Consider the following 122,704-nt stretch of genomic DNA (forward strand, 5'->3'; position numbering starts at 1 on the left):
TTTCTGCAAGGCTCATGAAGAACCATCTTATCCCCAGCCTATTTGGTGTAAATCTATATCGTATAGGTTGGCTTCCTTGCACAGTTTACCTGCATGGAAATGACTCACTGTCCCAGATCAAGGGACAGAGCTATATGAGAAACTGATGTCCAATACATGTTCTCCTTTTCCACTTCCTTCTGTCAGCTCTGGTAGGAACAGTGAGAAGGGCCTTCTCTACACAGATCAAAGCCCCTAATACTGTATTCACAGGACTTCCTGGATGCTGTCGGCCAGCCTGTTAATCAGCTTTCCCATGTGCCAAAATGTGTCCACATGAATGTGTGTGTGTTTGTACAGAATGTATGCACTTCAAACCCCAGTCAATGATACCAAAAGACTGGAAGAATATCATAGGTAATCATAGGTACACTGCTTCTTTCTCTGGCCAGGCATTCTGGGAGAAGGTTCCTGTCTTCCTCCCACTTACACACCTTGGAACAACAACCCTGTGGGATCTTTCAGCTGCAAATTCAAGAACTGTGAAGCTACAGCACAGATGAGCACATTTAGAAATCATTGTATAGGCTTTGAGTTGTTGCAAGCATTCTTCAGTAGCTATTAGCCCTTTAGCTGATGTTGAAGACTAAGATGAAATCCAGTAGATTTATACAGAAAGGACTACATTTTCCAGCATTGATAACATATTTCTACAGAGTTGAAGTAGTATTTGCTCATACCAATACAAACAAACATTGTTTGTAGATCCCTACAAATCATTAGCCTGGCTGCCAGTCCAATTTAGCCAGAATTTGGTCAGGAAGTTGAATCTGGGGTAGCTCGGTTGGGGAAAAACTATGTCCGAACAGGAGCTGTTTGATAAATTAAAATTCAACACTTATTCTGTTTTCCTTCCCTAAAATACCAAGTCAAAAAATAACTGTATTCTTCTGGAACACACACACACTCACACATGCACACAAACACATCATATTGTCAGTAAACTCCCTTGCACACTGTCAACAAAGTGAAGAGAGTTCAGATGGTATCGAATTTTTTTAAATAAGCGATTACCAGACAACCCCACTGCTAACCATCCCAGACACTCGCTAACCCCTACAGTCTGTTTATCTGGAATTACAAATGTACAAATGAGAGCGGGATTTGAGCAGGATTGAGCAACACATTAGCATGACCAGCAGCAGCAGACTGAACACCTTGGCCTGGCACATCAACATGCAGCAGCCAGGGAACATCTGAGACCAAAATAAAGTCCACATCTGCTGGGAGGAAATGCAACAGTCCGCCTCCACTGGACCCACTCTGTAGCAGACCTTTGAAGCATTTCCTGATGGGGGATCTTGCTGGGCTATTTATAGCTTGGTAATGCATCAGAGGTCACACCTTCTCTCTCTACAAGCCAACATCTGCCTCAGCACACCCTGGCTTATCCAACATGGACGACATAGGCAAGTCATATTGTGGCTGAGAGCTTATGAAACACCCAATCCCCCTGCAAAATCCACTTCACTGAGTATTTATTAGGACAATTATTATTTGAGCTTTTCCCCCCCCAGAAATAGCTGGCTGTATCTCTGCTTATCTATGGAGGCCAGTTAGTCTGAGGCACATTTAGAACCAATAAAATCATCACACAACCTGCACATACATTCATTTACGTTCTGTTCATGAGGCACCTTTCCAACGCTAACAATGACAATTTCTCTCACTAAAACAAATGCACTTGCTGCCCGGTATAAAACCATCCGGCTAGCTAATCTCATCTGCCAGAGACAATATTTTCGAAAGCAGCCCGACATCAGGCAGACAATGAAAGAGAGCAAGAGATAACAAGATAATCCAGAGAGCTGAGAGAAATGGCTAGCGCAGTTTGCCATAATAGACTTTCTAATGCTGTATATATTATATTTCCCTTTGTTCTGTTAATTATCTACATGCTTGAACGCCACATCTATTTAACTTCAGTACAATATATGCTTTACAGAAAAGAAACAATGGCACGTCAAATTATGGCACATAACACTACATTTTAAATGTGTATAACTGATTTGTTCATGCATACATACTGTACATACTCTTTAACTATATGCATGTCCATATGTAAACACGTATGCATACTCACATGAATCACTGTATATATGAGAAACACTCACACAGACATGTATACTTTTAACACATTTCACACTTTTTAACTGATTTCAGAAGATCTATCTACAGCAGTAGAAAACTGTGTGGTATTTTCTACAATATCATATCGTATTGTATAGTATAGTACAGTATAATATCTACCGTCTTATCAGTGCAGTGTGATGTAGATATGATGAGATTGTGACTGAGCTGGTGTGTATTTACAAATTCAACATATTTAGTCTGGACTGACAGAGGGGCATGATGTGGATGAGAGATTACCTCAGCAAATGTTGTTGGCATAAGCAACCAGCTGCACATTTCTGCTGATTTGCCAATGAGGGAATGTAGGGGAATGGTGGGTACAGGCATACCTTTATAGAACACATGTAAAGAGATACAGGAGCTGATATACCGCCACCATCTTGGCTAGATGTGGGGTTCAGTGTTGCATCAGTCAGCAGGGAATGACTATCCAATGACCTTGAGCGGTGCTATTAACACAATTTGGAAATGTGCCTATTCCACATCCTGCCACAAACTGTGTGTGTGTATGCGTGCGCGAGTGAGTGTGTTGGTGCAATGTGTGGGCACATGGAGAATGACCCAATGTGTTGGGAATCAGGCGTGGGCGAGAGTCCTGACCCAGGCCGTGCAGCAGTTGAGAACAGCAACGACCAACTTATCCCTCCAACTGTCCATCGCTCGCAGAGCCAGGCCAAGCCCCCTTTGGTTCCAGCTTACAAATTACGTACTTCTGCTCCGATCTATTTATAGTGCATCCGCATTGGGCAGAAATCAGAAGTCACTTAAGACTTTCCACTTAATCAAGGAAATACTTTGTTCTAATGAGTGGGGGGTTGGGTCTGCTACACTATAGATTTCCCATGCGCAATACAATATCCAGTAAAGGGGTCAACATACAGATTGTATAATCCAGACAGAACTCTCCTTGCCTTCCATGCATTCTAGCTTTGTCAATACTGAAACAAATGATGTCAGTCTAGGTTTTGATAGATTTTGATGTTGCACAAAAAAAAGTAAGGAATGGAAAACCATGGGTGATGCATAACCCATTGTCAGTCAGTAGCTTTGGCTGAGCTGGCACTATTAGAACAGAAGGCCTTATGAGTTTAGCAGATAAGCACTCATGGATACACAAGTATTAGTGCCTGATTAGCATGAATGAATTCATTAATGAGTTAATACGGCTCTAGACATGTATTTGGAGAGAGAGAGTTGAAGGGAATGAAGCTGTCACATTCAACAAGGTAGGCTGCTTTGGCGTGAGACCTAAATGACCTTTTCAATGAAGCTTCTCTCATTCAAGACCTTACACAACTCAGCATAGCTGGATTCAGTGGTATATTATAAAACATGGACTGGATAGTTTTACTACTGGACTTTTACTCCAACAACCCTGAGACTGTGATCCTTCCCTAATGATTTAACTCCTAAACTGCCATGAGAGTTTATGGGGAACTGTAACATCTAATCTAATTTGGTGAGTGTTTTGAATTGTGATCATCTGAGATAAGTAGTTGATAAGAGATTCCTTATCAACTTATGAATCTAAACCTAAACACCAGACACACACACACACATACATATACACACAAACACAAGCACACAAAAACCCTCATTCCCACGCAATACAATCCCATCTAACACTAGCCAACACAACACAAGAATGAAATACATGTTTAGAACTTTGCCGGTGTCTGTAAAGCACGTAAACGCAAGGCACAATTGTGCTAATTGGATTGAGGGGTTTATCAGGGATTACTATCGATGAAGCTAGTCCGATCTACTATGTGTTAGCGAGAAGCTAACAGAACCAGTGTGTTCCCCAGGCTCACGTAGTCGTAGCTACGGACAGGCTGACACCACTGGAGGCTTAGGCCCAGCCGACGACAGCCGGAGCTCACTGCAGATGCATGCGTGGAACGGAACAGGGATGGACAGAGGCCCATAGGAGGTATCGATGAGGTTATGTATTATCACCCCAGGGAGGAATCGAGTTGGATTCCAGACCAGTCTACTGATCACAGAGTCCCGTTTGCTCCATTTCACATGCTTGATGCAATTTGACCACGAGCACACCACGTCACATGACTATATGACAGCCCGGGTGACATTACGCTTTCTAAACACGCTCCGGAGATAAATTAATAGACGGATGCTAGAATTTGCATTGCAACATGAAAAAAGATCATATATTTTAAAGAACAGTGTCATACATTGACAGTGCACTCATTGAAACAGTACAGGAAATAGGCAGACCATAAGCCCAGTATGGCTACTCCCAGGATCGTCTACACCCTCTGTGGTGGCCAGTGTTGTCATTTTCACCCCATCATGACTCCTGCCAACACCCCCTCATCTTACAAGGGCCCAGCTAGTCCTTATTGCTACAGCTATGGCCCACTGCCAATCAATCGACGATTCACTTCTGCTATTTGATGGTCACCGACAATCAACACCCGGAACTCCCTGCATTCCGCAAACCCCACGCCCATGCTGATGTCTACGTTTACAACAGCAATGCACTCCACTGTCCTGATATACTGTCTGACAGGATTTGAGAGAATGCCTTTTAGCTGAGTGCAACAACTCTCAGGGCAGATGGCTATCTAATGTTACCAACCTCTATGTGTAGTGAGAGTGTGAGAGATCATGCAAGGCGCATTCCTGGAAAACTGTATAATGATTTATTTTATTTTTTTTACATGCACACACACACTTTTCCCTGTTTCAATTAAATATTGAAACAATACACGTTATACTCCCAAGCATTTGTAACTCAGTGTCTACATCTTTATTTTTAAGTGCAAAAAAATGTTTAGAAAATTAAATTCTAAAATTGTCATTTTGTACCTCATTGTTCACCCAAGAGGCTCGGACTACAAAATGAAAAAGGCAACATTATAACCTAAATCCACAGAGACAAAACTTTAAATACACAATTATTATTAACACCACCTTTAAGCTGTTTCAAAAAGGCAGGCACCATCGAACTCATTCAACAATCACACAAGATGGAAACAATACTTTTCTGATATGCTTGGCTTTATGTCGCTCACCAAACCAAGGTCAAATGAGTCACAGAGACTTGGGTCTGATCCAAGGGTGTCAGGGTGGGGACCAGAGAAGGAACATTACTCAGCAAATAACCTAAGAGCGCACACTCTCTGTGCCACAAGCAATGATGAAGATGACTGAAGATGAGACAAGCCTCATCTAACCCACCCACCTGCCGATCCCCCCCCAACCGACTCCTCTTCTAATTTGACAAGTTCAGCTGAAGGTCATGATAACGTCTCCCTTGCACAGGTCAAAAACACTAAAATTTTAGAAATATTGTGACTGTATCTGCGACTATCTGAATTTATTAGCTGTTATACTGTAGATTACTATAGAAAATTTACTATTTTTGGAGTTGGCAGCTTTGTAAATCCTATTTTCTGAAACTGTTCGATCCCTTATTGTGTTGCTAATGGGAAAAAAATTGAATAAACGTACTTAGAATAAATCCTGATTTAGTTAAAGCTTTACGGTACAGTAAAATCTGGACTCATATCTACAAAACTAATTTCCATTGCATGTCACAAAGTAACCTAAATCCTTCCAGATAATCTTGACAACCCTATCAAATTGTGCTGAAATGTCTTTGCTTTGCCCTTAAGAGTCATTGACAGTAGCTGCAAATGTTATGAAAGGCAATGTCTTGATTATGTTTATACGTTGTGCAATGTACAATGATATGTGAATGGCACATCATAAAATCAGCATCTAACCAGATTTTTCAGTTTATATTTTTTTAATTAATATAAAATGTGTAAATACTAAATGGTAAAAGTATAGTGGATGCAAAGATGTAGACCTTGTGAAATAAAATATGGCTTGTACAGATTCTTTCGATTTCTAGGGATTTGTTTGGCAAAACTGGGACACAATTTGTCGAGCTTAACCCAGAATGACTCTGGCTTTTGGCTCTGTTTTATTAATCCCACAGAGCAATACTGTACGAAAGCCTGGGTGAGGCAGCCGTTGAAAGTGAGGGTGCATAGTGAACAGACAAGCTACATAATATCCATTCAATATCAATAATCCTTTCTTGGCTCTATCAAATCTATACACTGGTCTTGACTGCAACGGTAATAAATTCGCTTCCCTACAGTGCAATCACCACATGAGCTACAACAGTAGATCTACATCACAATCCATGTGATTGGACACCACAATAACTCAAGGACATAAAGGAGTCTGACCAGAACAGAACCTATAAACACCAGGCAACAATAGTAATTTTTATAATAACCTATGGCTGTCATTGCTACAAATGTACTGTAAATTAAAAAAACAAACACAAGCAAGCCATTTACTGGCAGTTATGTTGAAAATAGAGGACACTTTGTAAAACGTTTGATAGGAATATTCTGTTGACTTTATGCTTATATACCTAGGATGTGAATATTGTACTTGATTATCATTGTTTTCTTCTCATATGATAAAATGTAGCCTCATGGATGTGTATAGTGTAGTGTGTTCTTACATGACACTGTTGTCAATGTAGGTGAAAAGAGGGTGGGCGTGAAAGGGGATTTCTGTTGTGTCCCGAGTCAAATATTACCCATCCTGCTTCTGTGTTGTTGCACACCCAGCTTCACAAACAGAATAACCACCAAACTCTTGATTATCCCATGACTTCAAACCAGAACATATCAGCGTGAAGTTACTCTGTCAATAGGCCCAAGGAGATGGTGGTGAAGCTTTGAGGGAGGTCGAGAGAAAGAGAGGGAAAAAAAGAGAGAGGTTGAGAAATTGACTAACTCACCTTGGGTTGAACTTCAACTTCCACCACTTGATTCTTGTGCATGCACCCTTTGACAAAGGACTCGACATTGCTGTTGAACTTCATGAAGATAACGTAAGCAGCGTAGGCTGAAAGCAATGACAAGCTCTCCCAGATGGTGATTTGGTTATCCAGGAAGAACACAATGAGCATGATCAGGTCCAGGATGTAGAAGGACACGTCCCTGAAGAGAGGCCACCAGGTCAGGTTCAGGATCTCCTTGGAGAAGATGGCGCACATCCCGATGACGAAGAGGATGTTGAAGACGGCCGAGCCGACGATGGTCCCGATGCCCACGTTGCTGTGAGAGATGAACACCCCGATGACCGAGGTGAAAAGCTCGGGTGCCGAGCCACCCGCCGCCATGAAGGTGGCCCCGGCCACGTCGTCCGAGATGGCCAGCTTCTCAGTGATGACCGTCAGCGCCGGGACGAAGAACTCGTCGCACACGATGGCTAAGGCGATAAACATGTAGAGCATGCCAAACATGTGGAGGACCACTGCGCCTTGTCGTCTTTCCTCCAGAGTGAAAAGATCCGTGGGGTAGTCCCCTTGGCCTTCGCTTCCGTTCGCCGAAGACCTCATGGCCACGGGCATGTCGGCCGAGACATTGGGGTCCATCTGGTTCTGGGTGGAGAGCAGAGTCCTGTGGGGAGTAGAGTCCAACTGAAGGGTGGTATCCTGGGGGAGGACGTGCTCAGAGAGCCCCCCGTAACCCCAGGTCAAGGCACTGAAGGAGAATGAGACGGCAGTTATGGCTACTATGCTCAGGACGAAGCCCAGGATCCTCACAGGCCTCAGCTTCCTCCGTAGGTGCTGGTGACGGAGCCTCATGCACGAGGCACCTGACAGGGGTATTTGCTCAACCATATCCACGCAGGGTTGGTCCAAACCCATTGAGATGCTGCTGTCTGTCCTGGCTCTCAGTGGTTGGGTGGAAATACTGTAGGTATGGGTTTTACCAGAGACAATACATGTTTTTGCCTTGATCTTCAAATTCTAATAGAGAAATCCAGGTGTTTTCCAGGGTCTGGCTTCCCAAATTGTGTCTTCATATTAGCCTCTGTTACAGTCATTGAAGAAAAAATACAATTTAGGCTATTGTACAAGAAAGAAAAAACTTGATACCAACACAGCATAACTGAATTTGTAAGCAAACTCTTTCATGGGGAAGTAAGATGTTATTTTCTGTCTTTTTATAGCATATACATTATACCCCATAATGCCCAACACATTTTCTACGTTTTATTACTATGTGAGTCAGCAATGTTTTTAAAGAATTGCGCAGAAGAATTAAGATGTTTCATTGTCAACACACAAAAACATAAATTAAGCCACTTTATAGGCCTTATATTTGTCGAACTTCACTAACACCTATTCAGTCGCAGCAGAATTAGATTATGGCGCTGAGCGCAGATCATCTGCGCAAGGACTTTACCTTACCCGTGCGCTTTTTAAAGCAATTATTCCTGCATCATTATGAACTAATCATTAATTAACCATGTGAGTATGAAAAACATCTAGCCAGCTGTGTCATTAATCACAAGATATCCAGGGGAATAGCCTATCAATTTCTTAAATACGATTTTAGAAGAAACACATATGACTAATTGCCAATCAACATTAACGCATCTGAAACGCATATCCAATTCTCATGTACATGTTACCCAATTCTCTTGCGTAGACTATATTCTCGCCCTGTCGGCTGCGATATGAACAAAATAGCGGGGTTTTCTCTTAAAAAGCTGCGTTATGTTTCCCCAGTCTGTTCAGCGTATCAACTGCGTAAATCCGATTCATTAAAAATAACGGAAACATGTAAATCCGCAGTCATTTCTTACCTTAAATAGAAGCGAGGGAACAGCAAAGGTAACGCAGCAGGTTGACGTTGAGGTGTCCTCTCTCGTGCCCTTTTGCTCTCATTGAGCAGATGTGATGTTTCTACCCGCTCCGCCGTTAGAGGAGGAGCTCTGGCAAACTGGTTGCAAACGCTCACCTCTCAGAGCACCAACCCTCCCATTTCGCAGAGAAATACTTCTTGTCGAAAACGCCTCACCAATCTTGCATAAAAGACTCGAAACCACTAAGACAGCGTTGGGCTGTGACCACGTGAGTATGCGAGGCTGTTAAGGTGAGAACCAGACGACGCAAACGTGGCCACGGGCAGTCTCCTGCAGTGTCCCTCGTCGTATATACCCTGCCTTGGATGGAGGGGTTGCCGTGGTTACACGCATAGGCAATGGCGGTATTTCCACCTTGGCTGACAGGGAGACCGCTGACTAAGGACTAAGGTGTTTTTGTGAATGAATGTTTAGATGTTTGAGTTGAGTGATGTGACTTAATGGTTAACTACACTAGCAATAATTTCAAGGTCACACAGGAGGTTACAAATCAGGCATTGATTCTGTAGCCTGTCTGCAGAGCTTCAAGGTCAACCTGTGTTTGAAGTACCAGTTGGTAACTCAAGGTTGTAACTGATTCAGCGGAGGCCTGACCTTCATCTCCTTAACCCCTGGATGCCTCGGTTTGCTTTTTTTTTTCACCAAAAAGCCCTCACCAGGGCTGAGTATAAACAGACTGGCCAAGTCAGCTGTGTTGGGTAGGCATAGACGGGCAATCTCTGCGCAGCATGACAAAGTGTGTGTGACACTAATGCCCTCACACTGGATGATAAATCACGATTCACTGACCTCATTGATTGGGCTCTCTTTTCCTTTACCCTGCCACCAATTACCTAACATGGAACAGAGGCAGACAGACAGCTAGTCTGCCAGCCCATTTTCAACACCCAGTCACTGCACATGTATCGACAGATCACTATGGGTGGACCCCACCCTCCCACAGATGTCAGAGCTAGGACTTGGGATGGATAGTCCCCTACAAGCATTAGATGTCAAACACGGTTTTGTTTGAACTCTTCCTTTAAGCTTAACATCACAATCATTGAATCCATCCATATGAAGTGACCTCTCAAAAACGACACTTTTGCCAGGCGTCTGTGACCCTTGATATAGTGTTCTCAGCTTCACTGTTGGGAAGCTTTACCAGCAGGCAAAATGAGTTGTGTATCAGTATTGCTTTGTTATTATAAAATACAATTCAATTATCGGTATGTATTTTTTGTCACATTACAGTACATTATTACACAGGATTAATAAAGTATATATCTATTTATATATCTATCTGTGGAGAATTGTATTTATATATTTATACTTACTGTTATCATATGATTTGTATTATTAAGAACCTTGCGGGTAAGAATTTGATGTTTCTAGACGTGTGCCAATATATATGACAAGAAGCGAACTTGAACTTGAGCTTGAATCTTCAACATGAAGTCTTTTCCATGGCTCACACAGGCAAATAATTGCTGTAACATTATTTAAATGTAGGTATCAACCACCACAGTATGGTCCAGGAGAGTAAATCAATCTATATTTATATACTTCTGTCATGGACACACTATGCTCTCAACCTTAAATCAACCTTAAATCAATGAAAAAGAGAAAGAGTAAATTATTAGTTACTGTTGTTATTGCTAGTTCTGTGGTTGAGACTGAAATAGGAATTTATGCACCAAAGCACTGACAGCCTGTTACATAAATACACTAGGTAAATACATCAGCAGAATCCAGAACCTTCTACAGCTCAGTCATGCGGTTTTGAACGCGCACCCAGAGCTCCTCAGCTACACTTCCTTAATAATGTAACACCTTTACATCATCCTTGGACAGTAAAAGTGTTCTTCTCACTCTACTGGGGCATTGAACGTTTTCTGTTCACAGGATGCCCACAGGGGCACTCATTTACTTGCAAGTGATTCAGTGTTTAATTGCTCAGCCTGATCCATTATGCATAGGTGTGCACTTCTCACAATGGATTGAAAGGTGTCTTTCAAAATCCCTCTTCCTTGCCAACCGTTTTCCTTTTTTTTTTTCTTGTGTCATTGGTCCATCTGACCAGTTAATTACAATGTCAGAACAGAGGGCCAGATGTAGGCTGACTTTTCTGCCACAAGATCATTTAAAGGGCCGGGACATTTTCATAGTCCTACGGGCCATACACCCGTCAGCATGACATTTTACTTTTGTATTCATAAGAACTGAACGTAACATGTCAGTCCTGGAGACCTCCAGGAGGTATTTTGCGATTAGAATCTGCCTTTCATATGATATAATGTTGTCATTTTCTCCAATTCCAAACAATGGAAAAGGTATGGTGTATGTGACTCCATGTTGCATGTGAACAGATGAGGAGTCTGCTCACAAGGTTGTGTGGTTCATGCTCTCCGAACAGAAGTATGTCCTGTATCTCTTCACGGGAAATATGTGACCAGGATTCTTTGCTGGCCACCATCTGACGAGCCCCCGTCAAACAGTCAGCTCTTTTTGAACAAAAGGAACAGAGGCTCTCCTTCTCATTGAGCGGCCCAGATCTGGCTACATCTCCGGCGGAAAAGTGATGACTAGCCAGGGTGGGCGCTTGTTTTGATTTGCCTGAAATCGTCCGGGAACAAAACAACAGAATGATCCACCCAGGCCCTGCTCCCTCAGCCCACTCTCAGTGCAAGCCAGCCACTAAATCCAAGCTTTTGTGTTCCACATAGTTGTATGGATTTGTCAGCAATGGGACAGGGGGACTGGGGGATAGAGGGGCTGGGGGATAGATAGAGGGGCAGGGGGCTGGGGGATAGATAGAGGTGCAGGGGGCTGGGGGATAGATAGAGGGGCAGGGGGCTGGGGGATAGATAGAGGGGCAGGGGGCTGGGGGATAGATAGAGGGGCAGGGGGCTGGGGGATAGATAGAGGTGCAGAGGTCTGGGGGATAGATAGAGGTGCAGGGGGCTGGGGGATAGATAGAGGGGCAGGGGGCTGGGGGATAGATAGAGGGGCAGGGGGCTGGGGGATAGATAGAGGTGCAGAGGTCTGGGGGATAGATAGAGGTGCAGGGGGCTGGGGGATAGATAGAGGGGCTGGGGGCTGGGGGATAGATAGAGGGGCAGGGGGCTGGGGGATAGATAGAGGGGCTGGGGGATAGATAGAGGGGCAGAGGGCTGGGGGATAGATAGAGGGGCTGGGGGATAGATAGAGGTGCAGGGGGCTGGGGGATAGATAGAGGTGCAGGGGGCTGGGGGATAGATAGAGGTGCAGGGGGCTGGGGGATAGATAGAGGTGCAGGGGGCTGGGGGGTAGAGGGGCTGGGGGATAGATAGAAGTGCAGGGGGCTGGGGGATAGATAGAGGGGCAGAGGGCTGGGGGATAGATAGAGGTGCAGGGGGCTGGGGGATAGATAGAGGTGCAGGGGGCTGGGGGATAGATAGAGGGGCAGTGCTGGTAAAGTTGTGTTCATTGAATTTATGTAATGAAACAGTGGCTATTGTCCAGAGCACATGGTCGAGACAATGAAAGTAAGGAATAAAAAAGGACCGCCTACTCTTGCCTTATCTCTTCAACCTCAACTGACCAAAGAGGCTTGGAGAGACCAACTGGCCATATGAGCTTAACAATGTTTACAATATAATAAGAGATTCTTGATAAATTGCTATTTTCAGCACCCCTTTGCAGTTTATATGAGTGTATCAAGTACCTACATGTCAGACAGTAGGGTTATAAGAAGATCGTCATTACAGTAGATCTGTGAAAGAGAGTATTCAGAAAAGAATGCTCAGTCTGGTTTGGTTTGGCAACGTATAAAAACAGATTTGATATACAGAACACCCCTATGCAGATGGACGAAACCACTGAGCAGAAGAGGCTGTGGGGGAGGGGGTTGGGGGGGGGGGGGGGGAGTTGTTGGCTACATGGGAATATTCATCTTCGTGGTCCCGCTAAAGGGATTAGCCGAGCGCTAATCCACAGCCAGGTCTCATCGGTAAACACAGCGGCTGAGTCTACATCGGCAGTGACAGTGAGACAGTAGCCTCCACCACTGCACTGCAGGGCTGCTCCCTCATCTGGAGCACCCTGCATTACAGCAATGTCCTGTGACACCTTGATGACGCTTACTTTTCACTTCAAACACTTTTTAAAACACTCACCCAAACCACCCTTAAGCCATAAGGTCTTATAGCAGTAATAGCAGGCCTAGCATTGAAATTGTACTCAATTGTTCTCGCATTTAAGGTTATTTCTCTCTTGATGCTTTATTTGGTTCATGGACAAAAAAAGGAAAGAGCTAGAAAGAAAGTAAAAAAAATGGATGTTTGGACAGACAGATGGATAGATATACAGACAGATAGATGTATCAGCAGTCAGGCAGGAGCCATGTTCAAGGGCAACTAGAATACTCTATTGATCTGTTTGTCCCATCCTCTGTTTACCATGGGGGGGGGGGGGGGGGGTCCTCGCTGAAAACAGACATTGGCTTCAATGTTCAAGCTCAGTGACATGGTATGATGTAAGGATACTTTTAAGAACAGCACAGCTAAAGACGATGTCGTTCCTGTTTCAATATTTGACTTAATGGGAACAAATGGAGCTATCGCAGACATGTACGATGTAGCAGGTCGTCTGAGGACGTTGTCTGACAGTCAGGTGTCTGATCACATACCCTTGTCTTTATGTGGTCTTCAACTATATCTGTTAACAGTGGACATGCATTTAATGTTGCTGCTGCCTCCACCGTCACAGTCTTGTAATTCTGTTTTCACTTAATCCTGGGGAATGTTGAATATCATTATACCTTGGGGTAGGTATGTGGCCGAGCATTTGGCTGCAGAACAAGAAGTCTCTCTGCTATTGTTTGGTTCTGTGAAGCTCTTGTATTGTGTCTCAGGGAGATAACATTTCTTAAGAAGGACCATACTGCTAAAGACGAATGCTTATATTGGTCTTATAAATACTTAAAAGCTTTTAAAAGCAGTCGTCTGCTGATGAAACTCGTTGCAATCACAAAATATGTCTTTGTGTTCTGCAAACCCAAGACCAAGTCAATGTTACCGTCTTGTATCTGTTATGATAGTAGATACTCAGTGAATCTAGTACGTTCATGTTTTCAACTAGCACCCAACTGTCTTTTGCGGTTATCTGCCCAAAAGTCTGTAATGCGAAGGGAAGCAGCATTGATACTGGGTTTGCACTGCATTATAAAGTTAATCCTCATGTCAGCACCCCTACCCAGCCCTACAGATGGCAGGACCTGCAGGCCAGCAGACAGGCGGTCTGGGGGCAGGAACTGAGTAACGTCCCGTCTGGAACGTTTCATGATGAGTGGCGAAGAAATAAGAGATGACCAGGAAAAATGTCGAAATCCAAAAAATTGTTTCATGCTCCTGTGTCATTAGGCTGGAAAGCAGAACTCCAATCCTATTTTAATCGCAGTGGGATTTATTAACCAGAAGCAGCAGGTTTAAATCTCAGCAGATTACACACCAGCCCTAAGGAGATACAGAGAGGGGGCCGGAGAGGATTGTGTAATCAAGTGCACTTAAGGTGATACTCTCTCTGGTCTCCACCAGAGGAGACTAAGGAGAGGGGTGTCCAGAAAAACCCAACTGATGTCACTGGGGTGTCACAGCTGTCACCTTAAGATCTATGGTCAACAGGTTTAGGACAAATATGTTGTAAATATTTAATAGAAATGGTGATAAGGACTATGTTTGGGATGCAGGATTAATCTAGGGCTTGATAAATTTGCATTTCAATTTCTTTAAAATGTGTGTGTGTGTGTGTGTTGATTGGGCACATTGCAATCCACAGAGGTACAAAACAATCTACCAGAATGTCTCTAACATGTGTAATGTGCTATACCTTTATTCTCTTCATATATCATCTGATGAAAGCATTTTGCGTTTGTACTGATGAAGGGTCTATCTGAGCATTCTGGACGGAGAGTGCTGCCATCTGATGGAAATGATGCATGTACTATTTAATGTAAATTGATGTTCCCGTCAGTACTTTACAGTAATAACCAATCATTAGAATCCTGGTGTGCCAAGTCACTGTCTTTGGTTCTTCTAGAATCTCCATGACTCAACCCTGCGGCTCAGTTGTTAGTGAATCAATCATACACTGAAGGACTGCTGTGGTAGGCTACACATAATTGAATGTACCTTAATGTGTGATGAGGAACTGAATCGACCAAACACAACAACTAAGAGACATGCTGGTCCACTTAGTTGCTTTCATTACAGAAGGACATTTTCACGCAAAAGGAGGCTACATAAAAAATTACTCAATAACATGTTACTCATGTTTTGTAGAGGGAAATTACCAAATCACCACTAGATGGCAGTCGATTTACCCTGCTATAGCCACTGTTAACGTTACTTTAAATTTGACGCTGTCGTTTGCCCTTCCTCTTCCGGTCTCGGTGATAACAGGTATGGCGTCCTAGCATTACTCTCCCAAAGTTAATCATATAATCTATTGCAATCTTCATGTTTATCACATTTTACAGTATTTCCAAGGTGAACAACATAACATTAAATCAATTATAAATCATTGGATTAGTATATTTTGTTACTCGGTCGTTTTCCACTGATGTGATGTCCCCATATCGGCCAAGGAAGGCTGTAATGCTAACCGGTAGCATTGTACATGGCAGGGAAGCAAGCGTAGTTCCAAATGTTAGTCGTAACATTTCGTGTCCATTTCAGCAGTTATTAAGGCATTTAAATCAGGAAGTACGCATGCTACTGTAATACATATTTAATTACATAATAGAGAAATACGTTGAAATACGGCGTACGTTCAAGCAAACTCCCGTTCATTGTAACGAGGCTGATATGTCCAGTAGCTTTTCAAACTAGGCATGCTTAGTAGCTAGTCTAGTTTACTTGTTTTATTTGTGCAATGTGTCGTTCTGAACATCGTAAAATTGTTTTTCTAGGTTCAAGATGGTTCAACGCTTGACTTACCGTCGTAGGTTATCCTACAACACCGCCTCCAACAAGACCAGACTGTAAGTAGCTTGCCAGCTATTGTGAAGTTCTGATGACATTCATTGCTTGTTCGGTTTTGTCACTGATCAGCTTGGGAATTTATGTTGTTGGGGTTTTGCAGGTCCCGGACTCCCGGTAACCGCATCGTTTACTTGTACACCAAGAAAGTGGGCAAGGCTCCCAAGTCTGCATGCGGCATCTGCCCAGGAAGACTACGCGGAGTAAGCATAATTCTGTTACTATCAACACTTGGCAGAACCATAGACATATGTCTATGGGCAAAACGACTACCTATTAGTGCAGAGTAGGACGTCATAACTGAAAGGTTGTACAGCATTGGGGGCTGCTGTTTGTGTGACCCGTTTTCCGCATTAGAATCCGTAGTTGGGGACCTAATTTGCGTGTTGGTTTATAGGATCACTCCTTCCTCCCATTAGCTGCTTGCCAATTATTATTGTTAGTGATTTCCAGACTGGCACTGACTGTCCATCTATATCATCAATGGTGTCAAGACTGCATAGCTAATTGAGCAAGTGATGCCTAATACCTTTTGTAGCTAAGCATGCAGACCTTGTGTTGCTGGGTGTCGCTACAAGAATTATTGGGGATATTTTGTGTGGTGTGTATTGTGTGGTGTGTATTTTGACCACCTTGTTTGTTGTATAGATCCGCGCAGTCAGACCCCAGGTCCTGATGAGGCTCTCCAAGACTAAGAAGCACGTTAGCAGAGCCTATGGAGGATCTATGTGCGCTAAGTGTGTGCGCGACAGGTAAGTCTAGTCTGAATACTTTAACTGGGGGGGACAAAGCCTGTTTTCCGAATGGAGTTTAAACTGGAAATGTTGATCCTGCAGTCATAGCAAGACATTTCTCTCATGAATGAACTGTACGTGTAGGTCTTTAAAAAAAAGTTGCATCTATAAGCAGATTATACCAATTATTAAGTATAATCTAAAACTAGCCCATTGATACTGATTTTAACCAATGCAGACAGTATCATCTATAAACCATAGCTGTCATGTGCATAAATGTCATGTAAAGAATCTAACATTAGTTTTGTCTTTAGGATCAAGCGTGCCTTCCTGATTGAGGAGCAGAAGATCGTTGTCAAGGTGCTGAAGGCTCAGGCACAGAGCCAGAAATCTAAGTAAATGTGTATTTGTACTGCGACAATAAAAGACATGGAAATAATACTTTGTTCTGACTTTCAGTGTTTATATAAGTGCAGTAAAATGTATTATAAACTGTAAAAAAATACTGATTGTGGACATGTTACAGCAGCTAATTGCATTAATGGTGGGGGGTTTTGAGAATGGGGTTACACATTTGGTGCACGCAATTTAGAAACTTTCTGAAGTGGTTTAAACTATCAATGGTATGTTGATGATAAACTACAAAAGAATGCAACGCTCCAAAGAACCTTAATGCTGGGTGTTATGATCATTACCCTTGAACTGTGGTGATCATAGTCACCTTAAAGCTGCGATGGACACTACTTTCATCAACTAACCGATATCTTCAAGAGCTGCATCACTAGCACTTCACCATTATACTATAATTATGGATCTGTGTTTATCTGTATGTCACCAAATCATCTAACCGATGTCGTAATCACCGGCTGCACCATGGACACAAGTGCTATCTCAAGCTAATTATGAGCAAAAGTGCGAACATTATTGGGACCTGTGTTTATTCTCAGCTAGACCAAATGTTGCCATTAGAGGGGGCTGTGTAGAGTTCTGGATGGTATTTAGGTGTCTCCGTCTTAACTTCCTGGACACGTCGACCTATCTACTTTATACTGACCACCGTAGCACCAAGTGCTAACCAAGAAAAATATTGCAAAAATGGAGACATTATACGGTCTACCGTTTGCGGTTTTAGAATGCCCAAACATCAAACTTAAAAAGCCCTCGTGGTTCCACATGCCATCAGCAATGACGGTTTATGCCATCGTTATTGTGTCCTATTTTCTCATCACTGGAGGTAAGCAACGACAACGGCAGACAAGAAAGCTCGCTGGTTATCTTGCTACGTAGCTTTTCATGTCTTATCAAGATTCCGGTTAAATAACTGCTCTAGGAACTAAATAATTGGCTTCGTGAACCTGCATTGACGAAATAAACGAACCGGTCTTAGCAATGCTACACAAGCACATTTACGTAAACGTACAAAGTTAGAAGGCTATGAATGATCCAGGCCAGGTTTAACACTATCTATACAAGTGTCGGCTAATGTTTGCTCCTATCCTAACTCTCAGGAATAATTTACGATGTGATCGTGGAACCACCCAGTGTCGGCTCAATGACCGATGAACATGGGCACCAGCGGCCAGTTGCCTTTTTAGCATACAGGTAAGGTCACATCAGAACCATGTGTCAAAGCTACTCATTCACGGTGAAGCTGTGCACGATTAACTTACGCATGTTATTATTGTCAACATCGCACACATTGTTTTGCATTCACATGAGTGGTGTGTTTCTGTCTGATGGTTAATTCATACGATCACCTGCTGTCTGTCCCTGACAGAGTGAACGGCCAGTACATCATGGAGGGATTGGCCTCCAGCTTTCTCTTTACAATGGGGGGTCTTGGCTTCATCATACTAGACCGCTCCAATGCTCCCAACATCCCCAAACTCAACCGCTTCCTGCTGTTGTTCATCGGATTTGTCAGCGTGCTCCTGAGCTTCTTCATGGCCAGAGTCTTCATGAGGATGAAGCTACCGTAAGTCTCTCCCTGCACAGGAGGGCCTCCCACAGTCTCACTGCTCATCTGAGATAAAGACTGTGATCCAGCATTCAGGACTGTGTTGTTATGAGACACTTACCTATCTGTTCTGCTTTTGTCTCTGCAGTGGATATCTGATGGGTTGAAGAAGATTCAAACACGAGGAGCAGTTGTGTGGACCCTGCAGGCAGCTGTATATTCAGGCTTAGCTACAGTCTTAAGCCTCAATGGAATCCAGACAGTTTAAAAATGAAAAAGCATTGAACTCCACCAAGAAAACACATCTATGATTTCCCTCCCTGGTGATAATAGTTAAATTTCTCTTTTAGATTGTTGTCCTTAACCATTCTGTAGGAGATGAAGAGAGGAAGCTGGGTGATCGGTTGAGATGCAACAATTTTTTAGGGAGTCGGCACTTTTCTTAAATGAAGTTATTGCCACCAAGCAAATGTTAGTGGGGTTTGCAGCAATTTTTCAATTGATGTTTTGTAGACATGTTCTTGAAAATGCCTTTAAGCATGTTGTGACTTTTTTTCTACCAAGACTGGAAACATTTTCTTTCCAGAATCAAATGGCAATAGTAATAAATAATTATGTAATACAGGTTTTTGAATGAATATTTATTTATACACCACCATATGCAAATAATACTGAGTTAAGAAAACAGATTTTAGCACCATGCCCTTCATCCTAACATACTTTTACCTATATTTAGTAGGCTAGACAAAGCATCAAAGCTGTCTAAAGAATAAAAATACTGTTAAAGGTTTTGCTACCATGGATAGAGGGTTGGCACAACAAGGAGACATATCTTTAAGTTATTTCCTTCAAAATAAGGTATCTATAGTCAATAAGTAATGGAAGTCATCCGTGTTGGGCCCTGGTAGCTCATGGTACACACAATTATATGCATTTACATTTAGTCATTTAGCAGACGCTCTTATCCAGAGCAACTTCTAGTAAGTACAGGGACATTCCCCCCGAGGCAAGTAGGGTGAAGTGCCTTGCCCAAGGACACAAAGTCATTTGGCACGGCGGGGAATCTATTCCGGCAACCTTCTGATTACTAGCCCGACTCCCTCACCGCTCAGCCATCTGACTCATGCATGATTATCTCTCCTGGGAGACATTAAGTTTGTGTATCATGTAAGCAGAGGCTTTACTGCAGGGATTTGGGTTTGAATCCAACTTGAGGCATTCCCCAGCATAACCTCACGTTCCTTATTCATCTTCTCTGCTCTGTCCCAATGAAAGCAGACATGATCTGTTACATGAAAATGGAAATAAAGCCCACTTTATGTTTTTTAGCATGTATTATTTCATGGTATGAAGGTAGCTTGATGGGAGGGGCCCGATTGGAATCCAACTGCACTGAAGCGTTAGAGCCTCAGCTTGCATGGTACACATGCTTATCCAGTGGGCGAGTTATAATAATACATATTTCCCTTGTGTCAAACTGTTACAGTATTATATGTATTTTATTTTAGTACTCATTTCAGTATAGTTTTGGCATAAATAATTATGATATGTGAATGGATGAGTTGATAGACAACAATGTCAATAACACTTTAGTTCACATACAATACTATCATGAAACATTGTATTACTACATAGTGATTTGAGAAACGTATTACCAAGTCTCAATTCATGCCCTTCTGCAACTAACAATGTAAATAACCTGAGAGGACACTGCATAATATATGTGCAGTGAATATTTTTTTGAACGCAAAACACTTAATCAATCCACTTTGTGTATCCATTTAAGGCAGGATGAGCAATATGGCATTTCCTCAAGTATCTAATGATGTGAGACTCCTCCTCTATGTCCTTATTCTCTTGGTCGGCTTGGAGGCTGGCAGTGGGGCCTCCTTGCTGGTTCCATTTCCATTTGGTTGATGTCTGTTTTCCTCAGCGGAGACCTTCCTTTTACTGCCTCCATTCTCTGTGTTTGCCATGCCAGGAAGGTGTAGACCCAGGGCATTCTCAAGATCTAAATATCAAGAAACGTACACATTACAGCCTATCAAGTGACAAGCCCTTCCAGAGCCCTACCATTGGAGGAACAGGACAAGCTATGTCACTGTGTCAACACACAGTTAACAGCTATGTGTTTGAACGGTTTGAATGCTTGAATGGAACTAAGACCCAGCTTTTCGTAGTTCAATGTTTCCTCTGAATTGTATAGGACTTTGAGAATGAGAGGTGTCTGTTAATATTTATAGATGTATTTTTTGCAGCATTTCTGCTTTCAGCATTTCAGCATTTCTTGCTTTTTTGACAGGAATCGCAGGGGAGAGGCCACGGCCGGAATCAAACCGGAGCCCCTGCAGTAAGGCCTCAGCCTACAAGGTACAGCCAATTACCCAACGACACACCGGAGTGTCTGAATATTCTAAGAATGATTTGAGTCTGGATGTGTAGGATTGCTAAGGGAGATCATTGAGAGGAGTGTGCAGGTGGTCTTCTAAGGGGAAGACAGCTGATTGCTCAGCACCCTTTAAACATTACAACCTTAGAACAAAAGGAACGGTTAGTGTTTCGTAACATCCTTCTGACAGAATTGAGACATGATATCTTAGCAGGCTAGCTGAAAGACGGGATGGATTGGTGTTTTGTTCTTTTCTGAACAACAACTTAGGAGTTTGAAAGTACCTGTGAGAATCTGGTCAATCTTCTGCACCACAAAGTCACAGTCCTCCTCAGTGAAGCACAAGGGTGGTTTGAACTTGAGCACGTTGCGGTGAGGACCGTCCGCACTCAGAAGGATGCGTTGCTCCTTCAGTCTACAAACAACAAAAACAAATGACCGCAGTACTATTGACTCTGTCGCCGCTATTCAGGTTTTCTATTCAGAGACCGGAGTCCTTTGTGGATTCTATATTCAATCAAAGAAATGACTCGTTCGTTACAGAAGGCCAAAGCCACCCCATTTTAACCTGAACAGGTTCAAAGTAGTAATTACGTTGGCAACCCACATTCACCAAAAGGAATGTATTGTTCCACCTTCAGAGACATAAAAACAGTGACACACTCACTTGTATATGATCTCCTGAGCTTCAGCAGTCGCTGGCGTCAGCTTCAATCTGTCCCTCACGAGTTCCACCCCTACAAACAGTCCACGGCCCCTACCAGACATGACATCATGTCATGACCCACTTAACAGGCGCAATTACTTTATCTCTGTCTCTGTTTCTACTGCATTCAGCATTTTTTGTTGTTGCATAACTTGCAATGCTGTTATACATTTGCGCTTTGAAGACATTTTGTACTAGCTTGATATCTGTTTGATAATCTACTTGTACTAGTTTGATAATCTACAAGTCAATAAAAATCAAGCATGCTTAATTCGGGCACGCCGGTGCTAAATCCAAACCAGTTATATATTACAAAACCATAAATCTGCTAAATAATTTGCTAGGTGAGTGAGAATCACAACAGTGATTCTTTATTCTTTGGTGGACACGTCCTGTACTGTACGTACAGTAGATGTGTGTGTGTGTTGTGGGCCTGAGTGTATATATTATATGTAGATGTGTGTGTGTGTTTATGTTGTGTGCCTGAGTGTGTGTATTGTATGTAAAACTGTGTGAGTGTGTTGCGTGCCTGAGCGTCAACACTGTATGTGGATGTGTGTGTGTGTGTGTGTGTGCAGGTACCTGACATCCCCCACCAGGGCATGCTTCTCCTTCTGCTGCTCCAGCAGCCTGCTCAGGTACGCCCCCACACGGAGGGCGTTGCTCTGGAGGTCCTCTTTCTGGATCACGTCCAGCACGGCCAGGCCGATGGCACAGGACACCGGGTTCCCTCCGAACTGAGACACAGGCCAGACCCGGAGACAAACAAAACCCCCTGTTGTTCAGTACACAGGCACGGAAATCTCCTGGTCCCTCTCCAAGAGATCCAGTAACGCAATGTGATGGAAGTCAAACAGGGCTTGTTCGGCGGACTGGGGGCAGGGGGGGGGTCGAAAGGAATTTGGGCATCATACCTGAATACAAAGGGCCCTAGTAGCCCAATGAACACATTTTGGAAACGACTGCCAGTCGGAAAACTCATAATGATCATGCCAGATGTTTCAAATGGTACAGAGTGATAGCATATAGAGTAATGGTCTATGGTGTAGAGTGATAGTACCTAGTGTGATATTCCGTGCTATAGAATGACAGTATATGGTATATAGAGTGATAATGTTGTGTTGTACCGTGTTGAAGTATTCCATTCCAGTTGACTGGAAGGCCTCTGCCACTTCTCTGGTTGTCACCACACAGGACATCGGGTGCCCGTTCCCGATGGGTTTACCCATGGTCACAATATCAGGAACAAAATCTTCACCGTGCAGCTGGAAGGCCCAGAAGCTGGTGCCAACACGCCCAAAACCCACCTGGACCTCATCAGCGATGAATAAACCCCCTGCTTGACGTACATGACTGTGAAAGGGAACAGGTTGCACACAAATACACACTCAGGATATTATATTCTAAATTAGCCTCTCGTGTCAGCTGTAATGATACTATAACTTTTGCAATCTAGCAAGTACTAAATATGCCACCTGTTTGTGGGTGTGGGGGACAGGATGTTTACCACAGGATGTTTATCAGTATGTGCAAGATGTTAGGGTTAGGTCGTTTGTGAGTGCTGAGTACATACTGTGCAACTTTTTGGAAGTAGCCCGGAGGGGGGATAACCTGCCCACCACAGCTCTGCAGGGACTCGGCGATAAAAGCAGCAATCTGGACAGGAGAACAGAATGTCAGACTTAAGAACTCCCAGAACTTAACACCCCTGGAAGAGTGACTGAGACACGGAGAGACAAAGTCCATGGCTGAGATCACAACTCCATACACAACCTGTGGATCTCTCTGCCTTCTATCTGGAAATGACAAGTCTCACTTTGTCCATGAGCATGGTCTGTCCACCCCCCCCCCCCACCCCCCTACACCCACAACTGCAGAGACAGATGCTGTCGCAGAGTATTTTCGAGCACAAGGTTACGCAACGCGCCAATGTCCAAAAAGGGAAACAAGGTTACAAGGGAACATAAAAGAATGCAATCATACAAGAGAGACTTGTTCTATCCTCTTCCAGGTTTTCTTTATACAAATCCACCAGGTGTTAGTGGCACCCTCTATCTTCCTAGGGTGGGACTACAGCCCACCGAGGTGGGTCAGACATCGTAATCAAAGCTGGTTGCTTCCGATGAGGGAGGCGATGGGAAGTTCCTGGAACAGAGGGTTAAGCCCGTGAGAGGGCCAGTGCTGGGAATCAGTGCAGCGGCACCTGGGAATCGTAGTCAGTAGGAATCGTAGTCAGGAGAAAGTCACCTATTGAGCCCCCAGTCTTTGGTCCTCAACCTGAGAAACAAGAGACACAGTGATAGAAGACGGCAAGAAGAAAGAGAAGAAGGGATGGAAGATGAGAATATTATTGACGGTTCATGGAGAGTGGTGTCAACTTGATGCACTGGGATGCCTGTACATGGGAGAGTAAAGGGACGCAGAGTGATGCGGTCCCAAAGAACACTGGGATGTTAGGTCTGTATGGTTTTTGGAAGCCTAGAAACCCGAAAGTCTCCCTGACAATGTCAAATGTTTTGCGCGGGGAAATTTCTTAACAACGTCTCGTATTCCATTGTGAGGGCCGAACAGTCATGCAAGGCTCAGTCATCCCAAAGCTGAAGCCCCCTGAAGTTGGGTGCAGTTTATCACTGTACCTTATGTTCGCTGGCATGGGCCTTTTGTATGATGTCTTTAACGTTGTCGGCGTACGCTGTAGCGGGGTCAGGGTGGGATTCTCTATATTTGCCTCGGTACGTGTCTGGACTCAATGCCTGGGGGGGGGGGGGGCGGGCAGAAAGGCCGAAGACATGCGCATTAAATTCACACAAATGAAAACACACATACACACAGGTCTCGGCTGTCAGACCCATCCTTAAGTCATGGTGTTTTGATTCTACTGTGCACTCACCACATGTACAGAATGGCTCTGCTCTGCGTCTGACAGCTGGTGAAACTTGTACGGACTGATGTCGATGAGCGATGACACGTGACCGTGATACGCACTGCGGACATGGGAAACAGCTTGAGCCGGGTGTCAGAGCCTAATATGACTGCACTAATGCTCGGGAGCCGAGTGATATCACGAGGAAACTCACAAGGTCTATTTCACTCTTCAGCACTTTCACACGCACAGACACACACAGACACACACACGTACATTGACAAGCACACACCACATCTTTCAGTCTTTTTCATTTGTAACTTTGAATCAAATTTGTAAGTATTCTACTTGTTCAAGTGATATATTGATTTTGTACTGTATTTTAAGTCACCGGAAGGAACAGTAGGAAAATGGCCTCTGTAAAAATGGCCAGGAATTTGGACTTACTTGTCCAGTGTTATGATGTCTTTGTGGCCAGTGTATTGCCAGGCCAGTCGAAGAGCGAGGTCGTTGGCTTCAGAGCTAAAGTTCAAAGTGTATTGAGTTACTTAATAACCACAGGATACACAAGCTTAGTCATGGCCATGTCACAAGCAAGAGCTATCTGAAACACTTTGTGCGGAAATATCCTTTAGAAACAGAAGTGTTATCATCATCAGTCATTCTGACTTGGCCTACTTCATGTGAATGAAGTAGGCATGTGATGCTAAATAACGTAAGTTGAAATATCAGGAAAAAAATGTGGTGGGGCCCTTGAGGGTGTATGGAGCTTTATGTTTGAGAAAAACCTCTGCATAGGGCACTATAACATCCCGGCACAGACTGTACTTTTGAGTTGTCTAGACCAGTTCTGTGCGGTCTGCGTCTCACAGCGTGTCTGGATGCATTCCAGAGCTTACAGCTGAGTTCTGGCCACGTGCCATCTACTGCAGGAGTGACTTCACGGTTCCTTGCTATTGGTTGGCTTCTCCTGTCTGTTTTCCCCATCTGAAATATGTTCTGCTTCTCAACTTCCTCGTTTCTTCAGCACTGACTGTTCTCACTTATCTGGAGGCATCTTCAGGAACAGCTTCACACAGCTTTCTTTTGTTGCCAATTGTAAGATAGCTTTTCCGAGGGACTACAAATTATGTTTTTTTTTTATCCGCTACTCACACCCTTTACCCTGGCCATATCTAGGTCCCAGTCTGTCCTTACACCCAATCCTGCATGTTGACAGTGACCCAGACTGTGACTAAGACTTAATTATATACTCAATCTTTTCTCAAGTTTTAATGTTTAGGGTGGCATGAGGGTAACACCAACGGTGTCCTAGGTGGAGGTGAGAGCGGACCTACCCAGAGTTGACAAAGTAGCAGACAGAGAGCTTGTCAGGCAGCGTGGTCTGCAGCTTCTGGGCATAGTTCACCAGGTTATCGTGCAGGAAGCGAGAGTTGGTGTTCAGCAGAGCCATCTGCTCTGCTCCTGCCTTCACAACCTCCGGGTGGCTGTGGCCCACTACAAACCAGGACATGGACGTGTACAGAACACCTCGCATGTAGTCGTGTTGGAAATACCCTCTCCCATTACCAACCAGAATGTAAATGCAAACACCAAGTATGTGGTTTCTCATTTAGACTGAAATGTAGTGTTGCAAGGATAACCATTGAAATGATTATGAAATGTGTTGGTGTGTATTATGTTATACACGTGCATGAGTCTTGAGTTCACATCTACAGTATATGTGTGCGTGCATCTATGGGTGTTGTCACCCCTCCATTATTGTTGAATAGAGTTACTGTCAGTTACCGTGAGCCACGTTGTTTATGCAATCCAAGTACCGTTCCCCATTCTCATCATACATGTACTGGCCTCTGGCACGCACGATCTTGATCGGATCGTGACTGAAGAAGACTTTGCATGACGGACTGAAATGCAACCAAGCACATAGGCAGCAAGTGACAATACAGCAACACCAGAAATGATTGGCATGTCCTTAATCTACTGCTACAATCGACTGTGCTTGCAACTCCCTTCTTTTGAATAGAGGATTTACGGCTCATTTAAAGTCAAGCAGACCGAAACATTATCTCCGTGACACAAACATGCCAAATTAATAGCAATCTAAAATAATAAATATGCAAATTATTTTTGAAAAAAAAAAGAGATTGCCCAACCCGATATCCAACCCTTTAATTATATAAAAGGTCAGCCAACTAGTTATACAAGCTGCAATTTTGCGACATATTGACGATGATGAGTACCATGTAACATTCTGCAATATTTGATGAATCTCACAAATACAGACACGCTCAATAAACAGTGATAGCCCACTACTGTCATACTATTATTATTATTATTTAATTGTATTGTTTGTTTTGTTTTCAACCGGTACCTGTCACGGGTAGTAGCATTACACATTTATTTATTTAAAATAATACGTAGTTGTGATATCGAATAGATTACTATGGTTACATATGGAAATACAGATATGAACTGCTATGAATCGTGATTTATTGTTGAATATCTGTCTGGTTTATCATAGAGCGTAGGTTTATTGAACATATAGTGTTAAGGCGCTATCAAGGCAATTTCTAACTTTTTACTTGTCTTGAATTTTATGCTTTAAACCTTCATATATATAGGCTATATGAACGTAAAACGTAATTCTCTGAACTTCTCCGATCACGCTATATGTGCAAATTCCATTATCTCAAAACTGCATGTTCTGTTTTCATCATCCTTACTAAACAGACTGTACGTAACCATAAGTCAAGTCAGCAAAGTACATTCCATACCCAATGTGCTTCTTCCTCAGTTCTATAGTCTTCTTTTTATCAAAAGTCTCCGCCGTCATCTTGGTTGTTTTGTACAAGGCTAAAAGTTTCCTATGTCCATCAGACTTGTGTTGTTGGACAATGCAACAATGACTTTATAGCGATGTACTGTAGTTGCACACGTCTCAGTTATTCAAACAGGCACGCGCACACGAGCACATTGCCTCACAATGCTGCCCCCTGGACGTAAACAAGAGGAATGGGACAGTCATACTCGGTTTCATGGGACACAGGTAGACCTCATAGAAGCAAGGGCTGAGCACTCAATTAAGACAATTTAAAGTTATTTGAACGACTGCATTTATTTGGCTCCCACAATACAGTCATGTGAAATGTTCTGAAATAATGTGTATAGAATATGTGTGCAGAAGTTCTTTTAATGCAAATATTAGCCACTTGCAAATGTGTAAAGGAGTGATACAGATATACAGAGTAGAAAATAAAACAACAACAAAAGAAAGGAACTGAATAAAAAAGCAAAGAAAATGTTGCTCGGGTGTCATAAGAGTTCCCATGGCGGGATGCAAGTGTTCATGTTCCAGTTAGGTGGACAAACAACTGAAGGTCATTAAAGGACTGGCGAGGAATACGCGTATTACTGTAAAAGAGGAATTCAGTTTAACATGAAAATAATCTGTTGTCTCATGAAATGAAATATGTATGATGGAAGGCAGATGTCCAATCAAGGGTATATTTACCATAGTTTACGTGTAAATGTGATTCAAACGTGTGTGAGGAAGGAATTATGTGTGGCCCCCATACCAGTCTCTATGACAAACAATTAAAATATATATTCATAGGAACTTTAATAAAAATGACTGTAAATCACAATCAATCGACCCTTTATTACTGTAAGCAAAGGTCAAATCCAATCAAATAGAAATAAGAAATTAGCTGCACATCACTGAAGTTACAGTATTTTGTACCTTAATGAAGTTGTACATAAAAATAGTGGGAATAAAAAGATAAGAAAGAAAACCATATGGCAAAGAATGGGTTTTCAGAAATGCCAGAACATCTTCTAAATGTGAGTATGAACAGGCAGAAATAAATGACCCCACACATACGGCCACCACACACGTCAATATCACTGTAACGCAAACATCAACAATTGCATATCAAATTGTTTTTCTTTGCCACTGTAGTGGTACTGTTCATGTGGGAACAATGAAATGAAAGGTGTTTAACAGAAATGTGAGACTTGTTATAAAGCTGTTTTTGAACGCGGCATACCTAAGTACATCAACCTAAGTACAAATGGCACTTTTTGTCAAATGAGCATGTGCTTTTACTGAGCTTGGACAATCCACCTCACATAGAACAAGCTACATTCAATGCAAAGACAGAGAGAGATTGTGAAAAAGTGAGAGAGATCGAGTCAGAGACAGAGTGAGAGAATGAGAGGGAGTAAGAGAGAGAGTGAGAGAGAGTGAGAGACGGAGGGAGCAAATGAGAGAGTGAGAACTGAAAAAAGGAAGGTAACAAAAACCATCTCACTGTATGTCGTTGGCCAGGTGATGACATTACATGGTCAAGCCCATCAACACATACGCTTTCATATGAACACTTTATAGGACATACTTTACAGACTTCTACATACTATACTCAAATGCATCAGTGCAGAGCTTAAGGGTAAGGCCTTAGATCTTGGGCTTGATTGGAAAATAAAACATTGAAATAATAGATACATCTATTTGATCCTTAGGAGAAACATCCTTCACATTGTACTGTGTGATGTGTTTGTGTAATGCCTCCCTTGCATGACAGAAGCAGCATATCTTGGGATCAGGACCTAGAAAAGCTTACCCCACGTGATTAGGAATGCCTGATAGAAAAACCAAAAAAATCGTTATTTAAGAACAAAATACAAAAATAAATAATGTACCACTTAAAATAGTGAGACAAATACAAAAGTGTATGCACAAAATCATTAAAACTGTTACATTAAAACAATAAAGAAACATTGTTGCACTCTGGTTGCCATGGGTAAAGAAACCCCTTTGAGCCATTTCAAATATGAAGCAGATAGCACCAAGAATGACACCAAAATCTGTGTAACCAGCAAACATATTGTTCACACACTTATGGTTGGCTTAATAAGATAGACTAGTAATGGAGTGGTCAACCACCACAAACCAACAACATCTACACATAAATGACATTGAATAACAACTTCTACTGTACAACTTGCATGATGACATTTGAATCACATGAAATAAGTAATGGTATTACATTTCAACAACAATGTTAGATCAAATAAATTCAGCATACAAGTGAAATATCAATTCATTTTTGGCAGAAAACATTGTTGACATTATGAAAGCCATAGAGCAGTATTCGTATTCCAAATTATGGAATTTGAACCGCTATATCGGTTACCAAGCTGAGTTTAGGCGATTTATGAAGTGGCAAATTACTCAGTAGCCAATCGTTTTTTTAGTTTTAAATGTAGAAAATGTGAAAGGATTAGAGTCGGGCCATGCCATCCACTGCCTCAAGTCTGGGGGGATGAAAAGGGGAAGCTTTGTGACACCAGCTGGCTGACACACATCATTTACCAAACATTAACCTGCATGTGAGAAAATCCATTGACATGATCAATAGCATAGATCAACTGACTGACAAGGTCAAAATAACAAAAAAGTATATAGTCAATACTGCAAGTTGATATTGCATCACAAGATTTCAATGAACATTGTCAACACAGTGAAATAATAAGAAATTAACCCCACCAATTCCAAGTAACAAGCCAGTAATAATGTGTTACAGATCAGCATCCACAACCATGGGTTTAGCGCAAATGCTGTACAATCATATGTAAGTGACTTCAACGTGTTATACAGGAGTTTACTACACAACAGGTTTTTCAGATGACACTATTGTGTGCATGCTGCTTTTACACCCACTAATATTAAAATTCAATACATATTGACAACAGCGCACAATGTACGTGTTCTTTTAAACATGTACACATTTAGACGACTGGGGTCAACACCCTGCACCAAGAACCATTCCACTGACTCAAAGCATAGATAGAGTTGTACATTGTTCATAAAGGAATGAATAACAATAGCTAGAGGCACCAAAGGTTATTAACACTGACAGAAAAAAAACCTGTGAGTCAGAGCAAAAATAAAATCATCATTCACACAGAATTCTTATGACGTTCTCAGTGTTGTTCTTTGTCGTGCTCCATGTGATCTCCACAGAGATTGGTGAGAGATGATTGGCTATGCTCTGTCAATGCCCACCTCCTGCTCTGATCCCACACAGGCCTGTCCAATACAAAGTCATTTGTGTCAGCCTTGCTTGTTTCCATTGGCTGCGCACAGTGCAGTGAGCTTCCCACGCTCTCCTCCTTTGTCCAATGAGAAGTGTTTGTTGGAAGCATCACTCAGAAAAGGTAGGGGACTAAATCCCCGAACCATCCAAAGACCTGCAGCTGCTGTACCCTCATAACTCACCACAGGTAGATAATCAACAACCCATCTACACTTCCTATACTTCCTCTCATGCTACCAGCCATGGGGTGACACCCTTGGGAAGATTAAAAGAAAGAGAAGGACAAGATGCATTCAGAGATCTGTTTGTTTTGTGTGAAGTTGACAGTAAGTTAATGTTTTTGCAGAAAGCCATAAAATTCGAACCACACAACACTGAAATATGTATGTACAATACATATAAATATACTTTTGCAACAGTTCTCATGCTATTTTTTTGTGGGGACAGAGGGGATATGATGCTTTGTTTGGGATGAAGCCATTATTCCAGCTAGTATGTGGGAATGGATGGTGAACACCTAGCATCTGGGGTTAGGAGTCAGGCCACATCCCTCCGACGCCTCCTTCGGCTGCTCATCCTCCAACTCCTTCTCCTCCTTTTATCCGGCCTTTGACTCTCACCAGAGCCATGACCATGCAGTCTTTAACCACAGCAGACTGGGCATGCAAAGACTGGAGGTCTGTGGTCGGTCAAATATCTGACGTTCACAATGCAGACGTGAGAGTGGCACACAGTTTCCACACGGCGAGGTGAGTTGAAGCAGCTATGGTGGAGGCTTGGGGCCTCTTGCTGTTTTTTTGTTCCCATTTTACACCGATTTAAGTATTAATATCTTCCCCCCCCCCCCAAACAAACTATAAATACCATAAAATAAGCATTATTTACAAACTCCATGCGTTTCGGATTAGCGTGATCACTGCAAAGAAGACAAGAAGAAACAGAAAGGAAGAGATAGAGAAAGAAACAGAGAGAGGGTAGATGAGGTAAGAGATGAATATGAGATGACATCTTAAGCATTTCCAGGTCTGACAATTAGAGATCCAGTTCCTTTACAAGTGGCTAACAGGTGAAAGTTAAATATCAAATCCATGCAAAAGCATTTTGGGGTCAAGCCAGAGCTAAAATACACGCCAGCAAACATTAGCTGAGTAAGGACATGTTGAAAGTGTGTGGTGTCCTATGTATTAATGTGTCCTTATTCTTAGAATGCTTACCTTCTGCCAACATCCAGGCATTGGAAGTCCATCGGGGCCCTGGTGTGAGTGCATGGAGGGAAACATCAGATTAGATTAACATCAGATTAGAAACACCAAATACTGGCTAAAGGTCAGTACTAAGTATATGTCTACTACACATGATATTACAATTTCTCTCAGAGAAAGCTTCTGATAGCGAGCATTAACTTAAAAACTATTGTAAAATCCTTTCTAAACCTTTAACTAATAAATAATTCTAGTTTCCTAGTTCCAATCAGTGCAAGACAATAATAGAATGAAATGCCAGATGGTATACAGACGTGATAATGCTAAATCATTTGAAAATAGTGTAATTCATGCACATTTCACACAGCTAATTTAATGTCATCATGCAATGGTTTTTGTCCTTTGACGTGTTCAAACTCTATATTATCAACATTCTTAAACTGAAGACAAAACTCTCACTATGATTAAAACATTATGTTCCAATTAGACAAACAAAATCATCTGTAAACAGTAAGTTCTAAATGATAGATTCCAAACATACCGTGACTAAGATCAGTTCCATGCTTTAAGCAACATTCATAATATAAAGAAAATATAACAAATATATGTAAATGTATAAAAACACTTGATCCCAAACATTTGTGACTCTTTATGGGGCTGGAGCTGGGGAATGAGGCAATAACTGATTGACATGGTCTTGGGAATGGTCTGGCCCAATTGGTACAAATAAAGAGGAAGGAAAAGGTTAAAAGAGTTGAGGTCCGTGCTTCCAGTAGGGGAGAATCAGGTTTCCAAGGTTAGAGTAAGTTTAGGATCTTAAGAAATTAAAAGGGAGTTGGGCAGGTAAGGTCAGTTGTTTATTTTTCTGTTTGCACACACTTATTGACGATATTAAAGGGCTCGGGAGATTCAATTAAAAGGATCCATTACAAACAAGGGTAGTAAATACTATTCATTGTAAATATAGTATGTGTGTGCTCTTACAGACGACACTCACTTTTAGCCGTATACTAAGTACCGGTTCACAAATGACTGTCTGGGAGAGGCTGCTTGCAACAGTTAGTGAGGACAACATGTCTTTGTAAACTGTAAGCCTCTAAGGCCGAAATTGTCATGAATCATCAAACGAAAAAAATGCAGTGACGGAGCATTCGATCTGGCTGACATGCAATGAATGTGTGACTCGAATGGACGGTGGGAGGCTTCTTCATGCTGTGAAGCCGTGCGCGTGACCACAGCGTGACGGTGACGCCGGCGTGGCCTCTCCGGTGGGGGCAGAGGAGGTCGGCAGCATGCATGAGTAGAGGAAAAGAGATACTGTACCAATTGGCACGGGGCGTCCAGCCCGTCCAGACCAGGCTGCCCAGGCTCCCCCTTCTCCCCCTTAAAGCCCCGGAAACCCTGTTTGTGAAGATGACCTGGGAGTGTTACTGAAGGAGGGGGCGTGGCTCCCAGACTGGGCGTGTTACTGAGGGGGCGTGGCTCCCAGACTGGGCGTGTTACTGAGGGGGCGTGGCTCCCAGACTGGGCATGTTACTGAGGGGGCGGGGCTCCTGTCAGGAAGAGGAGGGAGGAGCTGCCCTGGGACCTAGTGACATCACAACCAGCCCATCCTTCACACAGCCTCTCAGGGCACACTATGCATCTGGGGTTTAAAGGCACATTCTGCAGTTTTAATCACCATTCTGTTCCACACTAGTTTGACTAGAGACGGGAGATTAACATAGGTCTGTAAGCATCCTAGGGTAACAGTGTATGTCTTAGGGCCAGCTGGTTGCCAGGTTGGCTGAGGGGGGCTCCTCCCTTTGGGGGTCTGCTGTGGCTCATGGCTGGGAGACCAGCTCATTGTTGGGACATACCAATGGGCAAGGTGCATCTAATCCAGGGGCACCCTGTTCTCCTTTCTCCCCTTTAGGGCCTTTTTTGCCCTTCTTTCCCTTCTCCCCCTGTGGATACAATAGTTTGGTAAGCTCAATCATTTTAGCAGTCAGAATGAGAGGTAAGTACTGCTGGGCCGAACAAGAATGACCATCAGTGGATAATGCTACGTATGTGTGAGATACAAACTACTATAAACACATGCTGTTGCTACTATTTGCATGATGCAGACAACATATAGGAAACTTTGTGGGTTTAGCTTAATTACTGTAACCCGTCTTAACCAAATAACATATTCCTCCATGTTGTTTACGTGTCTAAGGTTTCAACTTTGACAACAACACGCAATTATTGCACATGCTATTACAATAGATTTCACTATACTTACTATTAAATGTACTGTGTGTAAAGATCACATTGAAACTAAATGCTTGTGCTTCACAATGGTCACAATTGTAAGATCAGAGCATTAGGGAGACCACGGCAAGAGGAGGGACAAAGATTATGGTGGAGAGCTGTAGCCCACAGGGAGGACACAGTTAGACAGGGAGGGGAGCAGGGAGTCCAGAACATTCCTCAGGGGAGGGACGAGAAGGTAAAGGGGATCTCAAGTGGGGAACGGAAGAGAGGACTGGTAACGGGGGAAGTGAAGGGCAGCAGGGAAGAAAAGGGCAGCAGGGAGAACAGTGAGAGAAACAGTGTGCACCCCCATCACCACAGTCAGCATCGTGACAAAAACTGTATCCCTTACATCACAGCACAGCACATCACACGGTTTGTTTTTATGTTAACTTAAAGCTGTTTCCTGGATTGATTTCAGTCAAAATGGAATCAGCCCCAATCCTGATGAAACCCAGAGAGGGCCACCCACATGGTGGTGACCAGAGAGAGATGTTGTGAGCAGGATAATGGTTAAGGCAGAGGGAAAGTGGAGAGAGCATGGAAAATGCTAATCATGTTATTGTTTGCACACAATAATGTGCCAAAGGTTTGCATGCATTTGTACAATGCACATCATCTAGAGGGGTACAGCTTCTTTCAAAAACCTGGACACTCATAACACTAAAGTGGGAAACTGGGACACTTTGAGGAAGATTTACAAAAGGACGGGTAAACAACCAATTAGCCAAAAAACACATGTGATTTTAAAGGGATTGTGGGGTGTTAAGGGGATTGTGGGGTGTTAAGGGGTTTTGAACATGCATTGAAACAACAGAAAATAGCACAAAATGTGAGTAACTTTCTGTTGTCAATGGACTGGCTCTAGATTCATGTTCCATGTAATTTTTCATTGCTATCAAAGAAGATAAAGTAAGCTTTTGAAATCACTTTCGGAGACAGAACGTGATTTGATTACAATTATTTTGATTAATGAGATGGCAAATTATTCAATGGTGGCAAACAAAAGTTTGAATTTGAGAGCATTGACAAAGACATTTTGATAAGGCAGCAAATTTGTAAAAAAAACTTTAAACAGTGATCAGATTGGACTTGCACCTTGGTTGATGGGACAGAACATATGACTTCATAATGCCTGATATTAAGTACCAGGAGCCACAACAACAGTAGGTGTATTATTCTACTATAGATACTATGGAAGTTCTACCTTGCAAATAATAAAATAATGCATATACTTGACTGAACCATACCATATATATATATATATATATATATATATATCACTTATTGAAATGACATCCGAGCAGCAGGTTATAAAGGACTATACCTAAACAATACTAATATAACAAGACGTACTACACTGTTCAGTTGTATAAGGCCTCATAACTGTCATATGTACACCCCATTCAATCAAAGGGTTCCAAAATCCCTCGATCGTTAGAAATAAACGTTTTGGAAACTCCCTCAACACTTAATTGTCCATTGACACCAGTTCTTGTCTGTAAAGTTGAAGGGTTTGACAGTGTCATCCCCTGATGCAGCGCGTCTACATCTACCTTTTCTCCTCTCTCCCCCAGGTCGCCTTTCTCTCCCCTTAAGCCTGGCAACCCCTGTGAAATACAACTGCAGTTCATTCCTCTGGTTTGTGGGGGTGGGTGGGTGGGGGGGTCAAGGCTAAGCTCTAAACACCTCTAAAACAAGGCTCATATCCCTCTCAGACTGACCGCGTCATGGGCTGGGATATGAACATAGCAGAGGAGGGAGGAGGAATGGAAGAAGGAGAAAGAGAGTGCAAGATAGTTGAGCATTTCAGAAGATGTGAGTAGTCTGCGCGAGAAGCCATTTTGACATCCAAATCCAGTTCATCTACAGTATACTTTGTGAAATGTTTAAGAAAAAAAAAAAACTCTCATCCCCTGGCAACAAAAAGCAGCACAGAAGGATTCTCACTCACATCAAGGCCAGGAGTCCCAGTGGCACCCTGAAATAAACACAGGAAAGAACACACTCAGCGTTTTCTCTTTCCAAGCAGATACATTCCAAACACACGTGCAGCTTTCAAAGTTCTGACTTTGTGCTAGGATACTGTAACAGTGCACTGAGTGTTACAGGAGTGTTACAGGAGTGTTACAGGAGTACGTTGTGATTGACATGGATTCAGCTTGTCTCCACTCACAGGGAGGCCGTACGGTCCTCTGGGTCCAGGTTCACCTGCAGCTCCTTTCTCCCCCTGAAGCAAACACATCAGAGTTACGTTCAAATCTACACACAGGGCACTCGAATAGGAAATCAGAATCAGAAAGGGATTTATTCGCCATGAAAGTTTGAGCAAGGAATTTGCTTTGGCAGGAAGGTGCATACAATAAACATATAGGAATCTTCAATTTAAATATGTAGTCTAACTATACTAAGGGTACATAAACTAGCAATACTAAATAGAATAGAATTTAAATTAAATATACAATAAAAATAAAATATAAGTTGCAGTAAACAACAACACACTGAGTTGACACTGTATTCCGTCTCATCTCCAAGTACCATGTCTATTTGCAATGGCAAAAGGCTCTTATGCTCCGTCTAAACTCTTTACTAGCTGGTTGACTTACTATGTCGCCTTTCGGCCCGGCTGGACCGGAGGGGCCCGCAGGCCCATCCATACCCTGTGGAGAAGAAGACAAGGGCTTGCTGACATCCTTAGCGACATCCCCCACACTCTACAACCAACAATATGGAACCAAATAACCAAACTCCAATGACACAATCATTTATTTTCTCAACTGGATAATGAACTCCAGTTGTTGGAGCCATTTCAGCGTACAGCATGAGGCTAAAAGCACCTGGATGCATGTAGCTTGATAATTTTCATTGACTGTGTGCCATCAGTTGCAGTCCTACTATATATCATGCAGTGAACACAGGACAATCCATTACAACACCGAGGACACTGTTAATGTATGAGTGACTGTTAATGCTATGTTAATGGGACACTCATTGACATACACGCAAAAGGCCAATGGCCTGCTCATTTGTGTATGGAAGAGCAGGTGGATGGGCCACCACATAGTGGTCGCAGACCTCGGCACCACAGGGACCACAGAGTAGCGGTCTCCCACTGGAGGTTTATGAACTCACTCACCCCCTTCTCCTGCTTCCAGACTTGCTAGCTACACAAACTGGAACCCAAACGCTATGACAGGCTGACAACGAAACGTGTTCAGTGGATGGGAGATGACAGGGGATGTCCGGGTCAAGGGTCATGGTGGGAGAGGGGACAGGGAGGTGAAGCTTCTTGGGTCACATGACACTCACCCTAATTCCGGGCTTGCCGTCCAAGCCGGAGGCCCCCTGTGGTGTTATGGAGGTATGAGTGACATGAACAATGCGGGATTAGTACAAGATGAGCACCATGGAGAAAGGACACTTAATCGTGGTTATCAAGACTTGGGAGGGGGGGGGGGGTTGTGGGGGTGGGGGGTGGGGTTGTTCAGCAGCATGATGTCACAAAGAGGCAACAGCTGGAGCCGACGAGCGAGTAGGACAGCAGGGGGGGGGGAGGACGACTCACAGAGAACAAGATGAGACACACACTGACGGCAAACGCAGACACGCAGATGCGCTAATAAAGTTTGCGGGGCTACACAGCCAAGGCGGGGGCGCCCTCCTCCACTGACACGGAAGCAGAAGCAGAGAGCAGAGCGATGAGGAGGACGGATGGAGGATAGAGTGATGAGGAGGACGGATGGATGGATGGATGGAGGGTAGAGTGTTGAGGAGGACGGATGGATGGATGGAGGGTAGAGTGTTGAGGAGGATGGATGGAGGGTAGAGTGTTGAAGGAGGATAGAGGCTAGGGGGGGGGGAGGTTGGACAGGTGGGGGGGTGAGGATGAATGAGTGTGATACTTACAGGCAGGCCGAGGGGTCCCCGGTCCCCTTTGTGGCCCGGCTCCCCGCGCACACCCTTTACGCCGTGGAGCCCGCCCTCCCCCTAAAGAAGCAGAGGAGCATGTTGGCTACGACGGACAGTTAGGTCGCACGTTCTAGAAACGACGCCGATGGCTGCAGCCGTGTGTGGGTAAATGCTGCAAGCTCGCAGGCCGGTTTAGCTTGAACACACCTCGACACCCTCTTTTCCTGACCACTGCAATTTGATCGGCGGGTGAAAGCAACATGGCATCAAGTTTGGCTTTCACCCATTGATAATGTGAGATTGTTCATCGAGTGACGGAGTAGAGGGTGTTAAGGGCCTATTGTCCACAGCTGGGTTAACTACCAGAGACATCCATGTTAGCAGGACAGATATGCTGGGTCACTTATTAGGTAATGGTTTATGAATATTTTATACAATGAGTGAAGGTAGTGATTGCTCACAAGCTGTCATTTAACTTTGGGCTTTACCTTTGGTCCAGGGAAGCCATGTGGACCCTGAAAGAGAAATGGCAAACAAACTAAGTGTCGTCTCCCCCCCTCGGCGTGGACAAGTTGAGCTGCTCTTACAGTTGTTGCTACTAGCTGAGTGGCGGTTGCAGTTTACTCGTGGAGTGAACCGTTTAATGCTATGAGCACCAAGGCTCGTGGTTTTAAAACTCCCCATGTTTCACTGCACAAACGTCCAATTGAATTTAAAATCCAACTTCCCCCATTTCCGATTCAAATGACCAAGATGACCGTCTCTACCACCTTTGCTGTGTTAGTGATGTTAGACATGTGAGACTACAGCCGCCGAAACACACACTGCAAATGTTGGTCATAGACGGGGTCTGCAGTGCAGATAGAAGCAGGCATTAACTGAAGCACGCGCTGTAAAGCAGCTCTGCAAACCACCTCATCAATGAAGACAACCTGGGCTTTACAGTGCTACGCAATCAAATTTGAGCCTAATACTAAATATGAATGTTTTTCTGTAGGGATCAGAAGAAAACCTGGACAACCATTTCCAAAGATAGTATACAACTTTCTCTGGCTGTTGGACAAAGTTCTTTAGTCTCTTACCATGGGGCCGGGGGGGCCGTGGGGTCCAGGGGCCCCCGGGGGTCCAATTATCTGGGTGACAGAGAGATCCATTCCTGATTAACAGGCAGACCGCTAAAAACAAGTGCCAATCAGGGAAAAATGCGGGTTGTGACAGCCTTAGATACTTACGGAGCTGCCCTGAGGTCCAGGAAGGCCTGAATCCCCTTTGTCTCCCTTCAGACCGTTGACACCCTGCAAGGAAACGGAAACAATAGGATTGGGGCAAATCGTGCGACAAACCCATGTAGGTAAAACGCTCTTTGTGTGTGATGTAGTAGATGTTGGTTGATGATGTGGGTTGTTACCGGTAAGCCTGTTAGACCCACGGCTCCCTTGTCTCCGGATGTCCCGGGGACACCCATGTCTCCCTTCGAACCTTTGTAACCCTGGAAACATGTCACAACTTCAGCTAAGAACTGGAATGATCCTGTTTGCATGCAGTTTGCCTCATTTAGCGCTGTGAGCATTTGGAGATCTCTATGGTGCTATTCAATGTACTGTATATGCAGAGTGTTATATTATGTTTGACTTTTTGTGAAGCCCTCTCATTAGCGTCAGTTGGTGTTAGAAAGGGGACAAGACAGGACGGAGGAAGCAGGGAGGTCTACTCACTCTTTCTCCATCTAGTCCAGGCAGTCCTGGCATTCCTTGATCACCCTAAACCCACAGAGTATACCACTTGAAGACCACACCCACTCCTGTGCAGGATCACTGAGCACCCTGTACATTTTCACATTAAGTGACTGGTCTTGAAATTACCATGGTTACCCATGGGCATTTTAATTTCCCATTGAAGTGACGACACTGATATACAATCATGTATATTTGTTGTTTGTTTTTTTTCAAATGAAAATTTCAAAACATTTTGTTCAGATATCGTATCAAATGAATGGCCAGTGCCCAGAACAGAGGCATTGTTAGACATCAAACTCTACTGGGGCACAGGCCCCTAATTCATATCCCTTTTTTTCTTTCAAGCTTGCTGCGCACAATGCACTACTAGGCTATAGAAACTCCTCTTGCTTAACCCAGTATACAACAGTTCAGGGACGCAAGTTTGATATCAGCTTTGGCAGGGACATCAATAGTTAATGCGAACATTCAAAAAAAAATTGCATTCATTTGAGCACAAATATTTTATTGAGCTTCATGTAATATTGTTTATGTTTTAGTCAAAATAAGATGATTTGTAGGCCTATCATTTAGAAACCATATTTAGTTTTGTAATGTTTTCTTAGTCTACCTCAATTCTGACTTGTGTGCCTAGTCAGACACCTAGATGGGATTCCAGACAGCAGGTTATGCGACATACCCGGGTAAGTTAACTCCCCAGCTGACACATTTCCAGTAGGTTGCTGCATCATTGTGAACCATCTGGTGGGTTGCGTTGATTTTTTCCGGGATTATCAATCTAAATTAATGCACTGACTAATAAAATAAATTGTTAAAACTCAAACTTTTGATTTTACTGGGGCCCAGCAGATTTATTCTGGGGCACGTGCCCCAGTAAAAAGGGTCTAATGATGCCCCTGGCCCAGAAGGCTGACATTTTGTCGAGATATAGAATCAAATGAATGGCCCGTGTCAAGAGAGCACTTGGTGATGGCATTTGGTGTGGGGGTTAGTCATGACCTGTTGTATCAATTTTTATTTTTAAAAATCTTTTTACCAAGTAGATCTTGAGTTATTGGGCCAAAATAGGTTACTAGAATAATAATAATAATAAAACTAGAATAAGAAGAATAAGAATACCAACAAACACAATAGGCTACCTCCTGATGGAGGAATCCTAAATAAAGCGTTAAAGAGGCTGCTTACCTTGGCACCCTGAGGTCCGGCAGGCCCGATAGGTCCTGGTGGGCCCTGCATGCACAGAGACACGCGGTCATCATCATCATTACCATGGTGACAGACCAACATACACCAGTATGGAGCCATTCTCACAGTTCAGTCAGTTCAGGGTGGGAAAAACAGTTTAAACTAGGTAAAGGATACATAGAAAAAACAGAAATAGTAATAATCCGCTGTTTAAATGAAACGTTCAGTTCATAACTTCTTGAATTACATGTACGGGAACACTTAGCTGTACAGTTTTGCAGAGGCTTTAAGCCAAATCAACATACATATAATAATCAAGGACCAGAAGTGCACAGTTCTAACAGTATTTCAGTGGTTAGTGGCAAGGAGCGGTCTAGAAATCAAATGGATTGTTTTATGACTGACCATTATCTTTTAATGAACTGACTTTCAGGTGAATACATAAACCAATGGAGGATGCAACTAATGTTCCTAGATAAGAATTCATAAGGTTCTCCAAACAGGATCACCTTTGTCCTTGGCGTGCTCAGTTTTCTAAAGGGCAGCACGGTTAGAGTTCACCAAAGCACAACTCACCGACTCACATCTCCACAGTCAGTGTTAAGCAACAATGTGGGGAGGGATGTGTTAGGTGTGTGTGTGAGAGAGAAAGAGAGAGAGAGAGAGAGAGAGAGAGAGAGAGAGAGAGAGAGAGAGAGAGAGAGAGAGAGAGAAAGAAAGAGAGAGAGACAAACAGATGAAATGCCACATAAAATGGAACAGGGTTGGGCAGGGCAAGTTCGAGGTTGGATCCATGCCAGGATAAAGGTGAGAGGCATCACTCACTGACATTCATAACACATGATAGGGGGAGGGTGAATTACCGTCACTGTTATAGTGGTAATCTTCTGTTGGGGCGGCCAAGGGAAGGAAAGATAAGATTATGGGTTATCCACCAAATACTCAGCATGTCAGCATGCTTAACCCCCCCCCCCCCCCTCCACCCCATGCCCGTACCCCCACCCGAGGCTTTCTTTGGGTTAACACAGCTAGCCTAGCATCGGAACCGAACCGCTCTAAATGGAGTTTGACCTCGGAGCTCATTCATCAAGCAGCTCACACTTCGCTAGCTGACGACCATTTCTAGGTTGAGGGTGGGAATCATCAAGAGAAGATGTCTGACAGGAATATCACACTTGTATATCAAAGAGGCCTCACTAGAACAACATGCTCATATAATCACCCCAGGGACATTTACAACCTTGTAGGGACCAAGAACATCCCCAGGCCTCCTGGACTGATGGGAAAATAAACAGTAGTGTATATAACTACTGCATCTTCCATATGTCCCATATGGCATACACCCGGTAATTAAACACCGGTATCTTTCCACTAAAAGGCAGACATAAAAGATCAACACGGGTTAAACAGACAGTTAGAGAGTTTCTGACCTGCAAAGCCTCCTGGATGTTTCCATTGTAATCGACGATCTCTGTGGCGCCCTGGTCTCCTTTCTGTCCAGGAGGTCCCTGGGGTTAAAGGTCATGAGGTGCATGAATGAGGAGCTCACGGCAGAACACATGACATGTTTCTTCACATTACATATTATGTATTTATCTGCTCCAACACACCTGATTCAAATGAATGCTCGTTATAAGGCTTTTGCAGAGCTTGATAATGCCCCGTTCATTTGGGTCAGGTGTGTTGGAGCAGAGAAACATTCTAAAACATACAGGACAGTGGGCCCTGAGGACCAGTGTTGACAACCACTGCCGTAAAGAACAGTCTCCAACATGTTTTTTTTTACCATGAATCCTCAAAAGGCTTTCATGTAATAATGACAGATGTGTGCGAGATTAAACTAAATGAATAGCAAAGCAAGTCAATTAATTTAAACGGTATAACTGACTCTGATGGCAGCTACTATGTCCAAATCACAGTGTTGGTTTGGGCACTGCCCCCTGGTGGTAATCAGACTGCAGTGCTCTGCAGAACATGCTTCTAAATAGTTTGTCCCCTACACTGGAACGGTCATAGTATCACATGATCTGACAGGCCTCAGAGTTTGGATTAGAATGAGCTGTTTAGCTATTTAATCCTGGACCAGACCATGTTAGTGATAAATAACATTTTTAAATACATTGTAAAGCCATCATATGACGGAAACATTAATAAAACCAGCTATTTTTATGTGGCATCAGAAAGCGGTCCTATGTTTCTAAAGATTTATGACTAAAGACTCACCTTTGGGCCTATGGCTCCCAAATCTCCTTTGTCTCCAAACTCGCCCTGTGACACAGCCAGAACAAACACGAGTCAGGTTTATGGATATGTAAAACAGAGAGGAGTGAATGTCCAAATAACTGACAAGTAGATGCACTGACCTTTGAACCTTTAGGGCCTGGTGTTCCTCCCTCTCCTTGTGATCCCTGGCATTGAAGATGAAATATAAGTTAGGAATCAAGGAACCAGAGGATTGTCTGTGATTCATGATTTGCACAAAAAAACGTGGGAAAACATTCTACCAAAGGCTCCAACTCAAGGGTTAAATTCAACGATTTCTCTGAAGACTTCCGGACTAAACTCTGCTTAGGAGCTCTATCACTACCTTATTATCCCACAACTGGAATGCAATTAAAATGTGTTTATTTGAACTTCAGTGAAACCAGAATGCCTGCCACATAAATGGAAACCATTCCCGTTGGGATTTTCTGATAGGATATGAAATGTCTGTTGATGATGTTGGACCTTATCTGTGTTTAGACTGGGGCCAAACCACCTGAAGTCTAGCTTATTACTAAACACTGGTAAGCTGACCTGGGTATGATTCAACTGTGTTTACACTCTCTGATCCCGGGGGAAAGATTAGGAGTCATTATTGTAGTTGTGGGTATAAGCCTTTCTCTCATGTCATGATAGTTTAAATGACTGCAGGTCTGTGGTTTTCAAACTGTGGGGCCCAGTGCGTTCCCCCAGTGGGTAACCCCCAGTTGCTAAAGCAATAATAGGGGGGGGCATGAGATCAGCCGAGGAGTCCACGGATGTAGAATAGGATCAAATTATAATTCGGGGGGGACGGGACGGATGGACGGACAACAAAATGTTTTCCTAATTTACAAAGCGGGCCTGAAGGAAAGAAATTGTGAAGTGCTGATGTAGCCGTAAGTGTTGATGACTTAGAAAATCACTAGATGGCAGCAAATACCCATGATGCTCGGTGACCCTGGTACTGTAGGAAGTTGAATTTGTTAAGAAGTTGCTTTGGGAAAGCAGCGTAGTGTATTTCTTACATCATGTCCTTGAACACACAAACACAAATACACACAGTCATGGCCGTACTAACCTTCAGTCCAATTGGTCCAGTCTCGCCCCGTTCTCCCTTGCCTGGAGGGCCATGATCTCCTCTCTCCCCCTGGAGGGGAAAGACAACAGCCCCTCAAGACACCGTGCTTGACTTCCTGAATGGTCAGTTTCCCTCTCAGGGTCTGAGTCAATGTGACTCCTGTCCTCCAGACTGAAGGACCAGCTTTACCCTTACTACAGCCCTGAGACCAGCTTCAACCTTACTACAGACCTGAGACCAGCCTCAACCTTCCTAAAGACCTGACACCAGCTTTACCCTTCCTACAGACCTGAGACCAGCTTTACCCTTCCTAAAGACCTGAGACCAGCTTTACTCTTACTACAGACCTGAGACCAGCTTTACCCTTCCTACAGACCTGAGACCAGCTTTACCCTTCCTAAAGACCTGAGACCAGCTTCACCCTTCCTACATACCTGAGACCAGCTTTACCCTTCCTACATACCTGAGACCAGCTTTACCCTTCCTACGGATGGACAGGTCCCTACCTTGGTTCCTGGCAGTCCTGGAAGTCCTGGTTCTCCCTGGGGCCCCAGGAATCCAGGCTCTCCCTGCAGACAGATGGTAGGAGTTAGGGTTAGGGTCATGGTTAGGGTCAGGAGTTAGGGTTAGGGTCAGGGGTTAGGGTTAGAGTAATGAACCACACTGGTGACCCCTAACATTCAGCAGCCCAGTTCCACTGTGTGTGGCAAGAGTTGAGCATACATGATGTCAGAGAAGTTATTAAAAGAACACATATACATGCATGTAAATACATAAACACAAACTCACTTGTATACATAAACACAAAATCCCTTCAATATAAACAGGTAAACGAATGTAAAGGCATACAATCAAACATGCAAGCAAATGTACACAAACTCACACAAATACACACACAGTACAGCACATACACGTACACACACAAATGCACCTCAGAGTCCAATCAGAAACTGTGGTTTCACACACTAGTGGCTCATTCCCTCAGGCCAGCTTCTGGGCTGGCTAAGCAGACAGTATTCACGAACCACCTAAATCTTTGCATTTGGGTCCTCCAAAATCGAAGTTGTCTGCAAAGTCTAGTCTACAAGGACTAATTTGAAGTTTGGTGTGACTGAACGTTTCCACTTTGGTTCCACACTAAGGGAAGGTACCAAGAACGCAGCAGAAACGCCCCATTGGGTTTATGGGAAGTGGAACGTTGGTCATATACTGTATATGCCTGTGGAATATCTTACTGTATGTGAATTATACAATGTTGTGGCACATAAAGTTACCACATGACAAAACCATTACGTTATCATTGCAAACGAAAGAGACGTTTAGGATATTTAGCTTTTGTGAATCCACCTTTTCCGAAAACGTCTTACTCTTACACACGAGGAGTGAAAACGTTGGCCGCAGTTCTTGTTGAACTAAAAACCGTCCAGAAAATCCAAAGTTCTGCCGACGCTCAGTAGTAATGTTCCGAGAACATGTGAGTAGATTGGTAGATCACAAATAAAAGCATTCCGAACCCTTAAATCAAACCAGTGTTTATAAAGTGGAAGGGAGTTTTACAAGGCCAACAGGTTACAAGCATACAAAAAAGAGGGTAGAGGCAAACAAAACCAAAACAGCAACAAGCGTGGTCTCATCATGCCTGTGCATTCACACGTTAAGAGCTCAGGCTTAGGATGATTCGATGTTCTAAGGCGCATACATACTTGTATGGTGGAGTAGTAAAGAAAGTGGGTAGGGAAACATTATGTTTTGCTTTGATGGCTGAATGTCTTTTTCAAGCACAGTTTACTGGTTTAGACCTAACTGCTAGTGAACAATAGCTACTTGACTGGACCACTTGGGCACATTCTCTCCCTATTGGAATGGCACACCTGCTATCTCACTATCTATCACCCCTGCCTCCCACCACCCACCAAGGAGAATACACTGCTCTTGAAGGAAAGGATAACACAATTCTTTCTACCGCCAACCACCAACCATGTCTTATTTGCAATTGATCTGAATGCAGTTTTGAATGCATTCACGAGCCTCTTTCAGATGACATCACAGGAAGTAAGGATCATGTCATCCTCAGTGCTGCCTTAGAAGTGTTTACAATCAGCACTTCAATTCAGCACCCATGCCCTGCTCTCGTCTCCACTTCCTACAGCACATCTGCGCTCCTAGAATTGCTCTGTAAGACCTCACTCCTAAGCTCCATGAAGGCTTTGCTGGATGCTTGTTCATAATCCATACAATAATTCAACGCTTTTGCATTCAAACATCTTCATTTGTTAAATGTAAAAATGTACATGTAAATGCTTACCACGTCATTCGAAAACTTTTGCTGACCTAAGCTGACCTAAGCTGACCTTGCTGCGTCACAGAACAAGCAGTGCTGCAACACTGACCAGGCAGAGTGGACATGGGGCGAGACCGGGCATGATTTGGGAGGACGACGACAGGAAGTTACCTTAATCCCGGGAAGTCCAGGCAGCCCTGGAAGTCCTGGCTCTCCCTACACAGGAAAAGTGTGACATGTTACAGCCAAGCTGCGATGTGCCGAGGCACTTCTGGCCGTCATAGGGACCCAGCAAAAAGCAGCTTCTCTCTGTAAGTCAAGCAGCTGGGGGGCCAAGAGCTGAAGTCTGAGGTTCAGCCCCTCAGCCCAGAGGGTCATGCAGTCAGTGGAGGTTCATGCGGTAAGGATGCTGGATTCATATTGAAACTGTGAGTGGAGGCTTTTACAAAACACTATAAACGGTAAAGTGTGGTTATTATTTGAAATAAAACAAAAAGCTGGTTAAAAAAGGTAAAATTATCTATTTAGATGAAGCATCATAGTATTTTGTTGAGGTCAGAAAGGCCCTTGGAAGTTCTGTGCAAGGAATGTTCTACAAAAAATGTAAAGGTACATTAGGTAAGAAATGTTTTGTCCCCTATAAACATGTTGCCCCTAATGGGGCTCTTGATGTTTAGCAACACAAACAGCACAGAACCAGTGAAATGCCAATTACGTTCCAGCAACCCTTTTCCAGCTCATCTCCTTCTGAAAGGCTTAGTTTGTCACACCACTTCCAGTCAAACTGGAGCTGGAGGAAGACGTGGAAGTTCAGACAAGAATTGGGGGCGCTGTTTCTCATATTTTAATATATTTCATAGTGTTACCTACTGCAGCACACTGTTACAATATTGGCACATAAAAATAATTATTTGTTGGCAATTTCATAATGATTAAGCGTAATGGTGTAAAAAACCTTGTAAATCCCTTTGTCGGAAGGATGCCAAAACTAGGTCTTCAAAAGCCCTTACCACCACTGACTGTGAAGGATTAAGTAGGGATAAGAGAATGTTCTTTAATCGGAGATCTGATGCCAAAAGAAATGTAGGATGGATATTTAAACAAATACATAGAATGGCTTCAAGTGTTTATGATGGAACTGTGTTTAGCGCACAGCAGAAATAGGGTTTGAGCTAAAAGCTGTGGGCCTGGACCTTCTCATTTTTGCAAGAGGGAGAAAGGATGGGGATTAACTGGGTGTGCCTGTGAGGAATAAATAGTGTTATTAGATGGGATGCGGGCGCAGACTTGGGTCTGAATGATGGTTCTCTACATGGTCAGAGACAGCAAGAAGAAGCCGGAAGATTCTTCCTCTGGGAGCCTCCTTTGCGTGCTTCCAGGGACAAGGCTCCACCCACCTGTCTAGTCTGCACTTCTGGTCCTCTGCCAAAATCCGCATAACCTTAACTAAACACACTGTAACTTCTGACCCCCGGCCCATAGAGTATATATACCCACGGGCCAAGCCTTTGCTTACATAAGTGATGAATCACTCATTGGTATTTTATAAGGTACAAGTTTAAGCACAGGTCTTTTTCATGCAAACCTATATACTGCTCTTGTGCTGTGTCCTACGTGTTTGATTTATATTCCTTCTTTTGTATCACTCATCTCTCCACTCCATCCTGGTGCTCTAGCTTAGTCATTAATTGACATTTCCGCCTATGCAAGCGATGGTACGGTGAGAGCGCTTTTCCATCTCAGCCTCAGCAGGCAGGCCCAGCGTCTACAGTCTGTCATATGGGGAAAACCAACCAGCGACAAGCCAATATTATTCTACCACAGTACTGTGACTGTCACTGTTATATTGTTTTTGAGCAGGCCTACCTTCATTCCTCCTCGACCTGGCTCTCCTGGTTCACCCTGGAACGAAGACAAAGTGCTTGGTTTCGCTTGACAGTTTTTGTAGGCTGAGGAGCGCCCGAGATATTTTGTCATCCACAGTAGCCCTCGACAACATTCTAACATTCAGCTCACCTTGATCCCGGCAGCAGAAGAGCCAGATTCACCCTACAGGAGACAAAAGATGGATGTTTTTTTTACTGATGTTGTCATTGTAGAAGTCAGGTCACAAGGGGACATGAACTCTCTCATCTCCATTGAGATCCCCTGATTAAACATCTATGTTCCTTCAGCTACAGTACGCCCTGGAAGCACACGGCTCCTTCCATGTTACAAGGACTGAACCCTCACGACTAAAATGAGTAGTGCCACTCATTTACAAGAAGGGAGCAGAGAAGGGGGTTGTTACAACAAGGGGGGCAAATAGGGAGGCTGTTACTATGAAAGGAGCAGAGAGGGGGGTTGTTACTAGGAGAGGGGGCAGGGAGAAGGGTGGGGAGCTGCTTGCCTCTGGTGCAAATTCTGCGGTTACACTTCACATGTGCCTTGCTCCTCAGAAGTTGCTGAAAGAATTCCTCCTCCCTCCAGCTTTTATGGTCATCATTACGATGCGCAGCACACACAAGGCATGTTTAATTGCTGCATTTTTTGCTAGCAATAAACTGCATTAATGGTAACAGCTGGATGTTGCAGGCCTCTATAACACCCAAGTAATACTCCCAAACCTCCCCCTTCATGCCAGTCGTTTCGCTATGTTTCGTTAGTGCTAGCTTGATGCATGTTTAATTTAGAACCAATTATAGGTCACACAAATGGGAAGGATGTTCTGAAGAAGTGGAATGGATTTCAGGCTCTAAACAACAACAACAGGTGACAATTGCGCATGCTACGATTGGGTGCTATTTCCAAAGCAGATTGAACAAATCAAAGGTCAAAGCAATTAGGATTTTATCTAGACATCCAGCATTTGTGATAAAAAAGACTATAAAGTCAACCCCTGAGTATACTTCAGGTATTTCTTTATTTTTACCAGAAGAATAATGTCTTATTTTAACAGGGCAGACATCAAAGTAGCTGCTGGTGTGCACCTGTTGGTTTCTGGCAGGGATGTTTGCATTACAGACCTCCACATCTGGCCCAAATTGTTACAGATTCTGTGACTCAGGCAACCACTGGCCATGAAATGGATGGGACTGACTGTGTGATGGAGGACCATAGTAATACAGTCCCTCAGTCAGTCCAAATGAACATGTTGATGGTTTCGTGTTTCAGTAAGTCCCTCAATCCACATAACATACAAAGCAGTGAATTGCTACTTGCAAGAATTGTTTGAAAGGTAGCAGTTAGAGAACCAATCAACACCCAACTAATCAGCTACTGCACGTCTGGAGAGCAGCCTGCCCGAGGCACAGCACACAGCAGTGGTTCTAGAGTGGTTCTAGACCGAGAGACTGAGTGGTTCTAGACAGTGATCTGCAGTTGGGGCACACTGACGCAACTTAATCAACTCCAGGTGACAAAAAGAGCAGTCAAGAGAAAACAGGCGGCGAAAACACCTGAGCTAAGATGTCAGAATGTCCCAGAACTTTTTTTAACCACTTCACAACTAGGCTGTAGACTCTCCTAACGTGGAATACAGCAGGGATTGTGGCAACACTGGAGACATGGTTAAGCATGGCTTTAGCTTTAGCTAAGCATTACCATTAAACATAATATCTCAACCTCAATCTCCATCTAACGAGCTAGGGCAACGACAGATCAAGTCTCATTTGCTGAAACATCATGGAGCTATAGAGGCATAGCCAATAGTTGAAGTTAAACCCGATGGCTAAGTGTTGGAATGGATTTCAAGAGTTGAGAGTAAGCAGTGGTGCCATTCTTACCACTGCCAAACTCTCCTAAAATTCTCAAGAGTCAATTAGATGGTTTACTTGTTTTTTCTCCATTCTCAAACTGAAAAAAAAAACATTTTTTTCCGTCTCTGAGGTCTGACTTTTGAGCACAGCTTGTCACAGCTAATTTCACACCCTGTAAAATATTTATACACATCACACCAAATGTTAATTGTTTGAAGGAGGGAAAAGCCATTCATGTGAACCTTTGTTTGTAGACGGTCCAGTGTCAGACCTGTACAATTTGGAAAAGCAGTCTCAGAGAATCCCAGGTTCGTGCTTGGCAAAACTGCCTATCAAACAAACACCAAACCCCTTTTCAGCAGATGGTGCTATCAAATCTCTTCCCATTCTATTGAAGTCAGATAAAGAGTAAATTTGAGAGATTCCACGTTTGGTTTCCAAAACGTTGGGCCTCCCTCTAAACGTTCCCGTCAGCCAAGTCATTTCAATGTTTATGTTACTCTGAGACAAGCTGTTATGACTCAGTTTTGGATCGCCATCTGTGCTGAGCAGAGCACTGATATGAACTGGAGTGCCGCTCTGACAGACTCACGGCTGCCTCTGTCGCTTGGGCTAGGATGAGAGAGGGAGGGAGGAGAGGAGTGGGAGAGCGCTTGCCTTTTGTTCTTTTTCTCACGTCGCTGAAGCCCACTGTCAAAACAATTGGACTCTGTAGCCATGTAAACTCTGAGCCTGCTTGCATATAGCCGTCTTCCCTGTCGGATCCTCTCAGCTTCACCTCTTCAACCCTCATCACCACATTCTCCTCCTGAAGCCTGCTGGGCTTGGCCTCTCCTACACAGGAGCAACAGGAGCAGCCCCCCCCCCCAGTCCTCCGAGAGGGTTCCACAAAAGGCCATTGATGAACTCCTTTATGGGTGATTCATCAAACCCTCCACTTCCTCATCCAAAACAATGACGGAGCAATTGTGTGGCAGTCTGGTTGTGTGGACATATGGGACTGAAACCAGTCATTGGTGAATCACACACTGACTGACTCCTCTTATCACTGTGGTCTATTTTCTTGAGGATGATTCCTGATGTCCAGGAAGTACAGTATCTAGCCACACTAGATATTAAAAACCACTAGAAAAACCACACTAGAAATTAAAAATGTAGAGCACCATAAAAATATGGGGATACAATATTCAGCATCCTTCTTTGCTGTTGTTGATGTAAAAAATTAATTCTATGTTTGAGTGCTAGTATTTAATAATCCTTTCATTTTGTCTATTTGACAAGTGGCAGATTAGTCTACTGTATGCAGAACTGTTACTTGTACCTTTAGAAAGCAATTACTCTCACCATCTGTTCGACATTGTCTGCCACTCGAGCTCTGCTCCTGAATAATATTTAGTTAATCCAGATAAAAATCCTTCATTATTTTACTTGCAGTAACACCTATGTACTTATGTTCATACTTAATTAACATTCCAAGTTCACATTTATTTAAGCGGAAACTTATGTTATAAAGAAATTAATGACCAACCACTTGCTTTAGGACATTGAGTTCCTCTGCAATTGCCAGTTTTGAGCTTTGTCATTAAACTACTTCCCAAACCGGGTGTTACAAGAGTTATTGTCCATCATAGCAAAGCTGAGAACTTTTATCACCTTTTACTTTATTTGTCTCCTATCTTCCATGGATGGATGATGTTCACTCTTGGCAGCAGATACACAGCAGCATTTAAACCAGAATATCCATAAAGTGAGACCGTATCAAAGTTATTCGTCTGTAATAAATTGGCTTTGACATTCTAAGCACGCTCCTTCTGCTGGGCTGCCAGTCATCAATAATGGGTTTTTGTACCCGTCATTCTCATTCTCTCCATCTCTGTTTCCAGAGAATGAAGAATTGGAAAGACAGCCATTACAAACTCCACAGTAAAACTGACCTTTATATTATTTTATAATATATATATATTTGTTTTTATAAAATGGCTTTTAATGTTCCATTGGTGGATTTTAATATTTGTAGGTGTAATCAACTAAATAATCAATAATAATAATCAAGTGCCCTCATCTATCAAAACGTCTACAACTTAGGTCCAATACATGTCCTACTAAGACCTACCCCACCTATAATTGTAAGGGTGTGTAACTAGCCTGTCTCAATGATAAATGATCCCATGTTAACACATGAGGCATCCAACCAGGAAGCAGAGCAAACAAATTAGCTCCACTTTGCTCCAGTCTGTCTGGCTTGGTGTGGCTCCTTCGGACAGCTGAGGGCACTTCTCATTCGCCTCTCCTCCAGTTCCCCATCCATCCAGCCTACCCTCCATTTCCCCAACCAGCCAGCCTCTCCTCCAGTTCCCCACCCAGCCAGCCTCTCCTCCAGTTCCCCACCCAGCCAGCCTCTCCTCCAGTTCCCCATCCAGCCAGCCTCTCCTCCAGTTCCCCACCCAGCCAGCCTCTCCTTCAGTTCCCCATCCAGCCAGCCTCTCCTCCAGTTCCCCATCCAGCCAGCCTCTCCTCCAGTTCCCCATCCAGCCAGCCTCTCCTCCAGTTCCCCAGCCAGCCTCTCCTCCAGTTCCCCATCCAGCCAGCCTCTCCTCCAGTTCCCCACCCAGCCAGCCTCTCCTTCAGTTCCCCATCCAGCCAGCCTCTCCTCCAGTTCCCCATCCAGCCAGCCTCTCCTCCAGTTCCCCATCCAGCCAGCCTCTCCTCCAGTTCCCCAGCCAGCCTCTCCTCCAGTTCCCCATCCATCCAGCCTACCCTCCATTTCCCCAACCAGCCAGCCTCTCCTCCAGTTCCCCACCCAGCCAGCCTCTCCTCCAGTTCCCCACCCAGCCAGCCTCTTCTCCAGTTCCTCACTCAGCCAGCCTCTATTCCAGCCCTTCCTCCAGCCCTCTGCCTCAGATGGCATTAATGTTGTTTATACTACAAGAAGCCAGGATTTGTTCTTTGTGTTAAACTAAACGCACAAAAGGGGGGGGACGGGACGTTGAAACATACCTTCTCTCCAACATCTCCTTTGAGGCCATCTTCACCCATGTCGCCCTATAGGAACCAAAATGGACAGGTAAAACTTCAGAGAGGATTGTGTGTGTCATCAAACATTGTTAGGGACACTAGGACTCAAAAGTAAATACATGAGTATTTATTCATGTCAGTGGATGTGCAAATAATTGTGTGTGTGAATGTGTGTCTGTATGGTGGCTGACTACATGAAATGTTATCTCAATATCTTGAGGTGTGTTGTGATTTATGGACGTTATTGTCTTATTGGTGGCTCACTTTCTGTACATGCTGTTAAACCCGTCAGCTCACTTCCCGTCGTTGAAGGGCAAGTGTTTGGAGTAGAGAACCTTTGAAGGCTGCTTATGGTAGCTCCACTGTACCAAACAAGGCCCTCTCTGTGGTGCCAGAGAACTGCAGTGAATCATCTGGTTCCCCTCCTGCCTGTCTGACCCCAGGGAGAGGCTGACTGTTCTCACCTCCCTCTCTGACCCAGCCAACAACAGCACAAGAACCCATTAGGGTTGGGAAGGGTGGAGCAAGGGCTTCTGGGTAGTCTCTGACTCAAGGCTGATTGGGCTCTCTGGTCCGAGACAGAGGCTTTGGCTAAACAGGCTTGGTCTTATGAGAGTTCAGTGACTCAACATCAATGGCTAACCTAATGACCGGAACACATTAGATAATTATAGTGTACCTTTTGGAAATGAGTTGCCTTTCAGATGCCAAGTAGTGGTTATGCGAAATGGTAAGGGAATGCCCCTTACAAGATAAGGTAGACTAAAGTTTCCTTAAACATTTGTTTGTGACAGTAAGACACAAAAAATGGAACATCTAACGATTTGTATTGTATTATTGGGGCTGGACATACAAAATGCAACCAGTCTTCAGATGGAACCCAGAGGGGGTGAGGAAGGTTGTGAAAGCTCAGGTCTGATGATGGAAGTTAAGCCCTCACCTTTTCACCCCGTTCTCCCATTTCACCCTGTTGGAAAAGAAAGCATGGTTAAAACAGCAGCCCTGGGAAGGTTGGGGTTCTGGGGTTAGGGAGGGGTTGGGGGGGGGGGTATTTTGGCAGCTAGTCCAGGTCAGATTATATCAGGGGTTAAATTCACTTTAGATTAGAGAAAGCATCTCATATTGCATCTGCTCTGTCCTCCAACAACCCAGTGGGTGTGAACTGTGTGAGAAACTCCCTAAATGTTGTTTTAAAATAAACATAGTCAGGCCAAATATGACGTCTCGTACAACACCAACGGGACATATTTCAACAAAATGACATTGTTTTAATGCCCAGTTACCAATACTAAACATTACTTTAAGTAGCAGTGATTTAGGGAAAGGTCAAATTATGTCAGCATATTTAAAGGGATACAATTATGTAAGGAATTGTAAGATGGTGGATGTGAAAAGGCAAACACAGACGTTGTAATGTTAAAATGACATATACAGCTGACCAAAAGATATATGATTGATAACACAAATGGTGGGTGCAGTAAATCACACAACTGAACGTTGCCACATCTGGCTCGTGTCGCTGAGAAACACTCAATGAAGCAAGTCGACTTGAGAAAGCACGGTGGATGCCTGAAGGATGCACAAAGGATACTGGAAAACAGACGGACCCACCGAAACAATATCATGGCCGCTAGCTGACCGGAGTGATGAGACGCACGCATGACAATGAGCAACAAACCTTGGTGCCAGGAGTTCCATCTAATCCGGAGGTTCCCACCTCCCCCTACAGACAACACAACACACAGGGGCTCACTCTGGGGTCCTGCCTCCCTGTAGATCAACACTGCCAGATTGGCCCATTGGAAAAGATTTTCCACGTAGATGTGGGATAACATCATCATCATGAGTCAGCATTTGGGAGTCATTAACATGATGGTAATATATCCCACCCGATGATGGTCAGATTGGAGTCGAGCTTATTGGAGTTGATATCTTGGTCGGATCAGTCTCCTATTCAACCTTCCATTGACCGCCGAAGGAAAATTTCCAAGCCTGAGATGTTCAGATTTTTACTTTAGAGTGGTTCTAAACAGCATAACTGGCTGCTTGGATAACACCTTGGCACTGTCTCTGACATCTATTTCATGCTTGAGTCTCTTGGTTTATCCAACAGAGCTCAATTTATAGTGTTTTATTTGTTTTATTCTACCTGATTTTTCCAAGAGGCTGCCTTTACTGATCATCTTTACTGCTCTTGCTTTCCAACCAATTGCACTCCTTTTTGCACTGTGGAGATGGCTCAGTGCTCTGCATTCTTTCTGTTCATAAATACTCGTGTGATCTAACTTAGTTTAAATGAAAGTGAAAGTGATCTCACCGACAGCTTACACCATATTACTTTGTGGTTATGGCTGGAAGATGCATCCCAAAACATTCCTCATAAATAGTGCAGTGGTTTGAAATTGTGAGAATCCGTGACAGAATCCCGTCACAAAGGCAGGCGCGACATAATGAAAAAAGAACCACGTGCTCGACATGAACCATCTGCTCGTGTCATTTTAACGAAAGCTGAAAACGGTTTCAAGAAGGTGGCGGTAACCGTATCACATGACTCAAGAAGACTTTGTGAGAACTGTTCATGTAAGTTCAGCAGTAATGACATGGTTGGAGTTGCCACCTGAGACCACTGAACAGTGGTCAATATCCTTATCTCGAATCATGTCCTACCTTCAGTCCGTCAACCCCTGGTATGCCGGCAGAGCCAAGGGAACCCTACAAAACATGAGCAAGCATTGTTTTAATGACAACAAATATGGATTTCAATGGCATCTCTATACAGGAAAACGTCTTAATAACAATGTGTTTAACATTTTGATATTAATTAAGAATGTGTTCATTTAACAGACACTTTTAACCAAAGTGATTTAAAGTACAGGGGTTGATTTTAACCTGCAACCTCTTGATCTACATTCAAGTGCTCTAACCGCTGAGCTACACACCCCCCACCCCTGAAGGTAGAAAGTGATATTGAAACTGTGGTTTAAAAAGAAAATCAGTTCAATGTTTATGGCTCGGAGGAGCAAAAAAGAAATTCAAGACAGCGCTTTCAATATAACCTTAGTCATGATATTTGAAACGCTCACTAGACTCCGTGACGCTGCACTCTTTTTCTGTCTGCGGGTATTTGCATCACTTTGACAAATTCTCTGCTGTTATCCAGCTGAGCCGCTGGGAGACATCTCGACGGCAGGGCGCGAAGCCTCCGTTGCTGGACACGCCAGCGTAAACAGGCGGGATAAAACGGACGGGCAGACATGCCGAGGCGGCAGCGGGACCCTCCGCCGCTCTCCTGAGCCAGGTGAAGATGTTTGATGACCTTACAAGACCGGGCCAGAGCAAACATCTCACGTCTTATTTTAAGACGTGTGAGTTTAGGGTGACATTGGACAGTCAGGGAGCGTAGGAGGGGGGAGCAGCCACAATGAGATCCGGAGCCAGAAAGTATGTGTGTTGGTGTGTATGTGTGTGGGGGTGGGGGTGGGGGGGTATGTTTCTCTGTGTCCTTGTCTAGACACAATGATTTAGATACAGGAGGCCTTAAAAGTAGGGTTTAATGAGCTACCACTGTCTGCATGGTGGTTAACACGTGGAAAGGCTTGGTTCCATCGTGAGATACTGTGTTTTCAGAATATTCCCTCAGCGATAGTCCATACAAAACACCGCTAAATGTGCCAACTTTGACAGATTACGTTATTACAACATGGCAAAAATAATATATATCTTTAAAGTGGTTGATAACTGTGTGCCCTCAAGTATTCTCAGGGTCAGTTTTGAGAACTATTAACAAAGCCATCTTATCAGAAACTAGTTTTATGTTCAGCGTAAGGACAAATTATTAGGGAGCCCAAACGGGCTTGATGAGTCATTAACACAGCAGTGTGTCATCAACCTCCCTCTGGCTAGATCTGGCTGTCGACAGATGACAGGGGAGACAGGAAGTGTCTGATTGGGTTATGAGGAAAAACACTGGCAGCTACCTGATGGCTGGATAGAACACATCTGTTCTCCACATCAACACAATATGGGACCGGCTGGAAACCTGTGTGGCACCGTTTGAGGCATATCTGAAACTTTTGTCCGTTTTTTTTCTCTTTCCTTGCTGCCCAATAAGTTTAAAATGAGGAAAAGCGGTTTGTAGTTTAACTTTGTGTTAGTCATCTTTATTAGTAAGCAACTGCATTACTCACCTTCTAAATAACCACACTAGGAAATACTTCAGTTTAAATGAAACAAGACAAATTAATTTAGTTATTACCTTGATTCCTGGAGGCCCCTCGGGTCCCTAAAAAAAAAAGAAAGATTCAGTTATACAGTTTTTCCTCTGCAATCATAGTTCTGATTGGCCTGGTATGTATTTAGCAATATATTTCCCAGTAAGACAATAAGAAGTCTCAAAGCTCTCCTCATTACGTTGTACACTAAGCTTCAAGCTACAGTACGGTGTGTTTGTATGTTTGGGAAAACCTAGGTAGATGTAGAGGAAAACGCTATTTGAAAATGCTTAATTACATATTATGCTGAATTAGGCCTAAAACAGTAGAGAGGGTTAGCAAAACTGTAGACTCTCTAAACAGACCTTCAGATGCTGTGTTAGCATGTTCTGGGAGGCTGGCCTGTAAAACTCTCAGCTGCAACAGGTTCTCACACGTTTATGGCCTACAGTTCCAGCCCTGTTTACGGTGCATACCTTCTGTTCTCATTACAAAAACCTCAATTTGATGAACAACTTTCCCCCTACCTACCACAAACAATTCTTGTATATTTAACAAAAAAGGGCTGCTCGAGAGGTGAATGGGGTCACATTAACATGTTATTGAAGGAAGACGCAGCATCAGGGCCTACAACAATTCTTCAGGAAGTTTCTCCTTGACATATAGTTACATATTTATGAAAGATTGTGTCCTACAATGCTTCTGCAATCACTTTGTTTTAATGTCACAGTAAAGGACTTCCATGGTTTAGCTACAATTCCTGTCACATCCTTTTGGTAATGAGCTAAGTCAAAAAACCTTGTTCTTAAAACAATGTTTTTCATTCTCATGCCAATATCTGGTAGAAAATGACTCCGATTTGAATCCTTAAACTGTGTCTACTGCCGTTAAAGCACATCTTTGCTCCTGATGTTTGGCATGGGCATAAAGGGAAACTTAATATCAAGGACAATAATATATTAAAAGTGTCTCCTCATTACAGATGAGGATATAACTCCAATTTGACCTTCACATGCACGTCTGCTTGTTAGTGCTGTGAGTCACCTTTTCAGGGTGAGGGGCTGGACAAAGCTCAGTGTGACCTTCGGAGGGTAAAGAGAGTACAAAGCTCATAAGCGTCCGCCAGATGGATAGACAAGGATTCCACAAAGCTTCTGGAAGAGTATGTTTGGGTCTTGCAAGGAACACCACCTTCACTGTACAGACTTAACTTTCTGAATGAAAACTGTGTTTTAAGGCTACAAACCACCTTTGGAAAGCAGATGATTTTCTCCACAGAGACCTTATGGCTCTGATGATTTTGAATTGATTCCTGCACATATTTCCTTTCTTCTCCTCCTTTCTGCTCCACAAGAGCTTAATTCTCTTAACTAACACCACATGTCCTGCAAGGCTTTCAGAAAACTCTGGCATCTACGTTTTGCCTTTTTAACAATAGCATCACATCAACATGTTAAGCTGAGTCAAGTGGCCTCTAGCTCTGCAGGCTGGGAACAAGGGGCCCTTCAACCCTGTCCAGAAGCCACAGTACTACCTTATAGAACACCTGTGTATGTGTGAACACATTGTGTAGAGTTAGCATCATGCTAATCAGTCAGCTGTATCAGTAAGATGAGAGTTTTCTGTTGAGCTCTTTAAGGTCCGATCATCTTAAGAGCTGTGGCTTTAGTCTGGCTTCAGTCTGGTACACTGTGTTTCCTTTCCCTTCCAGAAAATGCAGCCACCCAAAACATGATTTACTGCTTCAAAACAATTAAACCTCTGACAAAACTCAACAAAAAAAGTATTATCTTCTAGGCTGAGTTCTGTGGAGAACCATAGCGAGAGCAAGCTGAGTTCTGTGGAGAACCACGGGAAGAGCAAGTTGAGTTCTATGGAGAACCATAGAGTGAGCCAGGGGGGGAAACAGAAGCCAAATGCTTGAGGTTGAAACTCAAGAGGCCTGACAACCTGCAGAAGGCAATGGTGATGTGTAGTGCTGGTGGCTCCATATCCCTTTACGACCTCTGGGATGTGAGTAGACTCATCCCATGCTGCTTTTAAAGTGGACCCACTTCCAAATGAAGACATTATTTCTTGTTAAAAGTACATTAGTGTCACTGTGTGTATAAACTACTGAAATGTTAAGCTTGGATCTTGGATTAAAGAGTGCAGGGTAGATTTTTCACCGGCTGTGTTAGTGCTGCTTTCTCATAGTGAGAGCCATTCATGATTTATCTTGTGAATTTATTGTTTGGTATAAGGATTGCCATCGCATTTGACTGCATGATGAATTAAGATACAGCTGGTGTGAAAGCTGGTAACAAGGAACCAAAGTGATGAACATATGACTTGTAAAATGTTCATTAACAATTCATATTCTGAAAGTATCTATGCATGTACAGTTTTATACAAATTTGTAATAGTTAGTCATCATAGTGAAAAGCCATAAATTAAAATACTTTGTATTTATTTTTTATAAAGTTTCAAATCTTGAGAAAGAGTACTGACCAACACTATTTACAAATAGTTTGAACTATGCACACATTATATTCCTACTATGATGCTGTACAACATCTCTCCTCTTGGGGGATAGGATTGGAGATAATAGGTTTGACCAGCACCTCACTATGCCTGTTTAGTGTCTCTCTGAACATCATGTCTCTGCAGCACCTCCCTCCACTGTGTTTGTATGTGTCTCCTTTCCTGTCCTCATTCTCTTGGCACCACAAGATGCAGGCTGGGTTGATATACAGAATCCCATGCATTTTTATGAGGGAGCTTTCATTAAATGCCTTATTTGAGAAACACCAAAAGCAGTATCCAATTGCTGTTAATTGGAACAGTTTCTTACTTAATGAGTTACGTGTGTGAAATATTATTTTTTTTAACAAGGATTCATAAAATACGCTTTTGGTGTTCACTATAACGCCAGTAAATTCGTTTTTTTAAATTCAATAAAAAAAAGTTTGACATCTGAGCGAATACTAAACATTTTGTGGCAGCTTCCCAGAGTGAATCCATTTGCATCCACAATTACTGTGATGAAAGACTTAGAGAGAGAGAACCCCATGCTGAAATGAGCCTGGTGTATTTAAAAGTACACCACATTCGGATGTTTAGCCAGTTACATGATCATTGACCAAGAACCAAAAAACCGTAACACGCCAATCGTCATTCATGCAGCTCCTCAGTTCTGTCCACAGACCTCACCATCATCCCCAATACTAAAAACATGTAGGAGTGTACTGGCTGATTTAATCATCTAGATTTTGGAACATCCCCAGTCACGTCCCGAAACATAATTAAACTGTTGCCAAAGAATCAACTTTGATAGTATTAATACCTTACCATTAGCCCTAACTCTCCTGGAGTTCCTGGATCTCCCTGTTGAAAACACAAAATAGACACACATTAGTCACAAACTCACACGTGTAACCCCCAACCTTCAGGATAATATGGAGAGCATTTTGTTCACATACGTACATTTGCATTCTTCAGAATCGAATAATGACATCCTGACCTGACAGTTAAATAAGAAGTTCATCAGTTTGTCCCTGCTGACTTAGCGTGACAGCATTTCCCATATTCTAATCCTTTTCTCTGCCTTGCTTTGGCATTCTGACTACCTCTATTGTGCACTGGATCTACTCAAATCAAATCAAATCTCCCATTGTTGGGTTGGTTATCCTACCATACCACCTGCACCATACAACTGTTACAGTTTCCTGGCGTGGCCCTTACCGTCAGATTGGAACAGGAGGATGAGTACAAAATATGTTTTGTATTCAGTGCTATTTTATAGGATTGGAAGTGCTTGGGACACTAGGATTGTGTTATTTAAAACTGATCACTTGAAGCCAAGCCAAGCAATTACTGTATTGTTCACTTTAGCTCATAAGTAAACATATGTGCCTCCATCAGTGATTTACTGAAAGCAGTTATTTCAATCTTGAGTGAAAGCTGCAGCAAGACAAGTTTAATCTCTTGGAAAAATGGAACAACCATAACAAGCTCAATCCAACTGCTGAAATGAGCAACTGGAAGAGTTGAAAACAATAATGACCTAACTTGGAGCAAAAGAGATAAACAACACTTAATATTTTTTCACTCCCGATGTGCATTGTGCCAAGAGAACAAAGATCAGTTAGAGCCCTGTGAAGGTTTTATGACAGAACATAATTGACATGCTTTTCGATTTTAGCTTGAGATCTTTTTCACAGGCTGAATGTACATAAATTAGCACAATGCCATTGACAGGCTTGAACACATGGAAGAGGTTATGTTTAATGGAAAGCAATGGAGTAAACATCAATTCATATAGAGAGGCAGATTCTTGGAAACAGGATCTTTTTTTTTTTTTTGCTTACCATACCCTCATTACAAGGGTTACAAGGATTTCCCCTTGAGGTCATACCCTGGCTAAGGATATGGGTTGTACCCATACTGGTTTCTGAAGAAGAACTCCAACCCAGGGGAAGAATAAATCATTGTATCAGCGGGATACTGAGCTGTAAACTAGTGGGTCCACAACTCTGTACTCACCGGCTGGCCTTGCACACCCCGAGGCCCGTCCTTGCCCGTGTCCCCTGGAGGTCCCCTGGGTCCTGGTGGCCCTGGGGGGCCAGGGGGGCCTGGAGGCCCTGCCTGACCCTGGTCACCCTGAGGAGCAACACCAGAGTCACATTGCTACATGAGAGCATCCCAGACTAAGTCTGTAGGCTCCAGCAGAGGAATGACACAATGGAGAAGTCCCAGTGAAATGATTTAGTGGCTTGGTTACACTGTAAACACGGAGGGGCTTTTGTAGCTTTGTATTTTAGTGTCTCACAGGAGATTGTAAGTCAGTAGCATTATGAGACTGTACGTAAGCTTTAAACCTTAAGGTTCCTAAAACACTATAAGATATGACATTAAATCAGTCCTGCCGAGACACAAAGAATGAGTGAGTTAATTTATCTTAATTAAAATAATTACTTTGAAATGACTCATTTTCTTACCTCATTTAAATAGGCGTTCATTTATCATCATTCAAACAATTACTTCGAAATGACTCATAACTGTTCAATCTGTTGTAATGAGAAATTTAGTCTGAATCAAGGCATGTTCAATCAGCCAAATATCTGAAGGGGAATTCATTTCACCTTAAAACAAATACAGTTGTGTTTAAAATGAAACTATTTTGGGCAGAAACAGGCTTCTTGTGATCCAATCGGCCTGTTAAGTAGCTGGCATGCAAATAGAGGAGAGACCAGGGAGAGGTGGTAGGATAGGAGGCCTCATGGCAGGAGAGGGAGAGAGACGGACGAGCGAGGGCAGCCACTACCTTAATGAGCCGGCGCTTTATGAGCTGCTGGTCAGCAGAAAGAAAGCCATGATTGATCTTAGGGAAGACCATCTGAGCAGGTGTGTGAGGTCAAGAGGCCGAGGGTCAAAGGTGAGAAATGTTGGAGGAGGTCCCAGAAGAACAGGAGGAAGGAGGAAAAGGCAAAAAACAAAAACAACAAACAGATTCGATTAGAGAGGTTCTTTTACGTGACATACAACGCCTTCACAAACGGAGGAGAAATCCACACCCTCTCCCATCCCAGAGGACTGCTCTAGGTCTGCATTTTCCGTCTTCTTAAATGTGAGAGAGCCCGCAATTAGCCCTCAGGGGTGCTGGGACACCACACTGGGCAGCAGACATAGAAAGTGTGGGAACCTCTCCTCTGTGAAGACGCTGTCAGCATCACCACAGGGGCTCAGCGCCCAGTCGGACCCGGAGAGGCGCAGACAAGGAGGGCACGGCTGATCTCAAGATCTGTCTGGAACCCTGTGCTAATGACTATGAGCTTGGTGGTGTCCATTGGTATGTCCTCACTACAAATCATTACAAAAATTATATGGGGTCGTTTTTTTATTCACAATCCAGTATGTTTTACAAGGAAGAAGCCCATGAAAACAGTGCCTGGATTTAAATATTTGCGGCAAACCAATAGTATGGACTTTACTAACATTTTGCCACTTGGGTTTTATCGTTTAATGTTCCATATCCGCAAGTTCCTTCCACTCGTTTTTAACACCAATGGACATTAGCCAGACCATGCCTTGGTTGTACCAATTCTGGTTCCAATTAGCTATAAATTACTGGCACAATACCTTTGCTTTTAAATGGGAAAAGGGTGGGGGGTAATGATTGATTGGCTATGATTCATGATATGGTGTTTGGCCTGGCCCTACTCTGTCATCGAGCCCACAGCAGTGCCCCCAAAGTGCGTTGTCCACGGGTCTGACCAAGGAGTTGAGCTGCACCAACAAACCTTGACAGTCAGGATCTGATTGCTGTGCAAAGCAGCCAGTGTAGGAAGGCCAGGCACTCCCTATGTGAAACACAGCACAGGATAGCACAACACAGACACACAAAATCCAGACATTCAATACTCATATGAATAGAGATGAGAAGGCCGACTCTTGAAAAGGCTTTGACTATCTCAAATCTGAAAAGAGTTCAGAGGGTCAAATAGACTTGATTTAGCTAACCCTTTAGAGTTGTATGTATTCTTTATTTCGTTTCAGGTTTCTTATGATTGTTATATTTTTTTGATTGTGTGGGTTTGTTTGACAATGTGTAAAATACACATTATGTGTCTGTTTGTCTTTCCTTGGTTCACGTCCACTTGAGGTAATGGCATGACAAAGAACATTTGCTTCAGTCATTAGTGGAGTAAAATGCAGTATTCAGCTACACCAAGCTAAGAACACCTGTATGATTGGTGTATACTCAACGATTCAGAATATGCACGACAAAGACGTACATGCAGTCCCTTCAATTCAAAGCGGAAATTCAAACAAATGGACCTATTTGTTTCTTAAAATAAACCTAATGGCATGCTCTGAAGTGAACAATAAGGCAATGAGAGGCTTCACTCGTTGACAGGAGACTGTAGTCTACAGCTTCCCACTTACATTCCCCAGAGTCCAGGAACATTGAAATATTTATTCACATTTTATTTGGTTCAAGGAATCCCAGCGATGTACAGTAGCAAATTGACTATAATGGTTTACTGATCAAACTTTTGGATGTTAAATTCTGTAACGTATTGCTGGGAATGTTTTCAGATTGCAAATGGAATGCTTTCCTACCTGTAAGTCAATGCAATAGGCAAGCAGTGACCGTACAGTACTATACAGTGGGAAATATTTCTTAAGAGTAAAGAGTTTGAGATCCCAAATACAATGGACCGTTTCAAAGTCAAGTATGTCCAATCAAACATAACACTTGAGGGATTGGCCAAAACTACATAATATACATTTTGCATTGAAGAATACACTATAAGAATGGGCAATTGAGATTCTCCATGCCTGGCACAGTATTACAACAATTAGCATCAAATTGGTCTGAAAAGCAATGCCATCCCGCTGTCTTCCAGGGAGTTGGAAGTAATTCAAAAGCTTCATTAGGGGAAGGTAGTAGATCCCAATTACATCCAGTCCCAGTGTCTGAAAAACAGACCACAGACCATTCCCTGCAGACAATGGCAACATTGTCTGTTACTGAGACCAATGTGTGAATATTTCCCATCACAAGTTATTTACAGCCACAAGACATCTTGAGGACAGGAATGGAACCTGGACTCATGAGCAGGGGATTAGGAGGTAGAAACAGGGCTGAAGAAACTTGAGGATGGAGAACTGATCAGCAGGAAAGTCTGCCTGGCATATGCAACAGACTCCCTGATCTCAAGTCGGTTAGCTTTGTACCATTGGTTCGCTACATTCTCTAGAAGATAGTGGGGCAAAGGGTTGGTTCTCCCCACCCCATCTCCATGTAATGAGATGCCAGTGGTCTGTGTAAGTCCTGGTGACAACACAGTAGGCTTCGGGCGGTCGACCGCACCGTCAGAGACATGACTTGAGCTGTGGGGAAAACAAATGACCCTCTGAACACTGGATCTGACAGAAAATGTGAAAGTATTCCCCTCGAGAGAGGAAAGAACTATCCACAATGTCATGCTCTCCTCCAAGGTATGCATTTGGCAATGGAAAATAATGACATGGTAGTTGACGGAGAATCCCAACCATTTCCAAATGCCTTTTGTTTTAATTTCTGGAGTCCCAAGTCATATGTGTGGTATTTGGTTGTGAGCTGCGTTCACGTGACTTTGCTTGCAGCAGCCTGACTGCAATTATAGTAAACACAAAGTCTGATACAGGGACAATCTAAAACAGAATGCCGATAGCATGGCATTAACATGCCAGATCAAATGTCCCCCTTTACCACCACAAACACACACACACACACACAAAGCATACAGTCCCCACCACCAATGTAGTGTGCCATTATTCCACAAAAATCTGTGGTGTTGATTATCTGTCCTGCATGCAGATGGCTTCAATACATTTTAGAAATGTACGCCACATTCATTGAAACCATCAAGCTTGGCATCTACCCTGTCTCTCATCAGTGTTATCTCCAGTGAATCATGTGGAGGCTTTGGATTCCTTTGGCAAACAAGAGTTATGTAAAGAAACCCTTTGTTCATAAACTCTATTTAAATCTTGGACATTGGAGGAACTGCCTCAATGAGACACCATTTTTTAGAAAGATTGTCTTTTTATTAAATTCCAAAGCCACATACAACATACTATGGCTTGTCTCGAAGCCAGGGAACCACAACTCAATACAAAGCTTACAGAACAAGAAGTTCCTTTAGATAAACCTCTAGTTATTACATAAGAGTCTCTGGTGGACAACTGTCATTAGGATTAGAACACACCTGCCTCAGTGTTGGCCTCGGCCAGTAACACACATATACTCACATAGCTGGAAATAGACCTGAGCAGTAGCCAAACGTCCATTGGTGTAAACCAGTATATTTTAATGGGCTGCTTGCTTAACCTTTGACCTGGGGACCTGGCCCTGACCTGAGACGGCTGACCCTGACATATGTGGACCAACGGACGGAAGTGACCGTCTGTGAAAGTCTCTCCTGGGGGGTCTGAAGGAGTGACCATGTGGCAGTTCTAACATCAGAGTCCCCTGAGGCGCTCCCTTGACTGGTCCTGAACCACTGCCCTACCCAGGAAGGATGAGTTTACACACACACACACGCCGGGACATTAAAGACAACCTTACAACAGCATATATTCCATATAAAGCCACAAGTTGATACTGATGTTAAACTCTACTGGAGTTTAGGGTTCCACTCATTAAGCTTCACTCATTAGGCCAATTTTCCTGATATAGCTCCATTAAATTGGACCAACTAATCGAATGTGCAGTCAAAATGTCATCCTATTAGCTAATGTGATTGGTGGTAACCAAGCCTGACTGTCCTTAAATGAAGTCCTCTACATGGATGTGACATGTGACGTATTTCTGTGTGTGTATCTTGTGTGTCTACCTGCATGTCTGTGTATCTTGGGGGAAAAACATTTCAGACCATCAAAAAAAGCTGGAGACCCTTGCGATCAGTCTGTTGACTAGTCTGGGTTAGAAAGTTAATGGTTTAACAACACTTTGGATGACTCCATATCCTGGGTTCAAGGGGTACAAATTATGTACCAGCCCAGGAAATTCTATCTGGGGACAGGGGTATCTGTATCTTAACCAAATTAGAGAGCTATTTGCCTGGTGAGCGGTGATATATTATTTCCCTGTTTCACTTACGGACTGCTGTTTGTGTATATTTTACCTGATTCAGCCAGGACATACTGTACAATAAATATTCTGTTCTCATTTTCTACTTATTCTGGCTGTTATCAATCTTTAAAAAAATCCAAACATTTTTAGGTTTGGCATTTTCATTTATTTGATTGAGAAGTAGAAAAAACAACATCTGTATATAAACAAGCACAACTGTAAAATGAACAGAATACTTCGTGCCAACCAAGTTTGGTGTGACAGGTGGTGACTGTAGTTTGTCTGATGAGATTGGATAAATACATCTTATTGCTTGAAACTATAATATATAAGAATGTCTTTCCTGTTGTTCCGCTGTCCCTGAGTTAAAAACTAGGGGTTTAAATGAGCTCTCTAATTTCTACAGAATTTCTATTGGAAAATAGATAAAGTAATGCATATTGGAGTTGGTTAATCAAAATAAAGTATTCCTATTATCCCTGATGGTCCACTTCTATCAAAATGTTAAACTAGACAGCTGAATATGATTATAGTTTCCAAAGTGGCTCCAAAGTGTTGAGTTTGAAATAAGTCTTGAATAATTACAGGGAAGGAGATAATGTCAAGGTCTTTATTTTGGTGGCAATTCTATTCCACATCAATCTGCCACTGGAGCCAGAATTAGAACAAGCAACAATGTCAAAAATGAACATTTTTGCTTGCCTAAGTAGGATTTCTATTCATTGTTTCTGTATAATATTTGTAGTTTGGCCCAACCAGCTCTGCTTTTCAAATAAAGAGTCTTGTTGTGTTTGGCTATAAAGAGAGAATAGTATCCCTGGAATCCCATGAATCTCAAACCTTTTACCCACAATTCTGCTGAGGGAGACATACAGTAACACCAAGTGACATTCATCAGCCAATCAGAAAAGGACAAGGAGTCGGAGTAAACCACATACCCGCGGCCCCTGGTCGCCTTGATCCCCCTGCAAGAGGCAAGAAGAATTCATCTTAAAACACCAGGATCGACCAGACACATTGAGTGCACACACACACACACACATACACACACGTAAACACACACAAACACTTGCACTCAAACATACACACACACACTACCACAGAGAGGAAAATGGTTGAGGCATAATTCAAAACACATTGATGAGGAAAAATAATACACCCAACCTCAACTATTCATTGTGGTTGAGAGTAAAATCACTTATGATAACACAGACTGACATGAGTAAGGAAGGAGAGAGAGTGTCTGTGGCCTGTAACCTAGGAGAGGAGTGTCTGTGGCCTGTAACCTAGGAGAGGAGTGTCTGTGGCCTGTAACCTAGGAGAGGAGTGTCTGTGGCCTGTAACCTAGGAGAGGAGTGTCTGTGGGGCTGTAACCTAGGAGAGGAGTGTCTGTGGCCTGTAACCTAGGAGAGGAGTGTCTGTGGCCTGTAACCTAGGAGAGGAGTGTCTGTGGCCTGTAACCTAGGAAAGGAGTGTCTGTGGCCTGTAACCTAGGAGAGGAGTGTCTGTGGCCTGTAACCTAGGAGAGGAGTGTCTGTGGGCCTGTAACCTAGGAGAGGAGTGTCTGTGGCCTGTAACCTAGGAGAGGAGTGTCTGTGGGCCTGTAACCTAGGAGAGGAGTGTCTGTGGCCTGTAACCTAGGAGAGGAGTGTCTGTGGCCTGTAACCTAGGAGAGGGGTGGTGTATTTGGGGCTGTAACCTAGGAGGGGGGTGTTTGTGGGGCTGTGAGGGGTGGGGGAGACCCAGAATATTCTGGATCTGTGCCCTGGGCTTCATTTCTGTGGGTGGAAGAGGGTCTCCTGAAGATGACACTTTGATGAGGCTGAGTTTCGTGTGAGAGTTTGAGTTTGAGTTTGCACAAGGAAGTACTTTTATTACACGTTATGAGTTGAAACCAAGTAGGTCTCTGTTCAAAATCATGGAAAAGAACTAACTTTTAGTCGGTGTGTTTATGTGAGTGTGTGCGAGTGTTGGAAATGGCCCTCATCGTAAATACATTTAAAAGCTGGTCAGGAATATTTTCCGTACTCCTTACCAGGATGTGTGAAATATTAAAGTGAAATACATGAAAATATGTCTTTGAGTTAATTCAGTGTCAGCTGTTCTCCCAGCAGTTCTCTTTGCCCAGATAATTTGGTAAAAATGTTGCATTTTTGAGTCATGCTGAAGAGACTTATACCAGCAGTTTTGTGAGGACGTGTTAGGATTTTGGATGATGCTCGACAGTGTATATTCCCAGTGTGTCTAGTTTGTAGAGAGCTCATGCATCTGCATGGTTCTACTCTTAGTGGGCAGAAGAGTACTGTAGGGATGGATATAAATTGGTTCCATGGTCCTACAGACTTATAAAGAGACAGTGTGGTTCCTTTTCCTGGTCCACTGCAATTTTATGGAGGAGTGCTAAGCGAAGCATTTAAACACTTCAGTTTGAGCCCTGGTGTTTGGTCATTAATGTACTGTACTGTGGATTTGTGAACGACGTGAGGATTTAAATATTCAGAGGCTGAAACTTGAGGTCAGGGTGACTTAGCGTCTTAAATGGCAACGGCAGAATACCATGCAAAACTACATTCTTTATGCAGCAGTTAAATTGGGGGATAAAGTAAAATCATGCTTTTAATATGGTTTCATGTATGAGAGAAAGGAAAATGCCAGAGAACTCTTGATATGGTCTCTCTGAAGACATTCAATCTCATGCCAAAGCAAGAAAATTAGTATTTAGTCAAAACATAAGGTCAGTAAGGTCATCATCACTTCTTATACATCTGGCATTTGACATTCATTACATTTTGTATTCAGCAATGCTTGTTGGCTTACCTTGTCACCCTGTGGACCTGGAGGACCCTGTCAGTGAAAAAAAAACAAGTTAAGGTCAGTCCATACTTGGGTAAAATGTAAAATTAAGCACGTTTTGTGTACTAAGTGCAGTACCGGCACAGGCTCCTTAGGAAACATACAAATGAAACATAATCAATTGTGTTTATTCAAAAGGCACAAATCCAACAGTGTTCAACCATGTGTTCAAAAGTCAACGGCAAACATATTACCTCAACGAGGGGAACACTTAATTTGTTTGAGCATTTTACACAACAGTTTCTGGGCGTTGCTTAGATGGCCCACATTCCGATGGTTGTCAATCAACTGGCGAGGCTCCTGGGTGGGCCTTGTAAAAGAACATGGGTGGGTGCGAGTCCTTGAGGGCAGAATGCCCATCCATGCACCCCGTACGATCCTAATGAGTTGGCCTTCTAACCCCACCGCGTTTCACGCTTGGGTTCTCCTCCTCCAACTAGCATCTGACCAGAGCACACCAACGATCGTTGACCTCCACAGCAAACCTTGTCTCAATCTGACATCTGACCGCAAATGTCTGTAGATGCATCACTACACATTCAGTCGCACGAGGGATCTCCTCCTTTCAGACTCTCTGTAATGTTTTTTGAACTGCAGAGACAAATCTATGCACTGGACTGAAATCAGTTGACTGACAGAGTTAAAGTCGTATTCTGGATTATTTTTGGTCTGTCCTAGGGTAACAGCTCAGAGACACAGACTCCTGCTGGCACACTATCCACCAGTTTAGAATGGAAGAACTCCAAGAGGTATTGCAGCCATCCTACCCAGCCAAGTTCCAAGGCTGTTCTAAGGCAGGCAGACTCCATCCAGGTCAGCCCCCATGACCTCCACACCTCGTCCTGGGACATGCAGGTCTCCGTCAGCAGAGCTGATGACAGGGACTTTCATGAAGTGTCAATCATTTTGCGAGACGCATATTTTTGTTGGCTTGAAATAAAATGGCTTAGTCCAGCTGGTTGGAATTCCCCCAATGTGTCTGCTGTATGGTTGGTGAGGTGGCCAACTGGTAGTGTAGTTCTCCTGGAACAGTTGTGAGGGACCATTCCCCTAGTTTCATGCAAGGGGCCACACACACACAAAGGTGTTCCCCTGGTTTTCCCTGGCATCATATTTAGAGAGCCATGGAAGACTTGTAAACAAAACAGCCCTTCCCAAGACTCTTGATTGCCCTCTGAGAGAATGAGAGACCATTTGAAGGACAATGATATACTGTAGGATATTTTAGGATATAGTCAAGACCTAAAGTAACAACTCTATCCTGATGGGAACACCCAAGTAGGTGTACATTCATATTCCACTTGGGCTCTATTGTTTCAGGTGGGGAAAATGGCTTGGGGCGAGTTAGCATCCATTGACAAGCTACTGCCATAAACATACAAAGTGTTGGATCTGAAACCGAACAACCGATTGCAACTTTAACACAAGGCTGTCAAACAGATTTTGCTGGCATCCAGCACTTCGCTTCATTTATTTTAACAGACCCGTTGGTTCATGAGACTGCTGTACACATTAGTTAACAACTTCTGGGCAGAAACAGTTAGTGGAAAGAAATGAAAATCCAATCACTTTATATGACTAAACATTTAATTCAAGTTGGATTGTTATATAATCACTGTGGCAACATGGTGGAACTTGCTCAAAGGACTGAAATCGATTTGAATGTTTTCCTTATTTATAATAATTATAATTAAAATTCCCCACTATGATTCAACTCAAAGCACAAGGTTTGATGAATTAGCAAAAATATAAGATGTCTATATGGGTGCATGAACCAGTAAATGGCATCTCTATGTATTATAGTTGTAGTCATTGGCTTTGATTTTTACTTTCAAAGTTTTTCAAATGATCAGCCAAATCAATGTTACAGATTGTTCTTTATGCACTGTAGTCCTGTAACACACACTTCTCATGCTCAATGGGAGTTTGCTTCCATTTGGTCACAACGTGTGGAGACTGATATCCACACCTGCTCATAGTACTGGACAACATATAGAGACTACAGACTGACATGAACCACACCTGCTCACTGTGCTGAAGCCTACTGTGTTGGTCATCACAGGGACAGGCAGGCAGACCTGGAGGAGCAGGCTCAGACCTGGCCTGAAGGAGCAGGCCCAGACCTGGAGGAGCAGGCCCAGACCTGGGAGAGCAGGCCCAGACCTGGAAGAGCAGGCCCAGACCTGGAAGAGCAGGCCCAGACCTGGAAGAGCAGGCCCAGACCTGGAGGAGCAGGCCCAGACCTGGAGGAGCAGGCCCAGACCTGGGAGAGCAGGCCCAGACCTGGAAGAGCAGGCCCAGACCTGGCCTGGAAGAGCAGGCCCAGACCTGGAAGAGCAGGCCCAGACCTGGCCTGGAAGAGCAGGCCCAGACCTGGAAGAGCAGGCCCAGACCTGGCCTGGAAGAGCAGGCCCAGACCTGGCCTGGAAGAGCAGGCCCAGACCTGGCCTGGAAGAGCAGGCCCAGACCTGGAAGAGCAGGCCCAGACCTGGCCTGGAAGAGCAGGCCCAGACCTGGAAGAGCAGGCCCAGACCTGGAAGAGCAGGCCCAGACCTGGCCTGGAAGAGCAGGCCCAGACCTGGAAGAGCAGGCCCAGACCTGGCCTGGAAGAGCAGGCCCAGACCTGGAAGAGCAGGCCCAGACCTGGAAGAGCAGGCCCAGACCTGGCCTGGAAGAGCAGGCCCAGACCTGGAAGAGCAGGCCCAGACCTGGCCTGGAAGAGCAGGCCCAGACCTGGAAGAGCAGGCCCAGACCTGGCCTGGAAGAGCAGGCCCAGACCTGGCCTGGAAGAGCAGGCCCAGACCTGGAAGAGCAGGCCCAGACCTGGAAGAGCAGGCCCAGACCAGGCCTCGAGGAGCAGGCCCAGACCTGGAAGAGCAGGCCCAGACCAGGCCTCGAGGAGCAGGCCCAGACCTGGAAGAGCAGGCCCAGACCTGGCCTGGAAGAGCAGGCCCAGACCTGGCCTGGAAGAGCAGGCCCAGACCTGGAAGAGCAGGCCCAGACCTGGCCTGGAAGAGCAGGCCCAGACCTGGAAGAGCAGGCCCAGACCTGGCCTGGAAGAGCAGGCCCAGACCTGGCCTGGAAGAGCAGGCCCAGACCTGGAAGAGCAGGCCCAGACCTGGCCTGGAAGAGCAGGCCCAGACCTGGCCTGGAAGAGCAGGCCCAGACCTGGAAGAGCAGGCCCAGACCTGGAAGAGCAGGCCCAGACCTGGAAGAGCAGGCCCAGACCAGGCCTCGAGGAGCAGGCCCAGACCTGGCCTGGAAGTATAAGACAAGCTTTTCATTGGGGTAATTCTCCCCAACTACTCAAAATATTTGGACAAATATGACCTCACTATATTTGGTCATGAACACTTGGGCCTGTAAAGCCATGGGTTACTCCCATTTAGCTAACTACATGTCCTCCTACGCCAGTGGCTCGCAGTAAGTAGCTTGTTTAAGAAGAAACTCGAAGAAGGAGAGCATGATGAGAAAGAAAACAAAAAAAAACATGAAAGAAACACAATCAGGGCCAAACCAACTCCACAGAGTTACTCCAATCTGATCATGTAACTCAACCCACTTAATACCAGAACAGAACAGTAAAGGTAGCTAAACAAGACGTCCTGGCTTTCATTTGATACGCATGGACTGCCTGTTGTTGCTGGAATGAAATATGAAGTAGTGCACTATGATCACAACTTTCTTTATAACATCTGCATAGGTATGGTTTGGCTTAAGGGTTGGAGACTAGCCACTGTTAGAGACTATGAGAATCAACTGGGGAAAAACGTTGCCTCTGGAACTTATCTCCCAACAAAACCAGATTCTCCCAGAAGACTTGGTTTTGCTCTTGTCTGATTGAAAGTAATTAAGATCATAAGATGATCTATTTTTCCCTATTCATCTCGAGGAAGATAGTGTTCTGTCATTAGCGCTAGACAGATGCGGATTGCCTTGAGGAAGGTTAATAACGAACTGAGCCAGACAGCCTAACCAGCTATTATCACTCTGTGTAAAACTGGAGCCGCCAATCCTCTCACAAGTTGACAGGTTGACCAGCAGATGCCAGAAACCTGGCATCCCCACGTCAGGGCTCGAAACATCCATATTTCAACCTCCTTTCCCCAAAAATGGGATGGGTGAGAGTTTGACAGCGTAGGCCCAAGTCTGAAGCAAAAGGGGTTGGATCCCTTCCACTGTTTTCGACGTTGTTGACACGAGAGAAATTGCTCTCGCAGATTTGGCTGTGCGATTCAGGGTCCGATCTTGCAAAACGATCCACTTAATCCATGGGGCTGCGAGTAGTCAGGCGTCTCTGCGCAACTTCAGTCGGGAGCCGTCCTGGTTTCCATTGGAGCAGCAACCTGCTTGTGTGTATCGAGGTTTGTTGAATCCATCCATCAAACTGAATGTGCATCCCCATGTAAAAGGACCAGAGCCAACTGGACAGCCTGGCTGCTGCTGCTGAGCACTGTTTGCCACATGGAACAAATCAGTCCACCCTGAAGCGCTGGCATCCTGAAGTGCACAGGCTAACGACTATTACTTTAACAACCTCCGTCTTTACGGCCTCCTTACTTTTTGGGGGTTTTTCAAGCGGCGACGCAGCATTAGCGAGCGTCGTGCGTGTAGGAAACTCACAAACGCAAATGCCCCCCTCAGCCCAGATAGGCAGCTAAAGCTAGGGAGTCAAATTCTAAATTGAACCAGAAGCTTCGACAATGTGCTCTGGTTCTTTTGATAGAGAGAAGAAGGAAACGGTCGGAGAAGCTCAAAGGCACATGACTCAGGGGGATTCGTGCAGGACTCATTCAGGTCACCCTTAATATTTGTCAAACTCTCTGGGTGTTGGAAGCAACATGTATGGCACGCTTCGGCAAAAAGCAACACCTGTTAGAAGGGGGTCTTTCAGCCATGGACACCCAGCACCCAACCTGATATTGGTGGGAATGGGAACAGGTATGCAAAGCAGATCATAACAAACCCTGTACATTGCAACTAACACCAGGGAGACTAGTCTTTCCACCTTCAAAGAGAATGTACCTGGCACACAAATGTCACTATATGTATATTTGCTATTCTGTTCTTTATTTATGAAATGGGCCATTTCATTTCCCCTTTGGATGGTTTGTTTTTCCTGGTAGATTGTCTGCTGTCTTCTTAGTCTGTTGACATCTAACAGGCTTCAAGTAAACTGGCTCATTTGCCTGCTAAATAAATGCTAGGTTTCTATCCTATTTCTGAAAACACTCTCCTTCACAAACTAATGCTGTCTCAAGAGAGCCATCAGAACAAACAAACAAAGCCATTACAGTCAGTAAGGTGAGGCGAGGTGGTAATTGTGTAAAGTGCAGCATTTCTGGACAGAGGACTAAACAGCAGTGTCATGGTGATTCCTTGACGGACAGAGAAGGAGCCGGAAGTAAGAACCCAGAATATACCTCAGGTCCCATATGTTAGTTGTGCATGGGAACCCTCAATCATCTCCCCAAGGCCCCAGGGCGGGAGGCTTGTGGGGGACGAGGAGGACTAGGAGCGGAATGGGCATGAGCCGACGGCCACAAGTGGCTGGTGCTCGTCAGAGGAATCTGGACACAGAGGTTAGGCAGGGATAGGAAAACCACACTGGAAAACTGACTTGGGAATGGCATCTGGTTCCCATATCCACAGTGTAGCTCAATTAGCCTGCATAAAAAGGATTTATTGTGTGTATATCCTTGTGTATATGCTAACTCTAACCAGTGTGTGGATAGAGAATACTGTGTGTTTGTGCAGACTAATGGGACATTGTGATCATGTGTGTGTGTGTGTATATATATACATGTGAAAATATGCAACGTATGTGTGCATATGTGTGTGTGTGTGTGTGTGTTTAAAGCATGCTGTGCAGGGTAGCATCATACACATCCTCCAGGCTCATCATAGCTCTCTGGCATTTGTGCTAATTGGCGAGGTCACCTTGCATTTGGGAGGCAGTTCTGTCCGACAGACCCGAGGAGGTGACTGGCTGGGGCTGCCAGGCTGGGGCTGCCTGGCTGGGGCTGCCTGGCTAGGGCTGCCTGGTGAAACAACTGTTCATTCTGGAGCCTTATTCAGGAAGATGTCAGCCTACATAATGACCCATGACCTGTCAAGCTGAGACACGTCATGTCAAACACGATATAGAGACCGAACTTTGACGTAGAGAAGGAGCTACCTTATTTAATCTATCAAATAACTCCTTATAATTAAACTAGTAATAAATACTTGCTTATTATTATCTCAGATGCCAGTGTCAAGTGTGTGTTGTTTCTTTTTTACTGTGAAACCCAATGGCAAAACAGCAGGATGGTGTCAAGTTGTTTAAACAGCCTCACTTGTTTTGCCAGCGAAGGAACAAGCTCCACTGAAATGCTCAATGTGAAGAATAGACTTGACATGTGAAAAGCAGCGCTCTTCATGTGGTCACGTCCACAGCCAGCAGCCGCCTCAAGCCACGCTGGGACCCCTCGTGAGCAGAAATCAACTGTCATGTCAGATTGCACATTTAAAGCCTCTGCGGGAAAAACTAATTTGACGTGTGTGTGTGTGTGTGTGTGAGTGTACATGCATTAAAGGGATTCCTTTTGTGGATAATGAGTTAACACTTGAGTAATTAAGGATGTGGCAGATTTGCATTGGTTGAGTTTGGGTTATGGTGGTCATATGAATTTCCTTTCTTTTGAGGTTTTTCACTACCACAAATCCCTATATAAAACATACTTTTTCATTCTTTGATTTTGATGCATAGCACACCAACGTTCATACTTAAAAACGAAAATGTCTCAAGTTTTCTTTTGGCAGAATGGTATCTCGCATCTAAACTCAGGGCATGTCATTTATTTCTCTTTCATGCAGATACCGCAGCGCTCACTACCTGGAAGACGCAATCTCACACACAGACACACAGCCCCCCCCCCCCATGTCAGATACAGTCCCCAGGAGCAGGAGTGATCAAAGTCCAACGGGAGAATGTTTTATTAACAGGTGGTGGGGTGCATTATGGATGAGGGGCGAAAGCCCCTGCATCTTCGTCCCTGCCACCCCGGCTGCATAATTCATACGCAGGGACGGATTGCTACCTGCCACCAGCAGCTTCAATCTCAGCTGTTCTGTACAAAAGCCAGCAGAGGTACTGTCTAAAGAGACGGCCGCATCGATGAAAGGCAACCAGTGATGATAATATCCGGGGGTGAAAGGGTGAACGTGCTTGCCGGATGATGAGGGATTTGCATAGGTGACCAGCAGCTTTCGATTCCAGCTTCTTCCCACAGGGACCTCAAATGACTAATGTCTCGTTGCACCGCAGGGTTGATCCCCATCAGCTGAATGAACTCTGCTAGCACTGCAAACCCTTACACGGTGGATCAGCTACCCAAACGAACTGTAAAAGTCGAGTTGATAGAAGCTTAACTTGGAAACATCCCCTCTGTTACAATAGCAGCAGATTTGATGGAATTCTACTTCTGCGGAAAGCTTTAGATCAGGTGGAACCGTGAGAAAAAAAAGGGGAGCGAGAGACTGAGATTTCATGCGTGGCTTAGTGCTAAATCGTGCGCAGCACAGTGGCAGGTGCCAGGCACAGGAGCAAACGTGTTGAAGTTGAGTTGAGTTGCTTCGCTCTCTTGATGCACAGATGCAAATACTCCGAGAACGGAATCAGAAACGACAGCAACAACTTGTTTTCTTTGTCCAAGCCTCTAACTATCAAACAGCTCCTTCAACCACTATTCCACAGGACTTTGCAAATTGTTTTCAAAGACACAGAATACATTAGAGTCTAATTGACAAAGGTCGTTGCAGGATCTTCGTAGATTATCAAGTAGAGGAAAGGAAGGGAGAAATTGTCCAATAAAAACAAAGCGGATCTGTTTTCCATGTCTGAATGGTACACATTAGCTGTGTGTCCCAGTGATTTGTGATTAACTGGAGTCCCGCTCAGACCACAGGTCTCTGTCTACTCAACAGCGTTAAGTGACAGTAAAGCCAGGAGGCAGAGAGGCTGGTAATGAAAGCACCAGAACTCATTTGTTCAGTTCGGAACACCGGGTACAAATTAGCCATGTTCCTCTGAGACAGTCCTCTTGATATGCAAGAGAGGCAATGTGTTCTCTCTATGTTCCCAGGTTGGGCATCACTAATAAGAAACTACATGAGATAATTAGCCACTGTTTCTGAATAATGTAACCGTGGTTTATTCTACCTCAAATAGATTCAGTGACTGATGCTGACTGATGTTCAGGGCCTAGTATTCATTTGCTAAAAGACACTTTGATTTGTAGAGAGTTCTACGGTACATACTACAGACAGAGACAATATATCCTGTCTGTTTTAATAGTAACGAGGCTTGAAGACATTCATTACTGCCTATTTTGTTTTTGGAAGTGAGTTCAGAGTGCAGGGTTGCCATAATACATGGTTGCCAGCTACACATCCCCCCCCCCTCTCTCTCCTAAAAACCAAACCCCTGCCAGACGATTCTACCGCCAATTCATGCTGCATAAACTTAAAGCACTGGTCTGGTGGTCGGACCTTTATGAAAATAATCTGTGTTTTCTATCGCATACATTTGAGGGGGCTTTATTTAGTTCATCTGGCAAAATGCAACTGATGGAATGGAATTGTCAAATAGTGCAAACAGTCTCTACCTGACACACAATGACAACTTAAATTTGTTGCACCAAAAGTGTCAGAAGGGAAAATGTATCATTTACATTTAGCAGACACTCTTATCCAGAGCGACATTCCCCCCGAGGCAAATAGGGTGAAGTGCCTTGCCCAAGGACACAACGTCGTTTGGCACAGCAGGGAATCGATCCGGCAAATTTCTGATCACTAGCCCGACTCCCTCACCGCTCAGCCATCTGACTCATCCTCTGACCTGGTCTGCAGAGGCATCATAAACCACGTACAGCCAGAAGGCTGTGTGTCAGAGAGGTCCAGGGAAGCAAGACCTGCCAAGGGGAGGGGGGGAGGGGGAGATGCGAGACCACCTGCACCCTCTCTCAGACCTCCAAGAGCAACAAGCAGCGAAGGAGGCGTGGCCGGTACACTTACCACTTTTACAGTGTGGTCGGCACACGCCATTATACCTATTCAATCTCGCTCGCCCTCGGATTCTATAAATTATTTTAACAGAGCGCACGCACACAGGGCACGGCTGACCGCAAATGGTCGGAACCCCTGTGGTTATACATGGGGATGTCTTCATCTTCCAGAGTTTTCCATCTGTGGAAGGGAAGCCTTTCTGTGATCACTCCGCACATAATGAAGTGAGATGCTCTTTTTGGGTGCAGGGACCTGGCAGGGAAGGGTAACGCGCTGGTTGGTAGCGTGGCCTATTACAAACCATGCTGCCTGGATGAGAAGATAGATTTACTATTAGGGGCAGGCATGGGTGAACATATTATTTTAATAATATAGTCGGATTACACAGTGAAGCTCAACGTTTTTCTTGTACAGTATTTACAGTGTATATATAGATCCACAAAAGAGCTTATGTTTGAGGTTATTTTTTCCTGGATTCACTATTAAGCAAGTAGAAACCCCAAAATCGCAACTTTGAGCATAGAAATGTTCCCCACGCCGCTATGATGTGTGATTGTGACTGGAATTAATTAAATTCACTCCACGTTCTCATGGTAATTATTTGGTGTAAGGCGAGGTTTGTGCCATGGAAATCCCACGGCTTGTCTGGGATCCAGGAAAGGAAACCCCGGGTTGGAGGCTTTACCTGTGCATCACCACCCTTACACAAGCTGGAAAGTCAGGAATACTTACTGGAGGTCCTGCAAAAGAAAAAAAAGCAGAGAAGAATAAGTGTTAGTACACATTGCAACAGCCACCACAGACAGCTGCCTGACTCAAACCCTTATTCTATCAGAAATACCATTTGCAGTACGTCACAGCCACTAACAAGTTCAAATTTACCAATAAACTACCATAAACCCCACCTTTGGTGATATACCTGGCATTCTGGCATGCTGTCATGTAAAACTCATCCCTGGTATCTTCATCCAACCCTTTTATATTAACAACAGTGACTGAGTGGCCGGGGACATGACTGTTTTAATGGAGGGGGTTCTAATTTCACTGCTACATGGGTTTGCACGCTTGTTAAAAATGCACTCCTTCTTTTGCAAGGTGCTACTCCTGTCCTTTCCCCCCAATTACCAGTGCTCAAAGGGCTTGTTGCCGTGGTAGCTTGGGCCTCACTTCAGAACCGTGCAAATCATCCGTGGTCTTTAGGTTCTTATTAGTGAGGACCAGCTGCAGGAAGGTCGGCCTTCCAAGAGCCGCTTCCACTCCTGATTGGAGGCAAACCCAGCTAAACGTCGCCTCTGTTAGAAAACCCAGAGGGATACAGTTCATTACCTTCGTTTAATGAATTGTCAAGTAGCTATTTACCAAATTCTGTTTTTGGAACCAGCAGGCACAAGATGGATGGCAGGAACACAGTGTGATGTCATTGCCTTTAGGTCACATCCACAATCAAATGCCGTGGAACTCTGCCAGGGTCTGCGGGAGAACGTCGTTTAAACGCCTGCGAGATATATGATGATCGATGGTTTATAAACGCATGTTAGACTATCCGCCATCAAAGCGATTCGGTCCAGTCTCATTATTCTCAATCTATTAGCACAGGGTTCCAAACAAGGTCTACTTCCCTCCTCGGTTTTTCCCATCTGATATTGACAACACAGAGTCACCAACAGTGAGACTGTGAGGTCACTGGCCATGTATGAGGCGTATGTCCCCTCACATCTGACCAAGGAAGTCGTTATCGCTCTCTGACCCAAATAGAGGATGCATATCGCTCTCCAACCCGACATAGAGGCTGCATATCGCTCTCCGACCCGACATAGAGGTTGCATATCGCTCTCCGACCCGACATAGAGGCTGCATATCGCTCTCCGACCCAACATAGAGGCTGCATATCGCTCCCCGACCCGACATAGAGGCTGCATATCGCTCCCCGACCGGACATAGAGGCTGCATATTGCTCTCCGACCCGACATAGAGGCTGCATCGAGGTATTCCGCAGCTGTGCATGGGTCATGTTGAACACCTCTTCCTTTTAACAGAGAGTGCTCTTATCGTGTGTGCATTTGAAGAGAGTCGCATGTGTCAAGTATTTTTTCAATGCTTTTTTTTGTTATTGCAGGGATCGATATCAACGTACTAGATCAGCTAACAATGTCAAAGCCAAACAATAGTATTTGACCCAGACCTGCTAGTGTTTAGCATGCATGAGTAAGTGAATGGCTCTCTCTCTGACCTACTCTCAAGTTGAGTTGACTGCAAATATGCGTGTGTCATAGCTTTAGCCCACCTGACCAGACAACAATTAGCACGTCTGCCATGTTGGGACTCAGGCTACTATCCATAACACAATGGGAAGGATTATGGTCTACTCCATCCTCTTCATGACGTAGATTGTTGTTCTTGTGGTAACATACTCTAGTATAGTCACTGGGATATTTGTAAACATGGTTGGACGAGTGCACTGCTGATACAAAGGCCAATACCCTGATCATTGTTCTTCATCCTGCCCTTTCAAAACCTACGCCAAACCATCAACTACATAAGCAGCATGGTCTCTCTCTCCTACTGCATCATACAGTGAGTCCAATATGTATTTGATCCCTTGCTGATTTTGCCGGTTTGCCCACTAATAAAGACATGATCAGTCTATAAATTTATGATAATATGTATTCAAACATGGAGAGACAAAATATCAAAAAGAAATTCCAGAAAATAACTTTAAAGAATATATTTTAATTAATTTGTATATCATTGAGGGAAATAAGTATTTGATCCCTCTGGCCAAACACACTCAATACTTAGTGGCAAAGCCTTTGTTTGCAAGCACAGCAGTGAGACGTTTTTTGTAGTTAACCACAAGTTTAGCACACACACCAGGTGGAATTTTGGCCCACTCTTCTTTGCAGATCCTCTCTAAATCATGAAGGTTGGTGGGCTGTCGCCTGGCCACTCTGACCTTCAGCTCCCTCCATAGATTTTCGATCGGATTGAGGTCCGGTGACTGGCTGGGCCATTCCATGACCTTGATGTGATGTTTCTTGAGCCAATCCTTTGTTGCCTTTGCTGTGTGCTTCGGGTCATTATCATGTTGGAAGACCCAACCACGGCCAATTTTCAGCTTCCTGGCAGAGGGGAGGAGGTTGTCCTTCAGGATTGTACGGTACATGGCTCCATCCATCTTCCCAGTGATGCGGTGAAGTGGCCCTGTACCCTTGGCGGAGAAACACCCCCAAAACATTATGCTTCCACCTCCATGCTTGACGGTGGGCACAGTGTTCTTGGGGTCATAAGCAGCATTTTTTTTCCTCCACACATGACGGGTAGAATTGAGGCCAAAAAGCTCAATTTTGGTCTCGTCCGACCACATAACTTTCTCCCAATAACTTGGTTCATCTTTCAGGTGATCATTGGCGTACTTAAGGCGCGCGTCCACATGTGCCTTTTTGAGAAGGGGTACCTTTCGGGCACTGCGGGATGTTAACCCATTGCTGCGCAAAGTGTTGCCTATTGTTTCCTTGCAAACTGTGGTCCCAGCTGCCTTCAGGTCATTTGCCAACTCCTGCCGAGTGGTTGCAGGATGATTTTTGACCGTTCTCAGAATCATTGCTACCCCACGAGGTGGAATCTTCTTAGGAGCACCGGACCGAGGTCTGTTGATGATCATGTTATGCTTTTTAAATTTTCTTACAATTGCACCAATGGTTGTTACCTTCAAATCCAACACCTTGCTAATCTTTTTGTACCCCATTCCAGCTTTGTGGAGATCAACAATCCTGACTCTGAGGTCCTGAGACAGCTCTTTGGTCTTCCCCATGGTGAACAGTTTGGAATCTGTCTGATTGTCTGATTCTGTGAACAGGTGTTTTTCACACGAGTGAGTAGTGAGAACAGGTGGCTTCAGTTCAGGTAACAAGTCGATTGGGAGTGTCTACCTGGTCTGTAAAAGCCAGAACTCCTAATGAATACTAAGGGATCAAATACTTATTTCCCTCAATGAAATACAAATCAATTAATATATATTCCTTAGGTTCATTTTCTGGATATTTTTTTTGATATTCTGTCTCTCCATGTTTGAATACATATTATCATAAATTTATAGACTGATCATGTCTTTATTAGTGGGCAAACCGGCAAAATCAGCAAGGGATCAAATACATATTGGACTCACTGTATATCGCAGCTTGGGCACAGGTCTTTGCATCACTGTTCCAAAGCACAAGATGGTTTCTATGGTTTCTATGGTTTCAGTATGTTCGATGCCTGCGGTTGCCGATGGATTTTGATCATCTACTTTCGTATTTTTACAAAACAGCCGGAACATTTTTTCCAGCGGCTTAGTAGAACTATGGTGAGGAGCCCCAAACCTTAATCCTCACCCTCTCCACACTCTATGAACCCTAACTGTAATATTGAGCGGACATTTTGCTTTTTTGGCAACAGGTTCTTATGTACAGCCCATATTGTATAGTTATGACTGAGTACAGTCAGTTAAAGTTAAGTCTCCAACCCTTGCAGTTATACATATGTTTAAATAAATGGGCTGAAACACATAAAAAGATATACAATAAGGTAATATTCAGGCCGTTTGAAACGCAGCCCCACAACAGATCAGCTCTTAGTCCTGTGACTTTCAAGCTGTCATTGGGAGTTAGCAGCAACGCGCAAGGAAACAAAATGATCTGCTTTTTGTATCAGCGTCTGCCTTCATTTCCTTGGTCGCAGCCTAACCACTACCTTATGCCTCTCTCTCCCTCCAAACAAGGACCTCACTTTGGCCTGTCACTCTAATTTGCTTTTACGAGAGCCAATATCTTTGGTCCAAGGGATTGGCTCTTGTCTAGCGCTATGAAGTCTCAACATGGGGGTGCCGCAAGGCTCCAATGTCCATTATGGCTCCTTATGAGCCCTTATTAGCCCTTATTAGCCCTGCACGTTGCGGTGTGCAGACCCACATGCCTGTGCTGCTGATTCGATTTCGTATCCCATTCACAACTCCACGTATCCACACCACAAACAGGTCTCCCTCACATTCAGGGGCTGTGCTGAACTGAATATGACATACCCGCTCCACAAAGGGTGAGATAAAAATCTGAGAGAGAGAGAGAGAGAGAAAAAGAGAGAGAGAGTGAAAGAGAGAGTCTTCCTTGGAGGTCGAGTGAACTCCAAATTGTCCTTAACAATAATAAATGCTAATGGAAACGACCAATCATTCGACTTGAACTGTAATGCACTCCATGGAACATTCCACCCACTGCGGTCTTTAGAAATGTCTGTCTGTCTCAACATCAGACAGGAAAAGTCCACAATTGCATTGCAATTGTGCATATCTGACAAACGCTTCACACACTCACTCACCAGGTTCTCCATTGCGACCTCTTCTTCCACGCTTTCCTTGTGGCCCTGCAGGAAAAAAAAGGAAATGTTCTGGTCAGTACTCCGAGGAATTGTTCGAGTCAATACTTTTTCTTTCTCTCGTTTCAGCTATTTGATCTCCCTTGCATTGTGCATTTCTGCATTCGTGCTGCGGCAACCCGACGAAATGAGAGAGAAGCCGTGTGAAAATATTGCCTTTGGAGCTTTATACACACCTCAGAAATCCCTGGGTTCATGAAGTATTTAGGCACAACTTTTACACAAACTGATGGGGAAAGGGGTCTCGTACACTCCAACCACAAGAGCATTCCTTTTTGTCTCATCTCTTTTCTCTCCGTTCTATTCTTTTCCACTTGAATGCCTCGACTTCGAGTTCGTTTTTATAGCAGTCATTTCTGATTCAGCGTCTCCCCTTGCACCTCCCGTGAACAGCATCAATCTGTTAATGCTCTACCGGAAGGGTAAAACAATTACACGCATTGTTAAGTTTTACATGCTGGAAAGTCGACTGTTGTTCGTGGATCACTTTTAGTCTCCTGACCGAGGTGGCCTGTGCAGGGAAGCTACGCAGCAGTTTGCCTAAGACTGAGCATCTTTTTGGAGGAAAGAATCATATGCTTTGCTGTTGAAACACATTCTTTGAGTTAGCAATATTTGAGAGTTGTTGCAAAGCTATTATTGACAAAAATAGAAACTACCCTTAAATATGTATGATATTGGTGAGTCTGGCTCAAGTCCATAATGATAAGGAAAGCAACAATATGTTGCTCTGTTTACATATGAATTGTGGAGATATTTAAAACCTTCAGTGAGATGTTTTGGCTTTGTGTGATGGTATAGATTATCTCAACACTTGAAAGGGACCACAGCTCCAGAGTGGTCAGCTATGAAGAAGTCCATCATCATGGGTTTGGAAACAAGATCATATCCAAGTCAACAGAGCAAAAGAGAGAGCTATAATATACTACCGTGTAAAAAGCAGGCATAGGTGTCAGTACCATGTGACATTTGCTTCTCAACTTGTTCCCACTGTTTGGGAGCGTGGCCCAGGTCTACAGGTTTGGGTGGAGTTCGGCCGAGGTTTCAAACCTGGCATGGCTTTCAGAAGGTACAGTAGCTAGCTACAGGTGCATTTTCTATACAAATGCTTCACTTCATTGCACAAAGGGTTTCCAATGCACACTAACAAATCTAGAACGATCTGAAATTGTAAGTACACCTATACACAGACTGGCTGTGGAAAACCAAGGGCAAGGAGATATTTACTTTCACTCAAATGAAAGAGGGAATAATGTAACATGCTATTGAATGTATGTACATGAATGTAACAGCTATTTAGAACACCACACAGACCAGAATATTTGTCCAAACAATATGTTTTTGTTGTTGCAGGTACTGTCCATATTTTTTGTGAAATATGCTTGGTTCTCATGACCTTATCTGAAAGAGCTTTCTCTATAGCAAAAAAAAAAAAAAAAGATTCTGAAGCTGAATTTCTGAAGAAAAAAAACTGTTAAATGATGCACTTGACTGTGGTTTTAAGTGCTTGTCACAACAACAACCACAGCTAAACACATTTGCCAGATACAGTTGTACACATCAATAACAGATCAATAGAACTATGTTTTTCCCTCTTCTATCGAACATTCTGACTCATTCTGGCAATACTTTCGGGCATTGAGATGATGCTTCGTTTACAGAGCTCATAGTGCTGACAATAAGTGTACTGGACCCTGGACTCCCCAACCCATTTAAAAAGCAATCATTATTCCTGCGCATTGATCTATTCCTTAATCAAATTGATTAAAGATTCTGTATTGAATCACAACTCCATATTTTAACAAACTATGCCCATGCGAAAAAACACCGAGATCCAATCTCCAAGGTAAACCCAAATCCCAAATTGGCTGGTGGCCGAACGGCACAGCAAGCCTAATTGCACCTTCCAAGCTGGAAATTGAATGTTGACCTTTCCTGTGATTGTGGAGTGTAGATCACGGTGTAATAGTATGGTTCCAGACTGAAAAGCCATTAGACCAAGTCGACAAACCGGCGCACAGCAAGCCCATGCTGGCTTGGCGTCTGGAGAGAAGGACTTGCCGTCTTGTCACACCTCCGTGCGTGCATACAGACAGTGCTCTATCTCGGACGACTTGCAGGGAGTCATTGTGCTGCGTCATTGCCTCTGTGGTGGGTGAAATGGCTGCTTGGTCAAGCAGTGGACTGACAGCAGTGTGCATGGCTGCATTGCCTTCCTACCAGTTTGTTACATTCTTGATATTTCTCGTGTCGATACTACAGGCAGCCTGTGTCTCTAGCTGGATTCACTTTGAACTTACTCTGCCTTGCACTGGGGGAAAGCCAGACCAAACTAGAGCACAGATGACAGCTTTGGGGGCAGGTAGTCTAACATGCAAGACACTTTCTGAAACAGCTCAAGATGAGACTCATGATACATTGCCAATGAACCCTGATTAAATCAGTTCCAATAACTAGGTGGAAATGAGTTTATTGGGATGATCATGATCAGTGATCCATGATCGGTACCTGTCACATTAGGAAACACAAACATTATTGCCGTTCTGTGTGTACGTTTTGTGCGTACACTGCCTGGATCCTATTAATGCAATATGTGGCATGACAGTTCAGTGTATATGTCATGGCAGTGCAACGTAACACACACACCTCTTTTAAACATCTTTTTGTGTCTCTGCATTTCCTCAGTGTCTTTTCTCTGGGGAATGTTGGATGGGCTCCCGTTCCGCAGTAGGGCAGAATGAGGATTTAGAAGGATTTACTGGAGACTAGTGTGTTTAAGACTCTATTACCTTCCACTTAACCCCACATCACAACATGGCTGAAGGAATTAAACACAGGCAACCATGCCAAACTATACAGTATGCTACAATACACTGTACGATGCTTGGCTCGCCACTCGACAATCTACAATTACTTTCAGACTGCATAGCGAGGAGGAGTTTGGCAAACAGAGACATTTTTGGATCCAGGGTCCTTGTTCCTCTGCATGGCAATGCATATATCACTAAGGAACATTAACACTGGGTCCTGTTTCCAGGAAATATGCAAATAAGACCACAATTCAAAATCAGCATTTTCTGTTACTATAGATGTTTTCTGTTCTCTCCCTATTTCACAGTGTGTGTGTTTGGGGGGCGGGGCTGTTTTGAATCGTTAAGGGGGCTGTGAAATGCAAAACTGACAGTTGGGTTGACAAGTTGGCCTCAAAATACCTCACACAAGGGGGCTTTTCCAGACAAAACAGAATAGTCTGCTTAGTCTACAATTACCTTACTAATGACAGTCTCTTTTAAACTAACATGTTGTTCAACCAAATACATCCAGATAGCAATAGAGGGAGAGAGAGAGACATTATGAAGTAGAAATACAGAAAAAGAGAGCATGGACACAGGAAATAAATTATTATCTAAGCCCGCCCCCATCTTTTAGGCTTCCAACAACTGACCACCAATTTAATCATCCACAGATGGTTTTCCGATTTCATTTCTGTTGAGAATGACATGAACTTAGCATCTGGTGAATGGATGAATGTGATTTGTTTGTGAAATCAAAACACATCATATCATCCTGTCTCAACCTTTACTGTTGAACTACAACTACTTTAGGATGATGTCTGCCTTTTATTTAATGCAATCAATACTATTCATGGAAGTCAATTAACTGCTACTTTGCTAACTTAAGCTAACCACAGTCCATAACCCAGACAGAAAAAAAAAACATGTTCAATTAGGGGATTTGGACAAGTAACGTCTTTATTAAGACAATGTCTGAGAACTGTCAATTCTTCCAGAAACATATTGTTTTCTGTTTTCTTGTCCAATACATCATGTTTGGCCCCATTAAACTACTGTCCTAGCATAACATACACCATTGCATTTATTTCCAAAACAAATAGAGCTATTAAAACAATTTGCTTACCCATACCTCTAAACAGAACTATTCAAATGATTTCCCAACCTCTAGAATACTTTTCAATTCAAACCAATCGAAAAAGCATTTAATCCTAACTTGTCATTGGTCATACATTACTGATATCCAGAGAAAACTAAAGTCTACTTGTGTGTAAGTAGTCTGTGTTACCTGTGTTTAGTGGGTTGTCTAATAAACTGAGGTTTCTTATGACTTAATCTAGCCACCCACTATACAAAAACATACAAATACACACTTAGTGGAAACCTTTTGGATCTAGAAAAAAACGCCCAAACATTCAAACACAAACACACCTTGCTGTTGTTCAAGCACTCGAACAGAAAGTGGGGGTTATGGTTAGATTTATGATTATGGTTACCATGAATTGGTGCTGACCCTTCCTTGACTGACAGCATCGGCATATTTGTCTCTACCTTTCATGACGTCGATGTTTATTCTCCTGCTCGGGAGAGAATGAGCGGTGGGCTGTAAATGTGCACTTAGCTGGAGACTGTGGGAGTAACTCAGAATGATTACCGTCTGCATTTAAACTTATGACCAGTCCGGAACGCTATGTATGGAGCAATAACACACCACACACGCTGATTAAACTGATCAAACTTCATTTGCTAGAGTACTTTAGCAGAATACTTCATTGGAACACACACATAATTGTACTGGGAACCAATGTTGTTGTCATTAAGCCTGTGTGTGTCCCAAGACATCACCCAATAAAAATCTCCATCTAATTATAGCATGTCATATTAATGAAGCACAAGGCAGCAAATGATTAAAAACAAGCTAACGCTGCGTGGCTCATGTGGGCCTTCCCGTGTCAACCAGGCTGTGGTCTGGGGAAGTGATTAGATCTGAGTTATGAATTCACAGATGCCCTGATGGATTTGTGAAGAGAAGTTGCGTCTTCATCAGAGGAGCTTGTGGTGGCTGTGTATTTGCCCAGATGCCCTGCTTCGTCCAATAATTAATCCTCAAGGTTCTCCATTAGCCTTCGAGGAACCTGTCCATCACTCCTGGAGCCCATTAACTTTGCGTCAAGCAGATTGAACGAGTATTAAAAATGCATCTTTCCTCTCTTTGAACGAGTAGAGAGACCAAAATAGTCTCTAGCTCATGTCACCAAACTGGCGACACTAACCCCCTCTGCTCCTGTCCTTCCTCTCTCACTAGGGCCTCCCCACTGATGAGGAGGCATCCACTTTTTGGCAAACTGCTTGTTATGTCTACACACACACACACACTCTACACACAGTGCTTTACTGTGAAGAAGTAGGGGCTGAAAACCATTAGTGATGAACAACCAGCTCTTCTCTGGAACTGTGATGTGAGCCCCCTACACACGCACACACACACACACACACACACACAACGAAGAAGACAAACAAGACAGATATGCCTACAACATGCACGCATGGATCATCAGTGCCTTCTCTCTCGCTCAGCATGGAGGTCGGGTGGATTTTTCGGGGACAAACTGAGGCCTAAGAGAGAGTCTTTTCATCACCTTCAGAGATCAATGTGCTTTCCGCTGGCAGAGCACAGAGCACTGGGATACTTGAGACCCGCCCCGTGCAACGGGCGCAGCAGCAATCCCCCCCCCCCACCCCCCCCGAGCCCTTGCATGTGGTCTTGCTGGCGGCCAAGCGCTCGCTTTTCTGACGAGGCAGGTCAATAACAAGCCAATCGATCCTCCGAGCCGCGTTGACTTGCAGCGTCAGTTAAATTGGCACGGGGGTGCTTTAACGTCTCTTTCTCAGCCAGCCAGAGACCGGCCCCAAAAGCTCGCCCACAGAAACGGAACGTTACGTTTGCTGCTGAGCAACTTCACATTCTTCCACACGGCCGTGAAAGAGGCAGAGCATCTGATTTCATTGCTCGAAAAAGGGATGGAAAAGGGCCAAGCTCTGTGACGTCGGTAGTTCTCCTGAGCTCGTCTCACGTCTATGTTCCGAGCGTTGGATGGTCTCTCTGAACCTTGAGATCTCATGCTTGGTGAGAGAGACGGCGGGGCTTGAGAGTGCTGTTAATGATGTGGACTTGTACATTTACATTTTGTACAAATCCGAAGGGACCGGAAGAGACATGCGCACACACAGACACATGGCAACATCATGCCCGCAAAACCCCGATGAACCAGGAGTCATCAAATCTGGCACATTAAGACTTGCAGATTCAACAGGACCTAATCGATAACTCTAATTAAGCACTACAGCATGTGCTGAGAGGCAAGTGGAGTCTGGAGACAGTGCACACTGATTTACTGACGTACTAATCCTCTCTGTACCCTTGGGACTTACAGCCGAGCCCCATCCCCCTACAAACACGCCTGAACTACCGTAGCAGAGGAACGATGTCTCCTCGAGAGTTAGAATCCCGTTGATTGTAACGCCAGGCCTGCTGTGTTGAGGTCTGATGTGTTTGAATATGATCCGTCTGCTTATAGAGGTACAATTATTCCATTCAAGCGGTGCGAGAGAGCCATTTCCAACCCAAACACACCGATGAATGGGCTCGTCGATGGACGCGTGGACAAACGGATAGTTGGCAAAATGAAGTCTTTCCTGGGGCCTGGCCAGCAGCTGCTGTAGCAGCTTACCGAAGAACCAGCTGGCACATATTCCTCTGTGGGTACCAATGCTGATGATAAGAGTCACAAGCACGCTGATATGGTATTTGCAGACAAAAATAATGTGATGTAATCTGTGTCTATTTGTTAGATCTTGCGTGTGTGTGCGTGTATCAAAGTGTGTACCGTAGGTGTGCATCTCTGTGCTGTGCGGGCGTGAATGTAGGACACAACCCCAAGGGAAACGCATTAGATCCGGCCAGTGGTTTCCAGAACATTTCGGAACATCGAAAGGAACCGTCGACAAGGATGTTGTGCCATAAACGGGAAGTACACCGCGTAAGAGCGATCCAATGATCCTTTTTTTAGTCGCTCGAATGGCATGCTTTATCAGTGTTTAATGCTGTCCTGGCTGACATGCGGGAGGAGCGTGTAACTCTATATTCACCTCCGTGATGATGTGACTCCTGGCTGACCCCACCTCACCAGGGGGTGTCAATGACCATGTGGTTGGGTGGAAGGGTGTGTGGTGTGTGAGCTGGTTTGGAATGTGTGTGTGTGTGTGAGAGAGAGTACGCTGTGGGATTTACTTGGCAATTTTTTTTGGCGATACTGAAGTACAGAGCTACATTCGGAAAGTATTGAAACCTTGAGTTTGGTTTAGGGTCGGGTTTATTTTGTGTTTAGATAAATAAAAAACATTATTTTAAAGTGAACCTACAACAACACATTATCTGTGCCTACCAAGTCAATACTTGGTAGGCGCCAGGCAGAGTATTCAATGATACTGTCGAGTGATCCTGTGGACTGAATACCTCAGGATCATTCTCAGGCTGGAACTCCCCTCCATCCTCCTCCAGTACACGTCTGAACTTTGAGTCGACGGGGCCAAAGCTTCAACTATATACACTTACAAGCTCTCAGTTAACACGCCCTGGTGCTGAGTGTGCGTGCATCCTGCCGCTGTGACCTCGGAAAAAGAAGCACCAGCGAGCTCACGCTGCCTTTGATCCCAGCAAAGAAGCTCTGAGGAGACACCCTCCCCCCCCCCTGTCCTCCTCCAGCTCCCCCAGGCTTGAGTTTCACCATCTCCCCAATTATCGTCCTGTGGTGGCAGTGGCGGCCCTACGCCCCTCGCGCCTGGCGGGGTGCGATCCAGGCAGGATTATGTCCCGAGTGCAGCCTAAACACGCCTGGCCGCAGACCCTGTTGGCTGGTGTGTCACCCAATACGACAGATGAGACATGTGCGGCTGTGTGTGTGAGGAAGGGATATGAGGGGTGGCATGGACAGGGGTGTGTGTGTGTGTGTGTGTGTGTGCATGTTTGTTGGTGGAGGGGGGTGGGATGTTATGTCCTTACTAAACTGTGGTTCATGGATCGCTGTCTGTTGTCGCACTAGAGTTACATGCCTTAGAAAGAAAAGCAGAAGTGAGACTTGTCGACGCTGTGTTTCCGCCCCTCAAGTACCCACATTTAAATGTGTACATTTTAGCCATTCACCAGATGCTATATTTCAAGGTGACTTACGTAAGTAAGTGTGTTTGTCTAAAATAGATGAATGAATTTTCTTGTTAAAGCTGGGCAACAGTTTAGGGAGCGGGGGGCAGCAATTAGCATTGGACTTCAGATTAAGCCTAGAAACTGACATTCACAGTATAATGACTTAAAACAACACCACAAGGGAAACCATCCTGAAACAACCCTACTTTTCCCTTTTGAGAACTCAACACCAAATATGCCTCCAAAATCATCAACTTCAAACGACTGGAAGCTTCACTTCTCTTGAAATGTGACTTAAACTGTGGCAGGAAAAGTGCAGTTCATTCTTGAAGTGGGCCGGACAAGCAAGGAGTCCTGCCCCAGTATGGTAAAACCCTCTAGGCTGAATGTCATTGGCTGGCAGAGGAGGGCAGTAACAGAAACCTTTATAATGATGTCACCAACTGGGCTGATCACACAGCTCTAATGCGTTATGGTGTGTGCATGTGTATGTGTTTAGGTTCATCAAGCACCTACTGTACCTACCTATCTTATAGTAACCCATTAACATCCATTAATACATCTTGCTACTTCAAGGGGCCAAGCTGTGTTTTGAAAGAGTAAAGGCCCTTGCACACTGAGTGCAACATTTTCGTATGCGTTTTTTCGCAATCGTCACCCTCAAAATTCGGTGCCTCTGAATTGTCAAAAAAACTCTCAAAATGCTGGCTAAGGATGCAAAACACGCAGAAAATCGAACCCGATCCAAACTTTTTTTTTGATGGACGAAAGTTTTGGAGGCAGTGTGTAAGCGTGATTGACATAACGTGAGGTCATATTTATTTTTTAACGTGCGAACATTTGGGACACGAATTTTGGACTCAGTATGCAAAGGCCTTCAGCTGTTGCTCTATCCAGGCCTAACCAACCGCACTCGAGAACATACGAATACATGTATAGCAGCTCCATGTAGGCCTAACTAATAGAACCCCAAACACTACAAGTGAAGCTCCAGGTAGGCCGAACTGCTGTCATCGCATTCCAAACAATACGCATGGATGTGGCTCCGTGTTTTCGAGAGGATCTCGTCATGCCTGACCAACGGGCTCTCTGAAGGGTGGGATGAGTTTTAGAGTGAATGCTGAATGCTCTCAGTGTCCGAGGCGTCTGAGTGGAAATGAAAACAAGGTGTCATCGCCGCTCTGCTGGCCCACACCCGCTGACAGTACGCCAGCTAGCCGTTTATTTACCCAGCCTAGGAAACCTGTCTGCAGGCATCGGGGGTGAAGTGTAGCCAGCCTTCCCGCTCCCCCCTCCCCAAACAACGCTGCCCCTCCTCCCACATCTCCAACCCTTCCTACACCATGCACACCTGTGCTGGATATGGGATACTGGATACTGCAATTTCCCCACTGCGGGACGAATAACGGATTATCTTAACTTACGTTAAGACTTTTGCGATGCACCGAGGTTCCGAATGGTACAACTCTGGAACGAGAGAGCAGCTCTCACAGGGGAAGCACCACAGGTAAATAGGATAAAAACATCAGGGAAATATAAATTCCCCCGCGGTGAGGGCTTCCCAGTGGGTAGGACTTGGCAGATGATGGCGACGCTCCAGAATGAACAAGGGCACTGTGCAACAGTGTTTTTCTGACCCATGTTGATCTTTCCTTCCAAAAAACTTGCCAAACCACTAGAATTTCAGCTACTTTTGCAAGCCATTAATTCAGGTAATTGGAGTATATTTGTAAACAGAGTAATCTCCGTGTTGGAGTGGTGTTCAAGTATTTTGTAAATCATCATGGCATATTTTTTTATGAACTTTTTTTATGGTGCAAACCTTTGATTCCTGCAGTTTGCTGGGTGAGTCTCATAAATTCACATCCTCCACATCCTCATATATCTCATTCACTTGCAAATGAAACACATCTAATGTAGTACACAGTTTACATTCATGTTGAAAGCGGCTCTCATGTGGACATGCATGTTGGGTACGAGGACGAAAACAGCATCCTCCCATCTTCCTCCACATTGCTGACCCCTACCTGAAGGTGAGGCCTACGTTTGGGGGAAGGGTAACCCCCGTTGGCTGAGAGGACATTCATTCTCTACGCACCTCCGACCTGAGGCAGCAATTTTTCCTCGACGTCAGGAAGCAGCTGGAGGTCTCAGCCCGGCGAGGCTGGTGTTCCTCGTGTGTGGGGGAGGGGGGACGTCCTCCCTCGCTGCCCTGACTAAGACTGATGACACGCTGGGAGCCCCTACACAGGCACATCAAACGCAAGCCGCACGCCATCAAGCTAACTTCAACAAACCATCGGAATACCCATAATGCAATATGCTGGGAAAGCATTTGTTTAAATTGCATCAGTAAATGGTGCTCTTTGAAAAAGGGGCCAAACCGGATTACAGTTAAACAACCGTGTAATCTTATAAGAGGCATCACCATGTTTAAGGACAAAATGCAAAATGAACATAGATAATTCAACACAGTTGCTTTCACACATTGTATGGCATTACTAGCAGCGCATCTTACATTTTTAATTTCTCTACAAAAGCTGCATTATCTTGTCATGTTGGACATGAAAAAGGAGGCATTTTGGCTTGACGTGACAGGAACCCTTGATGTTTTGAGAGCTGGTGGCTGAAGCACTGTTCGGGCCTCCTGGTTCCTCCTGACGTGTCACTCAAACTGACCAGGTCATAGGTCAGAGGAGGCCAGTGGGGGCGTCAGGTGCCCTGATCTCCAGCCTGTAGATTCAGGTGGTTGGAGGGAACGGGAGGGAGGGAGGGGGTGCGATAACTAAGACATACTGTTCTGGTTATTCGGCTTGATCCTCTCTGCAGTCCGCAGACACTCAAGGAAACAAACAGCAGGATATCCACTAGAATGTCCAACTTAGTACAAGTACAGAATCAGAAGGCCCAGGCTTTGGATGCCCTCAGGCAAATATGACACAGATGGCAGCGGTTTGATGAGACGGGGTCTCAGTACTCACGCTGTACTTCTTTAGCCGTTCCTTGATGTGTGAATCATGTTGCTGGACCCGACTAATAGGCTGCAGCAATATGATTGGATATGTCAAACCTCGCCTGTCTTGTCAGTAAGTTTACCACCCCCTCAAAAAGAATCGAAAAATAAATAATGTTGGTGTATAACTAACAGAGCACACCCACTCGGCCCAGATCCAGACATTTTAATGAGCTTGGGAGATTTCAATAGATGTGAGGGCAAAGGGGGCATATTGTTGGCACAAGCTTCTGTTGGCAGGTTCCCGACAGCCCTTCTATGGAACAGGAACCAGCCTACACGACAGCGTTGCCACAACCAGGACCAAATGCTGGTTTTCATACATTCAAATTAAAGCCGGACTGTCTTCTCTTTCTGTTTCTTCTGTTATGAGAAAGATGAGGAGATTTAGTACCCTGTCTCTCCCTTCCCATTAATCACAGAGACAAGAGAGATTCATTTGGCCTTTCACAATTAACCTTGGAGGAACGGAAATTGCACAGCAAACATGAATCCTTTGCTGTGTATGGAGGGAGTACAGACAAGAGATCAGAAAAAGCCTGGCTTTACTGGTGCATTACAAACAAACTAATAAGTGTGACACAATGAAAGGAGTAGGGATCCTTATTAGATAAACAGAGTGAAAACAACAGCGAAAAGGAGAGGGGTTTCGGATGAAATGAACATTTTTATTTATTTTCTATTTCCACGCCACCCATTTGGCCATTTGCAAGCCCCAAAAAAATCACTTTATATACAATGTAGCTATTGAGTTCCGAGCTTGAGATCAAATCTATTCGTATTTTTTGTTTTGTGTGCACACAGATCTAAGAGCTCTGCATTGGGTTACCTACAGTACATGGCATGACAGGCACAACAGTCGGTTTGAGCTTCTATATCCGAGCTTTTAATCTTCACATTTGCTTCTGTGTTTCAACAGGAGTGTCTTTCATGTATGTAGGTACAGAACATGTCTAGTATGTAGCTGTCACCTCTCACAACATCTCCTCAAGATCAAGGACCGCCAGGCTAACCTTTCGTTGAGAGACACATCTCAAGAGAGAGATGCTGAAATTGGCAACCTTTTTTTCCATGGAAATGTTTAGGTGGGAATCATACCGTGTTTTGGTTCCTGACCAACAGAGTCACGGAGTAACTGGCGTCTCTTTGAGTCTGCTGCCCCTACAATGTTTTCAGTGACTAATGAAAATGCGAATGGACAGGAGGACATGCTTGTTTCCTTATTTACAGTGGGGACCACTGTGGTCCACAGGACTGGACCACACAACATGGGGGCAGTGTGGTTGATGGAACAGCAACGTTCCTTTTGAACAGACGACCCAAGACGGCATTCTGGGAGATCAGACGAGATACCCACAGACTTCACCTCTCAGATGGAAATCCATTGAAGTCGAGGCCTTTTGGTTCACTTCCTTATTAGTAACACATGGTGTTCAACACCGCTCCACAACATTTCACGTGATGCACATGGCACAAATAAAATATATCCCCTATCTATTAGGTCTTAGTTCTTCACTGGAAAAATGTGCCATTGTCATTGACAGAGAAACAAAAAATCCCAGAGCCAGGGCATGGATTACAAAGAAACAGCAAACAGATTTGGCTTTTTTTTTTCTTTTTTTTTTACAGGAAAGGGAGTGGGGTTTTCTTTCTGAAAACAGGGTACTGATTGTGAGTCTGCTGCAGCCGATTACTCGTTCAAGTGGCAGCATGCTGTTCACATTACAATTGCCATGTTCCGCTGTTTATTACCGCGCATGTTCCATGAGAACTTGTCACTGCCTCGCAGTCTGTGGGACCAAGATGAAAGACGAGACAATATGCGGCAGCGCTCTTAAAGAGGAGTTAAGTTCTACTGAGACCGCATGTGAAGATGCTCAAGTCTAAGCAGCACACCAGCCCCTCCCTGACAACCGTCTCTGGTGTGTGTGAGAGGCTGGGACAGAGGGAAGTCTCTGGTGTGAGTGAGGCTGGGACAGAGGGAAGTCTCTGGTGTGTGTGTGAGGCTGGGACAGAGGGAAGTCTCTGGTGTGAGTGAGGCTGGGACAGAGGGAAGTCTCTGGTGTGTGTGTGAGGCTGGGACAGAGGGAAGTCTCTGGTGTGTGAGAGGCTGGGACAGAGGGAAGTCTCTGGTGTGTGTGTGAGGCTGGGACAGAGGGAAGTCTCTGGTGTGAGTGAGGCTGGGACAGAGGGAAGTCTCTGGTGTGAGAGAGGCTGGGACAGAGGGAAGTCTCTGGTGTGTGTGAGGCTGGGACAGAGGGAAGTCTCTGGTGTGAGTGAGGCTGGGACAGAGGGAAGTCTCTGGTGTGAGTGAGGCTGGGACAGAGGGAAGTCTCTGGTGTGAGAGAGGCTGGGACAGAGGGAAGAGGGAAGTCTCTGCCTTGCTCCGGCACAGCTCTCATGGTCCGGCCTCTGCACAGCAAACTTTTTTAAACGCTTTGTTTTGCTGTGACAATGCTGTGACCGCAATCCACTTAGCGCCTCCTCGGGCATTCAGACCATTTTTGAAGCACAACTTGGTTAAGGAAAAACAGGCTCCACAAATGGCAGAACAGAAATGCCAGAAGCAGTCAGTTTGGTGGAGAGAACGTAATACTTTCTGGCCATTTTAATTTAACTGATGCCAAACGCCTTGGGAAGATCTTTAGAGAGACAAACTATGTGGCAGAAAACAATGGGAGGAGTGAGGTCAGAATTTAGTTAAAATTGTGTTGAAATGTTTCCGTGTGTTAGGGTTCAAAATATGGCATAATGTTCAACGAAACATATTCCTGTTCAAAGTAGAAATAAATTCAAATGTTTATTACCAAATACTCAAGACTGAACTTAAAATGTAATGTGAAAAATCTTTCGGGATTTGTTAGAAATTAACCTTGAAAGGGAAACCATGTGTGGGTAGCAAAAGTCTGAATTCAATAAAGCACAAAAAACACAAATAAATGCTAAACTTGTTTCAACTTCAAGCTGATGCAATGAGGGACAGTCTATATTAATTGTATTCATATACATAAGTCAATAGATGACTAAGCACTTTAATAAAGTCATTGATGTTAACATTAAAATGCTGTTCATAACTGGTGACGTATTTTAATTTTGTGTGCAGAAGACAAAAAAGCTTATCATTATGTTTATGCAAGCACGTACACACACATATACCTACACACACATTTACACACACACATTTAAACACATACACCCGCAGGCTACAGATGGCCAGTCCCAGACTTGGCTATAAAGTAGTTGTGCCAAGAATCCTACCAGAAGCTGTGCCCAGTATGGTGTTCCCTCCACAATCATCCTGCAACTCAAGTTCACATAAGGTAACCTTTGATTAAATGGCACTTAATGAAGCCCAATGAAGGGGCTAATAAGTAGTCCTCAGAGAGCTATTCCAAGGTTTATTGCTTTGTGTGTGTGTGTGTGTGTGCGCGTGAGTGTGGGCATGTGTGTGTGGGCATGTGTGTGTGTGTGTGTGTATAAAACTGTATATTACGCACTGTCCCTCTTATTACCCAGACCCTACCTTTTAAAAATGTCAGCTCAGTGGTTATATGCTACTCATTGTTCCAGAAAGGTTCCAACAGTGTCCAGTGAGTGAGTAATTCGACTCAATGTAAGGCCTGGATAATGGCTAGACGTTTGCGAGTGCCTATCAATCTGGAATTGGATTCTGTTTCTCAACCTGTGATGGGTAAAACAGCTGGGCCTTCGGCCCGCATTCAGTAGACGTTCACATCATGTTCATGCTCGCTGTGACTAATGGTACCGTAGACTCTCTGAATACCTCAGAACATCTTCCAGTTAAACACACGTATTTGTATCCGAGTTAGTATACGACACTGAGGTACTCGGTTCAAACGCCATCCACGGCTGATGCCAGTGTTTCCAATGGGTGTTCACACGTGTGGGAGAGCAGAAGACCACAGGCCAGCAACAGGTAAAGCACTGAGATGCTGAGTGCCACTGAGAAGCAGCGTCTGTATCGAATGCCCGATGTCGCACAGCCGGTAAACAACTTTGCCTGTTGTTCTGCAGGCCCCGTCAAGACATGACAGAGTGCATGAGCACAACGCTTTGCCAGGAGACATTACGCCTGTGAAATTTACAGCAGAGGATCCGCCTCGTCCGGGAAACAGGAGTTGGCTCTCCCGTCGGTCTGTGCTGCATGGGTAGGCCTGAGAATGTGATGCAAGGGAAAATACGAGTGTAAAGCAGTGAGGTAAAGTGCAGGAATTGTGCCTTTTGACCAGACGACAAACCTGGCAACCTGTCTTCTCTCACTGGTCACCCTCTGACAGACAAAAGACAGCAGGAAGAGGAAGCACCTGAAGAGGATACAGGAGATCTGGGTCTGGTCAAGACTGAGTGGGCTTTTTCCCTGGAGTTTGGCTGCTTCTACTTAAACCAAGGTCTTTAGTTGAGGGTCTAAGATCTGAATTAATCTCTTGAGGCTCAGTGGGACTCATTTCTTTACCTTTCAGCATAGAACTTTCTGAGGACACAAAAGGCTATTACTTCAGTTAATGGCTGATGCCGAGAAACATGTGTCAACAGTTTTGTTGTGAATGTATGTCAGAAAAACGATTTTCCTTGACATTATTTGTGAATGAGGGGTGAAGCCCATAATAGCCTCAAAGCTTTTAGTTGAAAGTAGAATTTGCAACCCCTGGAGATTATTGCTCTCATAATGGGCCACAGCCAGACAGCTGACATTTCCCATGCCAGATACCTTCTTTCCTCCACTTCCCTCAGAAAAGTTTTGTTCCTGTCTAAGGTCAGGTCCTTTCACGATTCAACATATGCTAAGTGGATGACGTTAGAAAAGCTTTTCTGTCTGCCCTGACTGGCCCTCTCCTGACGTAGGGCCCTTTTAAAAGGTACTTGAGGAGCCGCGGAATACATTGTGTGCTGCATTGTGGTACCGAGGGGAGACAGGTGCTTTGGAGGCAGGACGCTGGGGAGCGGACCGGAGGTCAGATGCTGCAGACTGGGTCCTGCCTTGTTTGGACTGCAGTGGTCTGCTTTCTGACAGGTGCTGACAGCTGAGCGTAAGCATACAGCCTTCCTGTTCGCTGCTCAGGACTCTTAAGAGACGGATGCTGCTCTCTCAACACGGTTGTATTTATCTTATTCTTTTCTTTATCGATTGTATATGTACTTATAGCTTTACTTTTGTTTTTGGTTGTTTTTTTTGGAGAGAGAGAGAGGGAGAGAGATTTTTTTTTTAAAGCAGTTGTTTTCATAACAAGGGCTATTTTTCAGCTGTTATCAACTCCTGTCATCAGAATGCAATTCTGCTTTCATTAACTCTTCTATCATTTCCCTGACCTGACGAACTCTGCTTTTCTGTGTGAGACATGCAGCTGACATGTGCACACAGAGACTACTACCTGTTAAACCTATTAGCAATGATGTAGAAACCCCGTAGACTGACATTGTCCCTGTGGAAATTAAACATCGCACATAATCACTTCCTCTCTTGTCAGGCTTCCTGTATGGAGTGCCCTGTGACACATCTGCTGTTAGCAGCACTAATACACACATGGACCATCCGTCCTTTGCACTGCTCTACATCTACAGCCAAACGATTCAATTTTGCCAATCAAGTCAAATTTCCTTCCTTGAGATTATAACAAATACACATACAAAAATATGATTTTTTTTATGTTTCTTTTGTCCGACCTTCAGACTATCCACCTCCTTCAGATTAAATGCTAATTTGTGGGTAAGACAACTACCAGGCTGCTTAGGGATTTGGGAATTCGAGGCCAAGCCCTTCGCCAGGCCATCAAAGCCCTCTCAAGCGCTGCTGAATGGGCAAGCCGGTGGCTGTGGGTGAAGAGGAGAGACGCCGCCTGGACCCCTAAACAGCACCTGTGGAGCAGAAGGGTTAAAGCAGAGGGGGGCACATCTGGGACGCCAGGTGTTGCCGATGAGCCCTCTGGAGGTGTTGTGGGCCTATCATGGAAACACCGGGGAAGGAAGGTGCCCACCGGATGACTCCAATGAGGCTTTTCAACCCTTTTGTCCCACAGACAGCACCATGACTCTTAACCGGAAACACCTCGAATGTTCTGCGTCAACCCACTTCACATCTCAGGAGTGCAAATCAACCAGGGAATGTAAGACCTAGTCCTAAAACAGAACTAATCACAAGCCAGTGTTTCCTCAACCATGACGCGCCTTAATGGAATGCCTTGATTAATTGGTGTTAAAGTGCTCACCAATTAAAACCACTTTCTTTCTTTTTTTATAGATGAATCCTCGTTCTCAAGGCTCCTTACCGCAATCTTACTTAACCCACATCGTTCCTGCAAGGCAGAGACACTCCAGGGTTTGAACAGCAGGTCCATCAGACACTGACAGGTTTCACACCAATCATATCCACCTGAGTACTGGTGAATAAAAAGTTAGTTCAGCTCTCTCACTCTGAAAGTTTGGACTAAGGAGACAGAACATTGCAGTGGTGATCCCCTCCTGATTAGGTACAGATATTCGGTGAGGGAAGACGTCTCCCTCAGAGAGAACACTAAGAGGAGGCACGCAGAGAGGAGTTAAGAAACAAGCCTGACCCAGTCACCACCCTGAAAACTTTTCTGGAACCAAAACAAATGAGACAGAAATGAATAATCAAGCAGGTACTTATTTAGTTGTAACGAATGGAAAATGAATGATAAAAAATGTATGCCATTGGAAAACTGAGAAAATAAGGTATCTAAGAAACTTGATATTAGTGATGAAAAAGCTGGGAGTGCTGGGAGTCGTAATATATATATATATATATATATATATATGTGTGTTTTACATGTTGCAGTATCTTCTTAAGTATTAAATTAACCCTGAAATTAGGCAGTCTCTATAATTGCTTTCTTTGCAAAGTAACAGATAAGCGAAAGATTATTACAGCTCATTATAGCTCATAAATAATATAAATTATAATCAAATGTGTTCCTATTGTATGATAAATCTGTCCTGATTTAATGTTCACTCTTAATACAGCCAACTCCAAAATGATCTTCCATTGCCATACATTATCACCAGTATTTAAATAAACATACTGGTGAATTCAGTGTGGCTCAACATTTTCAAATTAGCAGTAAAAGAGAGCTTAATGAACAACACTTTTAGTTAGTTAGCTAATAGAGTTTAATATTTATATTGCATAACTGCCGAGAAACTCTCCACACCTTGTACTCTGACTGCCAGTAGTGTGAGGATGTACAGTTGAGCATTGGGCAAGCAGTCACACTGCACAAACATTGATCTGCAGATTTGATGGAAACCAGGTCTGTACTATATGTGTTCCGTGGTAAAGAAACCCACCGAATAAGCCTTACATGCAAGCAACTCTCCTTCCAATGATGGGAATGGTGCAGAATAAGAAAAGGAAATGGCTGATGTCTTTAAGAATGATGACTGGGAAGCCAGGTACAGTAGAACACATAGTTGTCTTTGTTCAAAGCCAGACACATGCTTCGAATTTACATTTTTTCGCAGAAATATTTCCTCTATCTGCAGTTAAAATTGTGTTTTTCATTCAAACATTTCATAAACCAGCCAGTGTAAACTCTCAAAATGAGGGAGACATAAAAAACCTAATCACCCAGCTAAGGCTGGTATTTCTCCGGCTTTGCTTGCCGGCATATAATTGTTTGTTTGTTTACCGTACGCAATAGAAAAGCTTTAGCGGTGCACTGCCCACAACAAAGGAGGGAACAGATTGGAGAGTCTAAGGGGTAAAATCATTACTGTCTCCAGGAGGAGAGATGGTTGGATGGAGAAGTGGTCAAGTTGACTAGCTATTGAGGAAGACTAGCGGGGATAAAGAGATGTGTGTGCTTAAGTATTCCAGGAAGAAAGAGTGGGAGAGAGAGAAGGAGAAAATACAAGAAAGAGAAGAAGTGGGAGGGAGAGAAAGAGAAGGAGAGGCGGAGAGGGACCGTAGAGTTGAAGCTCCACAGAGTAGCTCATTATTGACCATTCCCCATCCGGGGAGCCAAACAAAATAAAACGAGCTAATTTGCCCAATTACATCTTCCTGCTGCTTTTCACTTCATTACAGGAGCACTGTTCCAGCGTTTCCCCTTCTTTCCAAACCACCCAAGCCCTCTACTCCTGCCACCCCCAGCCCTTGCTTCCTCTTAACAGGTCCTAAACTGGAGACTGGTTCAGGATCTTTTACACTTACAAACACCTGACCTCCATCATTTGTGAAGTGTTGCTCAATTTAAGAGCAGGGTAACTCGAGAATAGACCCTGCCTTTCCATGTTAGATTGTTGCTCATTTAGATGTCAATGCACAGAAATTAACAGTAAATCTAATTCTACACAAATACCTATTGGGACCCAGCTGAAGGGTATTATTCTCTACATGAACAGAGCTGGAGAGAGAGAGGGCATGAATCACAACCCAGCCTTTTAGTTTTGGAGAGACTATGAATAATTTCCCGACATTTACTCTTACTGTACAGTATGTCCATCGCAACGAAATGCTACGAATTAAATAGCACTCCATGGTAAAGATGGTGTGTCAAGCAGGAACTGTAAAAAGGAAAATGTAAAATATGTAGGACAACCACACTAAAATGAGTGATTAGAAACTAGCACCTTCTACAAGCCAGCCTAGATCCCAGGGAACAACTCACACAGTTGTACTTCAGCTAGTTGAGCACTGAGCACTGTACGGTAGATCTGTCTTGAGTTGAACTCGGGATGGCTCAGGTGGGGAAAAACGATTAGCTTCCTCTGACCGAGGCAAGGTGCTTGACTTTCACTCGAGCGTGAGCGTGAAGAAGGAGAACCGTCTGAGAGGGGAACCTCATTCATTGTGTTACGGGCGAAAAGCCTTTCCGTTTGCTCTCCGGCTCGATATGATAATTGCTCGAAAAAGAAAATGTTTGGGTAAGAAAGTGCACCGAAAGCACTCACAATTGTCGGCACTGCTCAGTCACTGTGAGGGGAGGCTGGTGGTTAATAGGAGAGTGTTGACTTAGTAAGGGTGAGCGAAGGTTGGGGGGGGGAGGCCTGGAGCGTTTCCTCATAAGGACTGCCAGCCCTTAGAGACACAGCAGCTCCGTTTGGGTCAGTGTGTGTATCCTGGTTTCATTATCAAGTCAAAGGTTTTCAGGTACAGAGAGTCAATATTTACCAGCAGATTTGATCAAAAAAAGGTAACTGGGTCCAAACATGTTCATATTCATGGAATCTGTAAGGCAAGGCCCAGAGCATGTTCAACCACTGCTTTCAGATAGATAATTAAACCACCGGAAATACTGCAAATTAAAAGTAGTTCCGACTCCTTAGCTGTACTCTTCAAACTGGCATTCAATACCTTATCATTAAACGCTCAAATAAATGATGCTGACAGTATAAAACGACTATTGTGGTCATCATCAATGTGTCTGCCGTATAGTTTACATTCCGAGTATCACTATGCTGTAAAGTTTACATTCTGAGAAATATTATGCAGTATAGTTTACATTGTGCCTAACATTATGCAGTGTAATTTGCACAGCTCTCAGCGTAACTCTGTTTTTATCCAACCACCTGCACATTCCTTAGTAGCAACCTTTGACACTGGAACCCTCCTGAGTTACACTTCCTAAAAGCACCCAATGAGTGGGCCATTGTTAACCTGATTGACATTAACAGCATGCAACAGATCTGCTGGGGGCTGGCCCCTGTGACCCCCCCCGGACAGCATGCACTCCTGTCCAGTCCCGGACTCCATGGTGCCCCCAGGGTGTGTGTACAGTGGGGGGGACAAAGGAAGGGTGAGGGGGGGGGGGGGGGGCGAGGCTGTAAGGAATACGAGTTGAGTGAGTTTCAAGTATGTATTTGTTTGCGTTTGTCCCTCTGTCTCTCTACATTGGTATAACATGAACTACCTAGGTTTGGAGGAAAGAACATTGCACTGTAATATTGGTTGTTTTTTTAAGTCGCTGCGGCTACAATCATGTTTCAGCTTTCCAAGGGTGTTGCTCAGAATAAAAGACATGCATCACCCCATTAGGAATCTTCCTGTGTTATTGGTGCATCTTGCTTTGGTTGGACAGCCATGAACAAAAGGGCAAATTTAGTTGGAGCAGGGGCAAACTGCTGAGCGGAATAAAATATAAACCAGACTGCCCCAACCAGACTTGTATGCTTGACATTACTAAAGAGTACACGTTGACCCTTCTTAAATAAAACCACCAAGGCATAAAAACATTTCTCCTTGTTCAGGAGAAACAATGTACAGTCTGTCATTTCAAAGACTCATACACAATCCAAGGTGATCCTTTTTGAAGGAATAATGGATTTTCAAGACAGAAAAGTTCAGCATCCAAAACATTTCTTAGTCATTTCCTAAAGGGTATATTATGTTGACTTCCAGTAAAACATGTAACACTGCAGAATCTTTGGGAAACCAAAACCTCACAAAAAGGTTCTCAGATTTTTTCAGCCGGCTGTAAATTGGATTGCCATTCCAGCACCCTGATTGAACTATGGTCTCGGAAACAATGAACAGTGAATATTCCAAGGCCCCCTGGGTGTTCATGACTCCCATTCAAAGCCAGGAAGTGAAACATTTGATTTAAGCGCATATTGATTCCGTTTAAATTTATTCCATGAATGTAAGAATGGAGCCCACTTGCCATACAAAACGAAGCTGAACTTCTTTTCATTTATATGATAATGTTGTAAATTAATTTTCACACAAACTTATAGCATCTTCTCGTGACACTCATTATTACTTAACCACATTAACCACATTACTTTAGTCATGTTATTGAGTTGGAGGGATATCATACTGACTCTAACAAGCCTTGTTTGCTGTTCCAGAGCTTTACCACCAGGTATTCTTACCAGGTGCTGAAAGCCAGATCTGGCAACTGAACTGTACATTCCTCTCAGCACACAGAGCGGTTCCCCTAAACATCCAGTACAACCTCATGAGTACTCAATGTGTGTGTGTGTGTCGTTGTATTTAGCTAGTGGCCACTTCACCACCGTGATTGTCAGAAAGGATTTTCATCTTGCCTTAAATAGCCCCCTCTGAAGCAAGGCGTGCCAAAATATTTGTTCTTCTTTTTTTAGGGGGTGTCAGCTTTCAAAGCGCTTTTTCAAAGAGTCGTTGCAAACCATTAGTCCTCGCTCAAATCCGGCACCAGAGATCACTTCCATTCCATTTTTCCTGTCAGCATTCATAATGACATTAATTTGGAGATATGTAATTGCTGGACACTGCAGCATGTGGCTGTTGATTCTGGCCTGGGAGGCAGAAATCATTGACGTGTTTGACTTTGACGGTATTTATTTGAGCGGAGAGGTAGCCAGCCAGGGAACGAATGCCAACGTCTAACTCTGGCATCCCAGGCTACACATCTGGGCTTGATTCATCAAGGTATTTGCACCACAGTGCAACAATGTGCAAACAAGCAGGATGAACTAAAGAACTAAAAAAGAAAAATTGCTGCCTCGCTTAACTGGCAACTAGAATGAAATACACAAACTAGTGGAGCATATGACAAGGCTTGGTGAGGAGGCCGTTTCTGAAGGCTGAGGCTTCTAGCCTCGCTAATCTTGCCCTTGCTGTGACTTGATGACAGGAGATGGCAGGTGGTCAAATTTGTGTTTTGGATTCAAAGAGGTTTAGCCATCCTTGGATATACATACAAGAGGGAGGCTAAGAACAGGAGGAAAAAGTCAACAAAACTCATTCCTTTTGGAACTCTTTTCAGTGTCAAATTACAATGACATAGACATTTTAAACTTTGCCAATGGAGTTCGATTTTTGGCCATTATGGTCAATTCATTATCATACAACACAATAAGCATAACATTGGGGCCATGAATCATACTGTCAAAATGAATGACAATCATAATCACAGATCTACATCTAGTACATGTGCTTATGTCAAGTGACAGGCACGCACGCGCGCGCACGCACACACAGGACATCAAGTGTATCTTCATCTCCTGCTAGCCCGAGTCCCTGGTACCTACAGAGCTGCAGGAACATCACTGCAGATGCTCCTCTGCTCTGACAGGCCTGAGCATCTGCTGAGAATCAACGCTGCTCTTTCTGGATGGTTCTCTCTGTGACCCTCCTCCACGCCGTCCTTTCATTCGATTCTATGATTCTGGTGTAATCACTGCAGATGAAATTAAATACGCTGCTGTCATCTTCAGCATGTGTCTCCGGGGGGAATGAGACCACACAGAACTCGCCATGGGTTGAAGGGGAGAGAGCAACGATGGTTTGAATGTTTGAATACGACTGAGATTCACCCTAAATAGAGCAGGAATGTGCACTAAGCCTCGGAAACAACCGGCGGCTCCAGGCGCCTTCAACTCTGACCTCCAAAACCATAGAACACAAACACACGCTTTCGGACACACACACACACATACAGTCATAGGGAATGAGCAGTCCCCATGACGTAAGGCCCCCCCACAGTAGCCTGCCCTCGAGGGACACAGCAGGTGAGAGCGGAACCACAGCGACCTGAGGACTGACGAGCCCAGAGGAGCCAGGGATGCTCCGGGCTGGGCGCACAGACCATGTGTCGCGCCACCTCAGAGTGGGAGATGAAAACCCGGGGCGGCTGGAACCGAGGCGGCGCAAATATGCTGCAGCAGCGTAGCTGTGTTGACTGACAGACTGGTGCCATTCGGCTGTTAACAGGTCCCCAGCTGGTGTGTGTGTGTGCGCGTGTATGTTAGTGTGGCATGAGCTGTGCCACTGTTTTGGCTGTGGATGTTATACATGTGTGTTTGCACGCGTGCAGTAGCATACCACAGAGACAAGCTGCCATCGATACGAAGGGAGGGAGACGTGGGGCATTTGTTTGGACAGCTTGCCTCTCTGATGGAATGCCCACCACAGGCTCTGGGGGGCCACAGTGCTGTAATTGAAAGGGCCCGTTTGTACACAAAGTGCACTGTGGAGGTTCTCTGGTTACCCCTCCTGGAACTCCCTCACGGCAGCTGTTCCACCATCCAGGTGGGTCTCTAAGGGGTCTTCATAACACCTCGACTTCCAGACAAAAAAAAAAAACTCCTGTCTGACTCCAGGACTCAAGTGTGGTGCTATCAGGGCTCGCAAGTCTGGAGACTCGTCAGTCTGCTGTCAAATCAGATCCACAGGCAGGAAGGTGCTTCTCCAATGTGGAGGCTCTTGGTCTTTTCCACAGGAGACTGGACTATATGCCGCTCTAGTTTCCTGTCCAGAGCCTCCTGGTTGCCACCCATAACTTTTAATGAGTCGCTTCAGGTGACTTCAAACAAAGCAGGCCGAGACCAGGCAGTGATGACCCCCTACTGAGACGTCTGAAGCAGGAAACCCACACACACGGATCAGTTCTCAATCGAAAATGAGTTGCGGAGAACCATAAACGTCCTCTTTTGTCAAAGAAAGATATATAAGTCCTCCCTGCTCTGTGTGGCACTCCATTGCTCCTCCCCACCCACAGCCCCTTCTAACTGCATGTTGTAAACATGGACACTGCAAAAATGTATTCCGCAGGGGCGACGTAAGGTGGTGGTAATTACTGGCAGCCAGTTCAAATAAACACCACTTAATTCATTCGCTCTGGTAAACAAACAAATAAAGTAGCAGCCTTCCTCTACGAGGCCTTATTACAGACAGACGCTCCCTGGTGCCGCTGTTTCCTCCAATCACTTTTGATCATCTCATTCCGCCTGTAAGGAACCAATCACGTAAACGTTCACAAAATAATTCCACTGAATGCTCACCCGCCACGTTCACCCGTTACCAAATCAACATCTCTTAAGTTCACACACATTAGAACCACCTAGTGAAACACATTTCACACTGTGTCTGTGATAATTGGTACATGGACAAAACTAATATGGTGACACACTGGGTTTTTCTCTGGTTTTCTCTTCCTGATTGGTATTTTATTTTAAAGGGCATTGAGGTAATGCATGCACATCATGTAAGTGTTTCTCACTGATCCTGCATCTAACCAGCACACCATGTCTGAGGCTTGTAGGTTCTTTTATTGTGAGAATTCTTTTTCATTTTGACCCTCCCCAATTTTGAAAGCCCAACTGCTCAGCCACAAAGACTTAAAAAATTGATGGCCTTTGTTCTGGAAGTACATGTTTCGCTGACACTGAAAAAAGAACTCCCATCTTGCATTTACCGGTCTTGGCAAGAGTTCCATTTGTGTGTGGGGGAGGACGGTGGGGGTGGGATGAAGAGGTAGACTGCTTCAAGAAAGCTGGAGGCATTTGGAGTGGGGTGTGGGGGTAGTGTGTGGGAGCTTTCTTAGTGACAAGAACACGATAATGTTCCTGAATAGAGGTGTGGAATGTCCTTGATGTCATACTGTATGCGAGATGACAAAAGGTAAGGTAAAAAGAAAAGCACATTGGTCAAATTAAATTGTAATAAATCTCCAGCAATGACAGGCCCACTTAGAATAACCTGGCCCACATAGAACCACCCTTTATGACCCTCCCAAGCGTTTCATGCCTGATATTGCAGTAGAAGTACATATGAATACTGGAGGGAGAAGGGAGTCCTTTAGAGCAGTATGCACCTCACTGTCTAAACACACTGTGGTTGCTGCTGCCATGATCAAAAGACAAAATGACGAGACGGGATCCTCGCGCCACGAAGAGGGGCAGTGTCAGAGTGTGACCCTGTCACCCACACAGCTAGTCAGCAGCCATTTTGATTCCCGACGGTCTCTTTTATGCGCCGCGGCCCGAGGCCTTTCAAAAGCGTCTGTTTATCGCGTACACCCTCATGGGAGAGAAGGAGAGAAAGAAAGGGGGGGAAAAAAAGACTGAGAGACCGAGGGAACATCGTCTATTCTTCCTACTTCCCTATCCATCTGCACATTCCAATCGCTGGGAATTTCGGAAGCCGGCAGTTTTTTTTATCATCGTGGGCAGGATTGATGCGAGGCGACAAGGGCTCTGTCAGCTGGGACATTCTCCTGTTCGCATGACTGCTCCTGCTAGGCAAACTGTGTTTGTGCTAATGAGTCAGGGCAGGCTCGCAAACAAGATAAGGAGAGAGGAGAAAAATGGAGTCCAATAATGTCCAATGTTGTTTAATCGCTCCTGTTAATTGCAAGGGTAGAGTCTCTCCAACCAAGAGAAGCTGTCTTGGTTGGTTGGGTTTTTTTATGAGCCTGCTGCATTTGAACACTTATTGATTTCTCAATTGGTCGTTTATGTAAAAGGCAAGAAAAAGTGCCTCGTAAAGATGGCAATCAATTTCAATGTATTCCCTATGTATTCTGTGAAAAACCACAGAGCCAAGTTCCAGGACAATAATTACACTTTTGGGGAACACAAACGTAGTTTAGACAAAGTAGTCTGTCAGAGTAAAGTGCAATGTCAGGGTTTTCTGTGAAGCCAGGCACACTCCATTCACAGACCGCTATCTGATGGCTTGTCTTTGGATGATGGTGTCTGCTGAGAATTGAAGTGATAACAGGGTGCTGGTTAAGTTCCACCACTGAGGGACCAAGTGTTTCCTCTAACTGTCCCAGATACTATCCCTTTTCTCTGGGCTAGTCAGCCTGCAAGTGGGGACAATGCTGACACTGCTGGATCATACATGACCAGCCTGAGAAAACAGACACCATTCGGTGAAGGGGGAGCCCCGGGCAACTGTTGCAGCAAACCTTTAACAGTGTCGTTAACGTGCTTTTACACGTAGTCTGGAATTGGCAGCATTTCGTTCTACAAGTACTGGACTGCATTTAGTCATTTAGCAGATGCTGTTATCCAAAGCGACTGCACTGCATTCCAAGTATTTGTAAAGTTTTACCGAACTCTTCTCCGACTTTTCTTTGAAAACCTCTCGGAACAAAACTTTCACAAAATATGGTCTCTTTTTACGATTATCTATTTTAAAATGATGCCAGTCGGATGTAAAGAACAGCTGGCCTCCGGTGGTGTTTGTAGAACTTAATGGAGCGTCTCACTCAGTGGGAATTTAAAAGTGTCCCAAGAAACATGACTCTTGCTGTCTTTAATAGTCTCTGAGTTCGGCGCTGTGAATTTGTTTGTGTTATGTATCCGTGTATCAACGGGGAGGTAGGGGGGGGGCAAAAGGTGGTAATGGGCAATGTTCATCGCTGGGTAAACAAAATGAGCAGACGGCCCCACATATGCTGAATAATCCATGACAGAACGCCAGCCCACGGGCGTTCATTAATCCAGTTGCCTTCAACTCCCCCCGACACTGCACCCCGAGGGAGGGGGGGGGGGGGACAGAGAGCATACTAATGATCGCCGGTCCATTTTTACATCCACACTCCCGTCTGCCAAAGCGAGTCACACAGGGTTGTAGCGAGTGACTATGAAACATTGATGCACATAAAGGTTAATTGTTTTCCTTCAGGGGGATTTTTGATGACTAATTGATAGTGCACCTTCTAGAAGAGAGGCCAGCCGCAGTGTGGTCATTTTAAGGGTAAAGGGAGCCTTCTTTGTTCCTTTATAGACCTATCAGGGGGTAATTAACAGTTGAGTACAAGTGCCCTGAGATGGATGTAATCAAAATATTGGTTTAGTACTGTATGCTTTACAGCTTCATAGCTCTACCCACCAAGGCATAATGTCTGCCTTTGTTTCTGAATTGAGTGATTAAAGACTTGGTTCAATTAAGAAATTATTAAGGTATGTTGATAGGTTCTTTTTTTGTTGTTGTTGGGGGGGGTGTATCAGGCCTCAATATCCAGTACTAATGTGGACTGCATTGTTCAGTGGGAGTTGTCAGCTTAAAATATGCTGCTATGACAAACAATATCCATCGAATATGCTCCATTTTAGCCTTCCTCATTGAACGTTCTGGTCATAATGTTGTCAGAAGTTGTGGGCCAGTGACACGCTTCTCCAAAAACAAGGACATGTGGTAGGTTCCTAAATTCAGTCGTTTACTTTAGGGGGCGAGGCGTTTACGCTAACACAGGGTGAGTGAAGCACAGCACATGTCCTCATACCGTACACACACACACACACACCAATCTCCATTTCCCTTCCTTAAAAATAACCTGTCCCAGTCAAGCACCTGACGCGACAACTGTGCCAGCCGTAGGCGGTGGCGTGTGGATGCTGGCCCTGGCATGTCAACACCGCCGGGCAGCCTCCCATATCAAAGCTCTGCAAAGCCGAAAGCTGTCAAGTTCTGCTGCCATCTGAGAAAGCTCACCTTTGACCTTGTCCCCCTTACCCAGGATGCATCCCGCTGGACGTGCTTTCATGTGGTGCACCCTCTAACCCCGACCATGTCCTCATCTTTTAACCGTCAGACGAGTATTCCTTACAGAGTATCTGTCCACTGAGAAGGTTTACAGCTTTGGAAAGCAAGGATAAACACCCTTTAACGAATACTTGGTGTAGCAAATAAAAGTCAAATGGCACAAAAACTCTCCGAACATGAGCTCTTTCTGTTTTCTTTCTTTCTCTCTTTCTCTCTCTCTCTCTTTACCAACAGAGAAGCAGTCGTTTATTTAATCTTCAGCCCCCATCCCTGCCCAACTTTCCAGTGTGGGTGCATGAGGACCAGGCCCAGAGCTCTGCGCCAACCCCATGCCATGCTCAGCCTGAGCCCCATGCCTTGCCCAGCCTGCCCTGAGGGGCCTGTATGGGGCTCCCTCATCACTCTTCCACGGGCGCTGATTTACTGCACCCGGCCCAACAGGTGGCATCCATTATCAGTGCCCTGGGGCAGAACCATGCCAGGGAACCATGGGGAGAGGGAGATGGAAAGGGAGAAGGGAAGTGGGAGGGGGGAGGGAGGGAGAGGGAGGAGTGTATTATGGGGGAAACTATGGTAGGATCATGGCGACAGAGGAAGGAGAAGGAGGAGAGAATGGAGGACAGACGGAAGGATGAAGTGAGAGGCATGAAGCGAGGTTGGGTCTGCCAGGATGAGAGAGGGAGGGGGCCAGTTGTAAGAGTTAGAAGCGGGAGATAGGCGGGCGTCAGGGGATGAAATCAGAAATATGATGAAGGGGGTAGGGTGGGGTGGGGTGGGGGGGGTGTAGGGCATGTAGAAGATAGGAGGGGCAGAGAGAAGGCAGGGCTTCAGGAGACACAAAAGCCTACCACTGAGCCTAAAGTCACAGAGAGAGCCAAGGTTTAAGTCTGGCCTTTTGCCTATAGCCTTTTCCGCTTGCTGTTCCTCCACACAGCGAACATGATTATTTTATGGTTATAATAGGGTCCACATTTTGCCTGTGTACTGAACACGCAATTAGCCTGCTAAGTTTACTAGTTTGGAACTTTTGGGGGATGCTTTCACCCTGAAAGTATTCATTGAAATACCCTAAGTCTATATGAGACCAATGAGGCCAAATGAGAAGCTTATAGGGATCATGTGCATTACAGCAATCCCTCTCTCCTAATGACGATATCAAGCAGATTGATGAGATTAAGCTATGATTGGCCCTGCTCGCTGCAGTCCGCTCTTTGCTCGACTGGCATGGTAGAAGCCCCCACAACGAAGAGCCTGGGATTAAAAAGTCTGCGTTTGATCTGCCGGTCGCACGCGTCAGCATTAAAAAGCAAAGCCCTTCCTAATAGTATCACAACCCGTTTTTGTCCTGTGACATTTAGAGCCTCTTTTTTTTCCACCCTCAGGGATGCTCAGGGAAAAATACTGTCAAATATGATACTGCACTGCAGCGTGAAACAGTGTGGTCTCAGTGATTCTCTCTGCCACCTCTTTGTTATGGCATAAACACCTCAGGGGACAGTAAAATGAGAACGCGCCCGCCTAGGTTCGCATCTCATTTTGTTCTCTGTTCAGATTGCTAATTGCACGGTGTGTGACTACCAAATGGTGGCTGACGGCACCGGTGGTGTTCTATCATAGAACTGTTCCAGAACTTTCAGGGTTCTGTACTGGGGGTGGGATCAAGGCCTCCTCGCTGCTTAGAACCGGTATTCTACAGGCGCTGACTCTGTGTCTGTAGAGGTAGCTCCAGTGATACTGCTGCCTCTTCAAAGACTTGTTTAGACGTCTCCCTCGGTAGGAAGTGCCCTTTGATCAGAATGAATGTGTTTATTGCCATTAAATATGCATTTACATGATGGAGCCTCCACCGCACGAAGGGGTTGAGTTTCCATGAATAACTTCATGATGGCTGTTAAGTACAAGCCTTCAAATTGTAATTGAATTAGAGTTTAATCACACTAAACCATGCCTAGCCATCTTGATTGCAGGACTGTGTTTGTTTTATTGCTGAATCATACATACAGTTTACTTTACGAGTCATTTCCGAGCAGCGATGGAAGGAAATGTGGGGAATGTGATCATTTGTATTACTGCCCTTCAGAAAAGCTGAAAAATATGCGTCACACACCTGAACCACGGTGACCATCGAACAAGCAAAAACATGGTTGACACTTTCAATCGATTGGGGAAACGATACCAGTTTGACACTGCCACGTCCCCAGCCCTCCTCACCCACAGCCCTTTCACAAGCTGCGAGGCTCTGTGCTCAAATATTCTCTCTGATGAATTCCAGACTAGCCTATCTCCCCTGAGAGTCACATATTCACCTCGATAACTGTTCATTCAATACTTCCCTGTAGCCTTGGTTCTGCTGCGGCGAGCTCAGCTTGGCTCGTGTTCTGGCGCGGGCTCATTTGGGAACTGCAGAGGGGAGTTTCAGTCTATTGGTCTTCAGCCCTCCCAGCTTCACACCCTCAGTCACAACTCTGTTCATTTAGTGTTTTTACAGACCGGCTGAGGACTCAATCACGAGCTCCTTTCCAATCATTTCTCTCACTGTTTACCTTCAGTCACTTCTCTTCTGCACACCTCCTCTCATGAGGCAAATCCTACCTGCCATAACCATAGATCCAATTTGCAGTTAAAATGTTTTTTCTGGGACTAAAAGAGTAGGTGATTCATTCTGAGGGCCGCCTGCTTATAGTGATTTCCAGAATATAAATGCTTTGTGTTCAGTGCGAGTGAGTGTAGTGTGCTGCTATAAATCTCCATGTAACCATGATGGCTGAAGGATAGAGCTGCCATGTTTGCTATGCCAAAATATAGCAAAGGTGGTGATGAAAGGTAGCGTGGCTGTGCTTCAGATGAATGCCTTACTTCTCAGTAGATGTTTGCATTGAATGGTCTCGCTAGCTTCTTGAGGGATCTTGGAAAGAGCTGTAAGCTGTCATTCTGGGTCCACCTCTCTCAAAGCTTTCTTGAATAACGACCTGAAGGTTCTTAATGGGTCGTTTTAGAAGAAAGGATTAACTTCCTTAGGTTTAATTTCTGTTTGGGCCAGTGCCACTAAAGGTTAAACAAGCTACGCAACTAAAGAGTCCATACCTATCTGATACCTATTCCAACCCTACGACGCAGCTCCAGACAGTTTACCTCTGGCAACTATTTGCACATCTCCTCACACGTTCTAAACGGTGCCGAGTGCCTTTGAGAAGAGTTGTAAATCTCGGGGAAAGCACTTAAATCACGGCTTTTTTCTGCATTTATGACCACTGAACCTGCTGCGCTCTGGTTTACTGAGGATGCTGGCGTCTTTTCCAAGCTCCAGGGCGTCCCTGGCTCTCGTGTTTCTCTGGCCAATCACGTGACGGGCAGAGCTAGGCTGCTGTACGGAACACGGCTGGGCCTGGATGTCTCCTGTGTACTTTCTCTCCTAATTCTCTAAGGCATGGAAATAAAGTACAAGTCACAATTGGGAAATAAACTGTGACAAACTGAGCAGAGCGTAATTATGTCATTATGCTTGTGGGCAGTGTGTGTATTACAGACTGCATTAGGTACGGTTAGTTTGTATGTCTTTACATGTATAATGGGTTTGATTAAGTCAGCTAGCATGAGAGAAGCTAGTCAAAAAAGTACTGCCAAAGCTGTAAACAGGTTTTCTAGTCATGCACTTTCAAGTCTTGATTCTTACACTTTCAGAGCAGATAGCATCTATGACGTTTTTCTAGTTTACAGTTTGTTGTTTCAACTGACTTGTGTGTTCGTTCTTTAAATGTTTATGAGACATTTCACTCCGGTTTCTGAACTTCAAGTGAACTTTCAGTAATTGAACATGAAATGCATGTGGCCCATGAGCCAACAACTAGTTAATGGCTCCATTCAGGAGTGAAATATGAGCAAATGGTCGGCAATTCCTGGTTAAATTGTGTAGTGTAAACGTTGCTCCTTCAGATATAAACCATCCAGATATGATTCATGAGTTTAATAGCCCTTACAAAATCCAGATGATTGTGGTCGATCTTCTTGGGTGCATGTTGTGTGTGAGACGTGGGGGGTTTGGGACATGAGTTTTGCAGAAAGAGAGTTCCACCACTCTATCACGACAATGCTTCAACACACAATTTGCGGTGACAATTTGAAAGCCAATTGAATTAACTTGCTAAGAAAAGTAATATTTCTGTCTCACAGCCTAATTGTGATATTCTTCGATAGTACGCATCTTAATTCACGGTGATTTCGTGTAACTATCCATGTGCCTCCCCCCAAAAGTGGGCACATTTCCAAATGACCACAACCATGATCAGGAATAGAACAGTCCATCACGACCGCTGTCACTCTAATCTCTCACTGCCTTCTCCACTTCTATAAACTCAGAGTTCCCCACCCGGAATCAAGGTTGTTACTGTCATGTAAAGGCTGCTCCAGGAGTCTGGCAGCGCCTCCAGCTCTCTCCAACTGAGAGGGCTTTCAACACCCTGCCCTTGGAGGACTCTGTAATTGGAGTGCCCTCTTGCCTCTTACTCCCAAAACAGTTAATGAGATGATTAAAAATATTTAGATTTATGCCTCTGCAGTTCTGTCATTCCACACCAGCGGCACACCCACCTGAGGCTGAGGTTTAGGGGTGACAGGGTTAGGGTTAGGCTGAGGTTTAGGGGTGACAGGGTTAGGCTGCGGTTTAGGGGTGACGCATATGGACAGCTGAGAAAGAGATCAAACCAGATGATGGGAGTGGGTTATTTTCCCTACTGTATGTGTACACTGCCTTCACAGAGAGAACATTTGATTATGAAGGGAAGAGACAAAAAGAGACAGCGAGAGATAGAGACGGAGAGAGAGAGAACAAGATGAGAAAAGAGATGAGAAAAGGGGGGGGGGTCACCCTCAACTCCAGGGGAACAGCTGTCTGTGAGATTGCTCCAATGTGTGTGCAAGGCGCAGGAGAAAGAATCCTTTTGTTCCCCGTGCGGTTTGCCGCTCCACCGTAAGACCTTTTCATCTGAAGCAGCTTCTCGGACAAAAGGCCCCATGCATGTCAGTTGGACCCGGGACCACAGGAAGCGCGTGCTGGACTGCTAATGAGCGGTGAGGTGGAGGACGTAAACATGTTTCCAGACAAGCATTAATCAAGAGAAACTGTATACGCCGACTGTAAACCATGGTCTCCGACAGTGCTGCCGGCCACACACCTCCACAAGGGGGATGGGTCCGAGTGCTTGGCCCAGGGTTAGGGTCAGTCGTTGGGGTTGAGGTCAGTTGTTAGAGAGGGACAGTCGTTAGGGTATGGGAGAGGGGCAGTCGTTAGGGTTAGGTTGAGTGGGCACAGGGATACAACAAGACTTCACTCAGATGAAGACACTAAAGACGAAGCTCCCTGTAGTACCTAACTCCAGACCATACACATCATCAAAATAACTATTATCCAATGGAAAACCTCCTAATAAGCAACTTATTTTATAGTTTAAATGAGATTTGGAAATTTGGGGTTGTAAAGGACATTGTCAATTATGTATTACTTCATACTACACTCTGGCTATGAATGTATCTCTCTTTTGTTTGCCAGTGGGCTGATTTAGAATAACCTTATCACTGGCGGTATTCTGTTACTATGTTCAAAGTGCCTAGTATGAATGACACAAACTATTGTTGGCTCTTGAGAACAATTCCTGAAATGTGTTTCAAGCATGTTCACGTGAAAGCTAAAAAATAAATCTACAAAAATGCAGACAGTCTCTGAATACAGGCTTAACTGTAACCGTGACATTGCATTTTCATATTTGCTACATTTCAGCTCGTGGCCACTTTAAAAAAGACTTCCTTGTGTCAAAAAAAAAATGTTGCTAGTCATCGTGGCACACTGGGAATTAAACTCATAATACGATGCATAAGATGTTGGTTTGCCACAACGCATGATTGAAAGTTACGCTTTTGAGCCACCAGATGTGCGTTTGTCAGCCATGGATGTCTGCATTGTGGGTTCTGAACATCTCTGTGACCTGTGACTGAGCCTTGGCACAGTGCAACAGACAACAATGTCATGGTAGAGCTTCAAAGTAATAGCTATATATATATATATACGCCAATGACAAAAACAATACTGTAAAAGGCATTTTGTATTGAATGACGCACGTTGTCAACACCTTCACTTTGTATAAAAACACATCAAATCCAAAGACCAACGCACAGGGCATAACAAGTTTCAGTGTAAAATACACTACTCTACCAACAATCTGCGACCATTTGCTGAATCAATTAACAACCAAAGCAAATGCTTTAACAATGTCAGGTATCTTCGGCACGGTAACCGCTTCAAAACACTTGAGTATTGCCAGCACATTTCTTACTGTTTCCGTCTGTTTATTATCCTTCTTTTGCGCTCCTTTTGTCAAGTACTCTCCTTGTGTGGCCTGCTGTGCCTTCTCCATTTGAGAAAATAAGCAGCATGTCTTGAAGAAAACCTTGGCAGGAGTTCCTCTTTTGTCTCTCTTCAGAAAAGAAAGACCACTGGGACTACATGATAGAAGGACATACCTCAGGGGAAACTCTCTAGGCTTGTTAGACAAATGAAACGTTTGGAAATGAAAGGGGTGAATAAGAAAAGAAAGACCTGCACTGGAATGTCTAGAGGTTTTATTCAAACTCTACACTATGGCAGTGACGGCAGGGTGAAAGTGCACTCCAGATCTGAGAGAGAGAGCCAGTGCAAGCATCTTTCTACATCGCAAAATTATTATTGCCTTAAATATTTTTAAGGGACACATTCTTGGCCAGCCCTGAATTTCCTGGCATTGAGTGCCATCATAAAGCATTCATTCACAATGCCAACCTGTCTGGAAGACCATGGGTGCTGCAGAAAGCAGTTGCCACAAGGCAAGAGTCAGGATCATTTTCCGTTTCTGACAAAGGTGGGTCCTGATCAGACTATGAGAATGCTATCATGGTTTGACCACAGTTCCCCGTGTCTTCAACATTCTGGATCATCACCTGGGCACACAGAGCAGCACAGCAGGCTGAGGAGCATCTCAGGGCTCATCAGTTTGTTTAAGCTCAATGGGAACATTACCATAAACTAGAGAGGGTACCATTTCTGGGGAAATAGGTGTGCTTGCAGGATGCAGGTGGGTTAGATGTTTCTTTGTAGGTTTTTTTTTACAACACAAATAAAGAGGTTTGGTTCACCTCCAAACCTACTGTTTAAACTAATATCAAACATCCAAACATTTGGAGAATTTTCATGGGTGTAGGCAATTAGATTTTACAACTGATATGTATGTATATTAGAAGGCCTATGCATAGGCCTACTTGTTATTTATGAAGATTGCATAGATTAAAAAGCATACATTTGCTGCTACTCATTTACACATTTAAAAAAGTGTACAATACTAGGAGTGAAGTGTAGAATGAAACAGGGTTCTCTTATTTCCTTAGTGCAAGAGGAAATGGTTGAAGCAGTTCACAGTGCAAAAAAAGAGCCAGAACTAATGTGGGTAGTGGATAAGATCATGCTACACATCTAGCCACAATGGTTTGATGAACTTTGCCCTCTTGTCCAAATATGGTTACTTCTGGCTCCAAAACCCCAAGATGGCGACCAAGAAGTGCAAAAATCGAGGCTTCAAAACGGGCTTTCACAAACTGATCGGTGACGTCACGCTGACTACGTCCATCTTTTATAATAAGGTAGGCACTATATGGATGCAATACAGTACACAGAGTGACCAAAAGGCAGAGCATAAGTGCATGCATGACAGTCTGATATTCCGATAAGGGCACAACGGGTTGATTCATTATTTTTTGTAAATCGAAAAATTACTGCATCAACGTTCAAATAACTTATAGCCTAAGGCCACCAATCATGCTCTTCCTGTTGCACTAATTAAGATCTCCATTTAACAATCAGTAAAGTTTATCTTCTTCACCGGTTTTTTTGCACTAGCCATTTCTGATTAATTAATACGTTTATTTTGAAATATGACAAAATATGGGCGTTTCAACAATGTGGTAAAATAAGGAGGGGTGTGGACAGCGGGCTCGTTTCACCTGTGCACAATCAATCACCAGTTTCGAGGTTTCCAGTTTTTCTCCATATGCATACTTCTACCGATTAATTGATAAGTTGGTTACATTTGGACCCTGTTATTTGATGGAAACATTGCGGAAAAATGGCGAGTCTTCTTACAGGAATATTACATTTTCATTGCGGTGGCACACTAACAAGCCGTCGCGCACTTTGATGTATATTCTACTGCATCTAAGGATTGGAATTCTCGATATCATTCGAATAGCAAAGGTAATTAGCACTTGGTTGCTTATCACAATTTATGGTGATGTTTTGGCTTCCAGCAATGTTTTGGGGGGCTATCTCGTCGTTTATGTGACCTATGCACTTTTTGTAAAGTTCTCTCTTGGAAGTCGCTTTGGATAAAAGCGTCTGCTATATGAATACATATAAATGTGAGAGCACCCGCGAAGGTGAAGCTGTCATTTTGCAGATCAACACAGCAGCATTCTAGATCACATTGAAACAACTAATCTGTCGACCAACCAGACCAACCCACCTGTGATGGCGATAATGAATCATTCTATGTCGATGGTGTAACATTGGAGAAGTTGACACAATAGACTTGTACGCAAAAGATGCAAATCTTTTGACTTTTACAGTATTCTGCAGACAATGCAGCCTTGAACCACCCAGGCCTTTCTCCTCACCCTTAAGCAGAGTTCCCTCTACTCCTTCATGATTTGCTCTGTGGGCTTCTTGAGACAACAATGTAGCCATCCATACATCAAAATCAGTACTGCAGTTTTGTCCTCATATTTGAATGGTCTGGCTGGAAAGGGTTAAGATTTGAACTCCACAAAGTAAAAGCCCAGATTGTTTGTCTGTAAATACTACTAATCTGTTGAGTGTAGTATCAGGGAAAGTTACACCATCCTGGGCTGCTATGAAGAGATCTCTTGAGAGCATCATCATGTTCTTTTACTGTCAGGCCTTCTTTGGCCCTACTGTCCAGGTGCTTTGCCTCCCACTTTACTTGTCTTGTGTTTTGACTCTTTCTGTCCAGCCACTTCTTAGAAACTTGCCACACCCAGCCAATGACCACCTGGATGGGCTGCTGAATTTCCTCACCTCAACAAGGTTCTTGATAACCAAACCACCAGACACCCTCCCTGGCAGGCCCTCTCCCAGCATTGCTCTCTGTTCTCCTCTGGAGGTATCTGGATCGGGGATGGGGTCAGTCCCGTCAGCTCTGCTTCTTATCTCAGTGGCTTTCACTTCAGTGTTTTCGCGCAGGGCAGCTCCATGATTGTTCTTCGTCTGAGCTCTTGTCAGTGCAGCTGAAAATCCCTTTCTCTGAAGCTTGTCAGCCCCTTGTGGCTGCTGTTACACACAAGCCACACTGGGGATGCTTTCCAAGAGTTGGATTTTTCTTGACTTTAGCTGATCCGGAAGGTTCCCCCTGCTTCTGTAGGCTTTCCCAGTCCTTTCTCCAGCGATGGATGTCCCTCATGCTGCCACTGAACTTGGGTAGACTTGTATTGTTGTCTTAAGCTTCACAACTGGTATAAAGCTTCTGCCACGCCCACAGCTTGTGCATCCTCTGCAACTCTCTGTGCTGTGACAAATTCCAGTTGTCTTTCCAAAAGTTTCCTCCACCATCTTTTTCTTCACTTTTGTGGAGTAGAGCAGAGCATAGCCAAGCCTATTACTGTAGGTAATTGCGCTAGTTATTTACCGTTATCTTTTGCCTAAATTATGCCTAAGCTGTGCAACGGAACCAAAGGCAATCAGAATCAAAATTTGTTTTTATTGCTAAGTTTACACAAACATAGAATTTACTGTGACAGAAAGGTGCATACAATAAACATATACGGATCTTCATTAAAAAGTAGAATGTATAAATCAAATAAAAGCCTAATAGCCTACTAAAGAGCTAAACAATATGTAAGATATCAAATAGATATAAATATAAAATTAAGCACACCCAATTCAAGTAGAGCAGAGCCGAGGCTGCATGTGCCTAAACTGTAGTGCCGTTTGTGACTGTGGCTTGCTAGTGAGC

At 44.2% G+C, this 122,704-nt stretch overlaps 4 protein-coding genes and 1 pseudogene across 8 annotated transcripts; 2 read left to right on the top strand and 3 right to left on the bottom strand.

Moving 5' to 3' along the window:
* Positions 1-6,955: 6,955 nt before the first annotated feature.
* LOC146222120 (sodium/potassium/calcium exchanger 2 pseudogene) lies at positions 6,956-9,096 on the bottom strand (annotated as a pseudogene). Its single transcript, XR_014746792.1, has 2 exons — positions 8,824-9,096; positions 6,956-8,045 (listed from the first exon to the last, which is right to left on the bottom strand). The product of XR_014746792.1 is annotated as a sodium/potassium/calcium exchanger 2 pseudogene (transcript).
* A 6,151-nt stretch (positions 9,097-15,247) lies between these two features.
* rpl34 (ribosomal protein L34) lies at positions 15,248-17,054 on the top strand. The gene is made up of 5 exons (XM_084691426.1): positions 15,248-15,302; positions 15,812-15,883; positions 15,985-16,084; positions 16,530-16,633; positions 16,930-17,054. The coding sequence occupies exons 2-5, from the start codon at positions 15,819-15,821 to the stop codon at positions 17,012-17,014; spliced, it is 354 nt and encodes a 117-aa protein (XP_084547552.1). The 5' UTR covers positions 15,248-15,302; positions 15,812-15,818; the 3' UTR covers positions 17,015-17,054.
* A 583-nt stretch (positions 17,055-17,637) lies between these two features.
* ostc (oligosaccharyltransferase complex subunit) lies at positions 17,638-19,196 on the top strand. Its single transcript, XM_084691596.1, has 4 exons — positions 17,638-17,849; positions 18,124-18,217; positions 18,393-18,590; positions 18,721-19,196. The coding sequence occupies exons 1-4, from the start codon at positions 17,711-17,713 to the stop codon at positions 18,737-18,739; spliced, it is 450 nt and encodes a 149-aa protein (XP_084547722.1). The 5' UTR covers positions 17,638-17,710; the 3' UTR covers positions 18,740-19,196.
* Positions 19,197-19,198: 2 nt separating this feature from the next.
* On the bottom strand, positions 19,199-27,420 carry etnppl (ethanolamine-phosphate phospho-lyase). 2 transcript variants are annotated; one of them, XM_084691594.1, is made up of 12 exons: positions 27,308-27,420; positions 26,319-26,437; positions 25,868-26,027; positions 24,978-25,052; positions 24,558-24,651; positions 24,304-24,420; positions 23,241-23,323; positions 22,795-23,020; positions 22,250-22,404; positions 21,629-21,718; positions 21,246-21,376; positions 19,199-20,583 (listed from the first exon to the last, which is right to left on the bottom strand). In XM_084691594.1, the coding sequence occupies exons 1-12, from the start codon at positions 27,364-27,366 to the stop codon at positions 20,414-20,416; spliced, it is 1,479 nt and encodes a 492-aa protein (XP_084547720.1). In that variant the 5' UTR covers positions 27,367-27,420; the 3' UTR covers positions 19,199-20,413. The 2 variants fall into 2 exon arrangements, with proteins under 2 accessions (XP_084547720.1, XP_084547721.1); XM_084691595.1 differs by lacking the exon at positions 21,629-21,718.
* A 209-nt stretch (positions 27,421-27,629) lies between these two features.
* col25a1 (collagen type XXV alpha 1 chain) lies at positions 27,630-70,038 on the bottom strand. 3 transcript variants are annotated; one of them, XM_084691578.1, is made up of 30 exons: positions 69,925-70,038; positions 68,046-68,072; positions 62,809-62,880; positions 62,028-62,144; positions 60,834-60,869; positions 57,548-57,574; positions 55,960-56,004; positions 54,233-54,259; positions 53,275-53,319; positions 48,557-48,589; positions 48,407-48,442; positions 46,712-46,756; positions 44,766-44,828; positions 44,260-44,328; positions 43,301-43,345; positions 43,161-43,205; positions 42,368-42,445; positions 41,801-41,824; positions 40,938-40,982; positions 39,732-39,776; positions 39,425-39,505; positions 39,249-39,311; positions 39,099-39,149; positions 38,014-38,094; positions 36,714-36,767; positions 36,284-36,337; positions 36,062-36,088; positions 33,154-33,231; positions 31,843-31,881; positions 27,630-30,883 (listed from the first exon to the last, which is right to left on the bottom strand). In XM_084691578.1, the coding sequence occupies exons 3-30, from the start codon at positions 62,878-62,880 to the stop codon at positions 30,857-30,859; spliced, it is 1,452 nt and encodes a 483-aa protein (XP_084547704.1). In that variant the 5' UTR covers positions 68,046-68,072; positions 69,925-70,038; the 3' UTR covers positions 27,630-30,856. The 3 variants fall into 3 exon arrangements, with proteins under 3 accessions (XP_084547704.1, XP_084547705.1, XP_084547703.1); XM_084691579.1 differs by having other exon boundaries at positions 27,630-31,544; XM_084691577.1 differs by lacking the exon at positions 27,630-30,883 and having other exon boundaries at positions 31,565-31,881.
* Positions 70,039-122,704: the final 52,666 nt, after the last annotated feature.

Source organism: Hypomesus nipponensis, chromosome 25, assembly GCF_054491055.1.
Source record: "Hypomesus nipponensis isolate SF chromosome 25, ASM5449105v1, whole genome shotgun sequence".
Classification (NCBI taxonomy): Eukaryota; Metazoa; Chordata; class Actinopteri; order Osmeriformes; family Osmeridae; genus Hypomesus; species Hypomesus nipponensis.

Bases quoted from the DNA above. Each gene is read 5' to 3' on its own strand.
- col25a1 (XM_084691577.1), bottom strand. From the start codon at position 62,880: ATGGTCTTCCCTAAGATCAATCATGGCTTTCTTTCTGCTGACCAGCAG. The intron at 44,829-46,711 runs GTAACTTCCTGT...ATCTGTCTGCAG, and splicing joins CTGGACTTCCCGGGATTAAG to GGAGAGCCTGGATTCCTGGG. The intron at 39,312-39,424 runs GTAACAACCCAC...GTTTCCTTGCAG, and splicing joins TGGGTCTAACAGGCTTACCG to GGTGTCAACGGTCTGAAGGG.
- rpl34 (XM_084691426.1), top strand. From the start codon at position 15,819: ATGGTTCAACGCTTGACTTACCGTCGTAGGTTATCCTACAACACCGCC. The intron at 16,085-16,529 runs GTAAGCATAATT...TTTGTTGTATAG, and splicing joins GCCCAGGAAGACTACGCGGA to ATCCGCGCAGTCAGACCCCA. The intron at 16,634-16,929 runs GTAAGTCTAGTC...TTTTGTCTTTAG, and splicing joins GCTAAGTGTGTGCGCGACAG to GATCAAGCGTGCCTTCCTGA.
- etnppl (XM_084691594.1), bottom strand. From the start codon at position 27,366: ATGACGGCGGAGACTTTTGATAAAAAGAAGACTATAGAACTGAGGAAG. The intron at 22,405-22,794 runs GTACAACACAAC...CCTGTGTCTCAG, and splicing joins GAATGGAATACTTCAACACG to TTCGGAGGGAACCCGGTGTC. The intron at 21,719-22,249 runs GTACCTGCACAC...CATGTCTGGTAG, and splicing joins GCCCTGGTGGGGGATGTCAG to GGGCCGTGGACTGTTTGTAG.
- ostc (XM_084691596.1), top strand. From the start codon at position 17,711: ATGGAGACATTATACGGTCTACCGTTTGCGGTTTTAGAATGCCCAAAC. The intron at 17,850-18,123 runs GTAAGCAACGAC...CCTAACTCTCAG, and splicing joins CTATTTTCTCATCACTGGAG to GAATAATTTACGATGTGATC. The intron at 18,218-18,392 runs GTAAGGTCACAT...TGTCCCTGACAG, and splicing joins GTTGCCTTTTTAGCATACAG to AGTGAACGGCCAGTACATCA.